Below are 144,179 nucleotides of genomic sequence, written 5' to 3' on the forward strand. Positions count from 1 at the left end.
GCTACAGCCGCAACTAATACATCTCTTTCTTATCACCCTTTCTTGATGTCTTATTGATTTCAGAATATGAAGTATTCTGTGAATCTACAGACAATTATTGCACTTTAATCCTCCTACATCTGCCTCACTTTGACTTGAACTGTGCTTTGTATACAAAAGAGATAGACACTCCAGTGTTTACGGTGCAGCTCCTGCCAACAACCAAAACTAAAGACACAAATTTTAGGACACACATTCAGGTACATCCCGGAGTTAACGCAAACAAAAAGTGGATTGAAGGTATAGGTAGCGTAAAACAGTGAAGGTGTGCGAGTGTGTGCAAGTGTCGGAAATACGTACATAGGTGTCACGAGTCGTCCCCGGTTGTTTTGTTATGTGTATGTTGCCGTGATTTCTGTTCGCGTCGCCCCTCCCCTCCTGTCTTGCCTCACAATCAATGTACCGTTTATTTCCATGTATAATGCGCCCCCATGTATAATACGCACCCTAAAAATGGCATGTTGATGCTGGAAAAAAGCCTGTACCCATGTATAATACGCACCCAAATTTTGACTCCTACTTAAGTCCGTAAACGTAAAATTATTTCAGAAAAAAGATCATCTTTGGGAACAACCGGATGTTATTCTGCCGGTCAGTATCACTGCGCATGCGCTAGCAAACTCGATAGCGAAGAAATGTTTCGGATTTGTGTCGGGTACATTGTGACAGCAAACGAGCAGGTGATCGAGCAAGCGTCTGATACGAGAGCATTGTGTTCGTATGGAGCGTGTTTGAAGTGAACAGCAGAGAAGAAAGCGCATCTGTAATGGCGGCCTCCGTATCATATCCGGATTAAAAAAAATAAAAAAATAAACATTTTTTTTTGTACCCATGTATAATGCGCACCCCAGATTTTAGGACAATAAATTAGTTAAATTTTGCCCATTATACATGGAAAAAAACGGTAATCACAGTCACCTGCCTCTTGTTACCTGTAGTGTATTTAAGTCCTGTCTGCCCTGCACTCCCTGTCGGATCATTGATGATCATTTGTCTCTCGTCGTCTTTCTTGTCTTTTTGTTCAGTTATACTCGTCTCTAGTTGAGCTTCTTGTAGTCTGTATTTTGAGTTCTCCAATAAACCCTGGTCCAAGCTGCATTTGGTTGCTCTGCTCCATTCCAATCCGTGACAATAGGATTAGGTAGCTAAAATGAAAAGGCAGATGAATCTGAAATTGATAACTTTGGCTTATCTTGCTCTGAAATATTGGTGCAGGTTATTTTCTTTCACCGCTTGAAAACTACAAAGTTCATTTTGCATTGCAAATTATTTTGTAAACCTCCAAACTATTTTGCAGGGTCCCCAGTTTTACAAACACTCCTTTAACCTTTTCAAATGTCTGGTTCCCTGAACCAACTTCATTCGGAAGTATTGAATTGCTCTTGCAAATGTTTGCTTGTATCTCCCACAAACAAGTATATACACAAACACACAGAAGACCTGGCATTATTCTTTTGTGGCAACATCCAAAGAGATGTTTTCACAATAAAACCACTTTCAAATCTAAAAGCACTGTGCTCATTTGATTAATTTTTACCATATTTAATCATATTTTTACAATTAAGCAATTTGGAAGATGAATGAATGAACTACAAAAACCAACCGCAAATAATTACAGGTAGGCTTATATGGCCTCCATCTTCTGTAGGATCAAAGAATAATTTAAACTTTATCTTTTCCAGTAGACCAGGATGTTGCAGCGTGATGTAGTGGTAAACTGAAATTTAAAAATTATAAATCCAGACTTGCCTGTGTACTCTAAAAAAACATAAAAGGAAGAAGTGAAATAGACGAGGCAATAGAGAAAGCTGTTAAGAATGCCTTTTTAAAAACAGTTCTCAGTAGTTCTAACTTTAAAACATAATTGTATATGTTGGAGCAGTATTGTTAAACTTGGTTACTTTTCTAACATCACGTATCGTAGTGGTGCAGCAGTCCGCACTGCCTCCCTCCCTCCCTTCCTGTACTTTTGCTGGCTCTGCTTTCATTCCACACTCCTCCCCCCGTTGCTCCTCCATCCCTCCATCTTCCCTCTGGAGAATAGGGGTCATTGCACAAATGATTACTCAGACCCCGGTCGCCATGGCAATGCTGCTGAGTAACAGACGACAGGCATGCATTGAGCACAGCAAAGACGGCGATTAGTAAGCTGGCGATGGAGAGAGAGAGCAAACGCTGCCTTTGTATATTCCAGTTTTGCCTCCATTTTTTCAGGCTTTCTTTTTCTGCGCGTCTCCAGATAACTCGGGTGGAGGGAACGAGGGAGGGGAGCGATGCAACAGAAAGAAACCCAGCAAACATTCTGCTCACAGCCCTCCAGCTTTGTCTTCTATTCTGGCTCGCCTTCTGTGTCTGAATGACAACTGCTGTTGGTCGCTTTCAACAACTGTTCAAAAAACGGTTTTAACGGTTCTGCATGCATTTCTCCATGCAATCATTCACAGCAACATAACAGTTGGTGTTTTCACTAAGACTGACAACTGAAAACTAACTCTCTCAGCAAATAGAATAACTTATATTTATTTGTTGCTTAAGACTCTAGGAGCTTTTCAATGTGTCTCTTTCATCGATCTAGCTCAATATTTCTTTCTATTAATAAGAGTAGGTTTACTAACAGTGCTGCAGCACTGATTCCACTTGAATACATTGAGAATAAAAGCAAAACAGAAAACTAAAGTTCAGCATTACCTAATCGGTCTGGATAGGAATGAGTAGTAGAGTTGTAATAGTGTAAGTACATAAATAATATCGGTTTTTGTTTTTACACTTTAGTGTTTGCTCGCAAGCATTCAGGTGACAATCAGAAATTGACCAGGGACTTTAGATTGACATCAGAATGTCATTTGGACTAAATAAAACGATGGCCCCCAAAGACAACCTGCTTAGTGAATGCTTCGGGCAACAGGGGCTCAGCAAGGAGAAGGAGCCAGATGGAGTTTCATGTACCACTATCAAATTGAAGAAGTGGATGACATTGGAAAAACATACTAGTGGCTGGAAAAGGCTCAACTGGAAGACAATAATCAATCCCAACACAAGAACAGGCTCTCAACACAAAATCAATAGAGGGTGGGGTCTACCACATTAGGCAGGACCCCAGGTGTAGGATGGGCACTGAAGCCCCAGAATCATATCACAGCAGGGTGAAAGGGAGAAAGAGAATTACCATCATTAGAGGAGCATAGTAATGTCAAATCATTTTGATGATAAAGATAATCAAATGACAAAATTGCACAATGTTTAATGTTCCTATAAGAATCTAATTGCATGGCTTTTTCCACATTTGCGTTTCACACTGGTGTGTTTGGGCATGGTTCTGTCAGCTTCACCCCACAAAGAGAGAGCCCCTCCTTCTTTTTCCTATGCTTTTTCTTTTCTGAGAGAGGAGGGAGAGGGGCTGGAGCCAAGAGTCTGGCACAAGCATGACAGAATTTGAATTATAGAAGTAGCACAGCAAAGAGGAAAAGAGGGAAGGCGCAGGGGGAGGGGCGTGTCTTTCTGTGCGTGTGTGTCTGTGAGCGTGTGTGCGTGTGTGCGTGTGTGTGCGTGTGTGTGTGCGTGTGTGTGTGTGTGTGTGTGTGCGTGCGTGCGTGTGTGTGCGTGTTGGAGAAACAGAGGGAAGGAATTGAATTATCCAACAGAGGAAGCTGTTGTTTTGTAGGCGTCGTTGAAAGTGTTGCATATCTTATTTTTAATTGAAACGGGTGTTCTGACGAGTAATATGGAAGAATTATTGTCTTTTGTGGCACGAAGGTTCAATAATGAAGACAAGATCCAACCCATCAAAATTACTGTCAAACCATATTGAGCACCATTTTCATTCAGTTTCAATGCAAATCTTATGATAAGTGATCCCTCCAAATGTTCCAAGCACTCCTGCCCCCATGACCTGACTCCAGGTAAATGGCAGAAAATGGAGGGATAAATGAATAGTTGCAAAAATCATTTAAACAGTTTGATCATTAAATAATTGTATATGGTTTCAGGCTTTAATAAAATTCTTGACGCAATACATGACTTTTCTATAACTCAATATGGTTCTTGGTTTTCCACTAAGACTTCCAATTCCATCACTTTAAAATTAATTTTGAACTTGAGGTGAGATTACAAGTGAGATAAGTGTGGTGGTGTTTGATTGTGTGTATTAAAAATGATGCGTACCAGGATTTCTTTGAAATTTGCAAAAGTTTAATTTTGTAGTTTGATGGAGTCAGATAAACAAATTAATGGGCCAAATAAAAATAAAAATGGAAGAGCAGCCTGACATCAGAACTGTTTTAAACAAAGTCGAGCGCATGTATTAGGGTTATAAATAAATAAATAAATAAATAAATAAATAAATAAATAAATAAATAAATAAATAAATAAATAAATAAATAAATAAATAAATAAATAAATAAATAAATAAATAAATAAATAAATAAATAAATAAATAATAAATAAATAAATAAATAAATAAATAAATAAATAAATAAATATAATGGGGTGGCTCGGTGGCGCGGGTAGCACGTCCGCCTCACAGTTAGGTGGGTGCGGGTTCGATTCCACCTCCGGCCCTCCCTGTGTGGAGTTTGCATGTTCTCCCCGGGCCCGCGTGGGTTTTCTCCGGGCACTCCGGTTTCCTCCCACATCCCCAAAACATGCTTGGTAGGCTGATTGAGCACTCCAAATTGTCCCTACGTGTGAGTGCGTATGGTTGTTTGTCTCTGTGTGCCCTGCGATTGGCTGGCAACCGGTTCAGGGTGTCCCCCGCCTACTGCCCGATGACGGCTGGGATAGGCTCCAGCATGCCCGCGACCCCTGTGAGGACTAAGCGGTACAGAAAATGGATGGATGGATAAATATAATGGGGAATCCTTGAACATTTTACTGTATATGTATGTGCTGAAATTATAGCATGTTAAGTTGATACTGAACAGCAACAGTTCAAAATCCTGTTCAGAAAAAGGTAAAACTATATGTCACCTGACTAATAACATAAATGTTGTGTCGACCATACATATGAAAATCATACCTTATGTTCTGATGAGAAGAGCACACGTATAATGTTTAGGTGGTCTTTTCAACGAACATTTTCAGCCCAATCCTTTTGTGTTCTTCATCCACGGGTAGGCCCTGGGAACTGTACTGATTCTCACAACATCCGAGGTGCATCTTCAAAACATTGCTCTTGTAGTCACAGACTGACTGTCCTCTGGTTTTAAATACCAATGGTTCCCAAGCTGTCCAAGACGTTTTTAAATGCTACAGGGGCTTGTGATTGTTTCGAAAAGGGAACGAAATACGGTAACAAATAAATAAATTAATTAATTTTGCAAAACAAAATATAAATCCTACAAATGGCTCACGCTTAATTGTGTACGTCACAGCTTTCAGAAATAAGGTGGTGTCACATGCCCATTCCACTAGCTACCCAAGTTTCCCTCACCTGCTCCTTCTTGTTAACTTTTGTATTTAAACCCTGCCAGCGCATTTCTCCTTGTTGATGTCTACTGTTAATTTTTTTTCTGCTCCTGCTGTTCCTGTCCCATCGTGCATTCCCCCCGGTCTCGTGTGTAGGTTCACGTCAGCTCCCGCTTTCTGTATGTGTTCCTTCTAACCCTAACCCTGTCCGCCGTCCGCTAGCCTCTGCCGTCTGTGTCGCTGTTCTACCCGACCCCTTTTCCTTCAACAAACTGGTCCAAGCTGCACTTGGTCACCCTGTTCAATTCCACAATGAGAGGTGGAAAGGGCAAAGTTAATATTTAATTCAGTAGGTTTACATACTGAAATTTACATTTCATTTGTTGATGAAACATTTGAAGAATACATTCTCAAAGTCAAAGTCAGCTTTATTGTCAATCTCTCCACATGTCACAACACACAAAGAGACCGAAATTACGTTTTTCTCTATCCCACGGTGACGAGACACATAACACGATAGACATACATGTACGCGACACAATATAAAAACAAGAAGGCAAAAATTCAAACAATCAATAGTAAGAGTGATGAATAAATAATAAATAAACAGATAACACAATAAATAACGGAGCCAGCAAGCATAGCGCAAAAATAAAAAACATCATAAACAAAAAGGCACAAACAATAAATAAGAGTAATAACAAATAATAAATAATAAGAGCCAGTGTGCATTCAGACAGTTCAGACAGTAAAAGTACAGGACGCTACGCAGAACGGGGGAGCGAGTTCAGGATCCTAACAGCCTGGAGTATGAAGCTGTTTGAGAGTCTGGAGGTGCGGGAGCGCAGGCTTCTGTACCTCTTCCCAGAGGGCAGAAGCTCGAACAAAGAGTGAGCGGGGTGACTCGCATCACTCACAATCGTGGTCGCCTTGCGGGTGAGATGGGAGGTGTAAATGTCCTTCAAGGAGGGGAGCGAAGCACCAGCAATCTTACCAGCAGTGTTCACTATGCGCTGCAGGGCCTTCAAGTTGTAGTCAGTGCAGCCGCCACCCCAAACAGCAATACAGCTGGAGAGGACGCTCTCAATGGTGCCGCGGTAAAATGCAGTCATGACGGCCGGAGGAGCGCTCGCACGCCTGAGTTTCCGCAGGAAGTACAGGCGGCGCTGGGCTTTCTTTGCCAGTGACGCGGTGTTGGTGGACCAGGAGAGATCCTCACTGATGTGCACCCCCAGGAACTTGGCGCTGCTCACTCGCTCCACCACAGCACCGTCGATGGTCAGCGGCAGGTGTTGGGTGTGACCCTTCCGGAAGTCCACAACAATCTCCTTGGTCTTGTCGACGTTCAGCAGGAGGTTGTTGTCCCTGCACCACGTGGTCAGAAGGTCAACCTCCAGCCTGTATTGAGTCTCGTCTCCCTTGGTGATGAGACCCACCAGAGTCGTGTCGTCAGCAAACTTCACGATACGGTTGTCGCTGTAGGTTGCAGTGCAGTCATGCGTCAGGAGGGTGAAGAGCAGCGGACTGAGCACGCAGCCTTGGGGGGCCCCCGTGCTATTTCAACTAAAGTGTTTTTGGGAACTATAAAGCAATCATCAACCTAATACAACACATTTTCACACACCTAATCAACCCTTTATGACTAAGAAAAAACTAAAGTCGAGTTGACGAACAGCATACCGCATATATCACGGTATACAGTATCCGCTGACAAACATGAGCTAGGTGTCTGTTGTAGTACCAAGGTAGACTTGTAGATGCGGTTGCAAAGCCATGCTAGGGTTAAACCAGGGTCACCAAACTACGGCCCGCGGGCCGGATACGGCCCATGGGACCGTTTAATCCGGCCCGCCAACCCTGAACAAATTGTATTATTAAACTTTTTTTTTGGGTCATTTTGCCTGCAATGACTGCGTTTCTCCAGTAGATGGGGATGGGCTCGCCTGCGCATTTACTACCGGAAGCCGTGTCAGAAAGCTCGGTGCACACTCACAAGTGCGTGTACGTACTCAGTAGTACGGACATGGCGCACTCGTGCTCTATTTGTATCAGTCCTGAATTTAGAACGTGGGATGTGACGACAGCATTCTTGTAATTCGCGCGCTGAGCTTTCAGATGCAGTTTTGCGCTAAAGCCACCCACAAACCTTCCCCTGGGATCGTTCCATTAAAATGAGTCGCCCAAGGAAAAGCAAGGTGGACACAGTGCCGAGCGTTTAAAAGAGAGTGGCCAATTTGGCTCGACGTACGCGACGTGACGTTCAGCCACATGAACGTCAACATCAACCCGTCACAGATCGAGGTAAACGGACCAACACCTCGGATCTCGCCTAAGAATTGCCACAACAAATTTTACTCCAGACTATGAAGCACTAGCAAACTTTAACAAAAAAGACAGCGGTGTCTACAAGCCTACTGGAACCTACAAAAGGATTATAAGGAAGGAACACAAGAACTTTAAGAGACTGCTCATATGTGTCAGAGAGATTCTGCTCTGACAACTGAGCTGAACTTTTATCTGTTAAGATTGTGCATGGCACAACAGAAAGTTAATGTTCCATGGCTTTTTTTTCTATGAAGAACCCAGAGAGTTATTTAGTTATTATTTATTTCCTGTTTTTTCTGTGAAGAACTCAGAGGGGGTTATTTAGTTTAGTATTTATTTCATTAATAGTGTTATTATTTGTTTCCTGACTTCTTTTCTGTAAAGAACCTGGAAAGGGTTATTAAATAACCGTTATTTGGTTATGTGTGGCTTTCTGGAAAACAATAAATTTTTTAAGCTCCCCTACGATCGTCACACTTTTTCTGTTACAAACTGACGCCGGCCCCCCATCAGAGAAGGGAAAAGTTATGTGGCCCTCACAGGAAAAAGTTTGGGGACCCCTGGGTTAAACGAATGATCAGGGTTGTGGGGTGATCTCCGAGGGCTTAATATACGGCGCAGATGCACGCTCCGCCATTAGGACTCTCGTGCACGACTAGTGGAAATGAGAGAAGTCACTTTGATTGGCTATAATATAGTAGTCAGCTGTGGCCGCTCCCTTTGTGCTAATCTGTGAAACCAGGTGAAACCCCACCTCCACATAGATTTACTCCATTCACCAAACAGGATTTGCACCAATCACATCTTCAAGGAGTTGATCTAAATTGCTCCAAAGCTCTAGCCTTATCTTATCTGTTCAAAAGACACCCACTCTGGAGCTTTGTGGCATGTCAATACGCATTTTAGCAAATTTCAGTGTCATCAATCAGTTTCAAATTACTTCAGTCACCCTTGTAGGGTTTTATCTTTCATCCTTTTTAGTTGGAATGTTTACATTTTCTGAGTATTTCTGTTCTATATTTACTTTGCGTCTCCAATGGTACGGGATGAAGACTGAAAGTCTAATTCTTCTTACTTTGAGAGAATCAGCCCAAAATATTTCCAAGTCTTTTCCACTCACATTAGTGATTTGCTTTAAGTTTGTAGATGGATATTATCCATCCATCCATCCATCCATCCATCCATCCATCCATCCATCCATCCATCCATCCATCCATCCATCCATCCATCCATCCATCCATCCATCCATCCATCCATCCATCCATCCATCCATCCATCCATCCATCCATCCATCCATTTCCTGTACTGCTTGTCCCCACGTCGGTCATGAGCATGCTGGAATCAAACCCGAATCCTCTGAACTGTGACGCAGACGTGCTAACCAATTCCGCTGATAGATATCATAACATCAAAATTGTTTTATCTGTTTATGGACACATTTAAGCAGTCCTAATAGCCTGGCAGGTCAATGTACGTTGTTTGGTAGTCCTGCCGCATCACTCACACACATATGCACAGTCACATACTGTATGAACCCACCAACCTGCTAAAGCTCCCCCATCCCAAGCATATTGCCTGTCAGAGGACTTTTACACAGGCAAGCAAAGAGGAAGGGAGGGAATGTAAGTGTGTGTGTGTGTTTTAAAGGGGAGGGGGACATTCCAGAGAAGGCAGACAAAAAGAGAAACAGAGAGGGACAGACATCATTGTAATGGCATGCAACTCGATACTCTTGCATACTGAATATTCCCCCAGGAGGCTTTTTTCCATCAACCCAGAACGGTGAAGTCATTTGGCTGATCCAGCCCAGCTTTCCCTCTCTTTCTGCTTTCGCTCCCTCCCTCTTTTTTTGCCTTTTTTCCACACACACACATTGTGCAAATGTAACCTTTTGCAAGCCCCCGCCCCTCCCACTCCCCTTCCCTAGGAAGTTGGCTAGCCACTTTACTGCCAAGAAATATGAAAAACTGGCAGGCTGCCCGTTTCATCTGCAAACACACAGCAAAGGGGAGGGAGGATGGAAGCAGTATGAGATGGAGGGAGACGGGGGAGGGTGGAGGTGACATAGAGGAGAAGGAAACGCTGCTGCTGTGCTTTGCCACGAGGAAGAAAAAGAATCAAAGGAGCACAGTGAAGCAAATAGAAAATGAGCTCCAGCAAGATAAGGATGGAATTTACTCGCATGGAAAGAAGCTACATTACTGACTCAAGATAACCCATATGTGAACATTCTCCTAATAGCAGCACACCAACACACGCAACCAAGTAAAACGCTTGTTTACACATCAGAATGAAACTACAAGGTACACTTTAAGTAGATAAACACACCTGCTCCATAGTTCAGGAGGAAACCAATATAATAGAAAGATCTTTTGATTTATTTTATTGTTCTTAACTGCACACAAAAATGTTGACTGACTGACTGACTGACTGACTGACTGACTGACTGACTGACTGACTGACTGACTGACTGACTGACTGACTGACTGACTGAACTTTCCCTTGGTGTTTGTCTTCAGAATATATTTTAATGATGAAATATTGTTTCAAAACAACACAATACAAATCAACTTCATTTATACCGTGCATTATACAACAAATTGTAGCTGTAACAAAGGACTTCATTGGATTGAAAAACAAATTGATACACATGCGTAACAGTTGAAAGTCAGTCGAAAACAAACAAGGGGCATCGGACAAACATGGAAAAAAAAGGGACTTGCTTAACATTTAAGGGGAGGGAGGTCATTCCAACGGGAAGGCCAAGCAATAAAAAAGACTTGCTCCCCTTTGAGGCTCCGCTTAGTCTTTGACACTTTGAGTAGCGCCCAGTCAGCAGATCTGAGGCACTGAGCAGGTGCGTACGGGTGGAGTAGACCAAAGTGGCAAGCTAAGGCGAGGCCGGCCGTTTAATGGTTTGAAAACAAATCAAAGTATCTTAAAGCTTAAATACCACGTTTATAAATTCTTCCGTTTTACTCATTCAGTTGTGATCTATATAAAGTGGAAAAGCGATGCTTTTGTCTGAATTCATAATTTTGGCAGCATCACAGGTGCCTCTTTTTACTTGTTCTGAGGTGTGGCTCAGAACCAAGCCGTTTTGGTGCAGTCTCTTTAAATGCAAATGAGATACTTCTCACCCCGCGCCCTCGAGGTCGCAAGTTGTGCGCCTCCCTTTCCGGTCGGACATACTTGTAGTTTTTTAGCCGAGGTAGAGTTTACTTGTGCTGCAAACTTTTTGATTGATTAAAATATGTCAACGGCAGAAGACTTGTCCATACAACCATACACAACACGTAACAAAATAAATCTCCTCACAATATTTATGAACACGTTTTGTAAACAAGGACTGCAGTCAAGTTAACCAGTCAGCTAATGCTAGCATCAGCGAGAAGCTAAAGAATGCATTTAACACATTATTGTGTTACCCAAGAATAATACAGCACATTCCATGCAATTTATCTGATACAACTACTCAAAATACACCCACAAGAAAACATAGAGCGTACAGCTCTAAAATCAGCAGGAAGACTGATGCTAATGCTATGAAAACGAGGGCATAATATGAAAGTGAAATACAGTTTATTATTTTTGTGTCATCTCAAGCTTAGTGCTTACTGTGTCCGTCGTTTCCACAGATTGAAGGAACTTAACCATCAGTGAAACTAAGTCTTTCGACGAATCCTTCAATATACTCACAAAGAAATTCTAAAATACTCATCCTTGAACAAGCAGGACTTTTACCACAGATGTGGGAACACTGCTTGAAAAATGAAATTTGACCAGGCACTTCTTTGAGGTTCTGATGCTGGGGGACGGTGCAGTGAGTTTTGTGGATGTATGCATCCAACAGCGGAACATTTCGATCCCTCCATTTCGGCATCCTTGAGTTGTTTGGACTACAAAAGTCTCTGCGAGTAATAAAGATGGCGGATTTGCGAAACCGTTTGGCCGCATCAGTTACCTTGTTTGGTAGTTCCACCCCAAAGGATGTGACGTAATAGATATAAATACGTAAGAGAAAATGGAGAAAACTGAATCGAGTAAAGAATAGGCCCCAAATAGATCATAAAATTACATCTGGAACACCAGGAGGGGTTTCTACAATCTTGGGGACTCCAAGTGCACAATAAAATGAATATAAAAGCAAAAAAGTGGACTTTCCATGATATGTCTCCTAAAATGTATTGGGAGCCAACTCCTCTCAAAAGGACCGGTACCAGAGCCCAAGCTGTCTATTCAGAACTTCTCTCCCTCACACACCAAGTCAGGCTCCTTCTCTGCCAGAGAGGTGACATTCCATGTCCCTTGAGCCTAGCCTCTATAGATTCAAGATTCAAAGCGTTTATTGTCATGTGTACAAAAGGAAAGCAATTTTTCTTTGTCCAATGAAATTCTTTCGCTGTCCATTAAAGTGCCAGACAAGGAAAGGAAGATTAAAAAAGTAAAAAACACAAAATATAAAACCCACAATATATACACATTATATACAACTACTAAGTTGAGGGATGTGCAATATATGCAAATGCAAAAATGGCATTGTGCAACTATAGCCGCCAAGGTCCCCGCCTTTGGCCACCACCCACCACGTGCAACTCACCAATCCCTATTTCCAGGTCTGGCTTCAGAGGAGGCCCCGGGGCAAGAGAAAACCAGATTCGTTTATTTTACTCTTCATAGGGGTCTTTTGAGCTGTGTTTTGTCTGGTCCATCACCTAGGACCTGTTTACCATGAGAGGGGTGTAAAGCCCCAGACAACTCATGGAGGAGCATCTTTGCAATCTGAAAGTAAACCCATGCGTAGAAGCAAACTGGGGCAGCATTTACTTTCTGGATGGGTGTTTGACACCTCTGTCAGATAGCAGGATTTGCATTTTGGCCTTTGATAAGGTAAGCCAAAGAGTTGCTGATATGACCAGCACACGCACAAGCATTAAGTGGCTGTGTAAGAAGATCATCACCCATCAACTGAAGTCACCTGTAGAAAGGCCGTTTGTTTAATCTAGCTTTAAACTCAGTTTTAAATAACTAGAAACACACAGTCATTAAAACCTCAGCAGTCCTCAACAGTGGAAGCATTTATTACAAAAGGTCATCACGTCACGTTTGAATGTTCAAACATAAGGGTGTCCATGTGTGCACTTGGCACCAGGACACCCTAGGCCGCAGTTCGATGATCGACTTTGTAGTCGTGTCATCGGATTTGCGGCCGCATGTTTTGGACACTCAACTGTCAACTGATCACCACCTGGTGGTGGGTTGGCTCAGATGGTGGGGGAAGATGCCGGTCCGACCTGGCAGACCCAAACGCTCTGTGAGGGTCTGCTGGGAACGTCTGGCGCAATCCCCTGTCAGGAAGAGCTTCAACTCCCACCTCCGGCAGAGCTTTTCCCACGTCCCGGGGGAGGCGGGGGACATTGAGTCCGAGTGGACCTTGTTCCGCGCGTCCATTGTTGAGGAGGCCGACCGGAGCTGTGGCCGTAAGGTCATTGGTGCCTGTCGTGGCGGCAATCCCCGAACCCGCTGGTGGACACCGGCGGTAAGGGATGCCGTCAAGCTGAAGAAGAAGTCCTATCGGGCCGTTTTGGCCTGCGGGACTCCAGAGGCAGCTGACAGGTACCGGGTGGCCAAGCGGAACGCGGCTTCGGCGGCTGCTGAGGCAAAAACCCGGGCGTGGGAGGAGTTTGGCGAGGCCATGGAGAATGACTTCCGGACGGCTTCGAGGAAATTCTGGTCCACCATCCGGCGTCTCAGGAGGGGGAAGCAGTGCAACGTCAACACTGTTTACAGTGGAGATGGCGTGCTGCTGACCTCGACTCGGGACGTCGTGTGTTGGTGGCGAGAATACTTCGAAGACCTCCTCAATTCCACCTACATGCCTTCCATTGCGGAAGCAGGGCCTGGGGACTCTGAGGCGGACTCTCCAATCTCTGGGGTCGAAGTCACTGAGGTAGTTAAAAAACTCCTCAGTCGCAAGGCCCCGGGGGTGGATGAGATCCGCCCGGATTTCTTAAGGGCTCTGGATGTTGTGGGGCTGTCATGGCTGACACGTCTCTACATCGCGTGGACATCGGGGACAGTGCCTCTGGATTGGCAGATTGGGGTGGTGGTTCCCCTCTTTAAGAAGGGGGACCGGAGGGTGTGTTCCAATTACAGGGGAATTACACTCTGGTAAGGTCTATTCAGGGGTGCTGGAGAGGAGGGTCCGTCGGGAGGTCAAACCTCGGATTCAGGAGGAACATTGTGGCTTTCGTCCTGGCCGTGGAACAGTGGACCAGCTCTTCACCCTCAGCAGGATCCTCGAGGGTGCATGGGAGTTCGCCCAACCAGTCCGCATGTGTTTTGTGGACTTGGAGAAGGCATTCGACGTGTCCCTCGGGAGGTTCTGTGGGGGGTGCTTCGGGAGTACGGGGTACCGAGCCAACTGATAAGGGCGGTTCGGTCCCTGTATCACCGATGCCAGAGTTTGGTCCGCATTTCCGGCAGTAAGTCGGATTCGTTCCCAGTGAGGGTTGGACTCCGCCAAGGCTGCCCTTTGTCACCGATTCTGTTCATAATTTTTATGGACAGAATTTCTAGGCGCAGCCGAGGCGTTGAGGGTGTCCGGTTTGGGGACCTCAGCATCGCGTCTCTGCTTTTTGCAGACGACGTGGTGCTGTTGGCTTCTTCAGGCCGTGATCTCCAGCTCTCACTGGAGCGGTTCGCAGCCGAGTGTGAAGCGTCGGGATGAGGGTCAGCACCTCCAAATCCGAGTCCATGGTCCTCGATCGGAAAAGCGTGGAATGCCCTCTCTGGATCGGGGATGAGATCCTGCCCCAAGTGGAGGAGTTTAAGTATCTTGGGGTCTTGTTCATGAGTGAGGGGAGGATGGAGCGCGAGATCGACAGCGGATCGGTGCAGCGTCGGCAGTAATGCGGACTCTGTACCGGTCCGTCGTGGTAAAGAGAGAGCTGAGCCAAAAGGCAAAGCTCTCAATTTACCGGTCGATTTACGCTCCTACCCTCACCTATGGTCATGAGCTATGGGTCGTGACCGAAAGAACGAGATCCCGGATACAAGCGTCCGAAATGAGTTTTCTCCGCAGGATGTCCGGGCTCTCCCTTAGAGATAGGGTGAGAAGTTCGGTCATCCGGGAGGGACTCGGAGTAGAGTCGCTACTTCTCCACGTTGAGAGGAGCCAGATGAGGTGGCTCGGGCATTTCATCAGGATGCCTCCTGGACGCCTCCCTGGGGAGGTGTTGCGGTCATGTCCCACTGGTAGGAGACCCCGGGACGACCCAGGATGCGCTGGAGAGACCATGTCTCTCAGCTGGCCTGGGAACTCCTTGGGATCCCCCGGGATGAGCTAGATGAAGTGGCTGGGGAGAGGGAAGTCTGGGAGTCCCTCCTGAAGCTGCTGCCCCCGCGACCCGACCCCGGATAAGCGGAAGAAGATGGATGGATGGATGGGTCACGTCTGCTCTTCGCTGATTGGTTTATTTGTCTGCTCAGGTTTGCCTTGCCTCAGAAATGCGCATGAATGCAACACAGCATGTTGGCGCTTCCAATTTTGACATCTCCGTGTGTCAATTCCTTCCCACAGGCTGACTTTACAGTAATTCAGAGCTCAGAAGGAGAGAGCCACCACCATGGCTACAAAAGGTACTGGCATCCCTCCACTAAATAGGACTGACAGCAAATCCCAAGAAATGTAAGACTTGGGTCTTGTAAAATACATTCATTAATTTCTAACTTTACTGCTGTAGCTGCTTCTGTCAGAGAATTGAAGACGAAGAGAAACCTTGGGTATTGAAATACAAGCTGATGGCTGAAGTTCAATTTGGAAAACTGAAGAGGGCCCTGTGTTCCACACTTGGTCTGACTGCCCCAAACTTAAGGAAGGAACAAGTAGTCCAAGCAGTTTGCTCTTTGCCTCTGTGTAATGTATTGGCCCAGGTCAATGGAGGTGAGTAACATCCAATTTTTTTATTTGAGTTGGTAATTCCTTCCCAGGGAGAAAACTTTGCCATTTTAGAAAAGGAATGACCAGCTAAAAAATGGGACTTGGAAACTCTGAAATTCTACCTAACGCTAGACTAATATTACTTGGACTCCTTTGTAGACGGAGCTTAAGCCTCTATCCTGTTCACTTTTCATAAGTTCACAAATCAGAAAGTGGACTACGAGTCTAATACGAGTCTACTACGAGTACGTAGAACTGACAAAGTTTCAGCGGTGTTAATGTTGAGGCGGTGTTAGACGCTATAGTTGTCTCATATCTGAAATGAAATGACAATTGAGCAAGAAAAAAAAAACATTCACTGCTCATTGTGATACGGCCATGAATGCTCTCAGCAGTTTGTATAAAAGCATTTTCATTCCGCCAGCATGCTAAAGCTCCAATATGTTACCATTACGGAAGAAAATAAGGCTACATTTAGCATTAATGAAATGCCACGGAATGGAACATCTTTTGTTCAGAACATCATACTTTTCAATTTCATCCATTGTTGGCATTTTTTCTATGCTAAATTTCGCTGTTGACTTCACTTTCACCCATAAAATAGAACTTTTCAAGCATTTGGTAACTAATAATTGAAAACAACAGTGCATTTCTTTCTAATTGACAATATCACTTCTTACCTTTGGAGGAGAAGGCCATTTGTCCGTACGTCACTTCTCTCCACTGCTAAAATGTGATGTTTACCAAGTGCTTGCCTAGCATCGGGCACAAGCAAGTATCAATCTTCTTTTGTACGTCACTTGTCATGGTTTTCCTTTTTTTAGCCTTCTTTGAAGAAACTGTGTGTGTCTGGGGTAGATAGATAGCAGTCTCTTCTGAGAAGCGGTATGGCAAAATATTGGCTTCTGGTCACTATGACAACAAGCTTACGCGACAACACGCTTGATGTCACGGAAAGAGCGCCGGGAATTCGTACCCCATCCAGAAAGTTTTACTTTCCAGAGTGTTAACCTGATATGTATTAGATGTGTGAATCATAAATGTTCAAATGAAAAGGCTATTGTAAAGATATTTTGGGGCAAAACCCATTGGAATGCCTCTTTAATATAATTAAGAAGGGCATTTTTGAGCTTTGATTATTATGATGTAATACAATACGCACAAAACAATAATATTTAACAATATAATATACCGTATTTTCTGGACTCTAAGTTACTCCGGAGTATAAGTCGCATCAGCCATAAAATACACGATAAAGAAGAAAAACAAACATATATAAGTCGCACCGGAGTATAAGTCGCAGTTGTGGGGGAAATGTATTTGACAAAACCAACACCAATAACAGACTTGACTAGGCAACAACAGGCTGAACAATACGGTATGCTCACATTACACAAACACACAAACAAGGAACTGAGAACGTGCCTGACTTAACATTTTAAGAGTTATTCAAATAACTACAACATAAATAACAAGTTTATCGAACCATCCGTGTCACTCTAAATCAGTAGATCCAACGAAATCTTCGTCCTCTGTGTCATTTAAAAACAACTCTGCTGACTCCGGAAGAACGTGCTGCGCTTCCTCTTCTACGTGGCTTACGTCCGACTCATTGTCAGTTGCAGTTTCAATTATTCCACAGGCCTAGAGCGCCCTCATGCCGCTTAGTGTGAAAATATGTGAAGTGTTATAATAACGTGTTAATAATTTTACATATAAGTCGTTCCTGAGTATAAGTCGTACCCCTGGCCAAACTATGAAGAAAACTGCGATTTATAATCCAGAAAATACAGTACGTAACAAATGTAATAATACAATAGTATATATACAATATAATATATATCACATATATTGTATACACAATACAATATAATAACCATTATCCTCATCAACATAATCATTACCTACCCCACTACATTTGACCAGATGGTGAATTTATTACTGCACCGTAGTACTGTTCAAATTCTGAGGGGGTCAAAGGTTTAGAAAATTAGAATGCACAACAAATACATAATTATACAATACAAACAATTATTGTAATAATAAATGACTATAGCAAATTGCAAAGCACAAAAACAACTGAAAAACTGCAATCACTGAATAGTCGCTACAAGTTTCGTGGAACCCATAAAACATTTCAATGCAGTTAATAGATAATGAAGCAGTCGTGGGGATGAAAAAGAAATGGTTTCTGCATCTTCAGAAGGACCTAGAAGCTTTGATGGAACATCTGGGAGATGAGCCTTTTTGCAAGCCCTTCCTGTGGTTTTTTTGCCTGCTAGAGATGCCCTTCCTGTCTGTTGCCTGGCAACAGAGAAGGAGAAATAGATGAGGTGATGAGTGAAGGTGAGCACAGGGAGATTGGAGGAGAGAAAAAAGAAACGAGGGGGTGATCAGCCTAGTTGGTGTTTTCTTTTTGTCAAGCTGGCACACAATGTTCAATATCTATGCAAAGACCTCGTTAATCAATAAAATTGAGCTACAGTATATTGAGGCTGATATGAGCTTCATGTAACAACAGTTAATACAACAAAAGGTGATTTTTTTTCTTTTCAGATTTTGTGATCTGTATCTATATAGTACATTAAATTGATATATGAAAGTTTAATATTGTCACTATGAATTTAACTAGACTGTTGATATAGTGTTGGATCTAAAATCTAACGACACTCAAAACTCACCTTTTAAATTCTGCATTATAGTGATCAAATAAAAATATGACAAAGTAATGGTTTTTTTATAACTTAAAAACAGGTATTAAACTTGTGTTCCTAACATTTTGGACATACTCTAGATGGGTTGCTGTATTGATGTACTGAAGACCTTTAAGGAAGCAGAATCATAAGCATGATAGTTTAACGGTCGATAACGTTCAGTAATCTTCACTTTATCGAATGAGTCAGCATTAGTTTGTATGATTATTGTATTGTTTCGTAATATTTGACAAAATTTAATGTCACTTCACAATTTGCAATCATAGTATCCTAAAGAATATTCTTTAATAATCGACCTGATGAAAGCATTTGTAAGTTCTTGGGTTTAGTCCCTGCTTTAATATTACCTCGAGTAATATTAACCGTTCAATTATTGTAACCGTTACAGCACACTGGATGTCATCAGATTCTAGAATTATGTGAGTTTTGTTTTCCATTGTAGTTAGATAAACCTTTCGACTTTTTTTTTTTTTTATTCCTTTAAGACATTCTGAGATACAAGCAGGTGATGGTTGCCAATTCTATTTATCTCTACACAGTAAACTAAATTAAGAATTCAGTAATCACCTTATTTCACCTTATAATGGAATCTTAAGATTTTTTGCAACTTGACTTGGCTCACATCCAATAAAGCTTTCTTAAACATTGTGTGATTACAGCAGTATGACCTCAGACATAGAGGATAAAATAACTTGTTTAGGGGCCAGTCTGCATCGACTGGAATATTTTACACACATTTGTCTTTCAGTTGAGAGATTTTCAGGCCCTTTTGTATGTAGTCCAGACTCTTCTCCACATTCTTGTGAATGTTTTTTTTTTCTGGTTTTGGAATGTGGGATGAAGCAACCAGAGTACTCGTTTCCTTCCACATCCCAAAAACATGGTCAATTTCTTATACATGTGAACGTGAGTGTGAAACAATCTTGTCCAAAGTTAACTGAGATAAGCTTCAGAAAACCTGAACAGAAAAAGAGGTACACATTGAATGAATGTCTTCCCAATCACATAAAAACATAATGCAAACAGTCAAACCATCACTACAACAGACACACGTAAAGGTCAAAGAGCACAAGAATAATCATAGAGTTCAACCAAACCTCCCCCCCACGCACAGATTACCATCATCAAGCATTTTATCGATTTTCACTTCATCTTCTTTCTTTGTATAATCAGTAAACAGGTCAATAAAAGACATGTACAGAATCGGTCCACTAAAGAGAAGCTGCAAATTCAGTCTTCTTACAAAAGACCACTAAATAATCAGTAGCATTAGTGCATGATTGTGAAAATTCTTGAAGGACACCTAAACCTTTTAAGCTTGTTGAACCTTGTACTCTTTACTCTTGAATACAAAAGCTAGTTCCACACAGGCAGTGTAGAAGACTCATAGAAAGATCACTATAGTGTTTAATTTAGAATACTTATTGACTGAGATCATAGAAAGGTTGCCAACAAAAGTACAAGGAAAAATTGTGGATGTTTAAAGGCAACAATCAGATGGAGAATATTCAAGCACACTTGGAATGGATCAAATGAGCTATTTGTATTAAGCAGGAGTTTGGGGAGAATTCTTTGTTTTGTCTACTTGCGTTGTTACTGTAAGTAGAAAGAAAAATTGCTGTACTAAGTTTAAACCAAGCCGTGTTCCAAATTACCTGAGTTGTCAAGTAACAAGTGAGTCCGGACCACCAGACTCACCAACAGCTTCATACTCCAGGCTGTTAGGATCCTGAACTCTCTCCCCCTTCTGCCCCCTCCACCCTCGGCTACATGACGTCCTGGCCTTTTGGGGCACGATGGCTGCCTTGCACTACTCCACTTGCACTACTCCTCCTGTACTTTTGCGCTATTATACTGACTGTCTGGTGTATGCACAGTTGCACCATTTCCACCAAGTTGCTCTTATTTATTCATTGCTCTTATTTATTCATTGTATGTGCCTTCTTATTTTTACTTTTTGTATTGTTTACTTGAATGTGTAATATGTCTTGTCACTGTGGGATAGTAGGAAGTGCAATTTCGATCTTTTTGTATGTCTTGACGTGACAAAATTGACAATAAAGCAGACTTTGACTTTGAACCCATGTGACCGCATCACGAGAAATACACTAAGTGGCCAACCTGGTCTATTGTATACACAACCAACTTACTGCATTTGGCAAAACAGGTGAACAGGTCATTTCCTTGGGACGGGTAAATGGCGGAACCTTGTAGTGGGGGACTGGGACAAATTTGGGTCCCAGGTTCACAACAGTTGAGATTCTGTTCATCTAGGGGTATTCCATCCTGGTACTCGGGTACAGATGTTTTATGTCTCCCTGCTGCAACGAACTTGATTCAAGTGATCAGATAGCAAGCCTGATCGGTTCAATCAAGTGTTGCAACAGGGAGACGTAGCAAACATGTAAGAATCCAGGCCCCTAAGAGCAAGATTGAAAACCCTTGATCTAGACGACTTATCCTGTTTACGGTTGTCACATAAACTGTCCTAGCTGTCTTTGGGCCAAAGGTCAAATCAAGGAAATTGTTAATGGGACACTGGGAATCCAGTCCTATAATTTTCATTGTATGCACTGCTATACTAACAATATTGGTCTGAATGTGTCAAGACTTTTAATAATCTCTGACTGAAATTTTCAGATACAAATCAATTGCAGAATTGAATTTTGCACCTGAGCATTTCCTGGATGCTCTTCTTTTGACCCGCAGCAAATAAAGGCTGAAAACAAGGGTGCATTAAGGAAAAGAGTCTCAATAGAGAAGATTTCCCTAGAGTGACAAGAAGGACTAAATGAAATAGAGGGAATCTCCACAGAAGGGGTGATGGGAATGTAGTCTCCAAACTAGCCAGTGTGGGTGGAGAACGAGATAGAAGGATCAATATCTAATTTCGGTGCTGGACTCGCTGCGGACGTTTTTCCAATAAGACTCAGACAGAACAGCAAAGTTTGAATAGCAGTGTATAGCTTTTTCCGTCCCTTTGTCTTCTCCTTTTCTCACTATCTTCCTTTCTGTAGCCATTTGCATTCGCACCTGTCCATCTCTGAATTCCGGCTAAACGGGATGCAAGAAATGCCAACATTAGGAACATGATCATACCTAGGGTTTTTTCTTTTTTGCTCTGGGGTTTTTCTTTGGTATAATTTTCTTCATATTATTTTGTGAAGGAGCCTCCTCTACACAAGGAGGCCTATGCAACCATTTAATTCCCAATTCAAAGCTTGAAACTGTGGATCATGCATAAATTATTGAAAAGTGGGGTACACATATCCAGTATAGTCAGGACAAATTTGAGCATTACTCAAGCTTCCGGATATGCTAACAGCTAGCCTACCGACTTCTATTTGCTCTTCAACCACTACTTAATTTGAATCTTTCTTTTAAAAAGGTTTTGACACTGCTTCTTTATTCAGGGAAGGAATTCAGAGAGGGCTCCTAAAACTGAATCTTGCCGATAGTTCCGCAAGACAGAAGCCTGATAGCTGAAGTCTGTTTCTGAGCCACTCTGGGAACTTTGTGTAATGTTACTGTGTGGTGATAAGGCATTGTCAGAGACAGTGGTGCTTGGCTATTTAGAGCCAGTGACAGATGAGTGATGTCAAAAGTCAGGAAGAAATAAGTCTGGTGACATCCCTGCCATTATCAGAAGATTTCTCCAAAATGTATATTTTTGCTATTTCATTCATACTTTCTGGTATGACCACTCAAATTGGGGGTTAGTTTTTAGCTCGGAATTTATTTTTACAAAAAACGAGACGAATAACGGTAGAGCTTGGACTGACATGCATTTACTCCATTTACGAATCAATGGGTGCATTTGTAAATATGCTCAGCTTTCGGAAACTCAAAGATTTGGTTTTTCAGAGTGCCCCAAAAGATAAGTGCCGTAGCTCAGGTGCATCAGGTGCGTCTGGGGAAAATGTTCAGCTGTATAACATAGGTTGCATTTTGAAATTAGTGGCACACCCTGCCTCTCCAAACATGCACACATTCAGAGTGGCGTTAGTGAATCTCCAAAAGCACTCAATGTTGACGGCAACAGACAACAGCGTTCCACTTTGACATAACTTCCCCTCCATCTACATATTTTTATTTGGTTTAAAATGGTTTATCTCAATTAAAATCCTATGTCACTGTTAGGGTGGTGCTCACTCTAACTTATTTTGCAAGAACCACACAAGAGTCAAGCAAGTCATTTTAAACACCTGCAGGCGGAGAGTCCATTCATAGCTGTGCTTACAGCGATGGTCGAATGGAGGTCTGACTCAGGCCTTTTCAGGTGCATATTTATTGAGAGAAACAGAGTGGGGTTGAAAGTGGGGGTGTGGGAACACACAGGATAGGGTGATCCTGCTGCTGATCAAAGCATAGCAGGGGGCCTTTTACGACGTTCTGTAAACAAAGCAACTTTGATTGCTTCCTCTGCAGCTAGTCAATACGTTGAAAAGATCTTAGCACTTTGGTCTACTACTTTTGTTAAGACAGGACAAGCTGGTTAAATTATTACAGGTTACATTCCAACATAATCATACGATAAAGATATTCTGCAAACCCTAACAGTCACATTGTGACCAAGTTCGATTTCCTGTTCTGTTATTGCTGTACATCCTTGTTCTCGTGCATGCTAATCCCTTATTCACTAATTCACTAATCATTGTTCTGGGTGATCTCAACAGGGCGAACCTCGCACACGAACTCCCCAGATACAGACAGCACATAACGTGTCCCACAAGAGGGGCACAGACTCTGGGCCACTGCTACACCGTGATCAAGGATGCATACCACTCTGCGGCTCGTGCAGCTTTAGGACTCTCGGACCATTGTCTAGTTCATCTGATCCCGGCCTACAGGCAGAAACTAAAAACTTCTAAGCCTGTGGTGAGGACTGTGAGGAAGTGGACAGTGGAGTCAAGGCAGGACCTCCAAGCCTGCTTTGACTGCACCGATTGGGGAGTTTTCGAAGCTGCAACTTCAGACTTGCATGAACTCACTGACACTGTCACATCATACGTCAGTTTTTGTGAGGATCTGTGTGTGCAGACTAAGACCTTCTGCACGTACAACAACGACAAACCTTGGTTTACACCGAACCTCAGGAGGCTGCGCAAAGTCAAGGCCTACAGGAGCGGCGACCGCGGCCTGTTCAGGCAGACCAGAAACACACTGAACCGAGAGGTCAGGAAAGCCAGGAGGTGTTACGGGGAGAGCCTGAAGAGACACCTCTCTGCCAATCCTGATCCCTCAACAGTGTGGAAAGGTCTGCAGAGCATCACCGGCTACAAGAAACGAACCCCCTGGCCCGTCCTGTGGAGAGCCCAAGGCTTGCTAACCAGCTAAACAAGTTCTACTGCAGGTTTGATCGGTCCTCCCACACAACGGGACTTCTTGCAGCACAATCTACATACTCACCTCTCCCCACAACTGCTCTGTCCACACCTCTATCATCGTTGTCACCCACTCTCTCTCTTCCAGAGGCCGCGCCCGCACTCCAGATCCGCGAGGAGGAAGTGCGCCAGATGTTCCGGAGACATAAGACCAGGAAGGCACCGGGCCCAGACGGCGTGTCACCTTCCTGCTTGAAAGTCTGCGCTGAGCAGCTGGCGCCCACCTTTGCACGGATCTTCAACCGTTCTCTGGAGCTGTGTGAGGTGCCCTCGTGCTTCAAGAGCTCCACCATCGTTCCAGTGGCCAAGAAGCCCGCCATCACGGGTTTGAATGACTATAGACCCGTCGCACTGACATCTGTGGTCATGAAATCTTTCGAGAGGTTAGTGTTGAACCACCTGAAGGAGGTCACTGGCCCCCTGCTTGACCCCCTCCAGTTTGCCTACCGTTTCAGCACCACCTGGACACCCCAGGAACGTACGCCAGGATCCTGTTCGTGGACTCCAGCTCGGCGTTCAACACCATTGCTCCTGACATCCTCCAACAGAAGCTCATCCAGCTTGCGGTGCCTGCCTCCACCTGTCAGTGGATCACCAGCTTCCTGACCAACAGGAGACAGCGTGTGAGGCTGGGGGGCATCACATCTGACACCCGGACCACCAATACTGGAGCCCCTCAGGGGTGCGTCCTCTCCCCACTGCTTTTCTCTCTCTACACCAATGATTTCTCCTCAGGTGACTCTCTTGTGAAGCTCCTGAAGTATGCAGACGACACCACTCTCATCGGACTGATCCAGGACGATGATGAGACTGCGTACAGACAGGAGGTGGAGCGGCTGGTCCACTGGTGCAGCCAAAACCATCTGGAGCTGAACCCGCTCAAGACCGTGGAGATGACAGTGGATTTCAGGCGAGACCCTTCACCACTTTTACCCCTCACTATCCGCAGTAATATTATTCTCTCCACAGACACCTTCAAGTTCCTGGGAACCACAATCTCTCGGGACCTGAAATGGACCGGCCACATAGACTCTGTCCGGAAGAAGGCCCAGCAGAGGCTGTACTTCCTGAGACAGCTCAAGTTCAACCTGCCGCGAGAGCTTCTGAAGACCTTCTACACTGCCATCATCCAGTCTGTCCTCTGCACCTCCATCACTGTCTGGTTTGGATCGGCCTCCAAACAAGACAAGCACAGACTGCAACGGACAATCAGGACTGCAGAAAAGATCAATGGAATCAACCTCCCATCTATCCAGGACTTGTACCTGTCCAGGACCAGGAAACGTGCAAGGAACATCTCTACAGACCGTTCTCACCCAGGTTGCAGTCTGTTTGAACTACTCCCCTCCGAACGGCGTTACAGAGCTCGGTACGCCAAAACCAGCAGACACAGAGACAGCTCTGATGAACTCACACCACTCTTAGAGTGTCAGAGTTATTACTGTGCAATAACATCCTGCTCTCCACACCTTTTTTGAATTTGTCTACACTGTTTGTACGATGTGTCCTCTCTGTATCAATTGCAGCCTGGTCATCCTGAAAGAGGGACCTTCCCATCTGTGGTCTCTTCTCAAGGTTTCTCATTTCCCCTAGCTGGAGTTTTTCCTTGCCCTTTTGGGAGTTTAAGATCAGGGGATGTTTGAGAATGTTTGCCATTTTTTACATGTCCTGAGTGTTGTTAGTCACCTAAATGTTGAACAGAGGGTGTGATTTACCGAAGTCAAATTCCTTGTTTGGCACGCTCAAACATGGCGAATAAAAACTGAATCTTGAATGCTAAACTAGCAACATGTCACAAACTGTGTTCAAATGTCCGCCCTTGTTCTCTAATATAGTGATCACAAGTCCAGTCCTCGAGAGCCTCTATCCAGCCTGTTTTAGCAGTATCCTCTGTCCAAAACATCAGATTCAAATCATCTAGGTTGTTTTTTCAATGCTTGCTGAACAGTTCGTCCTCACTTTCAGCAGGAGCCTGATTAATTGAATCAGGTGTGTTTAACGAGGGAAACTTGGAAAACATGTAGGGATTCGGCCCCCGAGGACTGGATCCTGACACCCCTGCAAGTTTAGGTGGTTGGCAAATATCTTTGGTGCATTACTACTATCTTCTGGCCACTGGTGGTAATGCACAGACAAAAAACTTGAACATGATAGGGAGTGGCGATTTTGCGTATAGAAATCTCACTTGAGTATAAGTCTCACGACCAGTCAAAGTATGAAACAACTGTCTTTTCTAATCTGGAAATTTAAAATAAAAAAGTCCCATGGCCAAGCTTGCACTTTTCATTTTGCGCTTTAATAATTTAATTTATTATTTTGTTTCCTGGCTTGTGATAGGCGATGATAAATTAAGTTTGATAGTTTGGAGAATAATAATAAACATTTAAAAAGTAAATTTACACACAGGGATCGGTACACTGTTACACTGTTTATACAATATTTTTGTCTTTCTGTCATGTTAAATGTATTTGAATGGGTTTGTATTATTTTGAAGTGTGTTTAAAATTAAAAAAAATAAATGCTATAAAAAGATGCCAAGGTTTTATATATTTGGGATATTGATATATTGCAAATTTCACCCATCGTGGAAATGGTCTGGATTGTAATTTCCATGGTGAAGTGGGGGGCCGAGGGTTAGTCTATTAAATTCTGGAATTAGCAGCTCGGAAAAATTGAATTATCATGCTGAGCTGAGTATACTGCAAACACTGCTCTGGAGCTCCCCTCACTGGTGAGAGATAGCTGATGTTAAGCTTATAACTCAACTGTATGCAGTATGCCATTGCGCTCTACAGAAAACAACACTCGATGCATTTTAATATAGGTCTGATTTTTTATGCCAATTGCCAGTCAACAAATAATGACTTAGCTAATGTGATACACAATTTACATCAGCACAATTCATTACTGTTTGATATGTTTTCATGTCACATTGTGCTTGTGTCATGAAAGGAATGGAGCAGGGTGACCAAATGCAGCTTGGACCAGGGTTTATTGAGCAAACTCAAAAGGCAAACTATAGATACTCGACTAGGGACGTGAATAACGGAACAGACAGACAAAATAAGATTAGAACAGACTAGACTGCAGACTAGAAAAGAGGAGACGCGAGACAAGAACAATCCAACAGGGAGTGACACGCAGACAGGACTTCAATAGAAGACAGGTAACGAGAGGCAGGTGACGGCAATTACATAGATTGTGAGCAGACACAGGAAGGGAGGGGCGAGCACACAGACACACAAACCGAAACTATGACATTAAAACAAGGAAACAAACTTCTGGGTTTGAATCTCTGCCTAGTATATTGTGGATGGAGTTCACATGATCTACCTGTGCTTCCACCTATAACATGTAGGTTCACTGACGTCATTCAAAGGTGAAATTGTAAGCGTTAATGGTTGCCGGGCTCTATGTGTCAGTCTCGGCGGCAGTGTTCCCTCTAATTTCTCAAGTGTCTGTGCAAACACACAAGCTCCCTGTGCGCAACACCGGACGGACGGACGGACGGACGGACGGACGGACGGACGGACGGACGGACGGACGGACGGACGGACGGACGGACGGACGGACGGACGGACGGACGGACGGACAGACAGACAGACAGACAGACAGACAGACAGACAGACAGACAGACAGACAGACAGACAGACAGACAGACAGACAGACAGACAGACAGACAGACAGACAGACAGACAGACAGACAGACAGACAGACAGACAGACAGACAGACAGACAGACAGACAGACAGACAGACAGACAGACAGACAGACAGACAGACAGATAGATAGATAGATAGATAGATAGATTTTGTGTGACAGCTCGTTCCTTTTCTGTCGGTTTTTGCGCTCTCTCGCAATAATGTACCGATCCCCTGTCCCATCTTTAGTCTTCCAACATCTTTCAAATGACATTTCTGCAGAATGTGACGCTTGAGGTAGTCCAACTTCTATTCCTTCTATATTTTTCCATCCGTAAACTCGCCCCCCACTTTGGCTGCACTGCATGTTTTGCATAGTAGACCTTTCTCACTCGAAAAAGAGAAATTCACACCTAGTTCCACCCTCTGTTCTTTCATTTGCGCACACTCCGACAGCCATTCAATCTCAAAAGAACTGCCGCATCTCTTATTTACTTTGGCTTGGCGAGTGGATATGTCGCTGCTCGTTCGTTTCGTTAAGGTGTTAGCTCACTTAGCATTTGCATCTCTTCACTCCGCCGCACTGTTGTTGTAGCGTAGGTGAACCATATCATATCATTGACTGGACACCTGTCAAGCATTGCTTTACACTACAAAAAGGCACAGAAAGAAAATCATTCGTCCATTTAATTAGATTAGATTACGTCTAACATTAGCTATTAATCAATCAGTTTATGCTGAATTTAGAGGGAACACTGCTCGACGTCTGGTTTCTCCCCACATAAATGCCCAAGTCAATTCCAGGTCATATTTGAAAGCAAACACTACCTGGTGATGCTACTTGTTAACCATAAAGAAATCTTGTTGGCTGCAATTTTTGGCGAAAATCTTTGACTAGCATTCTTAGGTTGGAAGCCGCTGCTGCTGTTTACTCAACCTTACAGAAACAAGTACAGAACAAGTATAGGGGAAACTGTAGTATTATTAGATTTATGTCTCAGTAATGGTTTCAACTTTGCACGTGGACTTGTAATCAATAAGGTTTAATTACAATTACCCAAATATTAAAATACAGCTGGATTACACACACCTAGTTACGGCAGAGCAAATAAGTGCAGAGTCGAGTGCCTCGATCTGAGGTAGCTCTTTACTGCCCTCCAGTGGTTGTAAGAGCGACCTTTGAGCGACACGTATCTGAAGTTCCGAACATCCTGTGTCCACATCGGACGGCCCTAAGTTTGCGTCTTGAGTCTCGATTTTATTTGAACGTGTTGCTTCTGAAATCAAGCCAGTAAAATATTGAAATACTGCATTTAGTATATGCCTGCAACCTTCGTAAGGATAAGTGGTTCCGATGATGGATGGCTGGATGGATGGATGGATGGATGGATGGCTGGATGGCTGGCTGGATGGCTGGCTGGCTGGCTGGCTGGCTGGATGGATGGACGGACGGACGGATGATATTCTAGCAATTTAAAAATTGATAAGTGTTAAATTTGAGCTTGATAAAATTTTGCTCGAGTATTTACTTAAGAAAATGGTTTCACGTGTCAAAATCTTTGTAGCAGTGTAACGTTGCCATGATTATATAGTAGGTGTGCGAATGCCCACTGAAAATACTATTATCAGAAAGAGAGAGCCCCAAAATTAAAATTTGTTCAGTGCACCCACGAAGGCATTGGATGCTCTGCTGAAAAGAAAATACACTACCCAAATTATAATTACAAGGAACGTGTTGGCAGAGTAGCCATACAGCAGCAGGTACATGCGAGGAATCCAATCACAGCAAACTCGGTGGAATAAAATAAAGAAAGACGAGGAGGCCGATCAACTCCGTTGGACACCATTCACTGCGACTACTGCGGCGTTGGCTTGTAGGGACCCAACTGTACAGCATGCAGGAAGGCTTTTTATTAAACACGCCCACTTAACAGCTCACAACAGGTGGTTTCAATCATACAATAATCAAGATACTATCATAAGAAAATAACACTATTTAAACATATTCTGACAACACATACAATAAGAAAATGTATAATTGAGAGCATCTCTCAACACCCCCACTTGCTCTCACATTATAAACCTAAAGAAAAGAGTACCTTGACATTTTAGTCAGAAAACAAGTCCATTTTCCTCTAGTTAGACCCAAACATAAATCCAGCAAATTTTGCCAACTTAAATTTTGTTGCAATCTTAGTCATATTAGCTGTAGGAGAAAATGTCTCCCCATAATCCACACCCATCTTCTGGCTATATCCCTTAGCAACATATCGGGCCTTGTACTTCTCAGAACCATCAACATCTGTTTTAATGGCATACACCCATCTACCCCCCACTGCTTTCTTGCCCTCTGGCAGATTGGTCAGGGTAAATGTGTTGTTTTCTTTAAGTGAATGCATTTCCTCATCCATGGCTTTAACCCACTCTTTTGCCTTATCTGAGGCTACAGCTCCTGAAAATGACACAGGTATGTTAAACATTACGCGATAACAGTAATCAATGTTACTCTGGACTTGATCAGTCTCTTCATCATCAGACACATATTTGGACACATTACAATCTGTGTATCTGTCTGGCTGCCTTCTCTCTCTGGTAGGGTAACGGCTACCATCAGGCTCACGTTTGATCTCAGCTCTTTCTTGTTGTGGTTGGTGGTGGCTGACTTCAGGTTTTTGTTCTCCGAACACAAGATTTGGACTTCTTGGTTTGGTTCTTACAAAGTCATCATCCTCAGATGTGACAGTCCGTGTTTGTTGTTCTACACCTGATTTTGCCACAAACTTTACCAATCTGTGCTTTTGCACTTTCTTACTGACAGGGGAATACACAATGTATGCAGGACTGGTTTTATCATACCCAATAAAAACACATTTTTCACACCTTGGATCAAGCTTTCTCTTGTCTTGTTTATAGGCATAACACTCTGAACCAAACCTCTGCATCCTAGACAAATTTGGTCTTCTTCCTGTCAACATCTGAATGGCTGTCTGCCCTGTTCTTTTGTTAAAACACCTGTTCCGGATCACAGCAGCAGTTTGGACTGCATAGGTCCATAGTTGTTTTGGCAAACCACTATCAATGAGCATACACCTTGCCATGTCAAAAAGTGTTCGCCAATTGCGCTCAGCAGTACCATTTTGATGAGGAGAGTACGGTGCTGATGTTTAATCACGTTTTTAGTGAGCAAAGTCTGGTAATATTTACTTGTAAATTCAGTACCATTATCAGATCGGATACATTTTACTTTGCCATATGGGGCTACATCAGCCAGAAACCTTTCTGTAGCTTGAACAGTGTCACTTTTGTTCTTTAAGAAATACACAAAAACAGTGCTGGAAAAATCATCAGTAAATGAAACTGCATATCTGTAACCCTCTTTAGATTCTGGATGGATTGGCCCTGCCAAATCTGTGTGAACTAGTTCTAGAGGGGTCTTAGCCCTCACATCAGGATCTTTGTTCCTGGTTTGGAAAAACTTTCCTTTAGTACACACTTCACAATGTTGAGGTTTGCTTATTGACCCCTTAATTTTCATGCCATCAACAACATTTTGTAATTTCTGAATGTCTTTATAGTTGCAGTGTCCCAGTATCTCATGCCACGTCTGAATATCATGACATCCTTTACACTGATCATGATCACAATCATCATCATCATCATGTACTGTATGCAAATAATATAGTCTATCACGTACGTGGATGGGGAATTTCGTACCGTCTTGGTAGATGAGGACGTTCTTCTCCTCCTTGAAGACCACAGTGGCTCCCCTGGCCGTAGCTGCTTTCACGGATAGGATGTCTTGTGGGTAGGATGGGATGTACAGCGCCTGCCTCAGCGTTGTGTTCAGGTGTCTACCTGTGCTGTCGACCAGGCAGACTTCTGCATCACCTCGGCGCTCCGCGACGCCCTTGCACCGCGTGCCGTCCGCCAGCTCCACGCAGTGTGTCTCGGCCTGGAACCCGTCATCAAACCGCTTGAATTTTGCCAGGTCTGTGATGATGTGCGAGGTAGCCCCGCAGTCAACCATCAGGCCTCTCACGTCGACTCTTGCTGCCCCCTCGCTCACAAATAGTACTCGTCTCGGTCGTGGTCTTCAGTCTCCCCGTGGACCCTCCGTGCGTCGTCCCGGTTGACGCGCTGCTTCCGCCTGCAGGTCGCGTCCCGGTGTGTGCTGCTCTTGCAATGACTGCACCACAGTTTACGTCGGCAGGCTCTGGCCATGTGGCCCTTCAGGCCGCACTTGAAGCACACCACCTCGGCGGCGCTCCTCTCGGCTCCTCTGTCAGCTGGTCTGTCAGGTCTCGCTCTCCTCTGCCGTACGTTCATCACGTTATCATCTGCTTCAGCCCGCATCTTCTCTGTGTCCTCGTAACTTCGCATCTTTGTTTTGAATTCAGAGAACTGCATCGTCTCATCACGTTGTGTGACATGGATTGCAAATGGTTTAAAGGACTCCGGCAGACCTTTTAACACCATTGCTACCAATAGTCCATCACTTAATGTCTCACCGACATTTCTCAGCGCTGTGATTGCGGTCTCTGCCCGGATCACATACTCGGTCACACTTTCACTCTCAGACTTCTGTAGTGATGTCAGTTCTGTGTAGAGACTTATGATGCGTGGCTTGCCTTTGCCTTGATAGTAGTTTCTTAGGATCTGTAGGGCCCCTCGCCCGTCATCTGCAGCATCGCGCATCACCAGCGACAAACTTTTGTCATCCAAAAACTGAATGAGTTCTGCATACGCTTCCTCATTCTTTCCAGAGTCTTGCTGTAGTTCGTCTTCTTCCTCGGTTGTGGGCTCGTTTAAGATAACGTCTTTCAAATCCTGCAATCGCAGGTGGCCCAAAAACTTTGCCTCCCATAATTCGTAATTCTTTTCATCACCGTCGAACATTAACCGCGACCAGAGGCTAGAAAAACTGTTCCTCTCTGCAGCCCGTCCGCTCATGGTGCTCACAGCGTGCTATCATCACCAGTACGTCGGTGGGAACATGCGGTGTTGGATTTACCTGGGCCCATAACCTGTTGGCAGAGTAGCCATACAGCAGCAGGTACATGCGAGGAATCCAATCACAGCAAACTCGGTGGAATAAAATAAAGAAAGACGAGGAGGCCGATCAACTCCGTTGGACACCATTCACTGCGACTACTGCGGCGTTGGCTTGTAGGGACCCAACTGTGCAGCATGCAGGAAGGCTTTTTATTAAACACGCCCACTTAACAGCTCACAACAGGTGGTTTCAATCATACAATAATCAAGATACTATCATAAGAAAATAACACTATTTAAACATATTCTGACAACACATACAATAAGAAAATGTATAATTGAGAGCATCTCTCAACAGAACGAAATATAACATTGTAATAATTAATAATGTAATAATGATTTGCTTTGATGTCTTTTATCTTGAGCACTTTCTGACTTTCTTTGTGGCGCGGTCGTGTGGCAGCCTTATGAGAGCCTATTGAGTTGCGCTCATGCCATCTGTGCGTCTTTTGTATACCCACTCTGTAGTGTGGATACTGCTGGGGCCTGAATTTCCCCACCCCTGGGGATCAATAAATATTAAATCAATCAATCAATCAATCAATCAATCAATCAATCAATCAATCACTCAATCAACCAACCAATCAATCAATCAATCAATCAATCAATCAATCAATGTCCTATTAAACATACAATAAATATTGCAAGACGCTGTCATTCAAGCGTGACGTTGTTCGAAATGCATCGTTCTAAAGCTCACAAATAACGGGGAAAGGACAGTGAAGGTGAGTTGAGACTATATACGGCCAACAGGAGGCGCCCGTGATGCCCCTTTCGAGTAGGACCCAAATAAGGAAATGACGTCGAGCATCAGAGCGATGGTCGCAAATAGAAAACTCAAGACCTGACACCGGCATCGGTTGGATGTGGGTTCGAGAAGGAGTAATTGGGGCGTGGAGCTGACAAAGCAGGAGGTGAATCCAGATACCGTTAATATGTTTTATGTGTTTCAGAGTTTGTCTTTCACCTCGGAAACAATTTGTTATCGGCTAACGAGCTAGATGCTAAAATCAATGCAGTGTATATATATGTAAGAAAAAGAAAAATGCATTGCAACTTACGAGTACTACTCCAGTCACTAGTTAATGTGCTTTGAGACAGTGTATTTAACTCAACAAAACGTTAGACGTTGTTTAAAGTTAATGTGGGACTGACCATAGGTAGTTGTGTCGTTATTACCACGTGTGTGGAAAATTCAAGATTCAAGAGTTTTTTATTCGCCATGTTTGAGCGTGCCAAACAAGGAATTTGACTTCGGTAAATTGGAAATAAATTGTAAAATGGAAATACTAGAAACATTCCGTCCCCACTTGAATGTCCCTCGATTTTGCTTTTAATTTAGCTGTGTGCATTGTGTGTCATCCATGCTGAGTCTACAACTTGTATAATTGAGTATTTGATTGAAGTATCGGTGAGTTTTGTTGGTCTGGTAACTGATTCCAAAATTGGAGATGACACCCCCAACACTCCTCGTGGAGTGTGCCCGTATTTGCATTGTCTTTCTCATGATTTCATGGTTCATTTGCCTTATTTTACCATGAGACCAATTTGTTTATTGCTTGTCTTTAAGAAAGAATGTGAAACATATTAACAATTACAATATAGAAGAAAAAAACACGCAATTAGATTATTTTTCAACTAATGTCTTGAATGCATTGCGCTTCCAGCAGAATGGGTGACAAATCAGGAGAGACGAACTTCTATTCCAATGCTGAATGCTACTGGAAAGAGGTTCCCCCCACAGTGGACGGCATGCTGGGAGGCTATGGGAGGATCTCCACCATCGATATAAATGGATCCAAGGCTTTCCTTCGCAAATTCCTTGGCGTAAATTCTTTTGAAGCAATTCTTGTTGCATTGAACACACATGACATCCTGGGTTTGTGTGACAGGTTATTTTTTAAGGAAAAAATATACAGTTTTGTAAAATAATCTATGCATAACTTTATACGATGTATTAGGATTAATTCAAAAACACTTTTAACAACTATGAACACAATATTATAACTTGTGACAATATAATCACCAAAAGTACCAAAAGACAAGAAAAGTTTGTTTCTAACTTTTACCCTTCTTTAATAATCAGTAGTGAAGGATGAAAAACACTGCTCTCGCACCAAAGTTGTTATAGTTGAAAAAAACTCGCGAAATCTATAATCGCGGAAAAAAAACATTTTTTGTTAACAAAATAAAAACAGGGGTGATAACTGAAACTGCATTTTATGTTCATAAAATTAACTTTACATCAAATTAAGTGTAATTAATTTTATTTTTTTTCATCTCAATTCATTTCGAATTCATATGTATTTATTTTTGATTACTGCGTGGCTGTGAAGAAGGAAGGTTTAACAGAATTGTAGTTTACCTCATGCGATACTCACTTTTTTTAATGTGGAACTCCACTGAAACTATATATTCAAATATGAAACAATAAAAATCCAACTAAAATATTTACAAAAATAAATAAAAACAGACATGCTTTAAAATCTGTATTAAATAAATGAATTAAAAAAAAAAAGTCAAAATCAATTAAATACTAACTACAACGAAAAATCATAAATCATCATGACCCCTGTTTCCTACAAAAAATGAGTGGTAAAAATAAGCTTGTGTCAGAACTGTGATTTTGACAGCAAATGTTTTTGTGTTAATGGAAATCAAAACTGAGAAAGGGCTGCTGGTAGTAAAAGTCTTTTTTTACAGCTTTACAACCAAGAAATGCGCTGTGAGCCTCACTGACTCATCGCATGTCAGCAACAGTTTTTCACATGCCAGTCTAATAATAACCACACACTGGATAGATATTGAATCTTGCAACATACCCTCAATGCATTATTGTCACCTGTGGGTGTTTGTCATTGGCGCAGGAAGGGGAGGGCAAGACAAGCGCCGGCTGCGCTCTGGATTGCGGCGCAGGTATTGGGAGGATCTCCAAGCGTCTGCTGCTGCCTCTCTTCAAGACGGTTGACCTCGTGGATGTGACGCAGGAGTTCTTGGACAAAGCTAAGATATACCTGGGAGAGGATGGCAACAAAGTGGGCAACTACTTCTGTAGCGGACTGCAGGACTTTGTTCCAGAGAGTGGACGCTATGATGTCATCTGGATCCAGTGGGTCATTGGTGAGTCTGGTCATCGTGTTCTGATAGACACTAACAAGACACTTTAATAGGTACTGCATAATCAAGTAGCTAGAGCTAGTAAATTATAATGGTAATCGAGATTTTGGAGTCACACTGAAATGGAACGCTCAACTCCAGGCCACCTGACCGACAACCACCTGGTGGAATTCCTGCGGCGCTGCCACAAAGCCTTGCGGCCCAACGGCATCATCGTCATCAAGGACAATGTTTCATACGTAGGGGTGGTGCCCGATGAGGTGGACAGCAGCGTGTGTCGAGACCTGAAAATAGTCCACAGTCTGGTGAGCCGAGCAGGCCTTCGTGTCATCCACGAGGAGCAACAAGTAAACTTCCCAAAGGAGATTTTCCAAGTCCACAGTTTGGCTCTCCGATAAGACGTGCTTAATAACAAGTGCAATTATATTTAATAAGACGTTTCTAGTCCACAGTCCTAAAATGATGTGATGGTGTTCACTGTACAGTATGTTTTCATCATTGAGGTCTGCTTCATCTCATCTGACTGTATCTTTGCTGCAGGTCTTATTTATTTATCAACATATTTGTTCGTCCCAGGCGAAATAATAGATCATTTTAACTCTGAGCTGATAGAGGTACATTGTGACAGATAAGAACATTTGCTGTAAGTGCTGGCCTTCCTTTTAACAGTCTTTAATTGTATAATGCATTTCAGACGACTGACTGAATCTTTTACACAAGCCATCAGCTAAATTAGAAAGCATTCTGTTTCTCCGTACACTTTGATTCTATGTTGCAGCTGACTCTGCAACTAAACTACACAACTTTTACAAAACTTAAAAATGGCGTCAATGAACTCACGTTCTAGTTGACATTGCATCTGAAACACACTGGTTGGAAGGAGCCAATAGAACATGACAGGAAATTAGCAACATTGCACTCACCACAACACCAGCATCAAAACATTCTGTTTTGAGGATTTTTTAAACAATAAAAATGTATGGATTGATTGGTTGAATATTTATTGATCCCCAGGGGTGGGGAAATTCAGGCCCCAGCAGTATCCATACCACAGAATGGGTATACAAAAGACACACAGATGGCATGAGCGCAACTCAATAGGCTCTCATAAGGCTGCCACACAACGGCGCCACAAAGAAAGTCAGAAAGTGCACAAGATAAAAGCCATCAAAGCTAAAAGACAAAGGGAAAAAAGTAACAGCGGCCAACTAGCACCCCTCAATACAAGAGAACACCCCAAAACACACAAAATAGCCTCTACGGGGTCCATCGACGGGTGTAAGGGCAGTCCAGTTCAACGGCGCCCAATGGACCGTGGTCGTGAATCGGTGAAAACATGACAAAGCAGGCAAACGTGTGAGCAGCGTCCCGGGCACCCTGTCGGGGCACGTGCAGATGGTCACCACGGGGCTAGCATGGCGAAAGTCGTTGGTTCCGACGAGCACGAGGGAGCGTACTCCCCACAGGGGTTACGGCTGCAAGCCCAAGGCGAGGGACCCGGTGGACAGTTGAGCTGAATTTACACATAATGGTTCAAGTGCCATGCATCATGGCGGTGTAGAGGTAAAAATTGCTTGGAATCATATCTTCAGATTATTTGTATTCATCCATCCATCCATTTTCCGAACCGCTTAGTCCTCACAGGGGTCGCGGGACTGCTGGAGCCTATCCCAGCGGTCATCGGGCAGTAGGCGGGGGACACCCTGAACCAGTTGCCTGCCAATCGCAGGGCACACAGAGACAAACAACCATACGCACTCACACTCACACCTAGGGACAATTTGGAGTGCTCAATCAGCCTACCAAGCATGTTTTTGGGATGTGGGAGGAAACCGGAGTGCCCGGAGAAAACCCACGCGGGCCCGGGGAGAACATGCATACTCCACACAGGGAGAGCCTGAGGTGGAATCGAACCCGCACCCTCCTAACTGTGAGGCGGACGTGCTAACCAGTGCTCCACCGAGCCGCCCTAATTTGTAAGCAGAACACTTCAAATACCATTAAATATGGTAAATTAGAAGAGTTGGAAAAGAAAATAATTCCTGATGGTGCAGTGTGGAGGCTACCTTATTTTACAATATGGGTAGAGAGCATGGGTGCAATTGTTTAATATTTATTTTTGTTGCTCATGGTTGACACTTGTTTTACATAGAATTTAGAAGTCTCTGTATGTGGGGTGTCAAATGTGTTCAGTGAAGTGATTTTGTAAATGTTTGCATGTCCGCCTCATCGTTCAGAGGATACAGGTTCAATTCCACCCATGCTGCACTGAAGTGAGGCGGACGTGCTAAGTTGTCCAGGTTCGATTCCACCTCCGACCCTCCCTTTGTGGAGTTTGTATGTTCTCCCCGTGGCTGCATGGGTTGTCTCCAGGGACTCCGATTTCCTCCCACATCCCAAAACATGCTTGCTAGGCTGATTGAGCACTCCAAATTGCCCATAGGTGTGAGTACATGTGTGAATGGTTCTTCGTTTCTGTGTGCTCTGCGATTGGGTGGCAACCAGTTCACGGTGTCCCCCACCTAGTGCTTGATGACTGCTGGGATAGGCTCCAGCACGCCCGTGTTACCCGTGGGGACAAGCAGTATGTATGTGTGTGTGTGTGTGTGTGTGTGTATAGCCTCAAGCGCCTTGATGCTGCGACAGACTATAGAAAAAGGTAGTTGGATGAATAACAATAACAGGTTTTAGTATTGCATCCTTTTAAACCTTGTACTTTTTAATTCAATGCATAGACATGGCCTATGCTCCTCACAAGGATGTTGCATGGCTTCAGTACTGGCACAATACAGCACATGCAGCGATGGCTGCTGCAGTGGAATGTGAATGTCGAAGGTCTGACAGCAGCTGATCAGGACCAGGTCTCACTCTGGAATTTGCCAGACTTCTCCATGGACGCCAACATCATCTCGGCATCCTCAGCGGAGAGTCCTCCCTCTTGTTGGAACACCGCCTTCAATGCTTCGCACACACCATTTGGCATATCTTTAGCATTTCTGCACAATTAGGAACACACTGTTAGGAAGCATTCATGTACATCACAAGTGTGACCAACTTAAGTTCTAAGAGCTCACCCAGCGATGTAGAAGTAGGCCTCTTTATTTGCTATTAGGTCCCAAATGAGCCCTGGATTTTCTCGTAAACAGTGCTGCACATAAACCTTTTCCTCCTGGAATGATAAACAAATATGCTTTACATGAATCGTAGGCAGGCGCAGTAAAAAGGACGGTAGACGGTAAAGGATGGTGTGACCTGATCACGAGAGAAGGCGGTGAAGAGAGTTAACTGTCCAGCTTGGACCATTTCCTTCCACTCTGACCTGAAGTAGAAGTCTTTGGACTCGGATCGACAGCCGAAGAACAGGACATTGGCTGTAAAGTGAAAACATTATTACCAAGTCAAAGTCACCTGTCAATGTAACAAGTTTGCAGAGGTGAAGTCGTCACCATTTTTGCCCTCAGCATTCCTCTCTTGTAAAGCTGACCTGAAGGGTGCCACTCCTGTACCTGGTCCAACCATTATCACTGGGGTGTTTTTGTCCATGGGAAACCTAAGAATTCCCTTTTTTACCCAGAGAGGCACGTAAACGTCTCCTGTGAGAGAACAGTGGGGAAAAACATAAGGTCTGTGTGAACGGTGGTTGGGGCTTAGCTGACACAGCAATACTGTAAGGCAATTCTACTTGTATTTATTTTAACAACAACAACAAAAAAAACAGCTATTGTGTTGAATTATGATTTAACTGAAGAATTATGCAAAAGCAACCCAAGAGGTTATTGAAACAAATAGGTAAAATGTTACGCCTTGTCAATCACCAAATCTGGTTGAGTATGCATTTTACTTTGCTGAACTGATAGAACTGCAGGGAAATTGGCCCAAGAATAAGCAAGACCTAAGACAGTTAAACAAGAGGCCTGGTCGAACATCACCACAAATGAAATGCAGAGTCTGATAATGTCTACGTTCATGCTATAATTGACTACAAAGGATTTTCAAGCAAGTATTAAAAATAAAGGTTTGATTTATGATTGTTTATTCATTCCATTGATTTTGCTCCCTTGAGAAATGGGAAGCATAAATATACATGCCAATCTATTGTCGTGGTGTTTGAGAATTGCGTCCATATTCCATTACAGATCAAATGTTTAGTATAGCAATGAGATACAAAACACTTTAAAATCTTATATTCACTATTACTGAGGTGCGCAAAAAGGTTTAAAAAAAAAAAAATAAGAAAAGCAGATGACCTTTTGTGGGGTCAAGTGAGGCCAGCCAGGTGGAGCAGTGACCTCTTCGTGGTTTATACATCTTGGTTTTGTATTTGACAACGGCAACCAAGATTTGAAGCCTGTATGGGTGAACCTGTGTGTTTGACGCAATATCGCACGCAGTCACTTAACAGAATTAGTCATTTGAGATCTTGTACTGAATTCGGGAAAATACTCCTTGATGGTTGAATAGGAGAGAAAATGCTTGTTATTGTGTGTACCCGGAGAGAGGATGCGATGGAAAATGAACGAGGCTGAATCTCAGGGAAAAGATCCAGCAGGTAGTCAACTTTAAGTTGTGCTGTTGTATGGGGGAAGTCTGCCAAAACCTGAAGCACAAGAGTAAACTCAGTTAGTGGATATGGAAGCAAAGCACTACATCCTTTATGGATCATAATCAGTATAAGACATTAAAAAGACGAGACAGTAGACATACAACATCTTATTTATTGACCCCTTGGCATCACCTCCAATCCGGTACGTCGTGGTCGGTTGCAGTAAGCGAGCAGTTCTTCCTGGCCTTCAGCTGAGCTGAACTCAGCCAACTTTTCACGTTCCAACTCGTCATTGGAGAAGGTGGCGAGTAGTTCAAAGAAGGAGCGACGAGGCACGGCTGCGATGTCCAGGTAGCTCTCCACCAGGTAATGCAATGTGCACGGCTGACGAAGCCTCGCAGGAACTAAGCGCACAGTGGGTATTGGTTAATTATTAGCATTATTAACAGTGATCACTTAATTGTAAAACAAAACGGCTCATGCCATCAAATTAGTGGCCTTTTTTTTTTTTAAATAGAGATTTGACCATCACCCAAGAAAGTCGAATGAATGGAATGATGGATGTTCAAGAACTTGTAAATTTGCCATATTTTAGTAAGAAAACTGAAAAAAACTAGTGAAAAATTAAATGTTTGAGTGAACTGTCATTGGTAAAAAAGACAAAACAAAAAAAATCTAATCTTTAGCTCTATTACTGATTTGGCACATTATTTGTTCTACATATTGTCATGCTTAATTGCTGTAGCTAGTTTATAATCATCAATCAAGCTCAGATTTCCTTGGCTTAGTATACACTTTCATGTACTGTACAGTGGCTATAAAAAGTCTACACAACACCGTTCAAAGCTAGGCATGATAAGTTTCAAACTTTTTTTTTCCAACCTTTGATATCAGGGGTGGCCAACCAGTCAGGGACTAAGAGCCACATTTTTTACTGTGTCATCGCAAAGAGCCACATCATACACGCGCACGCGCGCACGCACACACACACGCACGCACACGCACACACACACACACACACTCACTCACTCCTCTGCTCAGCCAAATTTGTTGCGTGACATTATTATGTCACGCACCAACATGATAATGACAAATTGACTTCTACAGTACTAAAACCGCAGACCAAAGACCACATTTTCAACAATGAACATTGTGTGCATTGTCTCACACAGACAAACTCTCAGTTCAACAAATTCCACAAACAAAAACACAAGTTTTTTTACTTACTATGTGTGGCGGGACAGACCATTTGTTTTAGTTTGTCGTTTTCAGTAGACAAGATTTCAATTCCGTCACTGAGGCATATTTTAACAAACTCCACTTCATTGTATGGCTTTTTAGCCCGTTTAATGTTACAAGCCAGTTGAAACATTGCAAGTGTGACAGTCTCTGAGTGCTTCGTAATTTTTTTGAAAAACTGTACCTATTTTACTGCCTGACTTTTCAAACTCTCCAAACTTGTGCTTGCGAAATTCAGTCCCTTTTGCAAAGTCCTTATCGATATTGGCATGAAGTGAGCTGAAGTGGCGCTGACCATTTGAAGCTTTTAAATGCGCCAATGACGTCCGACATATCAAGCAGAATGGCTTGCCATAGCGTTCAACTAAAAACAACTTTAACTCTGTTAAAAACATCCTGTGTTCATTGTCATATATTCGTTTAGCTGTGCATTTTTTCCTTGCCATTTCGGCAAGCGTCTTGTCAGCTTTTCTGGACCTAATGGGCCCCCGTAGTCACAGTCGCCACTCATTAAAAAGCCAGCAAAACCAATCGCTCTGTTTGTCCCTCCTCCTTTGCGCGATTTCCCCTCACGCGCATGCGCGTTTGACCAAAATACCATATTGAACTCAAGCGAAGCAAATACGCACGAAAAATAAACACAAATGTTGATATGAACGTAAAAGAGCCGCATGAAACCAGCCAAAGAGCCGCATGCGGCTCGCGAGCCGCGGGTTGGCCACCGCTGACCTATATCAAACTACACTACTCAATTGTAAACCAACCTGAAATCTTTGAATGGGAAATTTTTTTATGCACACTTGAACAAATACTGGTACTTCGTTGCAGCATCTTAAATAGTTGAGATCATTTGTTTACTGGCAGAACTAGTGTTCAAATTCAGGTCTTGTATTCAAATGTACCCTATGATGAAGTTGAAAACAGTAAAGGCCACTCTAGAGAAATGCAATGAGTGTCTGAAACTATAATTTGTGCATGCTTACATTCCAAGATACTATTAATTTATATTAATAGCTTAGTTGTCTGTTGCATATTGAGTAAAATGCACAAATACAATGAGTACACATACCTACCCGCTTTGCCATCTGTTGCTGTAAGAGAGAATCGGGTCTTTGGATCTAATCTCAATAGTTGACAGAATTCCTGAACATCTTCAGCTGCATTGCAAGAACGCATCACAACAACATCACCTGCAGTAAAACTAAACAGAGCATCCACCAACAAAGGGTGAGTGATCTGAATTAATATGTAAACCAAATTCAAACACATAATGGCAAGGTCAGACTTACTCTATGTTGGACCCCATGATGTCAAACTCAATGAGCCTCACATCTTGAAAATGGTTCGGGTCCGTTACTCTCTCATTGGACAGCAGTTTAGCAGGAAAGGGATGCGATTGGGATAGGCCAGTTTGTTGTGTGGGAATTATTTGACAATCATCCGTCTTCTCATAGACATCATCCAGGAAATTAAAAGTGTACGTCGGAGGAAGCCTGGTGAGAAATCAGACCAAATTCATATATTTGGGGAGTGGGGTGGCTGAGGTCTGAGTTTTGACCAATAAATCTCACATACAAATAAATTCATTCAATTAGTAGTATATTGAAATAAGAGAGTACTCACGGCTCATCGTCCCTCAGTGGGGTCATATTTGCAATACTTGGGTACCGTGCAAACGCTATTTCCCAAAATGATTTTAGCCACACATCAATCACTGCATCGGGCCTGTTTGATAAAGACATTTTGATATGACTGGAACATAAATTTATATGCACATACAGATTTGAACAAATGTGTTCTACCACCACCTAATGTAAGCATTAAACCACAGAAGTTTAAATATTGAGAGCTCCCCCAAGTTTAAAGAGTTCCGTACCCTAGGTCATTTTGGTCATCCGCTAGTCCAACCGGCAGCAGCAGAGTGGCACCCAACTGCGCAAGACGCTTGTAAAGCTTCTTGGCCACGAAATTGAACCTAAAAATAAAAGGAGGAGATCCTTTCTAAATAGGAATTCCAAATGAGCCCACTAAAGAGAACAGTGAGAAAAAATTACTTTGGGTAAGAAGAGTCCCCCAGACCAAGTACGGCACAGTCCAGCTGACACAAACATCCAACTGGTAAAGATTTTTTGAAGAGAAACCTCCAGAAGCTCTTTGGAAAGAAATATAAATGAGCAAACTGGGCTTTACTGTATAAGTCCATTTGTCCTGATTAGAGAGCCAAACGGTAAAGATTTTCTGAAGAGAAACCCCCAGAAGCTCTTTGGAAAGAAACATAAATGAGCTTTATCATGTAAGTCCATTTGTTCTGATTAGCAGCCCTAAAATTTGTACATCAGCCAGTTAAACAGGGACTTCTAAATTATGTAATCATCATTTGCAAACTGATGCATTACCTTCATGTTGTCAGGAGGGTCTCCTTGGCCAGTGGTTGAGCAGACAAAAACAACCAGTGACTCAGAGATTAAGTTAGTCTGTTATATGAGAAGAAACACAATAGAGTACAACCTTTAGCATTAATCAATTACTGAAAATGATTGATCAATGTGTTGCTACTGTTCTTCAAAAATGTATATTATACTTGACATAATTCATAGAGTACTTGAAAAATGATTTTTCAATTTTTGTAGTGTAGGAGATTAGAAGTCTGCAAGTATGCCTTCAAATTCAAGATCCGAAGTGGATGTTCAACACACTAATGGAACTTCACGTTCATTTTTAAATCTCAGGTCATACAGAAATCCTGAAAAAAAAGTAAACTGTATCATTGGTCCAATTTCTAAACCAAATATCAACAAAACTTACAACATTGTAGTCATCAAGTGACGACAAATGCACTCGCAGGCGCTTTCTGATGGCCTGCCTGGCAATCCTCTGGGCTGTGTCCTGGGCCGTCCCAGTCTGACTCCCATAGAGGATGAGCAAAGCAGGGACTGACATTGAGACTGAAAGAGTAGTAAGGTGAATAACGCGTGAATTGAGATAGTTAAGGTAAAACACAAGCATCAGTGCATAGCACAATGTCCCAAATTCAACATGCCACTCCAAACTAAATTAGAAAAACAAGACTGTCTCATACAAAAAGTGTAAATCAATAAAGCCATAGTGCATTGGATATTAATGCACATTTATAATAATTCATTTTACGATTATGCCAATTTTGTCATTATGGAGTATAATGATTGTACTTGTAATTGATTGCATAGCCCTACGATCCAGTCTTTTAAGTAAACTCATCACCGGTGTTTTTCTTTTAACCAGCACAAAGATGGACAGCACTAAGTAACTACATTTACTCTCATTGCACCAGTGCTTCTCAATTATTTTCTGTTACGCCCCCCCTAGCAAGAAGAAAACTATTCGCGCCCCCCTCTCCACCGTGACTATCCTAACTTGTCTTGTAAGTCGTAAAATGTTGCACTGTCGCAAACGTCACAGAAGTAACAATGAGAGCGCCACTGCCCCCTGCTGTGAAGATGCCAATTACACTTTATTCTAGTACTGCCAAAAAAAAAGCCTGTTCCCCAGGGTCACACGCGCCCCCCCAGGTATAGCACCGCGCCCCCCTTGGGGGGCCCCACTATTTGAGAAGGACTGCATTACACTAACATGAGTACCTTATTTATCACTTTTACGTGAGTACTTTTACTTCTTTATCAAGAGCTGCAATGTGTATCCAGTGTACTGTCTATATACTATATAGACAGGACTGTCTCAGAAAATTAGAATACTGTGATAAAGTTCTTTATTTTTTGTAATGCAATTGAAAAAACAAAAATGTCATACATTCTGGATTCATTACAAATCAACTGAAATATTGCAAGCCTTTTATTATTGTAATATTGCTGATTATGGCATACAGCTTAAGAAAACTCAAATATTCTATCTCAAAATATTAGAATATCCTGAAAAAGTATACTAGTAGGGTATTCAACTAATCACTTGAATCGTCTAATTAACTCGAAACACCTGCAAGGGTTTCCTGAGCCTTGAAAAACACTCAGCTTGGTTCAGTCAACTAAATCAAAAGCCACTGTTCACAGACGTGTCCGGGAAATGGGCTACAATAGCCGTATTCCCATGGTCAAGCCACTTCTGAACTCAAGACAACGGAAGAAGCGTCTGACTTGGGTTATGGAAAAGAAGCACTGGACAGTTCAAGAGTGGTCCAAAGTCCTCTTTTCAGAGGAAAGCAAGTTCTGTATTTTATTTGGAAGTCAAGGCGACAGAGTCTGGAGAAAGGCTGGAGAGGACAAAATCCAAGTTGTTTGAAATCTAGTGTGAAGTTCCCACAGTATGCGATGGTTTGGGGAGCCACATCAGCTGCTGGTGTTGGTCCACTGTGTTTCATCAAGTGCATGTGTAAATGCAGATTTTAGAGCACTCCATGCTTCCGTCTGCTGAAGAGCTCTATGGAGATGATGATTTTCATTTTCCAGCATGATCTGGCACCTGGCCACAGTGCCAAACCCACCAGTAAATGGTGTACGGATCATGGCACTACTGTCCTCGATTGGCCTGCCAATTCTCCTGACCTGAAGCCCATAGAGAATTTGTGGGGTATTGTGAAGAAGAAGCTGAAAGACACCAGACCCAACAATGCAAATGACCTAAAGGCCGCAATTGAAGCATCCTGGGCATCCATAACACCTCAGCAATGTCACAGGCTGATTGTCTCCATGCAGCGCCGCAATGATGCAGTAATCCGTGCAAAAGGATTCCCAGCCAAGTACTGAGTGCATTAATGGACATTTTCAAATGTTTGATTTTGTTTTGCTGTTATCTTTTTTTTTTTTACTTGGTCTGAGGAAATATTCTAATATTTTGAGATAGGATTTTTGAGTTTTCTTAAGATGTAAACTATAATATTAAAATACTAAAAGATTTGCAATATTTCAGTTGATGTAATGAATCCAGAATGTATGACATTTTTGTTTTTTCAATTGCATTACAGAAAATAAAGAACTTTATCACAATATTCTGATTGTCTGAGACAGTCCTGTATGTGCACACTATGTTTAAATACTGTATAGTTGTATATACAGACAATATTTGAATTTGCATGTTGCTATTTTATAATTGTGACTATTTGAAGTTTTTTTTTTTACGGAATACTTAAGTAATTATTAGTAGGCTTCCCTTTTACGGTTACTTGAGTAATGTATCAGGTAACAGTATACTCCTAAGCTACAAAACATACATCAAGTCCTGCATGACGTCGATCGTTTTCAAAACCGAACGAAAGATATTCACCTTCAAATTATTTGCGCAGTGATTACAATACCCTATTTAATACAATTGTAATAGGGCCTATAACGTGACAAATTGTGCGTAGCAATCTTACACGACATAGCTTCATACTAAACATTGCTAGCAAATAGCAGGATAAGATGATATATAATCCACTCGTATATCTGTTTTTCTTCTCAGTATATGCATCTATACCAAAGTATCCAGAAATACCAGGCACTTACAGTTCTTGGTACCATCAATAATGATGCGAATCGCTTAAAAAACGTCCTACTACGTCCCCATGTGAAGTTCAGTGTTTGTCATTCCGGACAAGAACGTCACACTTTACGGTAAAAAAAAGCCACACTGTGGTTGGACAGTGAATGACGGTATGTTCAATGGTCAAAAAAAAGATCGGAATTTTGCCTTTTCACAGCGTTTTGCCAGATTCTCGCTGCATCTTTACAATAAAATAAATGACTAAAATAGATTCGACTTAAAGAAGCTGAGGGGTCTCATTAGTGATCATTTCTTTTAACATTTGTTTTGTTTTCAAGGTGGTATAGGATATAAAAATAGCTGGTTATTTGTACACCCAAATATACCGTGTTTATAAGAAAACAAGAAGCCAAAAATCCATTAACATTTTATTGATGATGCTCATCAATTAATTTCCAATATTATAACAGCAACATAGATATATATACATCGATTACACGTGAAGTAAAAGAAAGTGGTTTATATTTTGACATGTTACATGTATGTAAGAGCACTTGAGAGATTATAACAGTTAGTGATGGCTGCAAACAGGATTTGTTAGTCCATATATATCGCTGGCGTTGGCCCAAAATCTCTTAAGTCACATTTTGGTGAATTTCATATAATTTCAAAATTCTATACTTTTTGGGCAATTCTGATTCCTGACACGTAGATGTTACCTTTACAAATTATTGACCATTCTAAAGTGTTTTCAATATACAATGCTAATAGTTGAACTAACCTGTGAATTTTGGGGTCTCCTGAAAAGTGATTATTTTGGAGATACGAAGATTCCGCCTGACGCCAGCAATGTGCATCACACATAAAATATAGAAAATAAAAGTGTCAATTGTCCAAAACATGAATAAGACTGGAGGGCCTTGCTGGCAGAACTACTACAAGTCCTTCCCAATACAGGGGACTGCAGGGTGCACAATATCAGTGTTAATTCTTAGTTGGTTAATTTACAGTTAACAGAATGTTTGTGAACTGAAGAATGAATGAATACACTAATCACTAAAGCACTACATACCAGCAAGCGTAAGTTTTTTAAGGTGCTTTTTCCCTGCTCTGAATTTGTTGAAAATAAAAGAAATGCAAGGAATAACCAGCTGTAACCTCTGAGAGTCATGGTCAGTATAAAAAGAAGTAGTATCAGTATAAGTACAGGACTGCTATCTCAATAAAATCGTCCAAAAGGAAAAAAAATGACGAATAAATATTAAAATAACTTTTACCGTATAATTTATGAATCAAGTGATATCTAACGTCTGTTTTGCACACTTTATTGTGTGTATAAAAGTAAATATAAAAAAAATACCTGCCAAAGTTTGTATATTCAATCAATTTATGAGAGTAATCCATTATCCCGTATTCTGGAAATTCACAGTGACAACACAACATAATGACTGAAAGGCTTAAATTCTTCCTTACAGGGGAACTGGCGGTTAAACCATCAAGGTCAAAAACTGCTACATGGCCAATTTAACCTCTCAAAATTGTCCGCCCCAAAAAAGGACAATAGTTAAAATAATCCTGTTTAATATTTAGCAAGCCATATAGTCTTGCATACGGTATAAAACTGGGGCAAGTGGATGTCATAATCTACAGCATATAGTAAATTACCCATAGGAGCACAACATAATGACTACAAGCACAATATGCTATTCGAAACAAAAGATCTACCAAATATTGTGCAACTACAGTTACAATATATAATGCTTAGGATGGACACTGTCAAAGACATATTCAATTGAGTGAGTTTATTATTCTGATTATAGTTTGCAGTTGTGTAAAAATGTTTTTCATCAAAATGAGAGCTGTAAACCTCAATAAAAATGCTCTTGCATGGGGCCGGAGTCAGAGATCTCCTTCGACCATCGCTGTAACCACAGCGACGAGTGGACTCTCCACCTGCAGGTGTCTAAAATGACTTCCTTGTCTCCCGTGTGGTTCTTGCAACACCTAACAAGAGCTCTGTCTGATATTTTGGTTAACCCAAACAGTAATGCGTCATGAATATTAGGTACAGTACAGCTCTCAGTACATTTTTACGCAACAGCAGACAATGTAAACAATAATGATCTCTGTTAAAGTACAATATTAGACAAATTTCTTGTATTGGATATTACATTGCACAAGTGCTCATAATGTTATGGTTGGTCAGTGTTAGTTGTATCTACATAGGTGGGTACGTTATTTTGGTTTACGGAAATAAAAGGTACCATAAAGAAGCAAATAATCTATTTTCAGAAAAAGGCACAATGTGTACAGAAGTAAAAACAAATCAATTTAAACAACTATTAAAGGAATTGGGCATTAAATAATAATAAAAAACAGTTTCGCCCAGTAATGCAGCATAAACCTTTTGGTTAATACAACAAAGTGGCTCAGCATTTCGAAAACCTACTCAAAGCGTGTCTACACATGAACTCACAGCAGCATTGTCATCATGCATGTTTAAGGGAAAAAAAGTCACTAAGCCACATTTGCTTCTAACTATGATAAAGCCGTATGCGCTGTGATATGGTGCCTCGACACAGTGGGCAGTTTAGGAGGGCGTCACTACAGACCTGACAACAGCAAGCATGGCCGCATGGCAGAAATATGACTTGAGCCTGGAGAGAAGCACAGAGAACAATCATTCATTAGATAACATGTGCAAAAGGTCATCCAGGTTTGCATTTATTCATTCATTCATTCATTTTACCCCTGTCTCCATGCAGACCACACATTCGGAGCCTCCTGGTCCCTCCACTGGGCTCGGGGCTGATGGTGTGACGGGGGTACCCGGAGTGAGTGGCGGGCTTGGGATCATGGTGCTGGAGGTGTTGGGAACTGATGGAAAGAAGGAAGACGACGACTCTGGAGCGGGAACTTCTTCGCTCTGCTCCACCGCCTTACATGCACCTAAGAATGGAGTGCAAATATCAGTAAAACAAAAACCAAAACATAGTGGATCTACTGACAGTGTGTCGCCTTAGAGGTTGGATATTAAATGTTGAACCACAACGGTAGTCAAATTTACACCTCACAAACATCATCCGTGACTCGCTCATTGTGGGGCTAAAAACGAATTTTTCGATTCGGTATTGCACATCAAATATGAATTGCTCTCAAATGTACCACCAAAATGAGATGAAGTCAGGAACTATAGAGATAAAGTGCATCTGTGAAGTCTCTGATATTTCTGTTGTGACCCTGAAAACACCTGGAATTATCTGTTCACATCCAACTGTTTGAAATGTATATTATATATTAGGCATGTACAGATTGAAAAATGAATTTAATAATAATAATAAATAATGCATCCGATTTACATATCACTTTTATATTAGTATATGATGAAATTCTTAAGTATGGGCATGTTTTAAACACTAGGAACATGGAAAAAAATTGAACACATTAATTCCCCTAGTATTCCTTTATTATCACTATAATCAGTGTATAACATATGTGTGCATGCATGTTTTACCTCCAGGCTTGCGTTCTTGAGCCCAGTTCAGAAGAGCTTTTTGGATGCCACCTTCAGTAATGCCGAGCTACAAAAAACAAGGTGGAGAATTATGAGCCAAGAAATCATAACAGTTTTCAATTTTCAAATGTAATATGTATGAATATATTTTCCCTTTGAAAAAAATGATAGAAAAAAGGAGAGATGTTTCAGTTTGTTGCAAGCTTTCAGTATATAGAGTCAACAAGACTAGAATGGTGTACAGCATAGATGTCAAAGTCACGGCCCGGGGGCCAGATACGGCCCGCCACATCATTTTATATGGCCCGGGGAGACAAATTGTGCATTGACTTCATGTGTCAATACTAAAATTGCAAATTGTCTTCACTTTTAAAAAATAGAGATATTGCTCAGTTTCTATTACCGTGCATCTTTTTAAAATATTTGAACAGTTTTTACTCGTCTCTGATTCCAAAACTTGTTTGTTGTGTAGCCTATACTGTATATTATGTATGACGTTGACAGTCATAATGGCCCTCCGAAGGAAACTACGATTACATGCGGCCCGCGACAAAAATGAGTTTGAGACCCCTGGTGGACAGTATACAGAGCTTGACAAATTTATCACCACCAAATTGTATTGTTAATACCATAGATGGCCGCCAACACCATAGGGACAGCCAACTTAAATGGTGGAGGAGGCAAGATTTTCCTTCAGTTTTACAGAGGGACCACACACCATAACGGAATGTATGACAAATATATCATTTTGAATATCGACAAAATAAGTGCAAACGCAAGTTCTCCTGCATTTTCTTTTTCACAAAAAGCAAGTCGCTCAAAATTTTAATAATATTGAGGGACTATGTTTGTCTTGCATATCATACCAAATATGCAAAAAATTATTAGGCTTACTCGCATTGTAGTACAGTCTCCTGAGACCCAGCAATTCATTTTTGTCATCTATAGAGGACGTATGTTTTTGGTCCATATCTCTGAAGCCATACATGGAACAAATGACACCCTAGGGTTTTCACTTTTGCTATCACAAAGTGCTGATGTCCTCTCAAAAGCATATATTGTAAAAAATAAATAAAAATATGTTTTGACATTTTTTTCACTGTAGTAATGTTTTTTTCACCCTTAAGAATTATGTGGTGTAAAAAAAAAAAAAAATAATAATTAAAAAAACGTTTTTTTTTCTCTGAGTCTCAGGAGGATAGCGCAGTATCAGTACGCAAAACTAAGCCATGGCCATCGAGTGGTGAATAGTGATATTACAAATAAAAACTAAAGTCGGCCACTGCAGACTTGCAGTTCAGCACTCACAAATAAATGTTCATCTTCATTTGTTTGGAATTTTTTTTGGGGCATGGAGATTAATCAAGGGGCGACTCAAACTGTGGTTGAGGGCCGCATGCAGTTGCCCATCCCTGCCCTAAATGAACAGCACTCAAAATTACTCAACCCTAAATATATCAAATGCACACATGCGCTGACAAACACAAGTAATGTGTCCATGCTAAAATTAAAATTTCAATTATTGTTATCTTTGCAACTATACAGCATTAGCACATAAAAAGTCAGTATTTTAGGACCATATATCAAGGAGAAATCCACCATTTCTAAATAGTAGTACAGACCTTCTTGAGGTCAGATGAGTTCATGTGGCGAAGGGCCTCGGTAGTCACACGATGGTGAGCCATGATGGGCAAGTAATGCTGTGCCGACAGTTTGCACAGAAGATTTACTAACTCTTTTTCCACACCAGCTTCCTGTCATAAAACACATTAAAAATAAAATGTTTCTCGATGCTCCAGCATATCAGATATGTTCTGTGTGGCACAGTACCTGCATTCGCAGTGATAAAGGCTTGGCATCTAGCAATCTCTGGTACTGAATCATCCAGTAGTTTTGCTGGGTGGACTCTGCCTTCAGCTCCATTTCCGCCTAGAAAACCAAAACGGATTAGTGCTGTCATTAGAAGGAAATGCTACTGATGCACATCAGATGATATCACAATTCTTCTACAATGAAATGAAGTCACACAATTTTTCCTCGGAATAACATTTGAATATTTTTAGCTTTAGACAAGCACTACAATTATCTATAAGAATGTAATATTGTGATAAATTCAATTGTGCAATGCAAAAGCGAAACACATATTAAACTAATTGAAATATTTCATGATTTTTACTTTATCATAATTTTGATGATTATAGCCTGCAGCTAACAAAAGTTCCCGAATCACCATTTCAAGAAATAGGAATATTAGATAAATCAATTAACGGTGGGTGCCCCAAGAACCATAAGTAGCCTGTGAGTCAGTTCTACAAATAGCTGAGTTAATCATAATAGGATATTGTGATTTCATTGTGATGTTGCAGAAGTCACCACTTGAAAATATAAATGCTTTCAGGATCTAAAAAAATAGTGTTTTTAAAAATGGATATTCAGCTCATCCTACCTTGTTAAATAATTGTCATATTTTTTGGGTGAAATAATAACATCTCATAACAACATATAATTAAAGGTAATTTGAACAAATTAGTTGTTTCAATAGTACTGGTGGTAGCCCTTTGCATGAAGCAGTAGCCAGGTAGTTGCTCTCAATTTAAAAAAAGTTGGTAAAACCTTCTGTGAGTGATAATCGGACATTCTGAAATTATAGCAGGTCTAACTCGCAAATTTTGCATAGTTTAATAGGATTAGTTTCCCCAATTTTTTTGTTTGAATTCAAAGCTTAATGGTGTTTAAATTCAGCAATTCTTGTGGATTTAAAAGAAATACAGAACAATTTAGACTTGATCAAATATACTGCAATTTACACAGCATATCCACAATTGATTGTATTGAGTTAGACTGTAGTTGGGCAAATGGGGGGGGGGGGGGGGGGGGGTGGTATTGTAAAACCACTGATAGCGTCTTGAAAACAATGCACCTCACAGTTCGGTTTACTCACCAGAACTTGCAGTAGTTCTTGCTCTCTCTGGTGCTTCTGTTTCAGCAGTTGTTGCAACAAATCACCAAGACTTGTCCGCTGGTCCACAAGCACTTCCTGCATAAACAGACACACGCACAAGATTTACAAGGCACAATAATTTTGGTTCAGCCATACTTCATTCAAACATTTTATTAACTAAAGAGGGGTTTTTAGACTGCTTTTGTCCAAGGGACCATCATTACAACCAAAAAACAACACTGGGACCACAGCTTTGGCGGAATATTATTTCATTTTGCACCGAAGGAGGCTAGAGCTATACAGGATATTTGTCTGTATGTCTATTTTGGGAATCTCAGCTACATTTGACATAATCTGGATAGTAAATGATTTACAAAATCAGCTGGAAAATAAATCAAGTCTAAATAATAAATCAATTTTATTTTTAAAAATGTTACAATTATTTTCCATTTCCAATTTCATGGACGACCTGCAATACCGCCACGGATCACTAAAGGGCCGCAAACCACCGGTTGACAGTCCCGATACAAAAGCCTTAAAAATCAAAACAAAGAACGTCTTCCACAATTATAGAGGGTCCAAATTAAAAATTGTGAGCTCTTTAAATGATTGCCCAGTCCAAGGTGCTATATTCACTGGGATTTTGTTTGGTTCATACTATACATATGTCATGTATTTCAAGTTTCAAATATAAGGGATAAAGTAGTTGCCCTTAAGATAAAGTCATCCTTGTCCGAGGAATAAAATAAGCTACCTCAATACCACCTTAAACAGTATGTCACTTAGTTGTACTAAGTTAATTTTGTCTTCACTTATAAATTAGTTGACTGGTTCTTTTATCACAGACAAATGATTTAGGTTGTTTTATTTACCTGACATGTTTCGGCGTATACTTTCGCCTTCATCAGAGACACTATGTCTGTGATAAAAGAACCAGTCAACTAAAGTATGTCACTTAACAACCCACGGTGACCGATAAGGATTATTTGGTAATATTTAATATTTGTGAACCCACTCGTATAAGTCGCACATACAGCAAGGTAATGTTACTTTTCAGAATTGTGTGCACTGTTTGGACAAACTGTCCATTTAATCATTTGGAAGACAATATAGTGCTAATAATATTATCTCACTTAATTCGGAATATGTAGTATTGTAACCAAGGTAGCAAATCATGCAATAAAACAGCCCCATTCAGTAGTCAAAAATAAAGTAAATGAGTGCGAGCAAATTAAAATGAGGGGAGTGACACCTACCTGAAGAGTGTCAGCATCCAGATTGCGTCTTTTAACTTCAAGTTTTGTCAGCTGCAATAATTCACCCTCAATAAGCTTGATCTGGAACAGTGAAAAAGCAACATGAACTGAGCAGGGAGAAGCAGCATGCTGTGGACAGCAAAGGTTAGGATGAACAACCACGATGATTTAATGAAATGTGTTTTTAGCTACAGGGGTTAATATATTAAATTGGCCTCCTTAGTAGGAGTTTGACAAAGTACGAACTCTGCAATTCACCCAAAGTCGATGCTTCAAAACAAACGGTCGATTTCGAACAGTCCTTGAGAATTCCTGCTTTTTGTTATCGACATCACCATCATCATCCCAGCAAATTTTACTTTGACGTTTTTAAGTAATGCCACCGAATAAGATTTGGGGGGGTCCTATTTGGGACCCCAAAATTACTAACATCTTCTCAAGAATCCACATGCTTGCAAAAATTGTTGAGTTTTTAGGTATGTCGAGGCCGCCTACAAAGGTGATTAATTTATCAGACAAACAATAATTAAAAAAAAAATAATAATAAATCTAATTAAAGCAGTGTTTAAAAAGCCATGTTGGGATGTAAGCAAGTGGTGACATTTGACTGACCAAGCAGCACAAAAGAAAGTCTGCAGGATGAAATGGACCAAGGACTGGACAGTTCTGTAATAAGCGCTACTAAAGACTCAACCCAGATCCTTGGGAAGGGGCTATACTCATCTTTAAAATTGAAATATTTTAAAGGAAAAAGAGCCTTAAGCATTTGAGATACACCTGTCCGTAAACTATGTATCAAAACAGATAAGAACCAAGGGCAAGTTTGACCCTGACTCCACCCATCTGCATCTCTCCATACATTACAGACCTGGTTGCGGATATAACCATGGACAGAATCTTTCTGCAGCTGAAGTGCTTGAAACGCTGCTTTCTGCATCTCCTCCTGCAAAGTCATGAGTGTTCACTGCATTTAAAAGATTTCTGTTCTGTTTAATTATTTAATTAAATGATGGATTACATCAGTCATTTATAATATAAACAATTGTTATATGGTCACTGAAGACTTATACCTCCTGTAGGATCTGGGCAATGGCTTTAGATTTATCCAGAACTTGGATGGACAGCATCTTATCAAACTTTTTCTCCAGATTCTCCATACTAATAGGAAATACATTTGGTCAATTACAACACATTGCGATATTATTTGTGCGTCTGTGTGCATTTTAAACCTTTTGTAGGCCTCAGACATCAAGCTCTTTCGACGATAGTCGCTGGCTTCTTGAAGGAGGCTCACAGCACAGCTGTCTGTCAGCATTTTCTGCATGGCCGCTAAAAAGTGATATAGAGGAAAGGAAAGAAAGAAGAATGACTTTTAAAACAAAATAAAATGGGATGTGTTTGGGAAGCGCAAGACATACAACAACAAATTGGAAGACCTAAACAGAAAACCTTATTGGCTTGAACTCCGTCAAGTTTTTACTGATTTTGTTCATAACCTTTATGAACAGAATTTCTAGATGCAGCCGAGACATTGAGGGTGTTCGGTTTAGTGTTCTCAGTATTACATCTCTGCCTTCTGCAGATGACGTGGTATTGTTGGCTTCGTAAAGAGTGATCGGGTGAGGAGCTTGTAGCGGCAATACTGTTTAAGGTTATTTGCGTAAAAAAGACGAGAATAACAATTTGCCTTGCACTTTTTGGCAAACTACTGTAAGTGGAGAGTAAAAGGTGACATACTGGCCACCTCTCTCTTTCTCAGAGAGTTGGCTTCTTCCTGTGTGATGGCAGTCAGATGTTCCATACGGATCCTGTCAGACAAACAATCAGTAAAATGTACCCACTGATTTGATTTAAACAACCGAATAAAAGGTTGTAAAATATTCATTAAACATACAATACAGTATACTTTATTCATCCTGGGAGGAAAGTTAATCCATTAACATTGCTTGAATTTCACTACACTCCTTACTAAATTCTTGAATTACAAATTTTGCAGCGATAGAACTGAATGATTGTCTTCCACTCACCGATCTTCTTCCATGGCTTGGAGAAACTCAGCACTCTTTTTCTGCCTGCAGAGGTCAAAACATGAAGTTCTCAAGTGGCTACAAGTAGCTTTCATGTGACACACATCCACACGCTGCTTTCATGTACTACCTGTTGTCATCCAACAGCATGCTACTGATGCGACTGCTGATGTCATTTTCAGCGTGTTTCACTTTTTCTAACAACAGTAATCTCTCAGAATCCTGGGCTCGCTGCTGCTGGGAGAACCCCTGCTCCAAACGCTCCTGCTCCTAAACATTAGTGCAAAAGTGAGCAGGTAAATTTCATTTCTTTTTGGTTTCTGATAGCAATTCATGATTTGACTACTCGTATATTCCAAAGATGAGCAAGAGTCAAAAACAAATGTTGACCTGTCATAGAATGTTCCAAGTGTACGGGAAGAGAAAAGAATGGGAATAACTGCACTTACTGCGTTTGGGAACAACGTACCTGTCGGACTGAGTTGAGAATATTTACTTTACGAGTGGTGTTCATGAGTAGAAGCTGGGTGTGTTCATTTTGTTTCTCCTCTCTGTGTCGCTCTATCGCCAGTTTTTCCTCTTGCTTTTGAATCTGAGAAAACGGGAGAATGAATCATTTTCTTAACGATGCAAAAAACTTTTTGCTACACGATTTAAAAAAAAAATCTTAATGTTGCTGCTTTATTTTTTTTTGTTCTCCAATTACATTGAATTACAGTGTAAATGGTACTATAAAATGATCTAGTATGTATATATACCACTACTTAATTATAGCTACAGCTTTGTTTCAGTTTAACTTCAATCACCAAGAAACCTTGGATGAAACCTTTAAGTGGAAGACATACCTTTCTCTTCTCATAGTCACTGAATTTATTCTGTAACAAAAAGTGAAGAGACCTTTAATGTGGCAAGTGAACGCGATATGCTTCAACACCATTAATATACAGAGTAATGAAATTTACTACCTGCCAGGCCTCATCCAAAGCATCCACACAGTCAGAGTTTTGTTTACCACCGTCACTTTCCAGAACAGGGAGAAGATACTGGGATGGAGGGCAGTACTCCTCGCCTAGCTCTGAGTAGAAAGATAGATTTGGAATGAAACCTCAGGAAATTCTATCAAGATTGACATAAACACAATTTGGAATTTGACCAAAATTTTCACACACAAAAATATTGAGAGGCACAATTATTTTGTCTTAAGTTAACAAAAGTGAGAGAACGAGTTGACTCCATGTGGTTAATTTCTTTTTAAGATTGTGCGACAATTAAGAATTTTACAAAGTTACATGTTTGACCTACATCTGCAAGATGACATGCTTGTACATTATAGTCACATTTATGTTGGTATACCAGTAGTGGTTAACCATGTATTATACTTGAATATTACATGTCTGTAATACCAATAAATTGTATTAAAATGGGAACAGTTTTGTCCAGGAACAGATTATTTCAATTTTCACAGCGTTTCTGTGTGATGCAAATCTGTTGCAAAAGAAACACGATTTAGAGGTTGATGGTCACAGATTAGACAGTACGTGTGTGTATGTATGTATGTATGTATATCTATATATATATATATATATATATATATACACACACACACACACACACACACACATACGCATGTATGTACATAGGTACTTTGTTCATATGTAGTATGTACATATGTATGTACATACGTATTTATTTATTTATTTATTTATTTATTTATTTATTTATTTATTTATTTATTTATTTATTTATTTATTTATTTATTTATTTATTTATTTATTAATTATTTAAGATTTGGATGCGAGGTACAAAGAGAAAAACAAAACAAAATGTGTAGTAATTCTATACTATTTGGTAGTTACTAAACACATACCGTAATTTTCAGAATAAAAGTCGCTCCGGAATATAGGTCGCATTAGCCATAAAATGCACAATAACGTGAAAAAAACATATATAAGTCGCTCCGGAGCATAAGTCGCATTTTGGGGGGAAATTTATTCGACAAAATCGAGCACCAAGAACAGACATGAACGAGCAACAACAGGCTAAACGATAGGTATGCTAACGTGACAAACACAAACGAAGAGCTGAGAACGGGCCTGACGTAACATTCAGAGTTATTTTAAAAAAACTGTTACATAAATAACACGTTTATAAAACCATCTGTGTCACTCCAATTCATTAAATCCATCGATTGTCCTTTTGTCAACAATGGGTGCGCGCCGCTGACGGTGCTTGCACTTCAAAATATTCCACAGGCCCGTATAACGATATATAAATTAGATATCAAATAACTATTATGTAAGCAATAATATTATCAAACCATCTGTGCACTTTAAATGATTAAATCCATCGATCAAATTCCTCGTCCTTTGTCAACAACGCCGCGGGTGCGCTCTGACGTCAGCCTCGTCGTTATTCCACAGATCTAGTATATAACTATATTGTAGCGTTAAAGTACAAGGAAAAACGTGGGTTTAGTAAACGGCTCTTTATTTAACAAAACAAACTTCCAGGCGTGTGGCGGCGTGGACTTCCAGCCACGGAGGTGGAAGAGAGATCCATAGAATAGGACCGGGCGTGCGTAAAAGCCATGACCAAGCCCCATCCACCGTCCCCAGACAGCCACTCGGCCGAGCGCCGGCCCCCGATTTCCATCCTTGGAGGTGAAAGAGCTCCGTAGAGTAGGACCGAGCGTGCGTAAAAGCCATAATAGTTTTTCAAACCTTCTGTGTCACTCCAAATCCTTAAATCCTTTAAACTCTTCGTCCTCCGTGTTACTTAGAAACAAAGCCGCTAATGATGCCGGTAGTACGTGGGGCCCTTCGTCATCTTCGTCATCCCGTGATCAACCTTTGTTCTTTTTGTAAACAACCGCCGCGTCGCGCTGCTGACGTCACTTGAAATTCAAATTACAGTAATCCCTTGCTACATCGCGGTTTTTTTTGAAAATTTTTGAAAAAAAACCACATAAATCGCTCCTTATTATAAGTCGCCCCCCCCACCCAAACTATGAAAAAAAAACTGCAACTTATAGTCCGAAAATTACGGTACTCACCAGAACACAGGAAGTGCTGGATGCTCGCTGTACCTTCCCCACACACAGATGCAGGAGGAAAGGTCATTGTAGCTGCATCCAGTATGAGATTCTGTCACAGCACGTGTACACACACACACACACACACACACACACAACACACACACAACACACACTCGCTGTGTTTTGTTGCTTCTTTACGCAATCGTGTGAACTGAATTTCCAAGATGGACACGTACCTCCAGGGTGCGGATGTAAGCAAAGGTTTTGGGAATCTGGATGATGAGGTTGTCACTCACGTCTAGAGTGCGTAAACTGCACAGAGAGCTGATTGTCGTTGGTAGTTCACTGAGGCAGTTGCCTAAAGCGACAGGATAAATACAACAGTAAATTCAAAGTGACATGAAACTGAAAGCTAACACTTGAACAAGGAACAAGAACTCCACCTTTCAAATTGAGCGTCTGCAGGTGCTTTAGATCCCCAATGGATTCTGGGAGGACCTTTAATCGATTCTTCTCCACATTCAAAATCTAAGAATACACAATTGGCAAAATACGAGAGTGCCTACCATTCATTAACTGAGTAATGTTTATTTTCAAGAGTTCAGAGTCAATCTACCTGCAGAGACGTCAGCTTCCCGATGTCTTCTGGGAGCGAATTTATCTTATTATCATGCAAATCCAAAACCTGAAATGGAAGAAGGATGGGGTGAAATATTTGGCTTAGGTCAGGAAACTTTAAAAAGTTCAACATCATTATAATATTTTATATTTACTTCATTTAAAAACATAATGCATGGTTTTATTTTGATTGAAAAAAAAAAAAGCCTGTTTCTATACATTTGCACTTTTACATGAACTAGTGTTCAGAGCAATGAGCACAACATTGTGGGAGCATTCAGATTAAATTCTACACCGCGGTTTAAACCAAGCATTGTAATATTTGTGTGAGAAGGGTGATTTTACCTTGAGAGTGACAAGAGAGATGATATCATTTCCTTTGGGAAGCAGTGACTTGAGCTCATTGCTGTGTAAGAGGAGGACCTGTGGAAGGCCAAAATGAGAAATGTCTGGTCAAGTGATATTAAATAGTTAAGTGTGTATGAGACAAACAAAACAGACTTTATGTACGGTTCTTTTTAGCTCTTTATTATGCTTTTGTTCTTACTTTCTTTTGAAGAACTTTGCAAATCGAAAAGGCGCTCGAAGGAACCTGTGAAATAGCAGAAAAACATATTCAACGCAACAACTTACATGGTCTTGCAAAAATATGTGTTTTTACATGCTGTTGGTGGAATTTGTTTTTTCCTTTCATTTCAGGAAACATGAACAACTGAATTGGAAAATTTTGTCGGACACTGTTTGGGTTTACAGATTATCTTGATTGTATGATTATGTTGGAATGTAGACTATAATTATTAACTTTGTTTAAACCGTTTACCTGTCATTGACTCTGAAAAGTTTAACCGTTCAGTTGTTGAAACTTTCCAAATGGTTTGGAAATATTCTTGCTTAGTTAGTCATCTAAAATGCTCCACTAGTTCCTGTTTCCACGACACTTGTAAAACAATGAGCTGGGACCCTCCGCACTGATTAACCAGTTGCTGAGGTGACCTCCATCCTGTCCAATCTCACCCCCACCCTGTTTCTCTGAATAAAAATGCTCTTGCAAAAGGCCTGAGTCAGACCTCATTCGATCTGTCTCCCGTGTGGTTCTTGCAAAAATAAGTTAGAGTGAGCACCACTCGGTACAGTGAACACCCGAATCTTATGAACAAACGACAATCAGCAATCATGTTTTCTGGCACATACAACATAGGAGCATTTTTAACTAGAATTTCAAAACAAAGCTGTCTGTTTTCTAAGAATGAAAAAAAATGTTGCAAATGTCAAAAGCTGTTTGATAAAGATGCTTTGCCATTTTAAATTTTTTTGACATCAACACTGCCCATCGTTTTTTACTACAAACCAATATTGACTCTAAATATCAGCCTCCTTGATAATTAATAATCAGTAAGCTAACACACAAACTACAAATTTAAAGATTGAAATGTAAAACAATCCAATACTGCACAAGTTTTATCGCATTAAATCCATGTGGAAATCTCAAAGTTTCGAAGTTTAGTTTAGTAGAAGTTTAGTTTAGTAGAAGTTGAGATTGGCTTTTTTTAATTTACTTTAGCCGTATTTCATAATTATGTAATAGTCCCATTCTGAACAATGTTCCAATCAATGATCTCATTTAAATCTGTGTTGTCAGTTCAAACGTGATGTATCCAAGCGAGTGTATACTAAATTCAGTATATTTTTTAGCATTCACTTTAAGAGGCTCATATGTGATTATGGTAACTGTTCCCAATATTGACTCATAGTTTATGCTGTGCCCGGAAGCAGCATGACCCCCAGATGCCAAGACAACAATGTCTAGAGCAATGCTGAGCAGCCTGTTGTTAACAGTTTCTTCGTTGTCACTTTTTGGGTCAACATCACCAGTGCAAAGGAGTCATAAGAGGAATTTAAGGCTGTCAGGCACAAGTTCTTTCATGTGATGCTAAGATATTCTTCTAATTACAGCTTGGGCAAGAGGTTGTTTTGGAAAATTGAGGGACCGAATTGAAGCACCAGTAAAACTGTAAAGATCCTCACCTCTGACAGCTCGCAACATGAGATGTCCAGGATGTCATCAGCACCTGCTTCTTTTGACTGAAAAATAACAGATAATAGGTTTTGCATGCATTTTAACTTTTTTTTCTTTTTTAAACACATTATATAAACACATATCACACTTTGACAGTAAAAGACCCAAACAATGAAATTTCCATATACACTGCAGTTCAAAAGTATTTGGTCAATGAGAAGATTTTAGCTTCATATGCTACCACAACTTAGGTGAAAAGCATTTCTTGGGATCAAACTCAGAATTTAGTGGCACCAGTCTCTTTTGGTCATCTGCATATTTTAGGCTTTGACTGCAAGGGCTTTTTATGCAACTACAGTATTAAAATGTTTTATTCAACAGAATCCAAATATGTACACGCCCCTTGAAAATAAGGTATCCAGTAGGGGTGTAAATCGCGGGTTTTGTCACGATACGATATATCGATACAAAGAACCTTGATACGATATTTGCCGATATCTTAAAGCCTGCTGTGATTCATTCACGATACATCACAATATAGTGCTCTACGATCGATATAGAACAATATCCTGATTTATAACAATTCATACGCAAAATCAACAAGGTACTGCAAACTCTTTATTTAGGAAATTACAAAGTGCTTCCAAACGAATGAGTTGAAGCCCAAAGGGGAGCGAATTTCCTCGTCTTCTTGGACACTAGCCATAGCACCAGCCCAGGAGCCACGTAGTTGTCGGCTCCCCTTTCACGTGCCTGCTCTGCTCACAACACAACACACCGCGCACTGCTCCCGGAAAGAGGAACCAAGCAACAATGAACTGGATTTCAGAATAAAGTCACGTCTAATGTCCGAGGTCAAAAACGGGCGATATAGATTGATGTTTACATTTAGCATCGATGCCAACAAATCGTAGAGCATTACATCGATTAATCGATGTGTATCGATGAATCGTTACACCCCTAGTATCCAGCATGGTCGTGTAGCATACCATATTTTCGTGAAACTTCTTCAAAAACCTCGAATCACATGGTTCTATTTCAAACAAAATGGCTGCATATTGTGTCTAAATGTAAAATCATATATTTTATGTATCGTAATCTCTAGACTATAAACCGCACCTGACTATAAACCGCACCAGCTAAAACTAGGGGAAAATCTTGGTTTGTTCATGTATAAGCCGCACCGGACTATAAGCCGCAGGAGTTTTAATGTTTAATTACCATTTGTAAGAGAATATACACAAAGAGGATTGTAAGGAAAGGGATGGTTCTCTCGGGACACAGACCTTTTATTAACATAACGTTTATTGACAGAGATGAAGGAGCTCTGAAACATACAAACATGCATAAATCTCAGCGATGACCATAATAAACTTAATGTGAAAACTAATAATAACTAAAATGTGACCACTTACAGGTGTAAAGTTGGCAATGCAATACAAGCGACACGTAAAGGTCAGGAGAAGACATGACCCGGGAAAAAAATACTGAAAATGGTGACACAACAAGATGTCATCAACAATAGCCTACTCCACCCTGGTGGCCTGAGGAAACCTCTACAGTAGATGCAGCAGCTCTATTTCTTTGGTTAAGAGCTATATTGACTGCCTTTAACTTAAAAGCGGCATCACATGTATTTCTTTTGTCCCCTATAATGAGGGTTTGTGTATAAAAGCTTCCTTTCTCCAGTCATGTTCTGTTGCTCTGTCTCTTTGTCTGTTATGCGGCACTATTTGCCTGGCGGACGGACATGCGATAAACACACCACTTTTCTACCCAGTTGACCGTATGTCTGTTCATATATCCCTCCGCCCAGCAAAGTCGTACCGCACAACAGCGGTCTACAACCTTTTCACCAACGAGTGTATAGTAAGTGTATCACAAAAATCTCGAAAAATCTATAGATAGGCCGCACTGGACTACAAGCTGCAGGGTTCAAAGCCTGTGCAAAATGTGGCGGCTTATAGTCCGGAAAATATGGTATGTCATTGTCTATTTTAGGCCTGTATTGTAAATGAAAGTGCTTATTGCTGACAAAAACTGGAAGTGAAACACATTAATTAGCAGTTATCGTACCCGACACAGCTGATATTCAATTCTCTTCTGGGCGTCATCGCTGGGTTTCTTCTTTCTGAAGAACAGAGGCATCTTGTATCCGGCCTGTACTGCTGTCAGCTGAGTTTATGCGGGATCACTTCAGTCAGTGCACGACAATAATAGCCACTCACTTGAAAGGCTGATGGACCAGTTGGAACCACTCAAGACACTTACTCTAAAAAGAGACCGTAAAAAAAATATATAGTTGACCTCAGTTATAAGGGCAAAAGGAAAAACAAGTGTGTGTGTGTGTGTGTGCGCGTGCGCGTGCGTGCGTATGGTTGTTCATTTACACTGCTCAAAAAAATTAAAGGAACACTTTGAAAATACATCAGATTTCAATGGTGATAACAAAAATGTTGGATATCTATACTGATATGGACAGTTTAATGTCTCAGGAACAAAAAGATGCCACATCTTTTGATGGAAATAAAAGTTTTCAGCCTACAGAGGGCTCAGTATATAGACACCCCAAAAATCAAAGTGAAAAAATGATGTGGCCGGCTCGTCCATTTTGCCTAAATTCAATTTCTGCAACTCAAAATTATTTTCGATATCTTGTGCGGCCCCCACGTGCTTGCGTGCATGCTTGACAACGTTGTGGCATGCTCGGAATGAGATGACGGATGGTGTCTTGTGGGATGTCTTCCCAGATCTGTCTAAGGGCATCAGTGAGGTCCTGTAAAGTCTGAGGAGCAACCTGGCGGCGTCTGATGGACTGAAACATTATGTCCCAGAGGTGTTCTATTGGGTTTGGATCAGGTGATCGTGAGGGCCATTCAATTGTGTCAATTCCTTCATCCTCCGGATACTGTCTGCATACTCCTGCCACATGAGGCCAGGCCTTGTTGTGGATCAGGAGGAACCCAGGACCTACTGCACCAGGGTAGGGTCTGAACATGGATGCAAGGATTTCATCTCGATACCTAATGGCAGACAGACCTCTGCTACCCTGTAGAGGTCTGTTCGTCCCTCCATGGAAATGCCTCCCCAGACCATCACTGACCCACCACCGAACCGGTCATGCTGAATGATGTTGCAGGCAGTATAACGCTCTCCTTGGCTTCTCCCAGACCCTTTCACGTCTATCACAGGTGCTCAGGGTAAACCCGGTCTCCGGTGACCCGGTGGGTCACTTGGTACCGGGCCACCAAGCCGCACAGGAAAACGAAACAAAAAATAATCGACAATCAATTAATTCAGGTCAAGACGCTCGTCACGGTCACGTGACATGTTTCCCCAGGCGAGCCCGCAAAGCTAGCAAAAATAAATAGTTTATTTTGAAAAATATAAAAGAAAATTGCAGATTCTGTCCCAATTACATCTGTCGGTTCAGGTCAAGACCCTCGTCTCGGTCACGTGACATGTCACCTCAGTCGAGCCTGCGAAGCAAGCAAAAATGAGCAAGAAACAGATGTTCGGAAAGCTTCTTCGGAAAGGGAAAAAAGGCCAATGAGGAGACGGAAGAAGAAGAGGCTGAGACTTCTAAGAAAAGGAAAGCTCCATTTAAACGAACATTTCTGGAGTCCTACTTAAAATATGGATTTATTGCCACAGATGACTCTGACGCGCCAAGCCCACTCTGCATGAAATGTGGCGACAGGCTGGCTAACGAGGCAATGAAGCCTTCAAAACTGCTTCGGCACATGGAGACCAAGCATACTGCATTAAAAGATAAACCTTAACCACTTCGGGTGTCATTGTCTCCCATTACGCCGAGATGGGACCGGCTCGTTTCTGAGAAACAAGCTCAGTGCTCCCACTAATTCAACGTAACCACTAATTCAACGTAATGGTGAGTTTTATTTTTATGTTGTCTATACTTGTTTTTATGGCAGTCGTATCATTTTATTTCATCGCATTTATATATTTATTATGAATGTATTATTGAATAAATGTATTATTTATTTACCGTATTTTCCGCCCTATAAGGCGCACCTAAAAACCTAAAATTTTCTCCAAAACCAACAGTGCGCCTTATAGCCCGGTGCGCCTTATATATGGACCAAATTCCTAAATTCAAACTGGCCCAAAGCATTGTGTCATGAAATCAATCATAAGTGGCCCGCTGAAGACTATGAATCATGACTCAAAAAGACTATGGATCATTATTTTATGATTATAAAGTAATTTGTTTCCGTCTGAAGTTGAAATAAAAAAGATAAAATGGAGAATGATTTGATTTGGATTAAAAATCTGACATGATGCATTAATGGTGCGCCTTATAGTCCGGTGCGCCTTATATAAGGATAAAGTTTTAAAATGGGCCATTCATTGAAGGTGCGCCTTATAGTCCGGTGCGCCTTATAGGCCGGAAAATACGGTATATAAAGGCCGGTCCGCAAAAATAGTTCTGACATGTAACCGGTCCGTGGCGCAAAAAAGGTTGGGGACCACTGCACTACAGGACGTGGTGCCCTGAGCCCACCCTCGTGAAGTCTGTTTCTGACTGTTTGGACAGAGACATTCACACCAGTAGCCTGCTGGAGGTCATTCTGTAGGGCTCGGGCAGTGCTCAACCTGTTTCTCCTTGCACAAAGCAGCAGATATCGGTCCTGCTGATGGGATGAGGACCGTCTACGGCCTTGTTCAGCTCTCCTAGAGTAACTGTCTGCCTCCTGGAATCTCCCCCATGCTCTGGAGATTGTACTGGGAGACATCAAATCTTGGATGTGCCATCCTGTCATCTGCTCAACTTCAGGAGGGTTAAGAAATCGCCTCATGCTCCCAGTCGTGATAATGACTCTAGCTAAAGCCAACACTTGTGGAAAAACAGTTAAAAAAGATCAAGAGGGAGGAAATTGAAATGGACTCCCCCTGCAAAACCAGTCCTGTTTTGGGGGCCATCTCGTTGTTGCCCCTCTAGTGCACCTGTTGTTAATTCCATCAACACCAATGCAGCTGAAATTGATTAACAACCCCCTCTACTGCGTACCTGACCAAAGCCTTATCAAAAAAGTGTAATTGAATTCATGCCATACCCTGATAAAAAAAACTGTTCCTTTAATTTTTTTGAGCAGTGTATATTAATATACATACGTTAATTGTCGTCCTTACATTGTGTTTCAATTCATTCTAATAAGATAAATAGTTTTGTTTTTTCTCCTTACAAAATGTTCTTATTGCACTAATATGATAATGGGTGGGTGTGTCTACGTATACCGGAGATGAGCGCACATGCAGTTATAGCCGAAAAATCAGCATCAGTCTGTGACTACTATATCGAATACTTATGTTAAATAACATTAACTAAAGTAGACATATGAGTCACTGTAGATGTATTTCTAGGCGGAGGCTTATCCGGGGTAGCTATGGACTGCGTTAAATGTACTTGAAGGTCAGACCTCCATCTGCGACGTGAAGTGGGCGGATCATATACAAGGCTAGCAACGCAAATTCCCGTAAGGTCTCGAAATAAATAAATAACGAACGCCTGCAGGCAACTCTCTCACTCCAAATACACAAAAATTAGTATACACTTGAGTAATTACTAATATCAGGGATAAGGTTTTACTGGGAACAACTACGTGTTTTCCTTAATATATTGTTCATTAGCAAACACGGCTAACCCCACACCATATCGAACAGCAAAAATGGAAATGGCATTTTATACTCACACTCACTCAGCGTAAATCCCTACTTTTGCCGGTAGTTGTTTCCTGAGTGAAATAGTTTTTTTTGTCTTTGCTAACACTTTGCATCAACCAGCATTTGAAAGACGCCAAGAACAAAAACCGATCGGCGGTCCCTAACAATATCTTCGGCATTCGTCATCGGCAGCCCCAAATCTGATAAATACGTTCTCGGCATGAATTCCTCTTAAATCGTTTGATAAAAGTCTACCGTAAAATATGTTGCTGTCAAAACACACAACAGACCTCTCACTTCCTCGGTTTAAAATTTGGTAGACCATACTTCAGAAAGGCACGTTGCTACCGACTGCTGGCAGTATTTATGTTCGCTGTTTTCAGATTTAATTCCCAAACTATTCATTCTCAGTTGCAAGAGTAAAAATGTCCCCTTTGCGAACGTCTCCGATAAATTTGATCATTTTTTAAACATAGTTGCAATAGTTGACTTGTTTATGCTTTATTTATTTATTTATTTATTGGCCTTTCCTCACCGAAGTGTTACTAGACTGGATGGGAAAATTCAAATGTTATATTTCTATCGTCTTAAATGTAACTATAAGAATATAAATCCAATGGCGCATACTATGGAGATAAAACTGCATGAGTTCAGACTTGCCAATTGTGCACTGTAGGAATTAAGGTCTTACAAAAGTGTCAGTTGTTCGATCTATTTTCATTGTAATACTTTTTAAACAAAAAAAATCTAAAACATTACATTTTATGAGCAACCAACCCACAGTCTCACTAATTTGTTCACATTTGTGAGCGTTATCCACTTTCTGTGATTAGGCTCTGTATAAATTAACAACTGTTGCTTTAACACGCTGCAAGGATTGTCCACTAGAGGTCTCTCTCTACTTTTATTGAAACACAATCCGCTGTTTTTGTGCGCCACAACTGGATGTGTACAGAAGGTAGAAAAACGCTATTCTGCGCAAGTGAAAGCCCATTAAAAAATTGGAAGTAAATAACAACTGCATTATAAAGAAAAAAAACTCTGTAAAAAGTAGATTCACACTGTGCACATACGTAACAATTCAAAAATACAGACTCCAAAATGCAGCTACTGATGTATAAACGTAACTTTCAATTACTGTGGATTTTTATAGTTTAGCAAAACAAACAAAAAAAAAACTCAATAAAAAAGTCTGCATCCCTCTCAAAAAAGTTTTCCCCAAACTTTGCTAACATTAAACTGGATGACAAAAATGACAACGAACCTGTAATGATAATTTTGTGTTAAAGCCAGCGCATTAATGGAGCTCAACAAAAAGATCAACAATTTGTGTCGGATTTTATTTTTATTTTTTTAATGAGGGAGATTGAAGTAATTATGCTATTTCGTTTTATTTCGTGCATTGAATACAAACATTGTATAGTATTCGGTGAACACAATGTTTGTATTCACTGCTGTGAACAACGGAAGAATCGATTTACAAAAGACACGCCCCTCCGTACGTGCGTGGCTGGGCGAGTAGCGATGACGTATTTATCAAGGCAAGCACGCGCCAGACCGCAGCTCGCTTCGCCGCCAAACTGTGGTTGTAAACGGACCAAAAGAAAGTGAAAGTGGAAGACTTGTCCCCAGAGCTTTTTGTTGCCTATCACAAGGGAGCTGTTGCTCTTTTCTTGAATGACTCTCGTCGCGAGTGGACTGAAAACCTTCGGCATTTCGCGGATTTCAAGTTAGACGTCAGAAAGCTGTGACCATTTCTTTCCCTTTCTCCAAGGGCCAGTGGTGTAAGTTGATTAACATACATGTATTTGCTGTTTTCTTGTTTTTTTTAACTAGTAAACAAGACGTTGCTGCTGCTATTAAATGTAACTTTAATTTTTGGCAAGAATGCGTTTGCCTTTATAAAGTTATTAAGATCCCAGCTGAACAAAAATACTTTTTAAAAATACCAATGGAGGGGGAGTGGGTCCTATCATAACTCATCTTGTTTTGTACACGTTTTGCCAAGTGGCGACTGGTTGGTTGCTTGTCACCAGCAAGGAAAGCTATGGAAAGCTAAACAACAAAATCGAGACTAGTCGGCGTCTCTGGTGACGATTCTAATAATGGTTCTTAATTAATTATCACATACTTCATTATAGTATGCAAGTACTTGCTTTAGAAAAACACCTGCTTGTTATTTATTATTGAAAAACACCGTCACTTCGTCATAATTTCGTTCTAGGATGAGGCAAATTGGTGAGCTTTTTTGTCATACTAATTTTTATTCACTATTGTATAGACTCAACTTGGGGTATAATGAAGATTTTTTTAATCAAATTCTATTTGACTTTTTATTGAACACGCTACACATGGCTACAAATGTATTGATTTACAAGATAGATTTAGTGGAGCGATGTCATAGTGAGAGGATTGGTTGTCCACTGCCTTGCTCTAGGGCGCCTTCCCACTTCAACAGCATGAACCAATTGCGATGCTTGAACTACTACCCTCACTTCCTCAAGTTAAATTTTACAATAGTCACATCTATTGACAGGTTTATTCCAATGTACTATAAAAGGCGCCTGTCAGACTACATTATAGTCATTCTGTTATCAGCACTGTGACCCGCTGCAGACCTGTGTGTCCCGAGAGAGAACATTATTTGAATAACAATTTTAGCTTATGTCCTTAGATTTGTGCTCATAGATGCTATGAACATATGGCGAGAGTTATCTAAAGCTAAAGGTAATTATTATTGTCTGTTCCCCCCCCCCCCCCCCCCCCTTTGTTTCTTGTCCAAAAGTGCATACAGTCCAAAATGGTGGAAACGTCTGAGGCTATCAAAATAAGATCCCTATAGTTGAGGTGTAGAATGTGATCTCAGTTCCGCACCACTCATTAGTTTAGACGTGTAACAATCTCAAGTAGTATTTAACCAACTGAAGTAATTGACCACTTAGTATGTCACAGTCTGCTATAGAGAAGCATCTTCCTTGGCGACCTTTATGACTGTAAAGTCTGGATTCAAAGAGTGCGCAAACTTCATTATTGCACTTACTGCTCATAAAAAGCTCTATCTGGATTTAGCAATTAGGTGATAATTAGCGTTATTTAGCGCCACTTCATAACCGCCGCAAACTTGAAATAAGAATGTTCTTAGAAACTAATATTATTAATGGCTATTACAGCGCTTGCATCACACAAGTCTACTATACTAACGCACAAGTCCAATATAGCAACCAAGTTGTTAGAATACAGTACTGTGGCATGAGGTGTGTCAATTAGAAATAAACCTGACTGACAATTGAAACAAATTATTTCAGAAGGACTTGTGTTGACTTTGCCGTTTTAATGGAAACAACATTTGGGAATCAATTATTGTTCATTAAGTTGTTAAGTCAAAGAGGTGTGTTTTTTTTTTTTATCATTTTTGTCACAAATGAAATATCTGCAATTGCTACTAATTGATGGTTAACTACAACTGCTTTTAGTTGTCAGCCTTGAGTGATTTGTTATTGTGTTTGTGAAGGCACAGTTGCTGATAATGTTGTCGTATTAGAGCCTATTGTATTGTGCAAGTGTAACTAATGATTGTGGTCAGAGAGTAGATTTCGTCCTGTTTGGTAGCTGGTGGTCCAATATCAACTGTTACATAAATTATGAATGTAAAAACAACAAAATGCTGATGTTTTTGTGATTTTAATTTGATTGTATTTTGGTTTCTAGGTCATGTTGTCATTGTTTATTAATTTGCACAGTTAGGCAAAATGTGTAATCTTTTACAACACGCTACACATTTCTCAACCACTGTGCGCGGCACACTGGTGTGCCATGAGAGATGTTCAGCTGGGCCGTGCGAAATTGTCCTATATTAATTACGGCGAGAGTGAGAGCAAAGTCTGGTCAGTCACTTGCTAATTGCATGTGCGTTGCTAATTGAAAAATCTTGAGATTTCATGGTGTGTCGGTCTGATTGTGCTGCATCGGCGCATATTCATTTCATGTATGTGCTGCTGTGTGCTTTTGATAACAGTGACAATTGCCATGGTGCATTTGTCGACTGGGAAATCCCAGGATGTAGTTTGACCGGAGAACCTGGATTGTGCATTTTTCACCAACATAAAGTACACAATCAAGAAGTGATACCTTCACTGTGATAACCACTCAGGTGCTGCCAGAACAGTAAGGTGTCTTTAAACAAGACTTTGGTTTTATTGTGGCAATATTTATAGAGCGAGTCCAAAACAGTAAACAGTCAGGTTGATTCTTTTGGATTTTAATCACAATCACTTTCATAATAAGAAATATCATTTAAAAAATATCTCTATTAGTGTGTGTGTGTGTGTGCGTTTGTGTGTGTGCGTGCGTGTGTGTGCGTGTGTGCGTGCGTGCGTGCGTGCGAAAAGGACTTATATAGCACTTTCACAACATTTTTCGTCAAATAACTAATTTTAATATAGAACCTGGTGTGAACACAACACATTTTTGGTGGTAGTGTGCCTCGAGATTTTTCCCAATGAATAGGTGTGCTGTGGATGAAAACAGGTCGGGAAAAACTGGACTAATCTTTTCAAACCTGGACTGTGGAGGCATGGGCCAATATAATTTCGCTAAATTCTGAAAACAGATAAAGCATTTTTAAAATTTCTTTAATATCAAGACTTGATATCAGGACTTACATAAATAAATCTATACATACATAAACAACCATTTGCGCCTATGCATAAATGATCCCAAATAAACATGTTTTTGGAATGTGGAAGAAAGCCCAAGGGAGAAAATGTAGACTTCATATAGGCAGACCTGAGCACAAATTTGAACCTTTAAGCTCAGAACTGCGAGCTGGATGTGCTAAGCATTTATGCATTATTCATTTTCATAGATCATCATGAATTTGAACCAAAGCCTTTACTTTTTCTTTTCTCTTTATGTTATGCGGATTGTCATTCATTTTAGACTTTCTCGTTCTACACTGCACAATCCTCTTGTCCCTCTCCAGTTATGATGGTGAACAGCAGGGTGGAGGGGCCCACAGTGGCCGTAGTGGGAGGGACAGCAGGTCGGTCGTGCGCAGGATGTGGAGGTCGAATAGTAGACCGCTTCCTCCTCTTCTCAATGGAGCAGTACTGGCACACGCGCTGTCTCAAGTGCTCCTGCTGCCACGCTCAGCTGGGCGAGTACAGCAGCACCTGCTACAGCAAAGGAGGGATGATCCTCTGCAAGAACGACTACATCAGGTGAGTGTGGCTCACGCTCTGTGGAACACGCTTTGCTTCAGCATGAGCGCACGTTTCATTCTTACTAGCATTTTGTACAGTGTTTTAAACTGAGTGTGACACAAATTGATACATTCAATAAAAATAGAGGACGGAAAATGAGTATAACTCTTTAAAACATTTGCTCATTGGATCAATTTAATTAATAAGTTGCAAGTTTCTGTAATATACCGTATTGGCCCGAATACAAGACGACCCTGATTATAAGACGACTCCCTCTTTTTCAAGAATCGAGTTTGAAAAAAAAAAACTTTTTGAACACCAAATTTAATTTTTATACAGAAAATGATTACATCTGAAATCAATGATTATAACAATATATTCGATAGACAAAGCATGTTATTTTGCCTCGATCAAATCATGCAAAAACTGTCTATCACTGTCTATCTATGTGTGTGTGTGTGTGTGTGCGCGTGTGCGTGTGTGTGGTTCTGCAACAGACAGAATTACAACACTTAAGTCAACGCTCAACTTCTGACGTCACACAACACTAGTAGACGGCACACATTACATAACTAACTGCGCGTAGCGGTTCCGCTATACTAAATAGCCATAAATGAAATACTCTCGGCAACACACCAAACATAAGTCATCGAGACAACAAAATACATTTGCTGGCGACAGTTAGTCGTCGTGCCGCTGCGTAACAGCTGTAGTCATGCGTGTACGCTGCTCGTACGATGCGAGGCAAACTTAAAGGGTACCTTTAGTCATTAGCAATATTAACACTTTTCTATTCTACGAATATGGCTTAATCAAATCCCTGAAGTTTATTTTAAAAAAGCAACTCATGTAGGAAATAAATGGCTTTTAGTTAGTGAGACATGGAAATACTGTGAGCATCCATGTTGCTTAGCTTGTGGCCCGGATCAGGCATCTTGGCTGGCTCCAATCTCGTCCCCAGCGTTGGTTCAGGCCAGAGAGGTGTGACGCAATGAACTCTGGGAGAATCTGGGCTGGGTCACGGAGCACGGATTCAGTAAGTGTCAGTAGTATTGTGGATCACGCAACATGGCGCAGTGTAAAGCATTCGGATGTTATAATAACAAAAGAAAAAATAAAGACAAACACTTCTTCCGTGTGCCAATGCCAAGCAATTATGATCATATAAGGATCTATAAACAATGGTTGCACAATCTAGGAACAGGTCACACGATGAAAACTTTCCCTTTTGGCAGTAATTTCGTGGTTTGTGAGGAACATTTTGAAGAGACTTGCTTCGCAGCCGATTTGTTCCATAAACAGAGGAAAACTGATGTGAAAAGGCAGCAGCGTCATGAAAAGAGATCCCAGGGACAAAACATTGCCGTTCTGAGACAGGCATGTATCTGTGATAAGCAGTTTTTGTCCCCGATTTTGATCAATTACTGAGCCATTACTGTGGTTTGTGTACATTGGTTTCCTGTCATGGCGGGCTAGCGCATTTTGCCAGGGAAGTCAGTTTACTGTTAAGTGATTTTAGTAACGGCTATGATCAATTGGTTGGAATCAACTTGGTGACGTCATATCCGTGGCGCCATATTTCTTCCCCAGGCAGCAAAAGTGGCGGTCAAACGGCAATGTTTCAGTCTATATATCTCTTGTCCCTAAGAGGTGTTGTGTTATTTCTTTTTTGATATTGTACATTTTTTTTATTCTAAATCAGTGCCTGCGTTATACAGGTTGACCAAAGGTACCCTTTAAAGGAGCGCGCTGGAGCTGTCAATCAAACGGCACGCACACAAAGGATACCGCGATCGGACAAACGGCACAACAGTAAACAGTAGTAACAATGAAATGTATATACCGTAATTTTCGGACTATAAGTCGCACCGGAGTACAAATCGCACCAACCATAAAATGCCCAAAAAAGTGAAAAAAAAAAACATACATATGTATATAAGTCGCTCCTGAGTATAAGTCGCCCCCCACCCAAACTATGAAAAAAAACGCGACTTATAGTCCGAAAATTACGAGACTCACTTTGTGACGCACACGATCACAGCAACATACTCAGTCGATACCAGCAACCTTTAACTTACCGCTGTGCACAAGTGAATGTCTAGACCCCGAATGTAAGACGACCCCCACTTTTTCAGTCTTATTTCAATGCAAAAAAACATCGTCTTATATTCAGGCCAATACGGTACCATAGTGTATTTTTTGAACCGCAAAATTGTCAGGGAAAAGAATGAATTCGCCCAAGGAGAGGAAACAGGAGACAAAGGAGAGTGTGTGGATATTTTATATGCTATTGGCAATGATTAATTGTCCCATCCACCCTTGCATTTTCCAACAGAAAGGCTACATTTCTTGCTTCATAGCCAAAGAAACCACACTCCACCCAACTGTCAATCAACCACAACTGCATGTAGCATCTTTATTATGCCTACTCTTCTCTGCATGTTTGAGCTGTGACTTAAAGGCTCCTCCGGTGACACATCCCATGTCGTAATGCGGCTTTGCATGTCGTGATGAGAAAGTGCTAGTGTAAGGTGCTAGCCACCAGCTAGCTTATAAACTGAATGAAGTTGATGTCACATTGCCTTGTGTCTCCGCTTGTCAACATCACATGATCAAACTCAGAGAAGAGGTGCACCATGATGTCACTGTGATGTAATTGTCCCTTGACAGCAGGTGTCAGTTCAGGGCAAAATTTAAAAAAAGTCAAAGTCTGCTTTATTGTCAATTTCTTCACGTCAAGACACACAAAGAGATCGAAATTACGTTCCCACTATCCCACGGTGACTAAACATAGTACACAATATACATACAAGTAAACAACACAAAAAGTAAAAACAAGAAGGCACAAACAATGAATAAATAAGAGTGATGAATAAATAATAAATAAATAAAAATGCCTGCAAAATGCATAAAAACAGGTGGTTTTGTTTTGCAATTAATATCCCACTGATGCAATACCAATCAGAATACTGTTTAGCATAGTGGAGGCAGATAGAACATATTATTGTAAGTGATTTTTTTTTTACTTGACTTCCCCTTTAAGAACCTAACACAGTGCGGGTGTGAGCTCGAGGCAGACACTGCGGAACTTTTTGTTTCTTTTAATTCACTTTAAAAGGTATACCGGCTAGTTGATTCTCACTTACCCAGGAACCTTTTTTCTTTTTTTTTTTGCTTTATGAAAGCCCATGGGCATTTTTTACATCTGCGTCATTGCAACTTTGTTCACCATTCAGGAACCTCCCAAAATTACCCATAGCCACCTTGACCCTGTCTTGTGGTTTTAGGGTATGTACACATTAATCTAAATTTCTTATGTTTGCACTATTAGATTTCACTTTGGCTGGTATTTGAATAACGACCACAACTGCCAGTCAAAACAAGAAATCAGACAGAACTGAATACAAATGTAGTGAGTATTTCTGTAAGTAGCTTTACGTGCAGTAATTTTAAAATGTTTTAAAATTGATGTTAATGTATGATGTTGGTTGGCTTGCATGGAGCCTCATAAATCTGAATCAGCTTTATTGGCCAAGTTTGTGCATGCCAAAAGAGGAATTATTTAAATTACCATTTAAATTGAGCGTGACAGTGTCATGAAGAGATCGGAGCTGGGCGACCAAATGCAGCTTGGACCAGTTTATTGAACGAACTCAAAAGACAAACTATAGATGCTCGATTAGGGACATGAATAACTGAACAGAAAGAGAAAACAAGACAAGCAACAAGAAAAACCAAGAAGACATAAGACGCAAACAATCCCACAGGGAGTGACACGCAGACAGGACTTAAATACAAGACAGTTAACGAGAGTCAATTACACTGATCAGAGCACAGGAGGGGAATGGCTAGCACACAGACACGCTAACCGAAACTCATAAATGACATTAAAACAAGGAAACGAACTGTGACAGATCTTGACAGACAGTCTACTATTAATACCTTAATTGAAAATGTTGTCTCATTGGAGTGGATTAACTTGAGCCTGCTGTTCCTGTCACTGACTATGTTATAAGATGTTGATTGAGATCTTAAACTTGCTCATCAACTGTAACCAACATCATAAAATTAGAAAGCCCCACTTTAAAGCGACCTTGTGGTAGTCTCAAATAATATATTCATTAGTTGTGCAATCTTCTTTTAGAATGACTACAAACTGGCTATGAGGCGAGAGAACACTAGTTCAACAACAGCATTGCTCCCTAAGCATAAAAATCTCCCAAATGTGCATCTGATACCACTCAGGCGCTTTGCCAGAGCAGTTCATTAAATTGCAGTTGATCAGGCAACAGCAAATTCCAACTTATGTCTTTCCTAACATTGAGTGCAGGAAGTTCAGCTGCTTGAATAGTTACTACAAAAAAAAAAGGGTGGATGCTTTTAGGGAAATTCTACAGAAAACTAAAATGGTGATATAGTTGAAACTTCAAGTTTAACACAATTGTTTAGGTTGACATACAAAGTGGAAATCATGCAATCATAACTGTCATACGGTACATCAAGTGTAAAAGAAAGAAACAAACAAAATCAGACTGAACGTTACACTAAAATCAAAAGAAAGAAAGAAATCTCCTCTCCTCCCATTTGTCTTCAGCGTGATGGAGAAGTAGCATTTAAGGATAGGTACATAAAGGGAGGCTTCAGAGGTGAGTCGACATTTAAGCATTCTTATTTATCAGACAAATGTAAAAAGGAGAAATAGCTTTGTACTACAGTACAATTAGCATCGATGCCAACGCCGCCACAAAATGAGAGCCACTACTCTTTTTTTTTTACTCGTCATACAAATTGAATACATGCTTTTGATGGTCGTAAAATAGTTTTGCTTGTGTGTTTCCGCAGACTTTTTGGACACAGCGGCGCTTGCAGTGCATGTGGACAGGCTATCCCTGCTAGCGAAATGGTGATGCGGGCACAAGGAAACGTTTACCACCTGAAGGTGAGGTTGATTATGTGTCTCATCACCTCAGTATCGTATTTTTCGCACCAAAAGTTGCACTGGATTATAAGGCGCACCCTCATTGAATTTTTTATTTTAGAAATTATTTCATATATAGGGCACACCGGATTAAAAGGCCCATAAAATAGAAGCTATACTGCAACTAACTGAGGTTGACTAGGCTTGCGGTATGCATCCACTAGCCAATAATCAATGAGCCCTCTGTAAACAATCGCGTTTCTCAAACTAGCTCCTATAAAATGATCGGAACTGACCAAAGTTTGATTTAACACATTGGTACTGCTTACCGTTTTTTTCCGTGTATAGTGCGCCCCCATGTATAATACGCACCCTAAAAATGGCATGCTGATGCTGGAAAAAAGCCTGTACCCATGTATAATACGCACCCAATTTTTATGAATTCTTTTTTTATGAATTTTTTTTTTTTTTTTTTTTAAGTCCCAATGATCGTCACACACGCAGGGAGGCAATGGGTCCCATTTTTATAGTCTTTGGTATGGTCTTAACTAGGCTGGATGTCCTTTTCTTTTGTTGGCGTTGATTTCTCCGACTGCCCCTAAACGCACCACCGCGCTCCGTGCGCGCACGGAAAAGAGGCGTGTGGACGTGAAAAAGGCGGCTCTGTATGGGAGAGACGTTGAAGAGGAATAAAAACACCCTTGGAAACCAAAACTTGGTGATTTCAAGTTTCATTTCGAGGGACATTTGTCACGTCTCGTCCCCAGTTTTGCTATGTGTCTAGGTTGCCATAGTTTCTGTTCGCGTCGCCCCTCTCTTCCTGTGTCACCTCAATCGATGTAACGTGTTTTGTATTTAAGTCCTGTCTGCCCCTCGCTCACCGTCGGATCATTGCATGTGTTACTGTCATGATGTCTGTTTGCTTTCTGTTCCTGTCTTTGGTAATGTCACCCTGTCTTTTTGTTCCACGACTTTGTCGGTCAGTCCTGTTGTTGGTTTTGTTTTCTAAAAAAAAAAAGAAAATTTAAAAAAAAAAAAATTAAAAAATATTTTGTATCCATGTATAATGCGCACCCCAGATTTTAGGACAATGAATTCGTTAGATTTTGCGCACTATACACGGAAAAAAACGGTATGTTTCCGTTCCATATCGATCCGTAAATTTACTCGAAACATTGACGGAGCAGCCTATTTTGAAATGAAATAGCCTTGTGCGTATAGCAGCTATCATTATAGCATTAGCCACCCGCAAACTCCCATGAGCCTTAGCTCGCAGACTCCCATGAGTCTCAGCAAAGTGTCGTGGCAGCCCCCTGCAAACAATCGCGTTTCCCAAACCTTCTCCCATAAAAGTGATCGGACCCGACTAAAGACTGATTTAACACATTGGTACTGCTTATTTATGATTCCGTTGGATAATGATCCGTAAACATACTCGAAAACATTAACGGAACAGCCTATTTTGAAATGAAATAGCCTCGCGGGTACAACAGCTATTCAGTGACGCCCCCTGACCATGGTTGTCGTAATGCTGGCACGCGGTGCGACCTCACTAGTCGTACTAAAACATACTGAAACATTTTGGCAGAGCGCTATGTACAACCAGCATGGATCAACAAATTCATCAATTGATTCAGAAAAGGCGCACTGTGGTTTTTTGAATAAATTTTAAGTTTTTAAGTGCGCCCAATAGTGCGGAAAATACGGTATATACATAGCATTGTATCATCAAACTGCAATTGTTGTACTTGTTCTTGGTCCTGGTCAGTGGGGCATGATTGTAGATGAAATTATTAACAAATCTTTCATGTGTCTTTATGTGTCAGTGTTTCATTTGTGCAACCTGTCGGAACCGCCTTGTCCCTGGTGATCGCTTTCACTACATCAACGGGACGATCTTCTGTGAACATGATCGGCCGGGAGGTGGACTACTCAGTGGACACCCAACTCAAATGCATGCCAATGGCATGATGTCCGACCAGAAGGTGAGAAGCGTTTTGCTCTGTGTGTTCATTTGCATTTTAGAAATCACACTACACGATTTACTAATAACTCATAAGACCTGAACTTAAGCTGTCTGCCTTGTATAATAACAGCCTTTGTATTACGGTCTGCATTATGGAACTGTACGACAAGTTGATATTTATCAACGGATAAATATAAATAATATACTGATATTTGGTACAAGTACATACTAATGATCTATTTCCATTATTTACAGGTATGCTGAGAAACTAGATGGAAAAACTTGAGTGGCTTCTACCTTCAACTCTTCTATCGGCTTCCTTGTTCGCCTTTCTCCTCTTGTAAACCAGCTTGTCACTCTTTTCATGATGAGAGAAGGTTGAATTGTTGCTTCATTTGAGGGAGGATGGTTGAACCACTCGACTACTGTCTCTAATGAACTGTAGCAACAATAGTGTTGTGAGGATTAGCCATGGCTGAAAGGAAGGGAAAATACATTGACATTTCATAGCAGTGACTTCAGCAAAAACCACGATGCTCTTTGCCCACCCGTCCAAAAAGTGGATATTGAATCTGGAGGTATCACTGAACTCAACTCATACAGAATGCACAACATTCGTGAGTTTTATGGCATTTTTTTGTGTTTGTCTGTTAAACAGTAAAAATCCACAACTGTGTTTTCTGTGTTGTTCCAGGATTCATCTTAATTAAAGGGGAAAGTGGTGGCTTTTTTTAATCGTGTTCATACTACACACAGAATTAGCTTCAAAGCTTTTTGTATCTTATTTTTGTATATTATATATTGTATGTACTGTATGTATACTCAATTTAGCTTTTTATCTGAAACAAAATGTTGCCTTTTGAAGAATTGGTATTGGCATTGTGTTTTTGTGATCTGATGTTATACTTTACTTGTAACTAGTAATAACCTCTGTGAATGGCTGGAAGCCAGTCGAGTGTGTACCTCAACTTTGGCCCAAAGTCAGCTGTCAGTCAACCTTTGGATGAGTTATCAAAGAATTTGATTATGAATTGTAAAGCTTGGTGTATGCTTGGCGTATGTACGTTCCGCGTGTAAATGAGTTCGTCCAGCACCACTTTGGCACCCTATCATACTCTGCACGGCTTGTCACAGCGTGTAGTCTATATTCTCCCATACAATAGGAGGCAGTGAAGATCGTCTACATCACATGGACAATATTTTATTCATATTTTAACGTAAATAAATGAAACTAAAGAATTGGGTAGTAGAACATTGGTGTTTAAAACAGCTCTTTGTTGTCCGCCATCTTTTCAGCGCAGGAGCTTCCGCGGGGTTTAGAAATCTCGACAGGAAGCATCAAGCATATACCAAGCCATTTAATTGTGCAACAGCTGATGAATCCAATACGCAACTGATCCACCTGGAAAGCTAATAGCACTTCTCTTGACATCGTAGCACCACAACACATTGTCCATTTGTATAATAAAAGAACTTTTTTTCTCACTTTCATTCATTGCTCACTTACTCAATAAAACTACATGCACAAACAAGGGAGAACATTATACTGAGATGAACTATCTGTCTGAAGTAGTACTGCACTCTTAAGCATATATTTGAAAATAGTAAATAGGCCATAATTAATGCAATGCATACACTAAAGAGACACTGAAAGTTACATAAATGCTTGATGTAAGATATTGGAGTTATACTAACCACGTGTGTGTGCGGTATAAGTGTAGGGTGCGATAACAATCAGTAGCTCTGAAATGGATCCATTATTATAAGTAATTAACAAATGCATTTGAAGCGTTGAGGTGGTGTGGTAGATATTTCATCCAATCAGCATACTTTGAATAATTAAACTGATCAACTTAATTAGCTTAATTAAGTTGATTTGACTACGGATCACTGCCATATGGTGCAGGGAAACAAAAAGAGAGGGGAACTAATTAAAAGTAAAATAATGAGGATTTTAATTAACTGGTTCCCCAGACATCAGCAAGTGGGGGATGCGGAGTTGTAATTAAAAAGTCCTGTTGTGTTGGCAACATTCTACCCCTCCCTGTTTTAATATCGGCAAGGGCTCCATCCATCTAATTAAATCTGTAAATGAATTAGTAACATTGAAGGTCCTTGCCTTAGTTTGGCATTCAACCTTTGGATGTAAACCTGGAGGACATTTTGATATTTCTTTCCACACAGGAGGGGAAGGGTGATTTTTTTTTTTGTTCATTTATTCCCAATAAAGCAAATGTTAAACCGGTCAAGAGGAGCGGGAACAAGTTTGTATTTTACTCGATAGACCACTAAAATGAGAGATGGCTGACTAATTTGCATGTTAGTTTAGTTTAGTTTATTCATACAATATCCAAGATATACAACATGATACAACAAACAGTATTACACAGTCGGATGCGTGAAAGGTCACCCCAAGCAAGCTATTTAAAGCTTTTAATAGGGGGCCCGGTTTCCCATAAGTATCAGATATTGGCCAGATATCCTTACATTATGGACAACATACAGATATATAATAGACAATAAACAATAAACACACAATAAGGTACAACGCACAATAATCATACAAGAAGTAATAGATAGTCTCAGTATTCTGGTTACACTGGATTTGATGTGAAGTACATTGGCAGTTAGTAAATTCATAACAGAACACACAGGTGTTCATGCGATTAATAATCAGCACACTAAACATACATTGATACGAGTTGATTTTTTAGATTTGCCTTGAAGATGGATAGGGATCGCAACATTTTTAGTGTTTCATCAAGCTCATTCCAAATCTGTGGCCCTCTGCACACAATGCTAAAGCTTGTAGACTTTAGTTTCCGTTTTTTCCCAATGATTAGATTGCTATTCCTGGTGGTGTAGGTGTGGCTGGGAGTACAGATTGGGATGAGTTGACAGAGCTTATGGTTTCGTTTATGGACAGTCTGATACATGATGCAAGCATTCTGGAAATAGTTGTGTTCAACAAGCCTCAGAAGATTGTGTCGGTGGAAGATTGTTTTAGTGGGGGCGTTAAACTCAGACCATGTTATGACCTTTTTCTGAAGTATCTCAAGTTTTTTTAAATGGGTTGGAAATGTGTTACACCATATAATGCAATATTTTAAGGGAGGTTCAAATAAGGATTTGTACAGAATAAGAAGTGCAGTGAGTGGGAGATAATGTCTCAATTTGAAGAACAAAGCAGCATATTTAGACAGTTTGATTGTGAGATCATCAATATGTCTTTTAAAGTTCGAGAACTCGTCAATGTGGATCCCCAGGAATTTTGTAGAGCTGACTCTTTCAATGTTTTGTCCGTTGATTTGTATGCAAATTTGGTCAATGTCCTTTTTTTTTATGGGAACGGAATACGACGTGGTTTGTTTTATTGACATTTAGGGAGAGTTTGTTGCATTTAAACCATGTGTTTATTTTTGCTAACTCACTATTTATAATTTGTTCAAGTGTATTTGGATTTTTATGATAAAAAAACAAGTTTGTATCGTCAGCAAATAATACTTTATGTAGTATGGATGAAGTATTAACATTGTCATTTATGTACAAGATGAAGAGAAGCAGCCCTAAGATGGACCCTTGGGGAACTCCATGATTGATGGGTTTGTATGAAGATTTATGGTTGTTAATAGAAACATATTGATGTCTTCCAAACAGGTAGCTGCGGAACCAGTCTAGCTGTATACGCTATGTCAAAGGCAATTACAGAAAACACTAAAGCACACTTGTAGGAAATATGATATGCATAAAATGTTATTTGTAAGTAAACATATGGAGCCAGCCTAACATTTGTAACACTGGTTATATCTTGAGTTAAATTTAATTTCTATTTATTTGGCCAATGACTCCATCCATCTATCCATCCATCCATCCATCCATCCATTATCTGTACCGCTTGTCCCAACAGGGGTCACGGGTGTGCTGGAGCCTATCCCAGCAGTCATCGGACAATAGGCGGGGGACACTCGGAACAGGCACAAGGAGAACACATAAACTCCACACAGGGAGAGCCGGATGTGGAATCAAACCCATAAGCTCCGAATTGTGAGGCGGACGTGCTAACCAGTGCACCACTGTGGGCCAATGGCTCAATTCAACTATAAATAAGTAAATTATACTTGCAACATTGTTTTTTTGTTTTTACATAAAGTTGCGTTCCGATATATGTAGTATAAGCACATTTTTAATTGATAACAGAGCTCCAGATTTCCTTTTATAATCCATGTTGTAAAACATTATATTTCTGAAAAAGCTAAACAAAAAAATATTTGAGCGCTAAAATTTTTTGACTAAGATTTCTAACACTGTCTTTTGTCACTTTCTTGCGACATTTCGACCAGCCAAAAAATAATAAAATAATAACAAATACGTAAACACAATTTCACATGAACTGCAAATTTGGCCAGGACAGTTTGTTTGGTCCACTATGTTAAAACAATATTTATGACCACAAATCGTGCGTGTGTGTAAATGAATATCTACTAAACTCAAACTGCACTTTGAAGCTTAATCTGTAGCATAATTAAAGCAGAACTGCCAGATGCCTTTTGGGATTTGAAAGAGGAACTATCTAATGTCAACATGAGGGTTGCATTGTAGAGCAGCTGTCCTATGATCCCTCAACTGCCACCTATCACATTCCCTGTCTTCATTAGTGTGTATTTCATTTTGTTTTGGACTTGTGTGTGACATCACCTCCAACATGAGGCAGAGAGGTGTCCCCAGGACCCACGAGGAGTACAGGCTTTCATTAGCACTCTGTAATTAGGAACAGATGCAATTCGCAGCGCAGCACCAATCGTAGACAGAGGGTCACACACAAGAAACTACACGCAAATATGTCACGTGTCGTGCCCCCTGTGATCAGCCGGTAACTCTGTCACTCAGTCACCATGAATACTATTCACAGCCACGCCCCTTCTATTGAGTCAATCGCTCACACTTGTTGCTGCCCTCCACCGGTCCACTATTAAACGCCACGCAGTTTACACTTGTCAGTTCGTCCCAGTATGCTACCTGTCCGTGCCCTTGCTCTGTGCCTTGTTGTTCTTGTTGCCTCCCAGTTGTCGACCTGTTTCCGTGTTCCAACCCTGAACGCCGCCAGCCCTGACCAAGCCCTCGTCCAACGATCAAGCCAGAACGCCGCCAGCCCTGACTGAATGGCCAATCATTGACCACGACTCCATCTTGCTCATTGAGCTCGACGCCCGATCTCCTCCTTTCCCATATAAACGGTGTGTCATATTTGGTCGTCCTGCCCGTCTGTTCCCGTAACAGAATACACAAACAGTACTGCAGTTCCTGACATACACTCATGCCCTGTGTAACCCCAAGCAGAGTGTGTTGAGACCTGCCTTTTTCTGAAAATGTGTCTGTCACCAGTTCTGAATTTTGGTTCACCATGAAATATTTTACAGTGAACCCGTGCTATTCTTTTTAGAATTGTCAGACAGTATTGAGATCTGGATTGAAGTTCCACAGGAACGTCCACAGCAGTGGTTCTTAACCTGGGTTCGATCGAACGTCAGGGGTTTGGTGAGTCGATCTCAGGGGTTCAGCAGAGCCCCCGCCACCGAGGTCCAGACACGCTTGAATAATTGTGTAAATTTGTGATGACACACACGGCCCGCTTGGCCATCACCGGCTGCATATGATCATGCTACACTGCTTGGCCAATCAGCGCTGCGGGGAATTTAGTGCGTACTCAGTAGTCAACGTGTGACTGTTGTTGTCATACGTCGTGTGATTTATTTAATATTTTACCCATACTAACTATGTCGGGCAAAAGAAGAAAGTGGTCGGACGAACATGTAAAACATGGATTCTCATGTATCACGGAACGTCTGCATGGTTTGCAACGGCAAGTTGAGCAACTCAAGTCTTGCACCGGCAAAACTGAAGGAACACTTCTTGAAGCTGCATGGAGACGGGGAATACAAGAACACAACACTTGCTGAATTCAGGCTGAAGAGAGCCAGATTCGATGAAAGGGCCACTCTGCCTGCTCTTGGATTTGTACCTGTTAACAAACCGATCCTGACAGCATCGTACGAAGTTGCTTACCTGATCGCAAAGCAGGGCAAGCCACACACCATTGGTGAAACACTTGTGAAACCAGCTGCATTAAAGATGGCGAATCTGAAAATCGGAACAGCGGCCGAAGGTAAATTATCCCAAATTCCCCTTTCAAATGACACGGTCAGTGACAGAATAGAAGACATGAGTAAAGACATCTTGGAGCCAGGTTCAACAGCAACTCTTCAGAACAACAACCCTCTCAACGTTTTGGTGTCGACAAATGAACAAGTATCCAGTTATTGCTAAGAAAGCCCTGGAACATTTTATACCATTTTTTACAACATATCTTTGTGAGCAATCTTTTTCGAGGATGCTGGACATAAAAACGAAGAAGGTCATGACATGAGAGTGACACTTGCCAAGGTGAAGCCACGCATATCTGAACTGATCTCTCAAAGGCAACAGCAGAAGACCCCCCCCCCCCACACACACACACACACTAAAGAAGGGTTCGGTGAATGCGCATATGAAACTGATGGGGTTCGGTACCTCCAAAAAGGTTAAGAACCACTGGTCTACAGTCACCCTCTCTGTTTCTCATCCTTATTGACTGGATAATGAAAACCACGACAACAGGGAGAGAAAACGGTATACCCTCTGGCCACAACTACCGTATTTTTCGGACTAAAAGTCGCTCCGGAATATACGTTGCATTAGACATAAAATGCACAATAAAGTGAAAGTAAACATATATAAGTCGCTCCGGAGTATAAGTCGCATTTTGGGGGAAATTTATTCGACAAAATCCAACACCAAGAACAGACATGAACGAGCAACAACAGACTAAACGATAGGCTAACTTGACATAAACACAAACGAAGAGCTGAGAACGGGCCTGACGTAACATTCAGAGTTATTCAAATAACTATTACATAAATAACACGTTTATCAATCTCTCCACCAGTCACTCCAATTCATTAAATCCATCGATCGTCCTTTATGGAAACGATGCCGTGTATGCGCCGCGCCGCTGACGTCTAAATATTCTAAACATTCCACAGACCCATGTAACGATATATAAAGTATAGACCAAATAACTATCATATAAACAACAATATTATCAAACCATCTGTTTCACTCCAAATCATTAAATCCATCGATCAAATTCCTCGTCCTTTGTCAACAACGCCGCGCGTGCGCCGCTGACGTCAGCCTTGTCGTTGTTCCACAGATCTAGTATATAACAATATTGTAGCATTAACAAAGTACCAGGAAAGATGTGGGTCTGGTAAACGGTAGGGGTGTAAATCGCGGGTTTTGTCACGATACGATATCATATCGATACAAAGAACCACGACACGATATTTGCCGATATCTTAAAGCCTGCTGTGATTCATTCATGATACATCACGATATAGTGCTCTACGATCGATATAGAACAATATCCTGATTTATAACAATTCATACACAAAATCAACAAGGTACTGCAAACTCTTTATTTAGGAAATTACAAAGTGCTTCCAAACGAATGACTTGAAGCCCAAAGGGGAGCGAATTTCCTTGTCTTCTTGGACACTAGCCATAGAACGAGCCCAGGAGCCACGTAGTTGTCGGCTCCGCTTTCACGTGCCTGCTCTGCTCACAACACAACACGCAGCGCACTGCTCCCGGAAAGAGGAAGCAAACAACAATGAACTGGATTTCAAAATAAAGTCGCGTCTAATGTCCGAGGTCAAAAACGGGCGATATAGATCGATGTTTACGTTTAGCATCGATGCCAACAAATCGTAGAGCATTATATCGATTAATCGATGTGTATCGATGAATCGTTACACCCCTAGTAAACTGCTCTTTTCTTAACAAAACAAGAGTTCAACGAGCCAACAACTATTGAAATGTAACGATAAAAACGTATACAAGTTGCTACACGAAATAAAATATATCAAATAACTATAACATAAATAGTTCACCGCCACACGGCCCCAAGCACCGGCATTGACTTCCAGGCGTGTCGCAGCACGGACTTCCATCCCCGGAGGTGGCACTTCCAGCCACGGAGGCGGAAGAGAGTTCCATAGAATAGGACCGGGCGTTCGTAAAAGCCATGTCCGAGCCCCATCCACCATCCCCGGACAGCCACCCGGCCGAGCGCCGGCCCCCGACTTCCATCCACGGAGGTGAAAGAGAGCTCCGTAGAGTAGGACCGGGCGTGCGTAAAAGCCATAATAGTTTTTCAAACCTTCTGTGTCACTCCAAATCATTAAATCCTTCAAACTCTTCATTGTCCGTGTCACTTACAAACAAAGCCGCTATTGATGAGGGTAGTACGTGGGGCCCTTCGTTATCTTCGTCATCCCGTGATCAAATCCTTTGTCCTTTATGTAAACAACCGCCGCGCCGCTGACGTCACTTGCAGTAATCCTTTGCTACATCGCGGTTTGTTTATCGCGGTTCCACTTTTTTTGGGGGGGAAAATTTGTGAAAAAATTCACATATAAGTCGCTCCTCAGTATACGTCTCCGCCCCCAAAGTATGAAAAAACCCCGCGATTTATAGTCAGAAAAATACGGTAGATTACCTTGATTTTTGCTGACAATCTGACCCTCCTGTCCCTCAACCATAATCACAGCATTCCTTTTAGTAGGCCTCAGGGAAGACAAATCTGATGAATATTAACATCATGACTACCATGGATTACAGATTCAAAGAATGACCATGCAGAGTTTGTGACTTGAATGCATCTAGCCTTTGCATATTTTATTATCTGGGTTAGAATTGTTGATCTTTGCATTATCTTGACAAAAGCATGTCACAGACTTTGTTTTAAGACGGCAAACTTGGAATGATACAACTGTGAATTCAAAATGTTATAAGGCTCAACACACTTATGTTGAGTACCCAAAATTTGCATCTTTAGGCAGTATTTGTTCTTGCTAATGCGAAGGTTTATCTTCATTTGGTGTTCTTGTGAATGTAATTACACCACAGAATATAATTACTATTGTTTAACCTTAAGGTACTAACTAGATCCAAGGACGCTGGATCAATTTATGAATAAAATAAGCAAACGTGAACGATCCAGAGAGACAAAATTCACATTCAGAAAGGATAAAGCAACCATCTGTTGAGTAATTAAGCCTCTTCAATGGATGTGGGATAATTCAGTTTAATTTAATTTAACGTGATTGTCATCTGTGGAAAATTGCTTGTGAGCATTAAAAGCTATTGAAGCATTTTAAGAGCAAACAGAAGGTTGACCAGATGAGTCTGCAGCGTGGGAAGAGCATTCAATTTTGATCATGGTGCTCTTGTCTTTGCTACTCATCAGGGTGTGAAATTTTAGTCACATTCTGTTTACATCCCCACAGTCCACTTGTCATTCTCTGCAACTATATCTGGCTCCACACCTCCACGACTATAGTCATTACAACCATTTTTTCATTTTCAGAAGTTTGGACACTATTTATGTACGCGATGCAGCCTATTTCACACAATCATTCTTACTCCCAGTCATTTACAGCCACGAGTATTTCAGAATCTTAACTGAGTATACGTGTTATGGGAGTAAACCACAAACGTGCTTGCCTTTAAAATCTGTAAAGAGGGCTCAACAGGACCAGTAAAGTGAATTCCACAACCTGCTTGCTATGAAGCCACAGCGCATAGAAGTGGACCACTTTATTTCCAGGAACAATTAGTATGAATTATTACATCCAAGTGTTATTTAAGTACTTGAAGTACTTTTTTTTCTTCTTGGTATGGCGCCGTGAGTGGCTGCCTCCCAGCAGTGTTCTCTCTTTTCCTCTTTATTTCCTTCTTTTCTCCTTTTTCTTTCTGTCTTTTTGTCCATTCGGCGATGCTGGTGCCTTCTACCGCACCTCGGTACCTCTTCGGATCGGACATTTTTATTTTATTTATTTTTTCTTCCTGGGACCGGGATCATCGGTCGAGGCCGGCGTAACTCTACGACGGCTTCCTGGTTATCCGACCAGTGATGACCGGGTCCCTCGCATTGGCCTTGCAGCCGCAACACCTGTGGGGAGTCCGCTCCCTCGTGCTCGTCGGAACCAACGACTTTCGCCATGCTAGCCCCGTGGTGACCATCTGCACGTCCCCCGACAGGGTGCCCGGGACGCTGGTCACACGTTTGCCTGCTTTGTTTTCACCGATTCACCACCACGGTCCATTGGGCGCCGTTGAACTGGACTGCCCTTACACCCGTCGATGGACCCCGTGGAGGCTATTTTGTGTGTTTTGGGGTGTTCTCTTGTATTGAGGGGTGCTAGGTGGCCGCTGTTACTTTTTTTCCTTTGTCTTTTAGCTTTGATTTGCTTTGATGGCTTTTATCTTGTGCACTTTCTGACTTTCTTTGTGGCGCCGTTGTGTGGCAGCCTTATGAGAGCCTATTGAGTTGCGCTCATGCCATCTGTGTGTCTTTTGTATACCCACTCTGTGGTATGGGTACTGCTGGGGCCTGAATTTCCCCAACCCTGGGGATCAATAAATATTCAATCAATCAATCAATCAATCAACACTGCAAAGACGGGAATACCATTAATTACTCAATCATAGTGGCGACATGTAGACAATACACATTTATATTCATGAATAATATACTGTCTTCAGTAAATTGAAGGGGAGCTTTTGTCTGTGGTAAACATTAAAAAGTTATCATCATCATCGTCTTCCACTTATCTGAAGTCATATGAAGGTGGCAGTGGCTTAAACAGCAAAACCCAGAGTTCCCTCTCCCAAGACACTTTGTCCCTTGGAGTGCCGAGGAGTTCCAAAGCCAGCCGAGACACACAGTCTCTCCAGCATGTCCTGGGTTAACCTCAGGGCCTCGTCCTAGTCAGACATACCCGGAACACCTCACCAGAAAGACGTCCAGGCAGCATTCTAATAAGATATCAAACCAACTCATGTGGCTCTTCTTACTCCGGTGGATCAGCGGCTCCACTCTTGAGTACATACCAAATAACCGTCTTATCTGAAAAGGGAGTGCCTGGACACCCTGCGAAAGAAGTTCATTTCGACTGCTTGCATCTGCATTCTCGTTCGTTCGGTCAACACCCACAGGCCATGACCGTAGGTGAATGTACGTAGATTAAATGGTAAATTGCGTGCTTTATCTTCCAACTCAGCTCCCTCATTACCACAACAGACCGGTACAGAGTCCGCATCACAGGACTCCAAAAATGATGGGTAGTTTGAGCTGGTTTTTGGTGCATAGGCACAAACAACAGTCAGCTCACTACGCTCCCTTTGGCTCCTCCCACAGGCGATGAACCCATGGGAAGGGAGACAGCAAGCCCCACTTCCACCTGGCTAAGGGAAAACGAGGCCCATTTATTGTACTTATCATAGGGGTCTTTGAAGCTGTGCTTTGTCTGGTACCTCGCTTTGGACTTGGTATGGGTGACTCTGTCAGGGGTATAAAGCCCTGAATAACTTATTGTAAGTCAGACTGGATAGGGGCTCTTGACTCCATAAAGTATAGCCTCCACAACAAACTGATGAATGACTAGTTTTGAAATCGGAGATGAGTAAAAACTGTTAAATTTTTTAAAAGGATGAATGGTAATAACGCTTGATAGCATTCTCTCTATTAGTCAAGACAATTTGTTGACAATTTAGCCAACTTACATTGGCTCCCGGTCCATTTAAGATGTGACTTCAAGGTTCTTCTATTAACCTATAAATCACTGCATGGCTTAGCGCCTTCATATCTCGTCGACCTAGTTGTTCCTTATGTTCCGTCTCGTAACCTTTGTTCACAAATCGCTACCCTTTTAGCGACACCGAGGGCCAAGAGAATGTCTGCAGGCTCTAGAGCAGGGGTGGGCAAACTACGGCCCGCGGGCCACATCCGGCCCACGGGACCGTTTAATCCGGCCCGCCAACCCTGAACAAATTGTATTATTAAACTTTTTTTTTTTTTTGGTCATTTTGCCTGCAATGACTGCGTTTTCCCAGTAGATGGCGAAGCGCTCGCCTGCGCATTTACTACCGGAAGCCGTGTCAGAAAGCTCGGTGTACACTCACAAGTGCGTGTACGTACTCAGTTGTACGGACTTGGCGCACTCTCGCTCTATTTGTATCAGTCCCGAATTTAGAGCGTGGGCTTTGACGACAGCATTCTTATAATTCGCGCGCTGAGCTTTCAGATGCAGTTTTGCGCTAAAGCCACCCACAAACCTTCCCCTGGGATCCTTCCATTAAAATGAGTGGCCCGAAAAAAAGAAGTGAGTGCCGAATGTTAAAAAAGAGTGGCCAATTTGGCTCGACGTACGCGACGTGACGTTCAGCCACATCAACATCAACCCGTCACAGATCAAGGTAAACGGACCAACACCTCGGATCTCGCCTAAGAATTGCCACAACAAATTTTACTCCAGACTATGACGCACTAGCAAAAAAGGGAGACCAACAACACTGTTCCCACTGAAAATGAACGGGAGGCTCTCAAGTTTATTGTAAAAAAACGCATTTTGAATATGATTTGTACACATAGCAGGGATTGAAACTAGCGACCATTCTCATTTTCAAGCAATGCAGGATGCTCAAGGACATTGATGCACCACCTATTTGCGACTAATCTTAACCTGTAAAGTTCTTAAGGCTTACTTTAAGGAGGTGTTTCCCGTTTCCTCACCTCTGTTACCAGGTGTTTGCGAGTTAAAACTCTGCTCTGATTTTCAGATACCCCTCACCGTGTTGCTGTTTTGATTACTTTATTTGGATGTATGCTTTCACCGATTCTTCAAGATGATATATTTGGTCAGAATGTTTGCCGTTTGATGTGATCTCATAAGATAAATATCTTTCATTAATCTGACCTGCAGGCACTGAAGTGATGGACATTGTTATTCATAATAACAGTGTCGTATTTTATGAGAATCACTGATAGCAGTTTTTTAGTGAATTATTATTTTTTTAATGCTGTTAATAAATGCATTTGTTTTCAAACAAATTGTTTGGAATATCCATGCTTTACTACCTACTAAAAGCCAAGATCTTTTATGCAATGACCTTTACAGGTCGCTTATATGACTTCACACAACGCCTACGTCCATCTGCTCCTGGTCCGGCCCTCCGGTCCAAATTTAGAACCCAGTTCGGCCCGCGAGTCAAAAAGTTTGCCCACCCCTGCTCTAGAGCATTTTCTATTCGGGCTCCAGAGCTTTGGAATGCGCTACCAATGGATATTAGGACTGCTACCTCAGTAGAAACATTTAAGACACGTTTAAAGACACATTTCTATGACATGGCCTTTAACTAACCTGTAGTGGCCGATTTGGCTGGAGTTTGTTTTCTCTCCCTCTCCACCCCCTCCCTCCCCCCTCCCCGGCCGGGGAGGTGGTTAGGTGGCACCCATGCTGACAGCGGCTATCTGGATTCTCGTGGGCCAATTCAGGATGGGGGAACTGCAGCTCAACCTCCTCGAAGACACTGCCAGGACAATTGAGGGCTCCTTCGCCAGCCCTCTGCTCTGACATGGACATCCACTTTTTATTTCATTGATTTTCATGTTGTATCATTTGTGCCCTCTCTGCATCCATTTCAACCTGGTGATCCTGAAAGGGGCATCCTTCCATCTGTGGTCCCTTCTCAAGGTTTCTCATTTTCCCCCGGTAGGGGTTTTTAAGTTTTTCCTTGCCCTTTTGGGAGCTTAAGATCAGGGGATGCTTTGAGAATAATTGTCAATTTCTGTCTATGTGAAGCCCTTTGAGACTGCTTGTGATTTAGGGCTATACAAATAAACTTGACTTGACTTGACTTGACTTGACTTGACTTGACTTGACTTGACTTGTAATTTTAGTCTTGACACATGAAGTTGAATTTGATTTGGCGCGCCAAATATAATTACACTGTGGGACAAATTTGGCCCACGTGCTAAGGTTTGACACCATCACTTAGATCCTAAGTACACTGGTACATGGTAAGGTGACAGCCCACGGAGGGGACTATTTAATAATTCAATAAAAATAGTTGGAAAGCTGGAGTGCCTGCCAAGCCGTGTGTTGTTTATTTTTATCACGTAAATTAACATTTACCTATCTGCCCATTTCTGAAAAAGATTGTTTTCTGAGTGAGTCTTTCTGCATTTCTGTACTATATAATAAATACAGCCACAGATGAAAGTCACTTTTAAGCCAACCATACATGTTGAGGCCACAAAATGGAACCCTTCAGATCAACATAGTAAAAAAATGTTAGCTAACTGTGTTGCCAGTGTTAACTTCAACCCAGAACAAACTGAATGTTCGGCTAACTTGTCACGATGACAAATTAGTGACTGTGACTGTCACTTGCGACTTTTGGAGACCATGTGACTCGCCTCCCAGCAACAGTCATGTTCGCTCCTCTGCATTCAGAGCATTCATTATTGTTTGTGCCTTCTTGTTTTTATTTTGTGTCGTCTACTTGTATGTCTATCGTGTACTATGTCTCGTCACCGTGGGATAGAGGAAACGTAATTTCGGTTTCTTTGTGTGTCTTGACATGTGAAGGGATTGACAATAAACCAGACATTGACTTTGACTTTGAGACTGCATGTGAATCACAAAGTTGCCACTGTGAAATAGTAAAGGCATCGATTAGATGCTCCAAGCCACCAAATTACCCTTTTCAATTAGTATTTGGATCTATGCATGTCGCACAGGCAGCAAGCACCCAATGTTTATTAAGTCTTCCACACTCACTAGATTGTGATACTGTCTTTCCTGCCCTCTGGAAGATGTTGATGTCACTAACAGTTGTTTTGGGAACCGAGCTGCTTAACAGCTCTCACAATGTATCTGCATTCAATTACTGCTGTTTGCCTTGATCTATACGTCTCTTACTTGGTACCATTAGATTCTTTCCTCTAAATGACACTCCAAACAGTTGTATTGAATGTACCGTAATTTTCGGACTATAAGTCGCGTTTTTTTTTCATAGTTTTTTTGACTTATACTCAGGAGCGACTTATATACATATATGTGGGTTTTTTTTCACTTTTTTGGGCATTTTATGGCTGGTGCGACTTATACTCCGGTGCGACTTATAGTCCGAAAATTACGGTAGTCAATGTATTACAATTGTTATGGCTGTGATTGATTTTCCATCTTTAAATCTGTTTCACAATTGTTTTCACCCAGAGATGGCGCAATGATTTTCATGTTGAATACACCTCTAGCTAGTATAAATGTATCTAAAACATGCAGGAGAGCGGTTCTCCAGGACCAGGTTTGAACATCAACGTCACATGACAATTATGGATACCATCAACACAACACAAAAACACTATACAACACCCTGTAACTAGAGCACGGTCATGAATCAACTGTGCAATTCAGAAACAAACATTACAGGACAAACATTAAAAAAATAATAATACATCATACTCACCACAATTGATACAGAATGCTGCAGATAAATTCACACACTTGGGTTGTTTTAACACACAAATGTGAGGACAGACTGGTTTATTTTATATGAACAGATACTGCATAGTATATATATCCAATAACTGTTTTATTCTAATCAATCTGAGGACCTGAACAATACTATTTTACTTGAGTTAGATGGAGGGTGTTTAATTTTTTTGGGATGGGGGTGGCAGCATGAGTATTGTTAAAATGAATGTCTAGATTCTGGCTAAAAATGCAGGAAACAAAAGGGCAGTCATCCCATTGGCAACCCTGTTGGCCACAAAGAGGGCACTTTTTACTGGCTTGGCTGATAGAAATCTGCACTGACATTTTCCGCTCCTTTCTATCTGAAAGAGCTTTGGACTGACATTACAGTAAGCATTTCAAAGGCCCAGTGAAATTGCTCTTTTTTAAATTAACTGGGGGCCAGCTCTCCTGGGACTTGTGACTAGGGGAATCACATAAAATAACACAAGAAAAGGTGTTTAAAACCGAAATTTTCCAGCAAAGCTGGTAAAGTCAAAGTCAGCTTTATTGTCAATCCCTTCATATGTCAAGACACACAAAGTACACGATAGACATACAAGTAGACGACATAAAATAAAAACAAGAAGGCACAAACAATAAATAATAATTAATAAATAATAAATAAATAATATGAGCGATGAATAAATAATAAACAAATAACCCAATAAATAAGAGGAGCAAAACTGAGCCAGTAATACAGTAATACAGAAGCATAATAATGCAAACAGTCTCTGAATGCAAACCATACACCCAGCGAAAATTCACAAATACAAATTAAATCAACATGATACTGATTTCTACTGTCTGTCAGTGGTGTGCTGGGACCATGTTACAGTTTCAAATCCAACCAGCCCAATCGCAGGCGCACAGGGATAATAGAGTACCGCCATATGGTCTGACTGTGGGTGTCTATCACCGAAAGTGAAAAGTTACCGTATTTTTCTGACTAAAGGTCGCTCCGGAATATACGTCGCATTAGCCATAAAATGCACAATAAAGTGAAAAATATATATATAAGTCGCTCCGGAGTATAAGTTGCATTTTGGAGGAAATTTATTCAACAAAATCCAACACCAAGAACAGACATGAACGAGCAACAACAGGCTAAACGATAGGTTTGCTAACGTGACATAAACACAAACGAAGAGCTGAGAACGGGCCTGACGTAACATTCAGAGTTATTCAAATAACTATTACATAAATAACATGTTTATAAAACCATCTGTGTCACTCCAATTCATTAAATCCATCGATCGTCCTTTATGGAAACGATGCCGCATATGCGCCGCGCCACTGTCGTTGGACTCGTTGTGAGTTGCAGTTCTAAATATTCCACAGACCCATATAACGATATGTAAAGTATAGATCGAATAACTATCATATAAACAACAATATTATCAAACCATCTGTGTCACTCCAAATCATTAAATCCATCGATCAAATTCCTCGTCCTTTGTCAACAACGGCGCGCGTGCGCCGCTGACGTCAGCCTTGTCGTTATTCCACAGATCTAGTATATAACTATATTGTAGCGTTAACAAATTATCAGGAAAGACTTGGGTTTGGTAAACGTCTCGTTATTTAACAAAACAAGAGTTCAACGAGCCAACAACTACTGAACTGTAACAATAAAAACATATACAAGTTGCTACACGAAATAAAATATATCAAATAACTATAACATAAATAGTTCACCGCCACATGGCCCCAAACACCGGCGTGGACTTCCAGGCGTGTGGCGGCGTGGACTTCCATCCCCGGAGGTGGCACTTCCCGCCACGGCTGGGACCTCCGTAGAGTAGGACCGGGCGTGCGTAGGAGCAGTGTCCGAACCCCATCCACCGTCCCCGGACAGCCAGCTGCCGAGAGCCGGCCCCCGACTTCCAGCCACGGAGGTGGAAGAGAGCTTCGTAGAATAGGACCGGGCGTGCGTAAAAGCCATGTACGAGCCCTATCCACCGTCCCCGGACAGCCACCCGGCCGAGCGCCGGCCCCTGACTTCCATCCACGGAGGTGAAAGAGAGCTCCGTAGAGTAGGACCGGGCGTGCGTAAAAGTCATAATAGTTTTTCAAACCTTCTGTGTCACTCCAAATCATTAAATCCTTCAAACACTTCATCTTTCGTGTCACTTACAAACAAACCCGCTAATGATGCCGGTAGTACGCGGGGCCCTTCGTCATCCCGTGATCGAATCTTTGTCCTTTATGTAAACAACCGCCGCTCCGCTGATGTCACTTGCAGTTCAAATTACAGTAATCCCTTGCTACAGTGCGGTTCGTTTGTACCGGTAGCGGTTATACTTTTTTTTTTTTAATTTTGAAAATTTGTGAAAAGATTCACATATAAGTCGCTCCTCAGTATAAGTCGCCCCCCCACCCAAACTATAAAAAAAACTCGCGACTTATAGTCCGAAAAATACGGTAGTTAAAATGAGAAAGGTTTCTCACACTCACCACGACATTAACGTCATTAAGGAAGCAAAACGACTGCAATCCGTTTTGATCTGACCGAAGTGCTGTGAACAGGCTTGTAGCTGACGATAAATTCAGAGGCGTAGCCAAGCCGGGGCCAGCCGGTGCGGCGCCCCGGTTCGGACTCCCTGCGCCCCGGTTGAAAAAAATCGAGCTTTATCGATTCTTCATTTTCATGCCGTTTTTTTCTTTCGGTCTTGCGCGAATGTGCTTGCGCTATTCTATGTGCGCGATGTTATCCATTCACCGTTTGTCTCCCCGAACCGGATGTTGTTTTAGCGATCAGCGAACGGCGTGGGTGATGTTAGATTTTTTTTCCTGTGGGCGTGCGCCCCTACTGGAAAAATTCCTCGCTACGCCTCTGGATAAATTCATGCTCATAGCTCCAGCATTTGATGAAATGTACACAAGATGAACACAACCATAAACGCTGTAGTAGTCAAACGAGTCCATAAATGTGCAGCGAAATACCATTAATACATTGTGTATGACATATTACCGTTTTTTTCCGTGTATAGTGCGCAAAATTTAACTAATTTATTGTCCTAAAATCTGGGGTGCGTATTATACATGGGTACAAAAAAAAAAACTTTAATTTTTTTTTTTTTTTTTAAAGAAAGTCATGGTACAACAAAACCAACAACAGGACTGACCGACAAAGTCGTGGAACAAAAAGACAGGGTGACATTACCAAAGACAGGAACAGAATGACAGTAACACATGCAATGATCCAACGGTGAGCGAGGGGCAGACAGGACTTAAATACAAAACACGTTACATCGATTGAGGTGACACAGGAAGAGAGGGGCGACGCGAACAGAAACTATGGCAACCTAGACACATAGCAAAACTGGGGACGAGACATGACAAATCTCCCCCGAAATAAAACTCACCTTTCTTCTTGTTTGTTGTCAATCGCGCATCGCATTCAGCCATCCTGCCCAACACACTTAGTCAAAAAAATCCATAATTGACGACACATCGTTTGATGCGATGGTGCAATCCTTGATGGTATGTTATTGTCAAATATTGTTTGTTTTTAATCTCCATCGCGGACCGGACGTCATACGGAGGCCGCCATTACAGATGCGCAGAACGTATGCGCAAGACACGTCAGCTATATTAAGAGCAAGATATGTTTTCTTCCTATTAGTTTCAATTCACAGTTTAATTAGCAGTTTCAATCAGCAAATAACAAAATGCGTATTACAGGTGATATTTTATTTCACAACACTTTGCCTTGTTCCTTTCGTCTCTGCTGTTCACTTCAAACACGCTCCATACGACCGCAATGCTCTTGTATCAGACGCTCGCTCGATCACCTGCTAGTTTGCTGTCTGTCACAATGTACCCTACACAAATCCGAAACATTTGTTGCGGCTCCGAGTCACGACGAGGGGCAAGTTTTGGTTTCCAAGGGTGTTTTTATTCCTCTTCAACGTCTCTCCCATACAGATCCGCCTTTTTCACGTCCGCAGCCCATGCGCGCACGGAGCGCGGTGGTGCGTTTAGGGGCAGTTGGAGAAATCAACGCCAACATAAAAAATTACATCCAGCCTAGTTAAGACCATACCAAAGACTATAAAAACGGGACCCATTGCCTCCCTGCGTGTGTGACGATCATTGGGACTTAAAAAAAAAAAAAAAAAAATTAAAACAAATTCATAAAAATTGGGTGCGTATTATACATGGGTACAAGCTTTTTTCCAGCATCAGCATGCCATTCTTAGGGTGCGTACTATACATGGGGGCGCACTATACACGGAAAAAAACGGTAATAGAGACTAACAGTAGTAAGATGGCGGCTCCGTGGTGCACTGATTAGCACATCCGCCTCAGTTTGGTGGGTGTGGGTTCGATTGCACCTCTGGCCCTCCCTGTGTGGAGTTTGTATGTTTTCCCCGTGCCTGCGTGGATTTTCTCCGGGCACTCCGGTTTCCTCCCAAAACCCGAAAACATGCTTGGTAGGCTGATTGACCACTCCAAATTGCCCATAGGTGTGAGTGTGAGAGCGAATGGTTATTCGTGTCTGTGTACCCTGGGATTGGCTGGCAACCAGTTCAGGGTCACCCCCGCCTACTGCTCCATGACTGCTGGGATAGATTCCAGCATGCCCGCGGCCCCCTTGGGGACAAGCGGTACAGAAAATGGATGGATGGACGGTAGTAAGGTGACAGTAACACAACAGACACCGGGGTCACTGATGATGTAGTGGTACACTCGCCGGTCTTGGGTGCAGGCACCATGAGTCTGATTCCTGCATATGATGGTGTGCATTTGTGTGTGTATGACCAAAAAAAAAAACACAACAGACATTGGGTCACACCTTGATGTCGCCACTGTGTACCTGTCCGCAATCTTTGCCCCCCCTGAATGACAACGGTGACATCTGGCAGTGATTGTGACAAGCATTTTGACTCCTACACCATCTATAAACATTTGAGGTAAAAAAGGCATGTTGATGCTGTAAAAATCACACTAAGGGCAAGAGGGTTAGAAATAACATCCATCCATCCATCCATTTTCTGTACCGCTTAGTCCCCACGGGGGTCGTGGGCGTGCTGGAGCCTATCCCAACCGTCATCGGGCAGTAGGCAGGGGACACCCTGAACTGGTTGCCAGCCAATCGCAGGGCACACAGAGACAAACAACCATACGCACTCACACTCACACCTAGGGACAATTTGGAGTGCTCAATCGGCCTAACAAGCATGTTTTTGGGATGTGGGAGGAAACCGGAGTGCCCGGAGAAAACCCACGCGGGCCCGGGGAGAACATGCAAACTCCACACAGGGAGGGCCGGAGGTGGAACCGAACCTGCACCCTCCTAACTGTGAGGCGGACGTGCTACCCAGTGCGCCACCGAGCCGCCTAGAAATAACGTTTTAATTAAAATACTGAAAATAAACAAATATATTTTACCTTTGCTGGAAAAAACATTACAAACCTTGCAAATTATATATACAGAAGAAAACCAAAAGTTGCTTTAAATAATGCACCAAATGAACCAAGCCATCAGACATAGCAGACCTAAGTGCAGTTGAACAAACATTGAACAACATCTGTCATCTTTAACTTTTGATTGATCTCATTTTTTAGTGAACCTATTGTTTTGGACGGTGAGTCTAGGCTACGTCATCGTTGTTCGCAAGCATCACCAGTGGGCGGCTTCTGATCGAGTGTAAGCTGTTACTTCTCTCTTGTGGCATGATGATGTACTGCAGGTTAGGCTTCCCTCTTATGTATGGGCTAGTCTCGTTTTAACGGTTCAAAATCATTGCAGCATAAATACAATGGAATTAAGTTAGAAAAACCAAGCAGCTCTAATTAACTTAAAGTTTTTGGAAACATGTCTTTTGGGCATGAAACCTGATTGCATTCAATATATTATGAGATCTAACACAAATGCTAACACCAATTCTCCTGGCTAATAAGCCACAATTTAAAAAGTAAAATAATTAATAATTAAAATAATCTCCATTTACGATTTACATACCATTAGAAGAGAAGTTAAAATTCCAACATTGCACTACAACATTATGTTATGGAATTTAAAACATAAAGTGTAACTGTTTTAATACATTTTTAAAATTACTGTTAGACAAAGGCGAGTGACTTGATGTTGCAACACCAAACTGGACAAAGATGGAGCAACAATGATTTTTTTTCTTCCCTGTACTCTAGTTTTTATCAATGATCCGGTTCAGCTTAAAACGAAACTCAAAAGTCAGCTCAAGCAGGGCATCAGGCAGTCGAGCACTCCAATTTCCCGGCCCTGTCGCTTGCCCTAAGATGTCGCCCCTAACACTGGAACTTCAATACCTTCACTTCTCTATCTTTGCCGCCGGCAGCCTTAAACCGCTACGAACGACATCCATCCCCTAAGTGCATGACCATCACTTTGCTGTCCTCCCAACTTGACTTATCCATACAGGTCAGGGGTCGGGAACCTTTTTGGCGGAGAGAGCCATAAATGCCCATTTTCAAAAAATAATTTCCCGTGAGAGCCATACCATTTAAAAAAACGATAGGCCAAATACAATTAGATGCATGTATTTTAATTAAGACCAACGATTTATTGAGTGTACTAATGTATTCTTTTTAAATAACGTTTTTATATATTTCTGCTGTCCCCTGCTGGGTATTTGGTTGCAAATGTAGCATGTTGTGTCTCAAAGTGGCGCTTGATATTGGAGCGTTTCATCGATGCAATTTTGTCATTGCATATGAGGCACGTAGCAGAGCCTCCTCTCTCAACAAATGCGGGTTCTTCGGTCCACTCACTCTAAAATGTTCGGTAATCGTCATCTTTTTTTCTCTTCACCATCTTTCTTGCTTGCCTGGCACACACCAGCTAGCTAGCTCAAATTTTACATAAAGCAGATGGAATTCGACCTCTCACGACCCCGTAGGCACCGTATTGTCCAATAAAAATCGAGCTTTTTTTGTACGACCTGGCGTCACCCTTCTGTACACCGAAGGGCAGCTGGGATTGGCTGATATAACACAACCGTGGATTTCAGCGGTAGAAAACAGATGGGATGGATTGCAAAAGTGATCACATTTCAGAGATGGGACCAGGTTAAGTTAAAAGTTAAACTTAAAGTCCCAATGATCGACACACACACACATCTGGGTGTGGGGAAATTTGTCCTCTGCGTTTAACCCATCCCCGTGTGATTTTTATCCATCCCCTGGGGCAGAGGGGAGCAGTGAGCAGCAGCTCGGGAAACATTTGGCGATCTAACCCCCCATTTCCAACCCTTAATACTGAGTGCCAAGCAGGGAGGCAACAGGCCCCATTTATATAGTCTTTGGTATGCCCCAGCCGGGGTTTGAACCCACAACCTTCCAGTCTCAGGGCGGACACTTCACCACTAGGCCACTGAGCAAGTCACACATGTGCTAGTCTCATGTGCTAGTCTCAAGTGAGTCTCAAGTCTTAACCTTCAAGTCTCAAGTCCCAAGTCATTTTTTTCTTGGGCAAGTCAAATGAAGTTGTTAAATAGGTCAAGTCAAGTCCAAGTCAAGTCCTTAAATAGGTCAAGTCAAGTCACCTTATTATTGCAATTTTACCCGCAGAATCTGATCTTAGTAACGTGAAAAGACAAGATATAAGTAACTTTAAGTAACCATCATTGTCCAATGTGTCTAACCTGTTTAAAAAATATGACAATAATTTGGATTTGCACTGTAATTACTGATATTCAGTAAAATACACCATGGAATCAAACAAAAAAGAAATTACCTCATACAATGATTGACAGCTCAACTGTCTGCCGACAGTGTCTGACACATTTGAGTTGCAAATATGAAAAAAAAATCTGAAAAAAATCTGAAAGAAGAAAAACATTAAAGAGCATTAGAAACATTTTATGTTTCATCTGTAGCATCTGGAGACACCAGAGCTCTATAAACTTCAAACGGACAAAGTCGTCCGGCTGTCTGATTCTCAGCCTGCGCTCCTACCGTGTTATCGATATTACTTTTTTAAATGTATTATTAATTTTATATTCAAACTGAAAACATAAACTAAATAACACGGAAGTCATTCAAGTCATCGTGTCTCAAGTCAAGTCCCGAGTCTTTAACTTCCAAATCCAAGTCGGGTCTCCAGTTTTTTTATTTTTGTCAAGTCAAGTCACAAGTCATCAAAACAGCGACTTGAGTCGACTCGAGTCCAAGTCACAGTGACTCGAGTCCCCATCTCTGTCATATTTTTATATATATTGAAAGCTAATTTAACATTTTGATTTCAGTAGGTCTATTTTTTACTTTGATAATATTGCAAAATTATTTATGACTTCAATTGTGTAAACCAATGCCAGATTTGTCCGCGAGCCAGACACAGTCACCAAAAGAGCCATATCTGGCTCGCGAGCCATAGGTTCCCGACCCCTGATACAGGTAATTCCTCACCACTGCTCTCCTTCGATTTGAGACGGAGGCGTGGATGCATTCCACCTCTGGCTCCTCATCGTCTCATTCGTCTCTGATGTCCCCGCAAGTGTAAAGTGGCTTGAGGCTGCCAGATGAGTCCTCTTTTTCTCCCGTCCCACCGAGTCAGGAAGTGCACACCGTCGTTGGACCCAGTTTGACCTCGAGTGGAACTTGTTGGATGGCGCCATCCCCTCTGGAACAACAGAGGCCTCAGAAAAGTAACAAAGATAGGGTTTGAGTCTGGTGAAAGCACAACTAGTTCTGGCCCTCCCTCAGCTGGAGCAACACGATATAACCCCGCCACAAAAAAAGAAACTTCTGGTTGAAGGTATTTTGACCATTCTTCTTTACAAAACATTTCCAGTTATGGGTATTTAAGGTATTCAAGTTGTTCTCTTCTTTGCATCTTCTCTGAAGAGTGGCAACATGGGAGCCTTAAACCAACTGACAAATGACCTGAAAACAAAGCTTGTTCAACGTCATAGTTTAAGGCAGGAGTGTCAAACTCTTTTTTTTCGCGGGCCGCATTATAGTCGTAGCTTCTTTCGGAGGGCCAATCTGACTTCTTAAGCTGTATGCCATAATCAGCAATATTAAAATAATAAAAGGCTTGCAATATTTCAGTTGATTTGTAATGGATCCAGAATGAATGACATTTTTGTTTTCTTAATTGCACTACAGAAAATAAAGAACTTTATCACAATATTCTAAGTTTCTGAGACAGTCCTGTGTATATATATATATATATATATATATATATATATATATACGTATATATACGTATATACACGTATGTGTGTATGTGTGCGTGTGTGTATATGGATGCATAGAACATTCTAAAGTGTAGAGTTTATCCTTCATAACGCCTTTCATTCTTTTTTTTGAGCAATGCAATGTAAAACAGAGAACTCAGGGTGCACCCCAGGATTTTGACAGCCCCTGGGTGTGTGCCCTTTGATTGATGAACCCTATTGCAAATGTTTTTTCATCTAAGTCAGTGGGAGTTAAAGCGCCGTGCGCATGTTAATACCAAACAAAACATTAGCTGGAGTGGTCCCACTGCTAAGTCCCTCTCGGATGATTTCATCAGTCATCTCTCTGACGCTCGGCATGACTCCAGGAGACAGCCAAGGTGGGGGATAAAATGCGAGGGGTATTGGGAATTTTACACTCATGCTGTTATGGGATTTCCGTAACTCTTACGGCAACTGTCATCATAGTCAATCTGGATGAGATGAGTGAGATAAAAAAATGGACGTGAATCGCTGTCTTCATTGGATAATAGTTATATGCAGATACTGCAGTGAAGTTCATGGGTGTTGTGTGGCACAGAGACAATTTAGTAGATTACAATGAGAAGAATTTATGTATAGTGTTACCTTGATTATTTATGCAGATACTGCAGTGACTGGTGTAGTTCATGGGTGTTGTGTGGCACAGAGACAATTTAGTAGATTACAATGAGAAAAAATGGATGTATAGTGTTACCTTGATTATTTACCGTAATTTTCGGACTATAAGTCGCTTTTTTTTTTTCATAGTTTGGGTGGGGGGGGCGACTTATACTCAGGAGCAACTTATATATGTTTTTTTTCACAAATCTTTACTTGATCATTAACACATCACTTACTTACAAGTATAGTTGACCACTTCACATGTTATTTTTAGTATAGTTGATCACTTCACATGCTTTGATATCTTTATCTTGAACATATTCAAAGCATGAAAAATAGAGAGGAAAAAATCAAATAAAGTAATTAACACTTTAAAGCGACATATCCTCTGGACACGTCCTCTGTCACCAGGATGACATAAAGGATGAGAAATTTGATCGATGGATTTAATGATTTGGAGTGACACAAATGGTTTGATAATATTGTTGTTTATGTGATAGTTATTTAAAATATAGCTTATATATCGTTGTATGGGCCTGTGGAATAATTTGAACTGCGGCGCGGCACACGGCATTGTTGACAAAGGACGATCGATGGATTTAATGAATTGGAGTGACACTGATGGTTTTATAAACGTGTTATTTATGTAATAGTTTTTTTTTTAAATAACTGAATGTTACGTCAGGCCCGTTCTCAGCTCCTCGTTTGTGTTTGTCATGTTAGCATACCGTATCGTTTAGCCTGTTGTTGCTCGTTCATGTCTGTTCTTGGTGTTGGATTTTGTCGAATAAATTGCCCCCCAAAATGCGACTTATACTCCGGAGCGACTTATATATGTTTTTTTTGGGGGGGGCATTTTATGGCTGGTGCGACTTATACTCCGGAGCGACTTATAGTCCGAAAATTACGGTATATATTATTATATTTATATATTATTAAAAGTGGAATCCACAAAGTAGTCTATCTATCTATCTATCTATCTATCTATCTATCTATCTATCTATCTATCTATCTATCTATCTATCTATCTATCTATCTATCTATCTATCTATCTATCTATCTATCTATCTATCTATCTATCTATCTATCTATCTATCTATCTATCTATCTATCTATCTATCTATCTATCTATCTATCTATCTATCTATCTATCTATCTATCTATCTATCTATCTATCTATCTATCTATCTATCTATCTATCTATCTATCTATCTCTGTCTGCCTGCCTGCCTGTCTGTCTGTCTGTCTGCCTGCCTGCCTGTCTGCCTGCCTGTCTGTCTGTCTGTCTGCCTGCCTGTCTGTCTGTCTGTCTGTCTGTCTGCCTGCCTGTCTGTCTGTCTGTCTGCCTGCCTGTCTGTCTGTCTGTCTGCCTGTCTGCCTGTCTGCCTGTCTGTCTGTCTGTCTGCCTGTCTGCCTGTCTGTCTGCCTGTCTGCCTGTCTGCCTGTCTGTCTGCCTGTCTGTCTGTCTGTCTGTCTGCCTGTCTGTCTGTCTGTCTGCCTGTCTGTCTGTCTGCCTGTCTGTCTGCCTGTCTGTCTGTCTGTCTGTCTGCCTGTCTGCCTGTCTGTCTGCCTGTCTGTCTGCCTGTCTGTCTGTCTGTCTGTCTGTCTGCCTGCCTGCCTGCCTGCCTGTCTGTCTGTCTGCCTGCCTGCCTGCCTGCCTGTCTGTCTGCCTGCCTGCCTGCCTGCCTGCCTGCCTGCCTGCCTGCCTGCCTGTATACCGGCCTACCTACCTACCTACCTACCTACCTACCTACCTACCTACCTACGCTACGCTATCCTCATTGTTTTCGCAAATCCGTCACTTTGATCTTTGTTCCTTTCTATTTGAGGCAGCTCCACAATGAGGTCCCGTTTAGGCTGTTAAAGCGAGTTGTGTATTAGGCGGTCGTGAACTTACCAAATATGGAAAGTGATTTGAAATAATTGTATTGAACTATATCTATGGTAGGATGGGTCCTTTACCTGATTTATATGCAGACAATGTGGTCCCACTCAGAGATGGTATGAAAAGTCTAAAGAGGAACCATATGCTTGTAATCTCCCCCCCAAAAAACGTGTTGTTGTCCTTTTATTTAATTGAGAGGCCACACAAAGTGTGAACACAGGCCACCAGTCGTCCATCACCCCTGCATTAAGCGGACAAATAGATAGCACTGAATTAAATGAATTTTATTTATAAATAAACAACAACAAACATTCAATGTTTGGTGTTAAAAATGTCCATCTGCTTTTACCATAAGAGTTTCTAGACTTCCAGGTGACTACTTTTGTAACTGCAACCAAACACCTACTGTAAAATTCCAAGCACCTTGGGGTTGCATGATCTTACAAAAAATGATATTGTCTCTGGGATTCTAATCATTGTTCAGTCATTTAGGTTGAAAGTCTTCATAGTGTAACATTAAAGTCAGAATTTCATCCTCTGTGGAAAAGACCTTTAGTGTATTCGGATGATCAACCGAGAGCTGCCATTATCTCGCCACAGCTCTGTGAATCGCTGCAGTAAAGCGGCATCTAAAAAATGCCTCGGGAGTGAAGCAAAGGGCTCGGTTTCTACTAATGACTTAATGTGCCCCCCTGACTGTGTTCATTTCAGAGCAACCCAAGCTCATCTTCTTCCCACTGGGCACCTAATGCAATTACATCCTTGTATCTGCAGGGGGCTCCCTCTGTCTCTACTCGCTCGGCATCAGCCTACTGCTATGACTTTGTGTGTGTGAAGGAATAGGCATAAACCGAGACTGGTAAGTCTCATGCCCACGATACGGTTAATCAATCATCGCACCGCCTTAATGACACCCTGCTGCTTCCCTAATGTCTTCTGGCAGAGGCAGCCCGCTGTTGGCACAGAGCTCATGCAGGCACACATATGGTTGTCTCAAATTGACTGACAGGACCCCTTTCACGTGTGCTGCCCTGCACGCCGGATGCCATCAGCCACATATAAACGCCGTTGGCTGACTGAGAGGCTTGGCGAAAGAGGGAAACCAGGAAAGAGAAGGAGGGAAGAACGATGGAGTGATGCACCGAACAAAAAAAGCAATATTTTTCACCTGACTGGCTCGGCCTCCATGGCACCCCAAAAGTAACTTGTCAAAACAAAGTAGCCTGACTAGACAGTGTACTCTTGTTGAATAGCGACTCATTATTCACGCTCCCTCTATAATTTTTATCTTTTATTCACTGTGCCGTATTTTCGGGACTATAAGTCACTCTGGAGTACAAGTCGCACTAGCCATAAAATGCATAATAAAGAAGAAAAAGATGTCGCACTATGTTGCATTTTGGGGGGAAATTAATTTTATAAAATCCAATACCAAGAACAGACATGTCATTGAAAGGCAATTTAAAAAAAAAATAGAATAGGCTACAAGAGGCTGAATAATTGTACGGTATGCTAACATTACTTGACACATAAACAATGAACTGAGAATGTGCCTGACATAACATATTAAGAGTTATTCAGGTAACTATGGGATAAATAACATGCTGACAAGTTTACCAAACCATCCGTGTCACTCCAAATCATTGAATCCAACAAAATCGTCATCCTCTGTGTCACTTTTAAACAACTCTGCTAATTCCAGAGGTAGAAGATGACGCGCTTCCTCTTATACGTGGCTTACGTCAGACTCATTTGATTGACAGATTTTTTATTTATATATTTATCCATCCATCCATTTTCTGTACCGCTTAGTCCCCACTGGGGTCGCGGGCGTGCTGGAGCCTATCCCAGCTGTCATCGGGCAGTAGGCGGGGGACACCCTGAACCGGTTGCCAGCCAATCGCAGGGCACACAGAGACAAACAACCATTCGCACTCGCACTCACACCTAGGGACAATTTGGAGTGTTCAATCGGCCTACCAAGCATGTTTTTGGGATGTGGGAGGAAACCGGAGCGCCCGGAGAAAACCCACGCGGGTCCGGGGAGAACATGCAAACTCCACACAGGGAGGGCCGGAGGTGGAATCGAACCCGCACCCACCTAACTGTGAGGCGGACGTGCTACCCAAGTGCGCCACCGAGCCGCCTTTATATATTTATTTCAAACATATTTAAACATAAAAAGATAAAAAATCAAACAAATAACACTCTAAAGTGTCCGTACAACAAACAAACAAACAATGAACCAACAAACTGAAAAAAATCAATAACAAAGAATACTCGAAAAGGAGTAGGAAGAAGCATAGCTCATCGTTAGTTGCAGTTCCAATTACCGTAGTTTCCGGACTATAAGTCGCAGTTTTTTTCATAGTTTGGCCGTTGGTCGGACTTATAATCAGGAGCAACTTATATGTGAAATTATTATCACATTATTACATGATTATTAACACATTACTTACTTACTAGTATAGTTGATCACTTCACATGTTATTTTCATTTTAAACCGCATGAGGCCGCACTAGGCCTGTGCAATAATAATAATTTATGTTATAGTCTGACTCTTTCAAAACTGGACTTAAAACTCACCTCTTCACCTTAGCATTTCCATAATTTCTCTCACATCTTGGTTGTCGTCCAGTTGTTTTATACTTGTCCTTGTTTTGTTTTCTTGTTTTTTTATCTGCCATGTAGCACTTTGAGATTCCCCCGAATATAAAGTGCGTCATAAATATAATTCATTATTACTATTATTATTATTATAGTTATTTGGTATATAGTTTATACATAGTTATATAGGTGATGTTCCAGTGGTTAGGATGCGGAGCTTTCACCGTCGCAGCCTGGGTTCGATTCCCGGTCAGGGAACCATATAGGGCGGCACATGTCAGTGTCTCCCCTGTGCCGGTTACAATCCCGGGTAAATGCAGAGGGTTGCGTCAGGAAGGGCATCCGGTGTAAAAACTGTGCTAAAGAATTCTCATGCGAATCATTTGGACAAATTCACTGTGGCAATCCCTTCGGGGAGAAGCCGTAAGGAGCCACCTACAGCATATGTATGTGGAATAATTGGAACTGCAACTGATGATGGGTCCGACGTCAGCGCTGCATGTACTTCCGGAGTCAGCAGCGGCATTTTTTTTTTAAGTGACACAGAGGACGAAGATTTTGATGGATTTAATGATTTGGAGTGACACGGATGGTTTGATAAAATTGTTATTTATGTTATTTGGTATATAGTTATATAGGCCTGTGGAATAACTGGGACCGCAACTGACGATGAGTCCGACGTCAGAGCCGCATGCACTTCCGGAGTCAGCAGTGGCGTTGTTTATAGTGACACAAAGGACGAAGATTTCAATGGATTTAATGATTTGGAGTGACACGGATGGTGATAAACGTGTTATTTATGTTGTAGTTATTTGAATAACTTTTAATATGTTACGTCTGGCACATTCTCAGTTCCTCGTTTGTGTTTATGTGTCACGGATCGGAATGGAGCAGGGCGACCAAATGCAGCTTGGACCAGGGTTTATTGAAGGGAAAAGGTAGTTAGATTAGAGGATAAGGGGAACAAACTAACAGAACCGGCAAACTGACATAACTTAACAGACCGACCGACAGACTGGCTAACCGAAACAGAACTGTCAAAGATAGGAACCAAAATAAACAAGAACGACATCAAACGTGAAGACATCAACGATCCGACTGGGGAGTGAGGGGCTGACAGGACTTAAATATAAGACAGGTAACAAGAGGCAGGTGACTGTGATTACATTGATTGAAGTAACACAGGAGGGGAGGGGTGATGTGAACAGAAACCATGGTAACATTGACATAATAAAGCAACTGGGGACGAGTCGTGACATTATGTAACGTTAGCATATTGTGTCGTTTAGCCTGTTGTTGCCTATTCATGTCTGTTCTTGGTGTTGGATTTTGTCAAATAAAGTTCTCCTAAAAATGCGACTTGTATTCCAGTCCGACTTATATATGTTTTTTTTACTTTATTATGCCTTTTATGGGTGGTGCAAATTGTACTCCGGAGCGACTCATAGTCCGTAAAATACAGTATTCCACAGGTCTATCGCGCCCTCTTGCAGTTTAGTGTGAAAGTGACATGTGGAATGATATGATAATGTGTTACTTTTATGTAGATTGTGTACTATGTCTTGTCACCGTGGGATAGTGGGAACGTAATTTTGATCTCTTTGTGTGTCTTGGCATGTGAAGAAATTGACAATAAAGCAGACTTTGACTTGACTTTGACTTTAATAATTCCACGCAAAAGTCGCTCCTGAGTATAAATCGCACACCCGGCAAAACTATGAAAAAAAACGCGACTTATAGTCCGTAAAATACGGTATATATACAATAAAGTCTGAATTTAGTGCAGGCAACACTGAGTTCCATTGGTAGACATGTATTATAATTAACCACAATAAGAAGAGGCAGAGAAGGTCGCCAACTGCGCTCCGGTAATTGTCGTTGTTCCGACCGTGCAGAGCAAATACATGCCTCTAAGTATTGTTGTATGTTGTGTATAAGTGTAACTGCTCCTTGTCTTAGAGCAGCAGTTTTTTGTAGTTTTATCATTATTTTTACTATGCTCATTTCCGTTCATTAGGGTTTGTAGTGACCAGCCATCCTGTGTTGTAGCACATTCAGCGTTTGAAGCTCAATTCATGCGTCCCACAAATTGAGACCGTGTGCCGCTAAAATTAATGCTTGCTCTAATAAAAGAAACTAACGCCCCGAGCACTCGCAACAAGACAACCAAGCACTCATTGATGAGGGCTCATTAACAAAGAGTGGCCTATTCACGAGCATACATCAGGCGACGTATGTTCAGACTAAACATACTTATGCTGATGTATGCCTATTCTCCAAACTTTGGAGGAATAGGGCATTGTTAATATAGCATGTAACAGGTATGTGCTAGAAATGGGAAAACCAAATTCAGTTTTCCCAAGGGGTGGAGACGCCGCGGTGTCTCATATTGTTCCTCAGAAAAAAAAACACCTTGTCCTCCCTTGAACTTATTGGCAGGTGGTCAGCCTGCATTTCGCATTCAAGTAGCACACATTTGTTGGATAAAATTAAATGGTTTGGTTGAGCATTTTGGTGTTTACAGTGCAACATTTTACTTATTAGGTTGCCCATGACACACCTTTCAAAGCTCTTCATGAGAAGCGATGTCAAGCCACAGGCCGATAATCGTCATTCACGTTGGGGTTTCTTTTGTCTGCTAGTCTGACCCAAGAGCAAAGCTCCTCCCTCTCCTGAGTGTTATTGCACTTATCAAGCCTACAGTAAAAGCTGTTCAGATCTTCTGCCATGCGGACAAATACGCCCTGGATTGAATATCCATGTGCCTACTAATCCTCAGGCTCATTGAGCAGTGCCTTCATCCAGCCAGCGATAACTGATCAGAAGTTTTCGTTTTTATGTTGATGTGTTTCATTTTTGTTTTTTTTGTTTGTTTTTTGTTGTCTTTGTATTTTTTAATTTGCTGTTGTGTTTATTTCAGTGCTTCTCAAATAGTGGGGCGCGCCCCCCTTGGGGGGCGCGGTGCTATTCCTGGGGGGGCGCGTGTGACCCTGGGGAACGGGCTTTTTTTTTGGCAGTACTAGAATAAAGTGTAATTGCGCGTTTACTACAGCAGGGGGCAGTGGCGCTCTCATTGTTACTTCTGTGACGTTTGCGACAGTGCAACATTTTACGACTTACAAGACAAGTTAGGATAGTCACGGTGGGGAGGGGGGGCGCGAATAGTTTTCTTCTTGCTAGGGGGGGGCGTAACAGAAAATAATTGAGAAGCACTGGTTTATTTGCTAATTTGTTGTTGTGTTTTTCTCTTCACAGCCACCGTAGATGTCCATGACAGAGGTCTAGATAAATGAAGAAGAAATGTCATTTAGCCCAAATTAGCATGTGCCCTAAGCGAAGCCAAGTTTATCACAAAAAAAAGACACCGCGAGCCATTTGGAATCATTGTGGCAGAAAGCTGGCACAGTTGACAGCATCACTTTGCTCCAACCTTTTATCTATGCAGATAAATGGTGCAGTACCTATGACATGGAAGAGTTGGAATCCATTTGTATGCAGGATGCTGTCGGAGGCCCATCTGTCCACTGGAGCACTCTGTAATTTATGTTAGTTGTTGGTGTCATTGCTGTCAGCACACAGCTTCTTTCTCTATAGATGTGACAGTGGTGGAGCCCTAGAATTAAAAGAGCAATCCATCATTTGAGTAGAGCTTTAGTTTGACAGTTCACACAGAGTGAGGAGAGCTGAGGGGATTCATGATAGACATTAGAAGTCATATTAAAGTGACTTTAAAACTGACTACAGTTTAGAAAAGCTTCAGTCAGTAAGAAGAACGATAACAACTTTATTTGCTTGAAAACGCAAAGGAAAGGAATACTGATCCGAGTGTGTTTGCTACTTTATCAAGAATTTGCAAAAACATCACAAGGAATTGCTAGAAGCAAAACCCTCAAACGCTGAAACAAATCTTAAAGGCACGTGTCAAGATGGCTGCCTTCCAATACTTTTTTGTTGCAATGTAACTTTTTACACCCATCTATTTGCCATTTGAGTACAGATGTAAGCGCTCACCTCTATATTGCAACAAAAATCGTGTGCATTTTGGAAATTATTTTTACACCGCTTCTAAATGTGACCCTTGAAATAACAAATCCTCATGTAGCCTTCTCCCATTTAGTAAAACTCAAAATCAAGTGGATGTACTCAATACCCGAGGCCTTAACAAAATGTATGCATTGCTTTTATTTTCAAGAGAAATAATACTTCTTAAATGTTTTGATACATTGCATTATTGTATTAATATTCCGAAATGTATCAACCAGTACATCTGTATATTTGGAGTCTGGGAAGTTCCAAATGCATATTTAAGCATTCCAATTCAAAATTCCAAATCAAGTGAAGATGTCAACTTCCAGCTGTTCGAAACCTTATATTTGCTCCATCATACAAGCTTAACTAGGGAAGTAATATTTTCATACATTCTCAACACCGCTTATTCTGTTCAGGGTCACGGGGAGTGCTGGAGCCTTTGCCATCTGACATCGGGCGAATGGGAGATTATGTCCTGAACTACCAATCACACTCACATGCACACTGCCACTGAGCAGGAATCATTTTCAGTATCAGCTTGACAACAATTATAGGATGATGGGCCTGTATAAAGCAACTAAAACAGATAAAGCTACTCACCCTGAAGATTGATGAAAGACAGGTATTGGAGAAAGAGAACAAGAAGGTGTTGCATAGCATTACTGTCATCTAGTGGAATCGTGTGCACTTTAAATCAGAAGTTTGCATACAGTGTATAAAAAAAAGGATTCTGGGCATACCGTTTTTTTCCGTGTATAGTGCGCAATATTTTACTAATTTATTGTCCTAAAATCTGGGGTGCGTATTATACATGGGTACAAAGAAAAAAAAAAAAAAAATTTTTTTTTTTAATTTTTTTTTTTTTTTTTTTTTTTTTTAATAAAGTCATGGTACAACAAAACCAACAACAGGACTGACCGACAAAGTCGTGGAACAAAAAGACAGGGTGACATTACCAAAGACAGGAACAGAATGACAGTAACACATGCAATGATCCAACGGTGAGCGAGGGGCAGACAGGACTTAAATACAAAACACGTTACATCGATTGAGGTGACACAGGAAGAGCGGGGTGATACGAACAGAAACTATGGCAACCTAGACACATAGCAAAACTGGGGACGAGACATGACAAATCTCCCCCGAAATAAAACTCACCTTTCTTCTATGTTTGTTGTCAATCGCGCATCGCATTCAGCCATCCTGCCCAACACACTTAGTAAAATTCATAATTGACGACACATCGTTTGATGCGATGGTGCAATCCTCGATGGTGTGTTATTGTCAAATATTGTTTGTTTTTTAATCTCCATCGCGGACCGGACGTCATACGGAGGCCGCCATTACAGATGCGCAGAACGGTTGCGCAAGACACGTCAGCTATATAAAGAGCGAGAGTTCAGTTCTCCACCTATTAGTTTCAATTCACAGTTTAATTAGCAGTTTCAATCAGCAAATAACAAAATGCGTATTACAGGTAATATTTTATTTCACAACACTTTGCCTTGTTCCTTTCGTCTCTGCTGTTCATTTCAAACACGCTCCATACGACCGCAATGCTCTTGTATCAGACGCTCGCTCGATCACCTGCTAGTTTGCCGTCTGTCACAATGTACCCTACACAAATCCGAAACATTTGTTGCGGCTCCGAGTCACGACGAGGGGCAAGTTTTGGTTTCCAAGGGTGTTTTTATTCCTCTTCAACGTCTCTCCCATACAGAGCCGCCGTGTGCGCACGGAGCGCGGTGGTGCGTTTAGGGGCAGTCGGAGAAATCAACGCCAACAAAAAAAATGACATCCAGCCTAGTTAAGACCATACCAAAGACTTTAAAAATGGGACCCATTGCCTCCCTGCGTGTGTGACGATCTTTGGGACTTAAAAAAAAAAAAAAAAAAAAATTAAAATTTTTTTTTAAAAAAATTCATAAAAATTGGGTGCGTATTATACATGGGTACAAGCTTTTTTCCAGCATCAGCATGCCATTGTTAGGGGTGCGTACTATACATGGGGGCGCACTATACACGGAAAAAAACGGTACATCTTGGGCCATGTTGGCCTGGACTATTGTCCTGATTTTTACAACTGCTATGAATGGAAAATTGACCCATTCCTCCTTCCAGAATTGGTGTAACTTAATCCAAGTTTGTAAACCGTCTTGCTTGCACCCGTTTTTAGGTCTACCCATACATTTTCAAACGGACTGAGAACAGGTCTTTGAGGTGGATGCATGTTGTAACCATGACTATGGCAGTACGCTTTGGGTCATTGTCGTTGTCCTTTTAGCGATTTAGTAATAATTATCAGCCAGACATTTTCCTGTGCAAATTTCTGTTTCAAATGTTATAGTTGCCCTTCTCGTTTTTTTGCATCACCTATATGCTTCTCGGTATCGTCCCCCAAACGTGAGTCAGGTTAACGTGCACTTCAAGCTTGGAATTGTTCTTCAAAGTTTTCCACGACGGCATGTTAAGAAACACAATGACGCCATCTAGCGGAGACAGATAATCCCTTTCTAATTTATAAATTAGAACGCTGTTCAGTCCGTTGTTTCTGCGGCGAAGACGCAGGTTGATTTGCTTAACTGCTTCAAGTTTGACAAATGGGGTGCCCAATTTGGATTGATTTTTTCTGAAACACTATTTCCACTCTAGAACAATTTTTAAACTTACCTTAAAGCAAAGCTGGCTGTGAATTTAAAATAAATTGTCTAAACATATTTCGGGGTTTTGATTTTATTCAAAATAGACTATTTCTGTACAGAACAAAACCCACTTTTTTTCACAAAATCTTAGTCCAAATATATATTTTCAATATGTCACAGTTGCCCATGAGTGGAGTGATTTTCCACACTTTAATCCCTCAAAACATTACCTGTGACCAAAATGCCATACAAGTGAGAAAAACAAAAAAAAGAAAATAAATAAAGAAAACTCAAGACATCTCAATTTAACATTACAAACATTGCCATTGTTCCGTTCAAGGCTATGAGCAAAATGCTATTATCGGTGCTTTCACTTGTAAACCAAGTATTACGTCAAAACAATGCAGGTTTGTGGAGGTTTCGGATTGACTTGATTGAACACTAATCCCAATTGCGATGCAGCATAGCCATCCCAAGCAGGAATTCGTAATGCAACAAAGCTGGACACGATCAAGGAATATGTCGTTTTCCTTAAAATGTGGCAGGTTGTCCTGTGTTTTCAAATCAAACATTCAGCAACTTGTACTCCCTTTAAAATAAAAGTTTTGTCTAAAACACTCGATCAAACTCAGTCTGACTGGTGGTGGCAGGGTTTCTGTTCTGGTTGGGCGGCTGTTGGGGCATGTGGCCTCTTCGCCGGGGTGGTGCGAGATATTCAAACATCGAGGTGTTATGGGTGGAAAGCATGTTCTTGAGGTCCGATGGCATTGGGTCAGACCAGAAAAAATCATGGTTGAGAGCGTCGTCGCTGTCTGTACGCTGGGCCGGGTCCAGGACCAGCAGCTTGTCAATCAGGTCGAGAGCGTAGGCGTCTTTGACGTAAGCTTTGAGACGATCCTTCACTTTCCTTTTTTGGCCTTTGGGAAGCTCCATTTTCTGGTACAACTCATACTTCTTGTCCACATCGGGCCAAACCTTCGGGAAATACACACAATCAATGAAAAACTGTGGTACGAGTGTCCCGACATACAGAATAGAATAGATCTTTATTTGTCATTGTCACATACATACAAGTTTTTTTTAGTTGGGATGGGTCATAACACTATTTATTTATTACATCGGGACAAACACACAAACTCATAAATAAAAACACTTGCAAGGAGCAACGAGAAGATGCTCATACTGACTGGCCAGACGTCAATCACTAGGCTACACCTCTTGAAGGTGTATGTAAACACACAGTATCCAATGCACGTGTGTGTATGTGAGGGAGAAAGAAATATTTTTGACTTAACTGAACATTATTTGTACATGTTTTAGAAAAGATTTATTTTATTTAATAACAGTAGTAACAAAACTAGAAAGTTACTAGTTACGGAAAGGACTACTAACTCAGATAAAAATAATGGATGAGAGAAATAATTGCAAGCTTGATCACAGAATCACTTGTAAGCTTGCAAATTCAGTACCACAGTATGGGCTAGCTTGATTTCAAAAGATGACGTACCTCGGCTGTGATGGAGCCACAAAGCTGGCTGATAAGAGTGAGCTGGTGCTGCTCAGTGTTCCCTTGCATGATAGGACTTCTTGTCCACATTTCTGCCATGATGCAGCCTGCTCCCCACAAGTCAATCGGGGGACCGTAGTCTCGTTCACCTAGACCCCAGTTGTGAAACACACCGAATTTTGTATTGATCTGAGAGGTTTGATGAAATTGACTGAGTCACTTCAGTAGTATTTCTTGCTTTCAGAAATATGTTCATGTCTTCTAACTTAGTGTGATTCTTTTTCATTTTTATTTGGGACTTCTATGACAACAGAATTATAATACTAGATATAATATGTAACGATAGTATATAAATAATGAGATTATCACAGTGATAATAGATTTTTTTAGTGAGGCAACAACTGTAATTGAATAGATCAATAAACTATCTTTCAAAATAATTCATGGTTCATTTACCTTTATTTTAGCAGAAGCCTAATCTATACAACAAATGTATAGCTAATTTTTGTTTAAAAAAAAAAAATCAATAGCTCCATCCATCCTTCCACCCATAACATTTGAAAGAAAACCAAAACATAATTGCTTACGGGTGTTCTTGGACACTGAATCAAGGGCTGCTCTATTATGAAAAAAGTATAAACCACTGAAGACATTTCTGCAGCCCATCTGTGATATTCAGTTCAGTATATCTTCCTGTGTCAACGACTTCTTACCGAGCAGCAGCTCCGGTGGTCTGTACCACAGTGTGACCACGCGGTTGGTGTAGCGGTTCCCTTGGCTGTTTTTGGCTAGGCTGAAAGCTCGAGCCAAACCGAAGTCAGCCAGTTTTAGGACGCCATCTCTGGTGATGAGCACATTGGCTGCTTTCATGTCTCTGTGAAGGATCTGAAAACAAACAGCATCATGATTATATACTGTACGAGTAAGGTTACTTCCCCATTCTTGTCAATGTAAATATTAACATGTACCTTTCTTTTTTGTTTTCTTTTGACAACCATGTGTATTAGTATAAATCTGCCTTACCTTGTTTCTGTGGATGTAGTATAATCCATTGAGCAACATTTGCATGACCTTCTTGATCTCTGCCAAGGTGAACTTAACATTGGTGTTGCTAAGCAGTCCGGCTAGGTCGTGCTCACAAAAATCAAACACCAGGTAGATGCTGCCTTTGTATCGGTTATACTGGGTAGCTGGAAGAATGATTGGAAACAACCATCTAAAAAATCCCAATTTCAAACAGTACAAGTGGTTCAGAAGATGAATGAATGATTACGCATTTATTGTCTTTTTGAAGAGCACTTAATACTTAACTGGAAAAAAAGTGTCGCATTTTTTTTAATCCAAATGCATGTTTAAGTAGCCTATACATCTACTTAGTGTATCTAAATCCAGATGATTTTATTTTGTAAGTAAAGGTCAAAGATCCTTTTCTTATGTTAAAACAAAGTAAAAAAAAATAAGAACGTAGCAGCTGTGTGACAACATTCCTCGAAAAAGAAAAAAGTCAGGACTGTGTTTTGACACCAACCTTTAGTTCTGCAAATCTCAATCAGATTCACCACATTCTCGTGTTTGAGCAGCTGCAGGATTTTTATCTCTCTCAGAGCAGTGATCGGGAACTGTAGCAGCAACCAGAAGCCAATTTTAATCATTAGATACCCAATCCATTTCATTCATCAACATTGAGGAGCAGAGTCGTGACTCTGAGCCCCCCCATATTAATTAATTAATAAATAGATACCCGATTTCGTTTGGCTCCTCTCAACTCCTTTCGCCAGAATCAGGATTGTTTCCATAGGTTCAACACTTTTTTCTCTGCAGATTCCTTGGGGGACCACTATAAGTCTACTACCTGATTCTCGTTTGCCTGATCCGCTGTGTAACCACCTCGACGCATGACGCAAACTCGCTGACCGGCTCGTCAGTCACCTCGTGCGCCTGCTCTGCTGGCATCTCACCCTCCTTCTACCCCTTTTCCTCTTTTTGCATTCTCTAAACAGTTCGTGTTGCACATTGTTGTCTTGCCCTCGTTCGTGACAGGGTGGCTGCTGCACTTCCTGCGCTTGTCTGCAGTACCGCATAGTGCTCAGAGACACGCCCTGCGCTACCAGCGTGTATTTAAGCGCTGTTCTCCTGTAACTTATAAAACCGCAAAGTAGCACATTCGCAAAAGGTGACACGCAAAGTGACGAGAGCTCACCGTAACTGTAATGTAGCATCACATTAATTGAGTCAATGAACAGCTAACGGCTGCCGTAAACACGCCAAGAGAAGATCAAACTAGTTTTCCACTCAAACAAAATTGCGGTTAACTGAATTTCCATGGCAAAAGGTTGTCCTGTGTGTGAAGTAAAGTTATAAAAGGAGTCATTTTAGATTTGTGATTGACAGCCAGTTGGAGTGGATATTTACATACGTCATAGGTTTGCTGCAGCTACTTTGTCTGATAGTTTCACCCTTTTCCCCTTAAAATAGGAATTCTCATTTTAAAAATGCTTGGTATTTGTTGTCGTATCTGGGCGTGTGAGGGCGGGGGAAGGAGTGGGAAGTGACGTCATGCGCGTGGGTTGTGTGGCCTGGTTAGCTTGGCAATCAGTTGGTGTGTGAGGCGCATGGGTGTGAGTTGTGGCCACCAGCAACTCCTGTTTGAATGTGTTTTTCTGTTGCCTTTTTCTTATAATAAAAGCGGCAATCAAACCGTCTGAGCATCCTTGACGCACTGAGGGGCATTACAGACTGTAATACAGTACTGTAATTTACAGTACTGTGAAGACTTACCCCTTCCTTCTCATTTTCCATTAAAACTTTCTTCAGTGCAACCTTCTTTCCAGTCTGTCGGTGTTTTGCTTTGAACACCTCCCTGTGAATGAGACAAGTAGATCACAGAGAAGACTCACACAAAATCGTGTTGAATGTAACGTTAAAATAATTATTGCGTTATTATAAACGCAACATGCAGGCTAGAATAAAACCATGTATATCCATACACAAATCAATTCTCGTTGAGGTTAACGTTCTCTTAGCTTGGAAACCAGGGATGTAAACTTTGTTTACGGTACAAGTCATTAGCAATTAGCTTGTTAAGGCACATTAACCCTGAATCGCGTTTCTCAGGTGTTTATACATATATTACTCACCCAAATGTCCCTTGTCCTATTTTTGCTAGTTTTTCATATTTGGAGAACTCGTCACAGAAAGGAAATTCAACTCCTTCGTAGTATTTGGACATAATGGCGGCCTCTCGGTCAGGCCTGCAGATGAAACGTCGAACTTGTTATTAGGCTAATTTTACACACACATAGAACTAACCAAAGTGCACACCGATAGAACAAGTAAGACAAATTGTTTAGTTCTGTTTTCTGTATGCATTCTTACTTTTCAGTCCCGCCGGAGTTGTTGGTTTTTTCTCGCTGCATGTTTGCTTAGCATGTACGAAGTGCGCAGTGTCTTCTTCGTCTTACTGGCGCTTGGCAACCGGTATTCATGCACATCACCGCTCTCTACCGGACTGGGTGTGGATCAGTAGCGGGCTGAAACAGAGAATCTTCGATTTTTTTTTTTGCGCCCCAAAATTGAAGCATGTTTTCATAATTTAGTGCTGATGCCAGTATGTGCTGATTTTAACCTGTAATTATTCAAATTCTTTCTATTAATAGGATAATTATGCTAAACGGGCTTTAAAAAATAAACATGAGAAATATTGTCCCTCGTGGGCATTTATTACTATTCCTCTTCTTCTTATTATTATTATTCAATGTTTTACCAGGTAAGTCAATTGAGAACACTTTCTCATTTACAATGGCGACCGAGAGGAAATAAGGTGTGGGAAGCGTCTTGCCCAAGAACACAAGGACATGTGATTCGGTCATCGCTGGATTCGAACCCTTTACCGTCCGCTTACAGATCGACCCGCTATAATGCCTCTACTTTCACAATTCCCCCGCCCCCCAACGGTCTTGTTTTCTTTTCTTTCTAATATACATTTTAATTTTTTTTAATTAGTTTGTATAGTTATTTACTTTATTTTTTAAACGCTATGAATTTCTGCATAAACATTTGCTTCCGCAACGTCATCAAGTACGTCACGCCCCGAACACCATATTTGGTTCTAGCTTCCCTTGACGCTATAATGCCTCTACTTTCACAATTCCTCCGCCCCCCTACGGTCTTGTTTTCTTTTTTTTTCTAATATACATTTAATTTTTTTTAAATTAGTTTGTATAGTTATTTACTTTATTTTTTAAACGCTATGAATTTCTGCATAAGCATTTGCTTCCGCAACGTCATCAAGTACGTCACGCCCCGAACACCATATTTGGTTCGAACTTCCCTTGACAGCTCAGCGTCCAATAATGGTTTGCATGTCGCGCGTGTGGAAGCCGTCTGTGTTTGCGGCGAGGCTCAGAAGGCGAGTCTGGCCGTGCAAGTTGGCGGGTTTTCCAGTCCAACACTACAGCACCAAGACTGCTCCTCATATTCCGGGAATGGAGTACCAGGTGAGCCCTGTTCATGCCAAACTTCCGCGTTACGCCGCTCGCTAACTCGTTGCTGGCTAGCTAGTCTGGGGAGTCTGTCAAATTCTTACCGCAACTTTTGAGTTGCATTAAAGTTTTCAGTTAGTCCTCAACATGGCTGACCGGAGAAGACTACGAACAATCCGGCCTTATTTGACACGGTCAGTGAAGCCTTACGATTGTACAGTATCTATCTAATGCGCCTGTGTCATCCGAAGCGTAGAGTGCTCTTTTTGCCCAACTGAAAGACAACTGCCACATGAAATGATCGTGATTTAACCAAACGATTTAACGTGGAGCAGGTGGCAAACGCAACACGTGCTGTGTATGAATTGAATTGCTGAAGTTAGGGTCGCTATTGTCTCGTTTAATCGCGGTGATGATGGTAGATAATCTAATTTTGCACTAAACTTCAAACGCTGTTCTTCTGCCACTGATGTCTCGGATAGCTTTCATATTCTTACGATTTAATATGAAGTTAAAAATTTCAAGGTCTTATTACGATTAATAATAATAATAATAATAATAATAATAATAATAATAATAATAATAATAATAATAATAATAATAATAATAATAATAAATACTAATTATACTAGTATTGTTCAAAATTCAAGCAATACATGAAGATGTATCACAATGAAAAATCTAATTAATTGTACCTAAATGATGGGCTTTTGCAAAAAAATAGGTTAAGCATGTCTCACTAGATATGGTTTATACAACTGTCTCATTCAGAGTTGTTTACTCATAAAACACTTTGACTTGTATTTTTTCACACAAGTTCACAAAATTCGATAAACAAGTCTGGCATTAGTTGCTACAGTATAATTTAAAAGAATTAAATTGGTCCACATTATAAAAATGAGCTATGCATCTGAAATAAAAAGAAAGAAATCGCAAATGAGCACTGCTACGTAGTACATCTTGTATTCTCTCACGGAGACTGCCATTGTTAGGATAATTTGATTTTGCAAGAGTGCAAATTAATGAGATTATAGGATGTGTTCTTGACCTCCAGCTTTTTTGTTTTGCACAAGTCCAAACAGAGCATCTAACAATACCCTTTGGAGTAGCCGTCGCGAATTGCTTTTCCACCCCAAACTGTTGCTATGGTTATAAGCATCACATATTGCAATTGGTTTGCAGAGCTTTTCATTGATGCAGATGTGCAGTTTTTTAGTGTGTCCTCATTAATAGCTATCGTACAAAAAGCTAAGTATATAGCACGCTTGACTGCTCTGTGTTTCAAAAAACCTTTAACGTATTTTTCGGACTAAAAGTCGCTCCGGAATATACGTTGCATCAGCCATAAAATGCACAATAATTTATTTTGAAATCCAGTTCATTGTTGCTTGCTTCCTCTTTCCGGGAGCAGTGCGCGGCGTGTTGTGTTGAGCGCAGAGCAGGCACGTGAAAGGGGAGCCGACAACTACGCGGCTCCTGGGCTGGGTCTATGGCTAGTGTCCAAGAAGACGAGGAAATTCGCTCCCCTTTGGGCTTCAAGTCATTTGTTTGGAAGCACTTTGTAATCTCCTAAATAAAGAGTTTGCAGTACCTTGTTGATTTTGCGTATGAATTGTTATAAATCAAGATATTGTTCTATATCGATCGTAGAGCACTACATCGTGATGTATCGTGAACAATCACAGCAGGCTTTAAGATATCGGCAAATATCGTATCGTGCTTCTTTGTATTGATATGATATCGTATCGTGACAAAACCCGCGATTTACACCCCTAGTAAACAGACCAACTTTGATTGCTTCCTCTGCAGCTGGTTAATAGGTTCAAAAGATCTTAGCACTTTGTTCTATTACTTTTGTTAAGACGGGACAAGCTAGGTTAATTATTACAGGTTACATTCCAACATAATCATAGGATCAAACTAATCTATCAACCCTAACCTATATCAAATAACTATTATATAAGAAACAATATTATCAAACCATCTGTGTCACTGCAAATCATTAAATCCATCGATCGTACTTTATGTAATCAACGCCGTGTGTGCGCCCCTGACGTCGGACTCGTCGTCAGTTGCAGTTCAAATTATTCCACAGACCCATATGATATATAAAGTATAGATCAACTTCCTATTTTATAAACAGCAATATTATCAAACCATCTGTGTCCCTCCAAATCATTAAATCCATCGATCAAAATCTTCGTCATTTATGTAAACAACGTTGCGTGTGCGCTGCGCCGCTGACGTCGGACTAGTCGTCAGTTGTAGTTCAAATTATTCCACAGGCCCATATAATTATAAACAACAATTTTATCAAACAATCTCTGTCACTCCAAGTCATTAAATCCCATGATCGAATCCTTTGTCTTTTGTGTAATCAACGCCGCGTGTGCGCCGCCCCGCTGACGTCAGTTGCAGTTCAAATTACAGTAATCCCTTGCTACATCGCGGTTCGTTTATCGCGGTTTCACTACATCCTGGATTCTTGAATTTTGAAAATTTGTGAATAATTTCACATAAGTCGCTCCTGAGTATAAGTCGTCAACCCCCCCCCCCCCCCCACACACACACACACACAATCTATGAAAAAAACCCGGGATTTATAGTCCGAAAAATACGGTACATTATTTTATGTGGCCCTTGAAGGCATATAATGTCTGTCAACTTCCATGATTCTTGCTAAAGTCTGTACCAAAATGTTTGTCATGGGTAAAAACATTGAGATTTTGCAATATGTTTTTTAACTTTTTACAGTAGCTTGACCAACAATTGAACAAACTGCTATCCTTGACATCTAATTTTAAAACTAGTAATATATCATTTTTATGTGTTAATACGATCAGATGATTACATAAACATTTATTGGGTTTCACTGTCATACAATCGACATGTACAAAGTGGTCCATCTGTGGTGTAAAAGCCGAATACAGATGAATTTATAGCTTTGTGACCTTGAAAGTAATCACGTTAAATCGCAACAATATTGAGGGGGAAGACATTTTTAATACAGTGATGTCACATTTGGGAAATCTCAAACTCTTTGCACCAAAAATTAATCATCTGTTTTGTTGCTTATTGTATTTGTAGATTGCTCAGCCAATTATTAAATCAAGTATCAAAACAACAAAAATGTCTAATTGACTGTTTATAAAGGCTTTACTGCTTTTGTTTTAGGATGCCATTTGTACCCTCAACACGCTACAAACAAATGCCAGTTCTCTGGAGCAAGTACGGCGAGAGCGGAGCCATCCTGAGCTGCAGCTTCAAGCCATGAGAGGCTTCCTAGAACGGGCCGGCCTCACCGTGAGTACAGTATTAAACTCAAATAGTCCAAAGGTCACATTCTATGACTGTAATCATTACAAAGGAAACTATTGTTTGTTGTGATCGCTTCAGTACTTATTACATCATTGGTTATCTTGTGTGTGTTTTTCAAAGGTGAAGGAACTAGACCACCTAAACATCATTCATGTGACGGGAACAAAGGGCAAGGTGAGTTGACCTGATGCAAATATCTGTGTTGTCGGCAAAGCGGTAGCTTGGTGGCAGTGGTGGATGATTAGCATGGCTCTGCCTTGCAGTTCTCGAGGATTGGGGTTTAGATCTCATCATTTCTGTGGGAAGTCTGTATTTTCAACCTGTGCATGCATGTCATGAAAGACTCTGAATTGTCCAGAGCAGTGAATATGAGAGTGAATGGTTGTTGATACAATATGGGCTCCGATTGGCTGGGGACCAGTATAGAAAGTCTGCTGGGATAAATTGCAGTTTACATGCGACCTTATGAGAATAAATAGTATGGAAAATAAGATTTTTAGTATTTTTGTATTTTTCATTTTTTTGTTTTCCAGGGGTCAACATGTGCCTTCACTGAGCAAATTTTGAGAGGTTATGGCTTCCGAACAGGATTTTACAGGTAAAATGTATGATTACGATTCAGTGGACCTCTGCAAACACAAAGTTGAGCACCTGGTGAATCACATATAGGCAGATTAAAAAAAAATCTGGGATTTCTAATTTTTTATAATTGTGCCAGTTTATCCATTTGTTACCCTGAGGGTTCAAATAAACAACTGCATCTCCCTGACTGCATTGTATGCAACCAAATTCTGTGCTGGAGCAACCAAATGAAAAAATTGCCAGCACCAGTGCCACCAGGGCAAAAGTGTGGAGCCCTACCACACACATCTGTTATACTCAATTTTTTTGCTATATGCTGGCCGGTCCCCATTTCTACGTGAATAGGGGGATTCAACTGTAGTATGTCCATCTGTGTTAGCGCTGGTAACATATGGGCTTTATTGTTGAAACAAAACATGATGTAGGCAGGATATGGATCTGTATTCTATTATTTTGCTTGCTCTCGTGTGGTTATACAGAATATTAAGTACCTTGAGATAACATCTGTTTTGAATCGTCATACACGGATATTGCTAATTGATTAAATCGGCATATACAAATATTGATCATTGATTATTCATATTTCAGTATGTTTGCTTTTAGAAAGCCTTCATTTTTATTTTTTTATAAATAGTTTGTTTACTGTGGTTGTAGTTCCCCACACTTGGTCCAAGTAAGGGAGAGGATCCGAATCAATGGACAGCCAATTGGGAAAGACCTATTTACAAAATATTTCTGGCAGGTTTATGGACGACTGGATGAAACAAAGGTGGGTCAATAATACAACAAGTCACGCATACAGTTTATTACAGTATTTTATTTCATGTACCATATTTTTTAACCCTGCAGCTTATCAATGGATTTTTCATTAAAACACTGCATTTTATACGTCGGTGCGGCTTATATTTGAACAAAACAGGAATTTTAGCTGGTGCGGCTTATATTCAGAAATTACGGTATTTTCATATTGATATTCCTGATTTATTAGAAATCATATTCCATAAGGCTTTTGAAATATTGCATGTTAAGAGCTGGAGTTTTTTGACTGTAATTCCTGTCAGATGTGTAATATTAGGAGTATACAAAGACAACAGGGCTGTGTTTGTCCTGATTTTGCTCCTTCACAACCAAAGATGTCAAACACCCGACAATCTTGCGTCTTATAAGACTTTTAAAATAATTATTTTGCGTGAGCTGTGTTAAGCGTGCTTATTAGGGGTGTAAATCGCAGGTTTTGTCACGATACGATATATCGATACAAAGAACCACGATACGATATTTGCCGATATCTTAAAGCCTGCTGTGATTCATTCACGATATATCGCGATATAGTGCTCTACGATCGATATTTTTCTTTTTTTTTTTAAATAAAAAATATAGAACAATATCCTGATTTATAACAATTCATACGCAAAATCAACAAGGTACTGCAAACTCTTTATTTAGGAAATTACAAGAGTATTGTAGTAAACAAAGTGCTTATTTTAACACTGAACTTTGATGTCGTGTTTTTTCTTTAAATGTGCGGCGGGATTTGTGGTCCCTGAATATTTGATCACCGCATGGCAGGATTTACAAACTGCACGTGTCTTGTCCGTTGAGCCATCTTTTCTTTGGAATCCAAAGTGCTTCCAAACGAATGACTTGAAGCCTAAAGGGGAGCAAATTTCCTCGTCTTTTTGGACACTAGCCATAGCACCAGCTCAGGAGCCGCTTACTAATTGTCGACTCCCCTTTCACGTGCCTGCTCTGCTCACAACACAACACAACACGCCGCTCACTGCTCCCGGAAAGAGGAAGCAAGCAACAATGAACTGCATTTCAAAATAAAGTCGCGTCTAATGTCCGAGGTCAAACACGGCGATATAAATCGATGTTTACGTTTAGCATCGATGCCAATAAATCGTAGAGCATTAGATCGCTTAATCGATGTGTATCAATGAATCGCTACACCCCTAGTGCTTATGTCCCCAGTAAAAAGGGTCTAAAACTATTCGGGGCTGACAATATATTATATACTAAACCTGTTTAATATACCATTAAAAAAAAAAAAAAATTGTGGAGGAAGTTCTCCTGAGGTGGTTGACTCCACAAACGGAGAGGGAATGAAATGAAGCCAATCAAAGAAGCTCTCTCACTGACAAACGTGGGAGCAACAGGAAATAAATATCCTACCAATCCTATCTAGTAATTTCCTACCTGATGTTCATTCATCCATTTCCTGAACCACTTATCCCTCAGTCGGGTCGTAGAAGCGCTGGAGGGTATCCCAGCCGTGTTGGGGCGGTAGGCGGCCTGCCCGATGTCGTGTTCTTATAAACATGCGTTTCCGGGATGGTGTCAAGTGGTTCTGAAAATAAGCATTATTTCCATGCAGACATTGCCATCATCTTCAAAAATATTCAGCCAACATTGGCGTATAACCAGAGGGCCTGTATGATTATTATTATTATTATTATTTTTTTTTCTAACTTTATTTAGGAACACAAAACAAATAAAAATATCAGCCTGAAACAAACCAAAAGACAATAAATCCTCTACTGTAGAGCCAACAAAATAATACCCACTTTGTGTTCCCATTAAAATAATTTGACCTCCTTTATAAATTTTCTAATTTATCAACATTTGTGTATATGCCTTTTAGGATGAGCCTTATTGGCTTTGTAATCGCGAAGTCACTTGTGGACACGCATACTTGACCGGTGTTGAAAGAACATCTTTATGTGTACGGAATTGAGTTTATTTGAAGACCCCACACACAATACAAACCAAATTGTTTAATGTTTTTAAACTGTTAAAATGGTTTATCTTTGCTTGTCAAAGATAATAAATACATCTTTTAAGAGTTGAAACATCCTTATTTGTGTCACAATTAAGTTGTCTAATACAACACGAGGCCCTTGACATCATGACGCGCATGACCCACGCGTGACAATGAAGCTGGGTCACATTACTTGCCTTACCATTAAGCAACTCAAAATTCTTTCCTGATGCAATTCACTTTGCATAACCCACTAGCAAATGTGATGCCAAGTTGCTTGTGGTTTGGCTGGGAAGTAGCTTTGAGGTCAGATGCATATTAATGGTCACTAAATAAGACACGACACTTTAAATTGGACATTGGATTGCGTACCGTTAGGTCCAAAAGTATTTAAACTGTCATTGATGTGTATTTAAAATAAAAACTTAGCCTTTCAACTTTTAACATTAATAAATCGGAGCTATTTTGCGTTGCATACTTTCATTACACTACATAAAGGCCAAATCTTCTGAGACATTGAGTCATTCTTTTTCCAATAATTTAATATCTGTTTAATTCTTAGGAAGCTCATGATGGGACAATGCCTGCATATTTCCGCTTTCTCACCATCTTGGCCTTTCATGTCTTCCTTCAAGAAAAGGTAGGTATTCAGTTTACATTGTCAGACAGCAATTTGGAGCTTGAATTGAGCTGTGCCAGAATCCAACACATTCGGTACCTCCTCAACCCTGTAATATAAAGCATGACCCAGTAATTATCAAACTACATTGTTCAAAATTTACAGATATGGAGCATGACTTGTATCTTAAAGAAATCCTGTCAGGATATGTTTCATTGTCGTCCTTTGTTCAGGTGGATTTGGCTGTGATTGAGGTTGGGATTGGTGGAGCGTTTGACTGCACAAACATTATAAGGTACATTTGCTGTTTCTGTTTCCCCTTTGATATCAACTGTCTAAAAAAGTGAGGAGCAGACATGTAGTTGTCATATTTGGAGGTACAATTTTGACCTGCCACAGCAAAATGTGTCACAGTAACCCATATTTGAAAAATATTTCTGGCATAATCAAAAAGGAATGATCTCGGCTTTCTTATGACACAACAACCATTGTGCTACACTACTCATTGTTACTAATTAGGCTGCTATTTTCTCATGTTAAATTATACCGCTAACCTTAGAAACAGGTGCTTGGTTAGGTCTAGTATGGAACTATGAGGCAACGTAATCAAGTTTTTTTTTTTTATATCAAATACTGATACCATGTTCAAAGTAAAAAAATTAAGGAACAACAGGAACAAATCATTAACTATTAAACTTGAAGTCCTGTGTCAAATTAAGAACTTCGGATGTTCCCCTACAGTCTAGATCATAGGTGTCAAACTCTGGCCCGCAGTCTAATTATATTTGGCCCGCGAGGCAATTTCAAATTAATATTAGAGCTGGCCCGCCGGTATTATACAGAGGCAGCGCTGTAACACCGCATTCATCGCTATTACTACAAATCCCATAATGCTCTTCTGTTGCTTTGGTCCCCATACGTCCGTTCATGACTCCGCCTCATGCCCATATAAGTAGAATCCGTGTTCGTTTTTTCCCAGAATGCACCTGAAATTTTCAAGATGGCTCTGCCTAGATTCGATACTATTGGCTACCGAGCAGCAGTCCACAAACCAATGGGTGACGTCACGGATGTTACGTCCATTTCTTATATACAGTCTATGTGCACACCCCGCATGTCCGTGCCTCTCCCCCACACTGCGACCTCAAACGACAGCTGTCACTGTGTTACCCTACCAACAAATGGCGAAAAGAAAGGCAGAAAATAGAACTTTTCTGGACAGGTGGGAGACAGAATATCTGTTTACATGTATACAAGACAGACCTGTTTGTCTTGTTTGTGGAGCCAACGTGTCAGTAACTAAGGAGTGCAATATTAGACGACACTATGAAACCAAACACCAGGACAAATATAAGGACCTGGACACTGCTCAAAGGAACCAGAAAGTAAAGGAAAAGAGGTTTGGTTTCACAACAGAAAAAAAAGCCACAACACAAAGTGAAGCTGCTGTAAGGGCAAGTTATATTGTGGCACAAGAAATCGCCAAATCAGCCCGACCCTTTAATGAGGGAGAGTTTGTAAAAAAGTGCATGATGAAGGTTTGTGACCAAGTGTGCCCAGAGAAAAAGCAAGCCTTTGCAAACGTAACCCTGAGCAGAAACACAATAGCTGACCGCACATGCAAGTTTGCCACCAATCTGCATGTCCAGTTGATGGAGAAGGGGAAAAGATTTTGTTTCTTTTTCCCTTGCTGTGGATGAGAGCACTGACGCGTCTGATACTGCGCAGCTGTCTGTCTTCGTCCGCGGCGTGGAATCAAATCTGTGTGTTACGGAGGAGCTTTTGGGATTTAAACCAATGCATGGCACAACCACAGGGAAAGAAATCTTTGAGGAGGTTTGCAAATGTGTAACTGAAATAAACCTTCCGTGGAATAAACTTGTGGGATTAACCACTGATGGTGCGCCAGCCATGAGTGGTAAAAGGAATGGACTGGTGGGCAGGATTTGTGAAAAGATGCGCGAAGAGAACTGTGCAGGTGAATTATCTGTTATCACTGCATCTTACATCAAGAATCCCTGTGTGGTAAAGCGCTGAAGATGGAGGATGTTATGTCCACAGTAACACAAGTTGTTAACTTCATAAGAGCCAATTTGGCTCAGCCAAAGGTCTCAATCACCGCCAGTTTAAGTCTTTTCTGGAAGAGTGTGATTCAGAATACACAGATGTGCCTTATCACACAGAGGTGAGATGGCTAAGCCGCGGAAAAGTGCTGAACAGATTTTTCGAACTGCGTGAAGAAATATGCCAGTTTCTGGAAAGCAAAGGGAAGGACACAGCAGAGCTCCGGGAGCAAAGGTTTCTGTGTGAGCTGGCCTTTCTGTGTGACATCTCAAGCCACCTTGATGTGCTGAACCTGCAGCTGCAGGGGCGGGGACGCATCATTACAGATATGTATGCGTCAGTGAGAGCTTTTAAAATGAAGATGTGCCTGTAGGAGAATCAGATGCTACAAGCAAACTTTGGCCATTTCCCCTGCTGCCAAACCATAGAAACGCGGATCTCTATCGCTGTGTGCGCACAGTTTGCTGAAAAACTCAGTGCGCTCGGCGCTGAGTTTAGCCGGTGGTTTGGCGACTTTGATGTCCAGAAACTTAGATCTGAACTCCTGAGTAATCCCTTTGCAGTTGATGTGGAAAAAGCACCAACCAACCTCCAAATGGAGCTGATTGAACTCCAGTGTGATGAAACGCTGAAGTCAAAGTTTGACGCTGTTGGGGCCGCACAGTTTCCACAGTTCATCCCTGACACGATGCCTCAGCTTCGCATTGAAGTTGCTCAATTACTCTCCATGTTTGGTAGCACTTACCTATGTGAGCAACTTTTTTCCTCAATGAAGATGACGGAAACTTCTCACAGGAGACGTCTGACTGACGAACACCTTTGTTCGATAATGACGGTTTCCTCAGCTCAAACCCTAAGCCTAAGCCAGGTATCTGGCTTGGCCGCATCGGAGTAGATCAGTGTGTCGCAAAATGAGCAGTAAATACATTTTCTATGCACTTTTTCTTGCTACTCCAAGCCCTGAATGGTTGATTTATTCATAGTTATTTTATTTTCAAATTTATTAGCCTGTGTAAGAAGCTAATTTTGACATTTACCTCAGAACGCTGCAAACAGAAAGGTGGCATTCAATTTTTATTTAAATTTTATTTAATATGCCATTGATATGTTTTATTATTTTTTATTATTATTATTACTATTACCGTTTTTTTCTGTGTATAGTGCGCCCCATGTATAATACGCACCCTAAAAACGGCATGCTGATGCTGGAAAAAAGCCTGTACCCATGTATAATACGCACCCAATTTTTATGATTTAAAATTTTTTTTTTTTTTTTTTTAAGTCCCAATGATCGTCACACACGCAGGGAGGCAATGGGTCCCATTTTTATAGTCTTTGGTATGGTCTTAACTAGGCTGGATGTAATTTTTTTTGTTGGCGTTGATTTCTCCGACTGCCCCTAGACCAGTGCTTCTCAAATAGTGGGGCGCGCCCCCCTTGGGGGGCGCGGTGCTATTCCTGGGGGGGCGCGTGTGACCCTGGGGAACAGGCTTTTTTTTTGGCAGTACTAGAATAAAGTGTAATTGCGCGTTTACTACAGCAGGGGGCAGTGGCGCTCTCATTGTTACTTCTGTCACGTTTGCGACAGTGCAACATTTTACGACTTACAAGACAAGTTAGGATAGTCACGGTGGGGAGGGGGGGCGCGAATAGTTTTCTTCTTGCTAGGGGGGGGCGTAACAGAAAATAATTGAGAAGCACTGCCCTAGACGCACCACCGCGCTCCGTGCGCGCATGTGAAAAAGGCGTGCGGACGTGAAAAAGGCGGCTCTGTATGGGAGAGACGTTGAAGAGGAATAAAAACACCCTTGGAAACCAAAACTTGCCCCTCGTCGTGACTCGGAGCCGCAACAAATGTTTCGGATTTGTGTAGGGTACATTGTGACAGACAGCAAACGAGCAGGTGATCGAGCAAGCGTCTGATACGAGAGCATTGCGGTCGTATGTTGTACCATGACTTTCTTTAAATAAAAAAAATAAAAAAATTGTACCCATGTATAATGCGCACCCTAGATTTTAGGACAATAAATTAGTTAAATTTTGCGCACTATACATGGAAAAAAACGGTATTGTTATTAGTATTATTAGTGTTATTATCAACTACACTAGTTGACTAGCTTTGCATTGAAGTTGCTCAATTCACGCCTGCACTTTGAAGTTATATAAGCCTTGCTTGTTCAATATTCATTGTAAAATCAAAACTTTTTGTTTGATTCCATGTTAAAAGTTTCATTTGTTCAATCTTGGCCCGCGGCTTTGTTCAATTTAAAATTTTAGCCCACTGTGAATTTGAGTTTGACACCCCTGGTCTAGCTGTTTCTACCTATAGGTGTCGGTAATGTCAGCGCGTTAATTGGTGACAAGTAAGGTGGGGGGAGCGGCACAGTCGGAGAATATAATACAGAACCAAAGCTAAAGGTTTCTTTTCAACATCATTCTATAATATTCTTTAAACACAATTGGATACATTACCTCATAGTCGCTGCTACTCATCCTTCACTCAGCCACTGGAAACAAGAACTCACAATGCTATGTTCTGGCATTCATAGAAAATGTGATATTATTTCAGGAAAAACACTACCGTTTTTGTCCGTATAGTGTCGCCATAATCAACAAAAAACGAAAATTGTCAGTGCTTCTTAGACGCTTGCTTGTGTTGCTACGGTCTTTGTAATAGTCGTTCAATATGAATAGACATGGCTCGTTTTCAACTCCAGCTATGTTGAGTAGTGGTGTAACGATTCATCGATACACATCGATTAATTGATATAATGCTCTACGATTTCTTGGCATCGATGCTAAACGTAAACATCGATTTATATCGCCGTGTTTGACCTCGGACATTAGACGCGACTTTATTTTGAAATCCAGTTCATTGTCGCTTGCTTCCTCTTTCCGGGCGCAGTGTGCGGCGTGTTGCGTTGTGAGCAGAGCAGGCACGTGAAAGGGGAGTCGACAACTAGTACCCGGCTCCTGGGCTGGTGCTATGGCTAGTGTCCACAAAAGACGAGGAAATTGCTCCCCTTTAGGCTTTGAGTCATTTGTTTGGAAGCACTTTGGATTCCAAAGAAAAGATGGCTCAACGGACAAGACACGTGCAGTTTGTAAATCCTGCCATCCGGTTATCAAATATTCAGGGACCACAAATCTCACCGCACATTTAAAGGAAAAACACGACATTAAAGTTCAGCGTTAAAATAAGCACTTTGTATACTACAATACTCTTGTAATTTCCCAAATAAAGAGTTTGCAGTACCTTGTTAATTTTGTGTATGAATTGTTATAAATCAGGATATTGTTCTATATTTTTTATTTAAAAAAAAAAATATATATATATATATATATATCGATCGTAGAGCACTGTATCGTGAATGAATCACAGCAGGCTTTAAGATATCGGCAAATATCATATCGTGGTTCTTTGTATCGATATGATATCGTATCGTGACAAAACCCGCGATTTACACCCCTATTGAGTAGTATTTTTGATCGTTTTTTACAGTCATGGCCTTGTCTCATTCTCGACTTGTCTCTATACTCTCTTGATAGTTTCTTGGTCTCATTTGTTTAACGTTTCACAGTGTTTATTTCATGAAAAAGAAGTAGAAGTTTGGCCTGCAGAACACCTGTTGCCACGTACAGTGTCTCAGAATCTACCTGAGATGTTCTGGCTCATTTTGACATGGCAGATCACAGTTTTGGACTGCATTGATGACTGTTGTGTTCTGTATACATTCACATGTGGCATAATCAGCACTTGTAGTTATTGTTTTTACCTTTTTACTTGATCTTGCTACTTCACAGGAGACCGTGGGTATGTGGGATCTCTTCTTTGGGAATAGACCACACACAGATTCTCGGAGACACTATAGAGAAGATTGCCTGGCAAAAAGGGGGCATCTTTAAGGTCAGTGTTGCCATTACAGGCACAACTACCATATGTTACTTTTTGTGCTTGTTACTACTCTTCATCAGATCTTCAGAAATGGTACGGGCTTGCTTGGATTCACCTAAGAGTAGCGACAACTTCACCTTTTGATTTCTGATTTAAAGTTCCCATTCTTGTACTGACTTCAGCCAAAGTTTCCCCAATAACAAGCCTAGTCAACGAATTACTTTTTTTTTCTTTCGAACTTATTTTGGGGGTGATATTGTAGCATTGATTTGAGGTTTCTCTATCTTCTGTTTGACATTATAATCTCACACGGATGCACGCGTCTGTCACTTAACTTGATATTTTAAAGACAGATTTTATTTGCCATAGACAAAAACACAGAATTTAATAACTAAAATGCTGGTAACGTAAAAGTGGCTTATACATCTCAGACAGAATCGTGATTTAGTACATCAACGACAGAGTGAATGGCACGTTTTAATTTGTATTTGAGTAGCTTTTATACACTTCTACTTTAGGAACTCCATTTCTCATCATAAGTGGTCACAAAGTATGAAGGGTTGGGAATTTTACTGGATGATATTACTTGTTCATACACAATATATTTAGATTGTAAACTTGCCTGAATATTGATCGCAAGTTTCTGAAGCGACTGGTTGGTTATTGGCCCTATTTTGACGGACAATAAAATGACTCACGGACAATGAAATGACTCATGGAAATAATGTTTATCTGGATTGGTTTTAAAAATTACAAATAGATCCGGTTTTCTATCATGCAGCAATGTTTTTATCGTATCTCCTCTGACTTCCTCATCTGCATGTTTAGGTCTTTCCTTTTTTTGTTTTTTAGCCAGGAGTCCCTGCTTTCACAGTCAAACAGTCAGGAGAGGCAATGGATGTACTGAGGAACAGGGCCAAAGAGATCAGTGTAAGCAAACATTCATTTGATGTACCTTTTACTGATATCTCAATTTTAATTGTTCACATACCGATGGGTCTCTAGACCACAAGTCCATCAATTCAGTTTGTAATTAAATCAATTACATATTTTGTTAGCTACGTCTTTCTGAAATAATTGAACAAGCCATTCTTTGTTTTGGTCCCACTATTTTATGAATACAAATGAGACTTCACCACTGATCGACAGATTTCACACTTTTTCGGAACAAAATGAATGTGCTCTAGATAAGGACAAAACAATTCAGAACTGCTCTCTAGGGTTTCTTTGCAGTCTAGCAATAAAGGCGAGAGTGGGGTGCTGTTAAGAGAGTTACGACTTCTCGAAGGTGGACCCTTTTTTTCTCTTTTGTGGGCGTCCATTAGAGAATAGTGGCATTGTCGATTAATGTGTAGTGTTCATTTGCTATCAGTGAACGTGCGCAAACATTAACCTTAGATGGTGCTAAATGAGTCGAGCATCCAAGATTTAGGTTAACTCGCACCCTTTATGGTCCTCCCTCCACCCAACTATAAATATGCTTTTGGCAATTTTTTTTTTTTGCCAAAGGTCAATTGCCCTAGGGTTGCTCAATTAATCGAATTTTAATCATAACGATTTTGGCTGCAAAGGATCTTAATATTCCTATAATCAAAGACAAATGCTTATTTGGTGTTACCTTTCTGAAACGCACATGCGCAACTCAACCGCTACACCCCCACGTGTGATTTAACAGGAGTGTTTTTTAATAAAATAATTTTTATTTTTTATTTTTTTTAAAAGAATGTTCAATAAAGACTGTTCCAAACATGTTCAATAAATGCTGTTTCAATTTCCAACACATAATCGCCTGAACTGTTGTTGTAGTGCCCTCTGTGGGTGTGTCCTGACTTTGAGGACTACCAGGCAAACTGTGGACCATTAAAACTGGGCTTGGCGGGACAGCACCAGCGGTCCAATGCCTCACTGGCCCTGCAACTGAGTCACACTTGGTTGCAAAAGAGATGTCAACCAGGTAATAGAGGAAGAACTGCCTCTCAATTTTTAGATATCAGTTTAAATATTCAGACATCCAGTAGAGATGAAAACATCTAAGCAATTTTAAGGATTCAAGGCTAATTAAATGCTGTTGTTGTTTTTTTCCCCTGGACAGAAAATTGTTTCAAGTTTAGAGAAAATTCTTATACCCTCCTGACAGTTTTGGCTGTCTGTCAGCCTTCATCAGAGCTGTCACCTCTTCCTTGTGTGACGTGTAAAAACAGCTGATCGGTTTGGTTGACCTTCAAGAGGAGAATAGAGGGCTTAAATGCTCCCACGCACCTGAGATACTATCCTTCAGCAGTAGCGGAGGTCAAGTTAGTTTATTGAAGATCTCCCAATCAGCTCATGTCACACAAGGAAGCAGTCACAGGTTGGACAATGGGTGAAGTGACAGCCGAAACTGTCATCAGACAATTTTCCCTTTACTGAAACACTTTTAAACGCATTTAAAAGCTATTGTAATAAAGTAGACAATATTAACACTATAGCTCTCTTCAAGGCTGTTTGTTGTTGTTTTTTTAACAGGGGAAAAGTTTTTATCAACCAGTTTTGAGACCTCAAGTATACCTGAGGCAACTTCCTTCACACCCTCCCCCATCATGAAGAAAGGTACTTTTTTCAAAAAGCGATATCATTATTGATCTTGTTGATAACATTGGGTTCAGATAGGTTCAGTCCACTTGTTTACATATCATTGTTTAATGAAACATTTAAATGATAAACTTACATTTCTTTCTGTTATTGTTGTCATTAGACTTGAGAATTAAAAACTAATTGAGAATTTGGCCAGGTATTGAGTATTAAAACCAAGACATTTGTATAATACATCTGATTTTGTTTGTCAGACATGTATTTATTTATTGTTTGTCTTAGATTTTTTTCCAAAATCGTTTAGCAGTATTCCAAGCCACTATAATTTAGACAGGCATTCGTAATTTTCTTTGCAGATTTTCCTAACGATGATACACCTTGAATGTGACAGCATCCACTGATTTGTTTTATTTTAATTGTCATTTTTCTGTGATCTCAGGACTGGCAGACACCGAGTGGCCCGGAAGAAATCAAATGATAAAACATGGCACAATAACTTACTTCTTGGATGGTGCTCACACGATGCGTAGTATACAAGCTTGTGTAAATTGGTTCAAAGAGATCGCAGCCCAGCATGAAATGAACACAAGGTGACCATCAGTCTCAGAAGTCAACATTCATGGGAGATAAGATTTACAACCCAGATTGATACAGTAAAATATATACCGTATTTTTCGGACTAAAAGTCCCTCGGAGTACAAGTCGCATCAGCCATAAAATGCACCATAAAGGAGAAAGAAAACATATACAAGTCACACCGGAGTTTAAGTCTCATTTTGGGGGAAATTTATTTGACAAAATCCAACACCAAGAACAGACATGAATCAGCAACAATAGGCTAAACGATACGGTATGCTAACGTGACAAACACAAACGAGGAACTGAGAACGGGCCTGATGTAACATTAACAGTGATTCAAATAACTATAACATAAAGAACACGTTTATCAAACCATCTGTCTCACTCCGAATCATTAAATCCAATCTTTTACCATGACCTAAAACAATTTTAACTGGTTTATCAATTGCTCTTACTGAGCAGAATTTTACAAATTGAGCATTGATCCGTAAGAAGAATAAACATATAAATTGTGAAACATGTAGATGTTAGGTTATTTCGGCACAATTCTGATCCTATCTTCAGGTTTTGTCAAACCCATCTGGGATCTTTTTTTGTCTCGTTATTCCTGTGCCTCTATTATCATGACAGGTGTTCAAAGAGCATTTTTTTCACGCAAAACCTTGACATCTGTGTTGCAGTGGACCTGTTGCAAGAATTTTGCTGTTTAATGCCACAGGGGAGAGGGACTGTGCAGCCATGCTTAAACTTCTTATGGTCAGTAATCTGTAGCGCCTCTTTGATAATTATTAACAAATGTCAATTTGACATCCTTATGTACTGTATGTGTATATCTATATATATACACACACATGTATATGTATGTGTATATATATGTATATATATATATATATATATGTGTATATATGTGTATATATGTGTATATATGTGTATATATGTGTATATATGTGTATATATGTGTATATATGTGTATATATGTGTATATATGTGTATATATGTGTATATATGTGTATATATGTGTATATATGTGTATATATATGTATATATATGTATATGTGTGTTGCATCATTTACGTTGAAAATGTAACTTAGCTACTTTTTTAAGTAATTGATGTTAAAGGTATTCCACCTCCGGCCCTCCCTGTGTGGAGTTTACATGTTCTTCCCGTGCCTGTGTGGGTTTTTCCATGGGAACTCCGGTTTCCCCCCATACCCCAAAAACATTCTTGGTAGGCCGCTTGAGCACTCCAAATTGCCCATAGGTGTGAGAGCAAATGATCATTGGTCTCTGTGTAGCCTGGGATTAGCTAGCAAGCAGTTCAGGGTGTCCCCCGCCTACTGCCCGATGACTGCTGGGATAGCCCGCTTGTGACCCCGTGAAGCGGTACGGATGGATGGATGGATGTTAAAAGTAGCTTAGTTTATTGATTACTTGATTTTGAAAATAACAGTTTGATTTCATGATACTTTATCAGTAAACAGATGGTGACACCACTGCTCAACAGTTTTGCCACCATTTTTAAGTGCATTTTAAACAGTGCCTATTAAGGTTTTTTTTTTTTTTTTTCTTTTTTTAAAGTAAAATCCAGACCACCTTTTTTGACTTAGTAATTTTTCTCTATCCAAAAATTCCATTTTGTGGATTCCACTTAATATAAATAGGCTACTTGCCACTGTTAATATTGTGATGGCAACAGTTACTTATAATTGATCTTGTTTATAAATGTAATGATTAAATGTTTGGACCCCAGACAGCATAGGTGTCACTCAAGGCCCGGGGGCCAGATACGGCCCGACACGTCATTTTATATGGCCCGCAAAGACAAATTTTGCATCGACATTTTGTCATTACTAAAATTACAAATTGTCTTCATCTTTTAAAAATAGAGATATTGCTAGCATGTTTTTATTGCCATAAATCTTTTTAAACTACTTGAACCGTTTTTACTGATTTCAAAACTAGTTATTCATCAGTGTTGTGTAGCCTATACTGTATGTGTATGGAAGCCATACAGTCATAATGGCCCTCCGAGGGAAACTATGAGGACAATCGGGCCCCTGACAAAAATTTGTTTGACACCCCTGCCATACAGTCACACAGCCATGTGTGTCTTTCTGCTAAAGGTATAAGGGGTATAAAGTCTTGTGATGTTTGTATGTTTCTTTGTTTGACGTACTGGTGGGGTTTCTGAAGCTATAGATAAATCCGTGTGCGCAGCAACGTAAGCTTAATATTTTCTTTAGCTGACACAAAGTAGTGGCTGTATTTACAGCTTAAAAATGCTCTGTCACATTTGTTTTTGTCTTTCCTTTCAGCCATGCCATTTTGATTTTGCTGTGTTTTGTCCTAACATCACAGAGACCATCACTGCCTGCAATGCAGGTGAGATCAACAATATATTACCGTATTTTCCGCACTATTAGGCGCACCGGATTATAAGGCGCACCTTCAATGAACGGCCCATTTTAAAACTTTAACCAATAACCAACGAGCCCTCTGTAAACAATCGCGTTTCTCAAACGATCTCCTATAAAATGATCGCAACTGACTAAAGTTTGATCTAACGCATTGGTACTACTTACCTATGTTTCCCTTCCATGTCGATCCGTAGATTTACTTGAAACATTAACAGAGCAGCCTATTTTGACATGAAATAGCCTGGTGCGTATAGCAGCTATCATTATAGCATTAGCCATCCGCAAATTCCCATGAGCCTCAGCTCGCAATCTCCCATGAGGCTCAGCAAAATGTAAACAATCGCGTTTCTCAAACGATCTCCTATAAAATGATCAGAACTGACTAAAGTTTGATCTAACACATTGGTACTGCTTACCTATGTTTCCCTTCCATATCAATCCGTAAATTTACTCAAACATTAACGGAGCAGCCTATTTTGAAATGAAATAGCCTCGCGGGTACAACAGCTATTCGGCAACTCCCCCTGACTAATGTTTTGACGTAATGTTGGGAAGCGACGCGACCTTGTAATTTACTAGTCGTACTAAAATGTACTGAAACATTTTGGCAGAGCACTGTGTACAACCAGTATGGATCAACAAATTCATCAATTGATCCATATATAAGGCGCATTGTGTTTTCTTTAGTAAAAGGTAAGTTTTTAGGTGCGCCTAATAGTGCGGAAAATACGGTACATATTTCTTTGTCGATAATGTACATGAGGAACATTTTTGCCCCTGTCTTTTTTGTATACTTCTCTCAGGTGGTTTTGGGAGGAGCATTTAATTATTTTCAGTTATATTTAATTACCGTATTTTCCGCCCTATTAGGCGCACCGGGGTATAAGGCGCACCTTCAATGAATGGCCCATTTTAAAACTTTGTCCATATATAAGGCGCACCGGACTATAAGGCGCATAAAATAGAAGCTTTACTGCAACAAACTAATGTTGACTAGGGTTGCGGTATGCACCCACTAGCCAATAACCAACGAGCCCTCTGTAAACAATCGCGTTTCTCAAACGATCTCCTATAAAATGATTGGAACTGACTTAAGTTCAATCTAACGCATTGGTACTATTTACCTATGGTTCCCTTCCATATCGATCCGTAGATTTACTCGAAACATTAACAGAGGAGCCTATTTTGACATGAAATAGCCTCGCGCGTATAGCAGCTATCGTTATAGCTTAGCCATCCGCAATTTCCTATGAGCCTCAGCTCGCAATCTCCCATGAGCCTCAGCAAAGTGTAAACAATCACGTTTCTCAAACGAGCTCCTGTAAAATGATCAGAACTGACTAAAGTTCGATCTAACGCATTGGTACTACTTACCTATGTTTCCTTTCCATATCGATCCGTAGATTTACTCGAAACATTAACGGAGCAGCCTATTTTGAAATGAAATAGCCTCGCGGGTACAACAGCTATTCGGTGACGCCCCCTGACTACAGTTACCGTAATGTTGGGAAGCGATGCGACCTTGTAATTTACTAGTCGTACTAAAACGTACTAAAACATTTTGGCAGAGCACTGTGTACAACCAGTATGGATCAACAAATTCATCACTTGATCCATATATAAGGCGCACCGGACTATAAGGCGCACTGTTGACTTTTGATAAAAATTTAGGTTTTTAGGTGCGCCTTATAGGGCGGAAAATACGGTACTGTATTTTTTTTTAAGTGCAATATTATAGTGCTATTTTCCTCATTTACGTACATATTAAAATACATATTGAAAGGTGTCTGTTCTTGGGGAAGCTGGGACTGATGAATGGCATTTCTATTCATTCATTGAAATGTGAGGGGTTGGTTGGTTGGTCGTTTATTTTTAGGCACGGCCCTGGTCACAGCCTCGCCGACTAATCAACTGAATTGTTGATTATCATGATCACTGTCGTCTTGATCAGTTGACTAATCTTGACAAGCCTATTTTTTTTTCTTACTTTAATTCATGTTGTTACATGTAAGTGTCAATACCCAAAAATGGCATTAACAAAACGGTTTGTTTCAATATTGTTAGTTAACTTATACCACACATTTCCATGAATGGGATTATACATTGAAAGGAACTTTCAAACAGAAGGTATCTGTAGTTAGATCATCTGTCCTCCCTTTGCTTCTCAGACCAACAGAACTTCAATGTGTCAGTGGAGCACATGCTGACTCGCTGCTTGGATAACGAAAGAAGCTGGCGTCTGCACAACAGCACAGGGAACATTAGTGGCACCCCACAACTAATTGAGGACAGCTTGTCTTTGATCCTTGAGGAGAAAGCGGACACGCTCGTGTTTCCCTGCATCCTCAGCGCCCTTCAATGGATCACACAGGGTAGGGATCCAGTGCTCGTGAACCCTTTCAAAAAAGTGATGCCATTGAAACCCAGCGTGATGGCTAAAGCTGCTCCATTGTTCGATGCTGCCGAGATCCATGTCCTTATCACTGGAAGCCTCCACCTGGTGGGAGGTGCACTCAAACATCTTGTCCCCGAATCCTCCAAGTAAATGGGCCATGAACTACAAACTGTTATAATTAGAATTCCGATGCAGGAATATGAATGTCTGTTTTAAAAATGTATATTTGGGGTACCACATCAATAATGATACCCAGTAGCAGTCATTTGGAGCGAGGCAGTTTGCTCCCCCCCCCCACACCCCCACCCCACTCAGAATGGCCCCAGACGCACAAAAAACCTTACGCTCAACATTGCCAAGCTAAAGTCTTAAGTCCAACTTGAAGTCAAATGTGTTTACATAATGGGTACATTCATTAAAACAAGATAGTGTGACAGTGTTTGTAGTTCACTTATCCCAAATGCTAATTATGAATTGTATTTAAAATAAAAACATGTCTATTTTGAAAGAAAATCAGAATTTGGAATACTTGAC

General features: G+C 41.0%; 6 protein-coding genes across 9 annotated transcripts; 3 read left to right on the forward strand and 3 right to left on the reverse strand.

The window, feature by feature from the left end:
- The first annotated feature begins 33,271 nt into the window (after window positions 1-33,271).
- Window positions 33,272-36,604, forward strand: ntmt1 (N-terminal Xaa-Pro-Lys N-methyltransferase 1). 2 transcript variants are annotated; one of them, XM_061293599.1, is made up of 4 exons: window positions 33,272-33,413; window positions 34,167-34,326; window positions 35,367-35,619; window positions 35,758-36,604. In XM_061293599.1, the coding sequence occupies exons 2-4, from the start codon at window positions 34,171-34,173 to the stop codon at window positions 36,012-36,014; spliced, it is 666 nt and encodes a 221-aa protein (XP_061149583.1). In that variant the 5' UTR covers window positions 33,272-33,413; window positions 34,167-34,170; the 3' UTR covers window positions 36,015-36,604. The 2 variants fall into 2 exon arrangements, with proteins under 2 accessions (XP_061149583.1, XP_061149584.1); XM_061293600.1 differs by having other exon boundaries at window positions 33,278-33,413; window positions 34,170-34,326.
- On the reverse strand, window positions 36,601-46,996 carry ndor1 (NADPH dependent diflavin oxidoreductase 1). Its single transcript, XM_061293598.1, has 15 exons — window positions 46,873-46,996; window positions 44,204-44,343; window positions 43,795-43,872; window positions 43,453-43,550; window positions 43,275-43,373; window positions 43,022-43,123; window positions 42,688-42,891; window positions 42,472-42,599; window positions 40,352-40,563; window positions 40,106-40,213; window positions 39,864-39,978; window positions 39,063-39,209; window positions 38,869-38,987; window positions 38,691-38,785; window positions 36,601-38,612 (listed from the first exon to the last, which is right to left on the reverse strand). The coding sequence occupies exons 2-15, from the start codon at window positions 44,336-44,338 to the stop codon at window positions 38,468-38,470; spliced, it is 1,785 nt and encodes a 594-aa protein (XP_061149582.1). The 5' UTR covers window positions 44,339-44,343; window positions 46,873-46,996; the 3' UTR covers window positions 36,601-38,467.
- A 268-nt stretch (window positions 46,997-47,264) lies between these two features.
- On the reverse strand, window positions 47,265-68,268 carry lrsam1 (leucine rich repeat and sterile alpha motif containing 1). 2 transcript variants are annotated; one of them, XM_061293479.1, is made up of 25 exons: window positions 67,977-68,268; window positions 64,333-64,528; window positions 62,265-62,321; window positions 60,787-60,831; window positions 60,585-60,662; window positions 60,238-60,306; window positions 60,065-60,149; window positions 59,858-59,979; window positions 59,640-59,730; window positions 57,553-57,662; window positions 57,433-57,462; window positions 57,057-57,179; window positions 56,718-56,857; window positions 56,588-56,632; window positions 56,298-56,368; window positions 55,790-55,889; window positions 55,631-55,718; window positions 55,429-55,503; window positions 54,561-54,641; window positions 53,305-53,400; window positions 52,194-52,292; window positions 51,986-52,117; window positions 50,364-50,430; window positions 49,599-49,798; window positions 47,265-49,506 (listed from the first exon to the last, which is right to left on the reverse strand). In XM_061293479.1, the coding sequence occupies exons 2-25, from the start codon at window positions 64,402-64,404 to the stop codon at window positions 49,384-49,386; spliced, it is 2,199 nt and encodes a 732-aa protein (XP_061149463.1). In that variant the 5' UTR covers window positions 64,405-64,528; window positions 67,977-68,268; the 3' UTR covers window positions 47,265-49,383. The 2 variants fall into 2 exon arrangements, with proteins under 2 accessions (XP_061149463.1, XP_061149462.1); XM_061293478.1 differs by having other exon boundaries at window positions 67,971-68,268.
- Window positions 68,269-69,468: 1,200 nt separating this feature from the next.
- On the forward strand, window positions 69,469-81,517 carry lmo4a (LIM domain only 4a). The gene is made up of 5 exons (XM_061293750.1): window positions 69,469-69,725; window positions 72,923-73,160; window positions 77,985-78,081; window positions 79,887-80,045; window positions 80,282-81,517. The coding sequence occupies exons 2-5, from the start codon at window positions 72,925-72,927 to the stop codon at window positions 80,288-80,290; spliced, it is 501 nt and encodes a 166-aa protein (XP_061149734.1). The 5' UTR covers window positions 69,469-69,725; window positions 72,923-72,924; the 3' UTR covers window positions 80,291-81,517.
- A 35,014-nt stretch (window positions 81,518-116,531) lies between these two features.
- On the reverse strand, window positions 116,532-121,489 carry cdk9 (cyclin-dependent kinase 9 (CDC2-related kinase)). The gene is made up of 8 exons (XM_061293732.1): window positions 121,339-121,489; window positions 121,101-121,214; window positions 120,742-120,823; window positions 119,492-119,582; window positions 118,987-119,153; window positions 118,677-118,848; window positions 117,964-118,112; window positions 116,532-117,431 (listed from the first exon to the last, which is right to left on the reverse strand). The coding sequence occupies exons 1-8, from the start codon at window positions 121,377-121,379 to the stop codon at window positions 117,066-117,068; spliced, it is 1,182 nt and encodes a 393-aa protein (XP_061149716.1). The 5' UTR covers window positions 121,380-121,489; the 3' UTR covers window positions 116,532-117,065.
- Window positions 121,490-122,282: 793 nt separating this feature from the next.
- On the forward strand, window positions 122,283-144,164 carry fpgs (folylpolyglutamate synthase). Of its 2 annotated transcripts, XM_061293672.1 has the most exons (16): window positions 122,326-122,459; window positions 122,573-122,638; window positions 125,619-125,747; window positions 125,883-125,936; window positions 126,296-126,360; window positions 126,999-127,113; window positions 129,668-129,745; window positions 129,958-130,019; window positions 135,593-135,695; window positions 136,536-136,613; window positions 137,490-137,637; window positions 138,189-138,272; window positions 138,694-138,844; window positions 139,514-139,589; window positions 141,149-141,215; window positions 143,419-144,164. In XM_061293672.1, the coding sequence occupies exons 3-16, from the start codon at window positions 125,715-125,717 to the stop codon at window positions 143,793-143,795; spliced, it is 1,491 nt and encodes a 496-aa protein (XP_061149656.1). In that variant the 5' UTR covers window positions 122,326-122,459; window positions 122,573-122,638; window positions 125,619-125,714; the 3' UTR covers window positions 143,796-144,164. The 2 variants fall into 2 exon arrangements, with proteins under 2 accessions (XP_061149655.1, XP_061149656.1); XM_061293671.1 differs by lacking the exon at window positions 122,573-122,638 and having other exon boundaries at window positions 122,283-122,459.
- Window positions 144,165-144,179: the final 15 nt, after the last annotated feature.

This window comes from Syngnathus typhle, linkage group LG12 (genome assembly GCF_033458585.1).
Source record: "Syngnathus typhle isolate RoL2023-S1 ecotype Sweden linkage group LG12, RoL_Styp_1.0, whole genome shotgun sequence".
Classification (NCBI taxonomy): Eukaryota; Metazoa; Chordata; class Actinopteri; order Syngnathiformes; family Syngnathidae; genus Syngnathus; species Syngnathus typhle.

Coding starts and splice junctions, on each gene's coding strand:
- ntmt1 (XM_061293599.1), top strand. CDS start 34,171: ATGGGTGACAAATCAGGAGAGACGAACTTCTATTCCAATGCTGAATGC. Junction 34,327..35,366: donor TCCTTCGCAAATTCCTTGGC/GTAAATTCTTTT, acceptor TCATTGGCGCAG/GAAGGGGAGGGCAAGACAAG. Junction 35,620..35,757: donor CTGGATCCAGTGGGTCATTG/GTGAGTCTGGTC, acceptor GCTCAACTCCAG/GCCACCTGACCGACAACCAC.
- ndor1 (XM_061293598.1), bottom strand. CDS start 44,338: ATGTCAGTCCCTGCTTTGCTCATCCTCTATGGGAGTCAGACTGGGACG. Junction 42,600..42,687: donor ATCATGGGGTCCAACATAGA/GTAAGTCTGACC, acceptor TGCTCTGTTTAG/TTTTACTGCAGGTGATGTTG. Junction 39,979..40,105: donor CCATCGCATCCTCTCTCCGG/GTACACACAATA, acceptor TCAAACACACAG/GTTCACCCATACAGGCTTCA.
- lrsam1 (XM_061293479.1), bottom strand. CDS start 64,404: ATGCCTCTGTTCTTCAGAAAGAAGAAACCCAGCGATGACGCCCAGAAG. Junction 57,463..57,552: donor CTTTGGATGAGGCCTGGCAG/GTAGTAAATTTC, acceptor TTTTTGTTACAG/AATAAATTCAGTGACTATGA. Junction 55,504..55,630: donor TTGCCCAGATCCTACAGGAG/GTATAAGTCTTC, acceptor ATGACTTTGCAG/GAGGAGATGCAGAAAGCAGC.
- lmo4a (XM_061293750.1), top strand. CDS start 72,925: ATGATGGTGAACAGCAGGGTGGAGGGGCCCACAGTGGCCGTAGTGGGA. Junction 73,161..77,984: donor TGCAAGAACGACTACATCAG/GTGAGTGTGGCT, acceptor GTGTTTCCGCAG/ACTTTTTGGACACAGCGGCG. Junction 78,082..79,886: donor GAAACGTTTACCACCTGAAG/GTGAGGTTGATT, acceptor TTTATGTGTCAG/TGTTTCATTTGTGCAACCTG.
- cdk9 (XM_061293732.1), bottom strand. CDS start 121,379: ATGCAGCGAGAAAAAACCAACAACTCCGGCGGGACTGAAAA. Junction 120,824..121,100: donor ATAGGACAAGGGACATTTGG/GTGAGTAATATA, acceptor TCTCATTCACAG/GGAGGTGTTCAAAGCAAAAC. Junction 118,849..118,986: donor ACTACATCCACAGAAACAAG/GTAAGGCAGATT, acceptor GTTTGTTTTCAG/ATCCTTCACAGAGACATGAA.
- fpgs (XM_061293671.1), top strand. CDS start 122,316: ATGGTTTGCATGTCGCGCGTGTGGAAGCCGTCTGTGTTTGCGGCGAGG. Junction 127,114..129,667: donor GACGACTGGATGAAACAAAG/GTGGGTCAATAA, acceptor TTTAATTCTTAG/GAAGCTCATGATGGGACAAT. Junction 136,614..137,489: donor ACAGGGCCAAAGAGATCAGT/GTAAGCAAACAT, acceptor CTGTTGTTGTAG/TGCCCTCTGTGGGTGTGTCC.